The 141,426-nt window shown below is 48.0% G+C and overlaps 4 protein-coding genes across 6 annotated transcripts; 3 read left to right on the forward strand and 1 right to left on the reverse strand.

The window, feature by feature from the left end:
• Window positions 1–714: 714 nt before the first annotated feature.
• SAR1A (secretion associated Ras related GTPase 1A) lies at window positions 715–16,239 on the forward strand. The gene is made up of 7 exons (XM_030334084.2): window positions 715–829; window positions 4,546–4,619; window positions 4,745–4,864; window positions 5,533–5,598; window positions 8,876–8,979; window positions 12,031–12,162; window positions 13,772–16,239. Exons 2-7 carry the CDS (start codon window positions 4,562–4,564, stop codon window positions 13,886–13,888), a joined length of 597 nt encoding a protein of 198 aa, XP_030189944.1. The 5' UTR covers window positions 715–829; window positions 4,546–4,561; the 3' UTR covers window positions 13,889–16,239.
• A 2,016-nt stretch (window positions 16,240–18,255) lies between these two features.
• On the forward strand, window positions 18,256–25,623 carry TYSND1 (trypsin like peroxisomal matrix peptidase 1). Its single transcript, XM_030334082.1, is given in 5 exon segments — window positions 18,256–19,534; window positions 21,285–21,415; window positions 22,418–22,603; window positions 24,746–24,904; window positions 24,907–25,623. Coding segments are annotated over 5 exon segments (1,944 nt in total). The 5' UTR covers window positions 18,256–18,356; the 3' UTR covers window positions 25,197–25,623.
• A 6,589-nt stretch (window positions 25,624–32,212) lies between these two features.
• Window positions 32,213–49,182, forward strand: AIFM2 (apoptosis inducing factor mitochondria associated 2). 3 transcript variants are annotated; one of them, XM_030335101.1, is made up of 10 exons: window positions 32,213–32,428; window positions 39,749–39,942; window positions 40,304–40,419; window positions 41,733–41,852; window positions 42,551–42,643; window positions 44,344–44,452; window positions 45,414–45,566; window positions 46,955–47,155; window positions 47,444–47,640; window positions 48,918–49,182. In XM_030335101.1, the coding sequence occupies exons 2-9, from the start codon at window positions 39,765–39,767 to the stop codon at window positions 47,593–47,595; spliced, it is 1,122 nt and encodes a 373-aa protein (XP_030190961.1). In that variant the 5' UTR covers window positions 32,213–32,428; window positions 39,749–39,764; the 3' UTR covers window positions 47,596–47,640; window positions 48,918–49,182. The 3 variants fall into 3 exon arrangements, with proteins under 3 accessions (XP_030190961.1, XP_030190964.1, XP_030190963.1); XM_030335104.1 differs by having other exon boundaries at window positions 47,444–47,617; XM_030335103.1 differs by having other exon boundaries at window positions 39,752–39,942.
• A 103-nt stretch (window positions 49,183–49,285) lies between these two features.
• LOC115527301 (core histone macro-H2A.2) lies at window positions 49,286–86,384 on the reverse strand. Its single transcript, XM_030334823.1, has 8 exons — window positions 86,174–86,384; window positions 67,430–67,536; window positions 66,029–66,226; window positions 64,756–64,866; window positions 63,151–63,250; window positions 58,589–58,678; window positions 52,005–52,179; window positions 49,286–49,971 (listed from the first exon to the last, which is right to left on the reverse strand). The coding sequence occupies exons 1-8, from the start codon at window positions 86,343–86,345 to the stop codon at window positions 49,806–49,808; spliced, it is 1,119 nt and encodes a 372-aa protein (XP_030190683.1). The 5' UTR covers window positions 86,346–86,384; the 3' UTR covers window positions 49,286–49,805.
• Between the last annotated feature and the right edge of the window lie 55,042 nt (window positions 86,385–141,426).

Genomic DNA, 141,426 nt, shown 5'->3' on the forward strand with positions numbered 1-141,426 from the left:
CGTGTCAGTTGACTTAGTTTTTCTGTCTGTAAAATTGGAATAACAATACCAATCCCGTAGGGCTTCAGAATTAAATGAGAAAAAGTTTGGGAAGGACGGCAGAGTAGGAGCCAACGTGCTGCTCTGCCACTGCCGTAGCGTAGGAACTTGGGTCTGGTTACTGGACTACACTGAACTTCGGTTCTCTCATTTGCAAAACGGGGATAAGAATAGTATCTGCTTCATAAGGGCTGCTGTCAGGGTCAAATACGACGAGGGCACGACCTGGAACATAAACACTCAATGCGTATTCGCCGTTCTTCTAAAAACAGAACTGCGACTCAAAGCAAAGGCATTCTGGGATCCACCCTAGGCCGAGGGCGGTCGGGCAACTCTTCTCTCTGAGAACCTACCTACCTAGCCGTCGGTCACCGCTCCCGATTTTGCCCGAGCGCCTGCGAAAGCAGTCGGACTAGAAGCGGCGATCGGGGGGAGTCTAGGCGCACCGCGAAGACTCCAGACTCGGCCCCGCCCTCGGAGCCCCAGCGCTGCCACGTCTCGCGCGTCCAGCCGTCCAAAAGGGAGGGGGCGGGGCCAAGCCGGGCCCGCCCCTGGGATCGCTGGGCGCTTCTGAGGCCCGCCCCTCCGCAGCCTGAGTGGTCGGTAGGCGGCCCCGGCGTTGCAGAGCGCAGTGACGCTACGAGGGGGCGGGGCAGGCACGCGCCCGGAAGTCCCGGGGGAGGGGGCGTTACGTATATCCGGCGAGTAGCTGGCGGTTTCGGGTGCTGCTGGGCTGTGTGGTGTGAGGGAGGGTCGAAGCCGCCGCTGCTGCCGGAGGAGCCCCTCGGCCGTGAGTTGGGGGCTGCTGCGAGGGAGGGAGCCGGGGAGCGGGAGGGGCTGGGGCTGACGGCGGGGAGGGTCGGGGCGGAGGCCGGCGCAGGCGGGGTTGGTGGGGGGGAAGTGACACGCAGGCGGTTCTGCGGGGCCGCGGGGTTGGTTCTGGGTGGGGACTGGCCGACTTGGCCGGTCTGCTCCGTTTCCTGACAGACCCTGGGATATCGGGTCGATCTGCATTCCTTCGAGGGTCCCGAAGCGGCTGGGCGGGATAACAGGTTTCTTGTCTGTACTGTGCGCTCCTGTTTGCGAAACGATTTCACATCTCGTCTCGGATGAGCCTCCCAGCCCTTGGTCAGGCGGGTGGGAGTCCTTGATGATTATCCTTGGTTTGCAACCTGGGGAATCATAAAGCTCGCCGAGGCAGTGAATTGGTCAAGGCCTCGCAGAGAGCAAGAGTGAGCATTCGAACCGGATCTCTTGGCTCCTAGTCCAGTGCGCCCCCCCCGCCCTTCAGCTATGTTTTATTTGAGGTCTTGGGTCGAACCCTGTATTTTCTTCTTCCACCTTCCTCTTTTCCTCCCTCTCTTCAATGCGTCGACAAATTACTTCATGCACGTTTGGTATAGATTAATGTTTTAATGATTCTAGCCTAGAGGTCAGAAGCCCACTTGTCTCTCTTGTAATTTCTCCCTTGCTCTTGTGTTTTCTCCTTTACCTCAGTCCGTCTACTTAGGTCGTGATAGAGGACTTGTGGTGCTTTGCCTTGGAGCTGACCTTTGACATTTACCCTGCAGCTAAGCACAGTTTCTTAGCTAAAAAACCAGAAGCTTGCTATCCCAGATCTGTATGGAATGGTGTGTCAGAGTTGTAACGAGTATGTGTAAGAAGTAATGAGGATGTATAGAAAGTAGTGTATATATTGGCTAGTGCTCCTCTTTTATTGACTTCAGTCAGTCCTGAAATTTGCACAGTTTTGGATACATTGGCAGTGCTTTTGTGTTAGTTTGGAGTTCTTAAGTTTTAGAGTACTCTAATTTGCCATAAGATGCCATGAGGTGGTAGGACGGATCAAGGATAGGAAATAGAATGCCAGTTATTAAAATACCCTTTTGGATGGTTAAAATACCATTATTAAAATACCATTCAGAAGGTGTGATAAGTTGTAAGGAAGAAAACTTGAGAAGATTATCATCTGTGTAGCTCGTGGGTTAAGGAAGTTTTAATGTTCCTTTAAAAACCGTTTTGTTATTTGGATTTGAATTTTATGTGATATTAACAAGAAAAGCTTTGGCTTTGGAATTTAAGAAGGAGGGTTTTGGTCTTGGCACTGATACTTCTTTTCGTTGAGCAGTTTTGGTTAAGTCAGCTGACTTAGGAGTGTCAGCATCCTTGTCTGAGGCTAAGGACTCCTCCCCAGTAAGGTGTTGTGTGAGGTTGAAACGAGATGTATGTGCAGGCATTGTACAAAACTGTGAAACTATTCATGAGGGGTGCGAATCCTAAGATCTCATGGATGGAGGAGCCATCAGAGACATTTCATTAACTTTGGGTGGCCAAATAGTGCAACTCTTTGGGTCCAGTAATGGTTTTTATTATTTTTCAACATCACCTGAAGAGTTTCTTCAAGCATTTTCTATAGATCATTTTGGAGGGAAGGATTATAGGACTTTCTAAGCAAGGATGTCAAGGGAAGGTGAATTGGAAAATCAGACTAGTTCAGTTATCATGAAAAATTCCTTTAAGTGGGGTTTTCTCCTTGTCAGCTTTGGAGAAGTCATTGAATTGGGGATAATTCTAAAATGATGTGGTAAAACTTCAGAGAGTCTATAAAGTATTGATTGCAAACCAGTGTAGTACAAATGAATATGTAACTGTGGGTTTTAAAGGAGTGATCAGAGTGGGAGTACTCTTAATGAGAGGTGCCCTGTAAAGGTGAGCCGTGCTTCTCCCAAGTGGTAGACTGAGAAAAGTAGGGAAGGATGACCGGTTTGGGGGGTTGCAGAGAAAAGGCACGTTGTTCCTTTACTTACCTACAGTGGAAGCTTAAGAACAGGAGCTTTGTAAGTATAGTTAACTCATTGGACTTCCGAAAGTGCAGACTGAGTTCCCAGACACATTATTTGACATGCTAAATTTGGTCTCTGCCAAAGTATATTTTAATGTAACTGAAAAGGTCAAAAAAAACTTATTTAATACCTTTTTATAAAAGCTTTTGCCTTAGCCTTCACCCTCACCCAAACTCCCAAGCTTCATTTGGCCTTCCATGAGAAGAGTCATAGAAAATAAGCATTAAGCAATCCCTAAAGTTTATAGATCAGGCTTGATTTAAAAGCAAACCCCAGTTATTGGACAGAAAAAAGAAAATTAACATATATTGTCTTCATTTTTCAATTTTTTTTTTTAATCTAGCATTCTTTGAAGAATATAGGTGTGTTTTTGTGGATAAGCCTATTAAGGTCACTAGTAAAAGTAACAAAAGTGAATTTTTGTTTATTATTTTAAAGAAACAAAAATTCATGAAAGTTATATTTGATAGCAGTTGGTCACATCTAGTATAGCCTTGTGTTCAGATGCTCTTGCTGATGGAGAGAGGAGTGAAAGTGGGGGATCTTTCTTTTATTCTGCACCAAGTCAGAGGTATTGAGGCAAAAGTTCAGTGAGCAGAAAATGCTGACTCTGAGAAACTTTACCACCACCACTGGCTCTAGATCTTACCCTCTTTAATTTCTTTCAGAAGTCCTCTTGCTTATTACCAGCGTATTTTTAATTTTTTTTTATGTTTATTCATTTTTGAAAGACAGAGAGAGACAGAGCACAAGCAAGGGTGGGGCAGAGAGAGAGGGAGACACAAATCCGAAGCAGGCTCCAGGCTGTGAGCTGTCAGCACAGAGCCCGACGCGGGGCTCGAACTCACGAACCGCGAGGTCACGACCTGAGCCAAAGTCGGGACGCTCAACTGAGTTACCCAGGCGCCCCGCTTATTACCAGTGTATTTAGACCTTTTAGTAGCTTTGAGTCATCTTTTGTTTTGAGTATTCTTATTTTAAGAAAATCCGTATTTGTAAAGTGAGTTAGGCCTTAATTATTCACATTACAAAAGGATTCTCTTATTTCTTCATGACTCTCCAAAATAGTGATATCATCTCTTTTTATAAGTTGAGACACATATCTGCAAGAGGGGTTCAATAAATATTGTTAAAGAAAGATAGCATTGCTAAGTGGAGCAGGACAAATTATGTCAGCCGATAGGATTTGGGTGGCTTTGTTTTTCAGAGTGTTTACAAGGAAGGGTTAATATGCTTTTCATTCACGTTAATGTGCTTTTCATTCTCATTTTCTACTTAGTGTATTGATGTGACATTTTGATTCAGATTATTGATGGGACTGATTTCCTAGAGGTGTTGCTAACGGGTAGGCAGCAGCGATGTATCTAGAGAAATGTGGAGGAGCAGCTGCCTGGAGGAGTAAGTCATACAGTAAGAGAGGAAGATTTATCTGTAACTCCTAGTCTTTGGAGCATCATAGATTAAAGACTGTTAGAAAACCAGGAGTTTGTGCAGCTCTGAGGACCCGGGAGACTTCCCTCCAGGGTGCAAAATCCTTTATTTTCTTGGGCCTGAAAACATGGGACTGTAAACATGCATCAGGGCTACAGAATAAAAGTTAACTTCTCCGGAACTCTACTAGCATTCAGAAAGCTAATGTTTGCCGCTTTCGTATTTTATACAGGTAGGAAGCATTAATAATGTCTTTCATCTTTGAGTGGATCTACAATGGCTTCAGCAGTGTGCTCCAGTTCCTAGGTAAAGCCATTTCCTTAAAATATATCAGAGGTTTCAAACTTTGTACATTTCCTCCAACAGTCTAAATACAAGCAGCCTTTGGTATGGAGAAAGCACACTTATGTAAAAATATTTTTCTTTTTTAGGGCTTTACAAGAAATCTGGAAAACTTGTATTTTTGGGTTTGGACAATGCAGGCAAAACCACTCTTCTACACATGCTCAAAGATGACCGCTTGGGCCAGCATGTTCCAACACTACATCCGAGTAGGTTTGAAAATACCAGGTGACCTTTTGATATTTGAAGGACAATGTTAGGGTTGGGGGAAGAATTCCCAGTTGATGGAGTTCTTGTATTAACGGGGGTCCCAAAAGACAGCTCATTTGAAAAAATTCCCTATAGGACACATTCAGGTCATATACTCATAAGTCTCAACCTCTGGAACTTTGTCAGTATTTATTTTCACTAGTTCTATAAGGGAACAACACCTTTCCCATATCTACTTTTTTTTTTTAAGTTTCTTTTAATATTTATTTTTTTTAAAGAGAGACACGTAGAGACAGAGTGCAAGTGGGGGAGGGGCAGAGAGAGAGGGAGACCCAGAATCTGAAGCAGGCTCCAGGCTCTGAGCTGTCAGCACAGAGCCCACTGCGGGGCTTGAACTCACGAACTGTGATATCATGACCTGAGCCGAAGTCGGAAGCTTAACCGACTGAGCTACCCAGGTGCCCCTCCCATATCTACTTCTAAGGAGCAGCAAACACTTTGGAGAAAAAAACTTGGCTTTTTAGAATAATTTCAGAATATTTTCACTCTTGTATCCTTTACAAAGTAAAAGCTTCGTTAGGTTTTGCATTTGTATTGGCTTACAATACTGGTAGCTGAGCCTTGTTGGATGAAGTTTATTTTTTTTTCTGTTTTAACAATTTTTCAGCCTCAGAAGAGTTGACAATTGCTGGAATGACTTTTACAACTTTTGATCTTGGTGGGCATGAGCAAGGTAAGACAACTCAGTGGAAGAATGGTATTGACTTGCGGGTCACCATTTTGGTTCTTTTTATGCCTCCCTTTTTTTTTCTTTCTTTCTTTTTTTTTTTTTTAAGCAGCGTGTCATTTTTACCTCTTAAGCTGTGATTAAATTATGATTGAGATCTTATTACTTAAATGAAGTTGTTTTATTTACTTATTAAGTAATACCAAACTTGTCAAAAGTTGTATAAATACAGAGAACTCTACTCCTTTATACCTTTTGCCCTGATTTATTAGTCTCCCTCTCTGTGTAATACATATTAACATTTAAGTTATCAAAGCCGGGAAGTTTTATTTTTATCTACTCTGTATTATAGATTTCTCTTTTTGTCACTTGTGTCCATAATCTCCTTTATAACATTTTTCTTCTTGAACAAGATCCAGTACAGTATCACTCACATATCAGATTTAATCATGTCTCTGTTCTTTATTCAGTGGAGTGTAAGTATGTAGAAAATTGTTGCTTTTTGCAAGTAATTTCAGATTTGTCCAAAGTTGCAAATGTAATACGGGGATTACTCGTGACCATTCTGATCTATTTTGTATAATCTGTCCTCTTGGGGTGGTTGGTAGGACATTTCTTTCCACCTTCTTGTTCTCTTAGTGCTTTTTGCCTTATGCAGGACGTGTTCGTTTAGTTCCTAGATTCCTATCAGATATCTTGTGTGGTTTTTAGAAATATACAGAATGGGGTATTTTTCTGGTGGACACTCACTTTACATTTGACAAGACTCTAAGCGTAGGAGTAAAACATTTAAGAAGTAGGAATAAATATTCTGGGAAAGTAGAAAAAAGAAACTATTGAAATTCTGTCATATTTATTTGTTATTAAATTGAGTTGAGAAGTCTCCTTTTGGAGCATTCATTAGGTTGAATCTAATATAGCTTTTTAAAAATGTAGTTAGAAAAACCCAAAATATTGGCAATCTTAATGGTTTAGCCAAGTTATTTATTTACTTATTCATTCATTCATTCATTTATTTTAATTTTAGAGATCACGTGAGCGGGGGAGAGGAGCAGAAGGAGAGGGAGAGAGAGAGAAAAAGAGAGAAACTTAAGCAGGTTCCATGCTCAGCATGGAGCCAGACATGGGGCTCCAGCCCACGCATGGCCCTGGGATTATGTGTGACCTGGGCCAAAATCAAGAGTTGAATACTCAACCACCTTGAGCCAGTGGTTAAAATTTTGGTAATTTTAACCAAAAGCCTAAGGAATGATCTAGATGATTTTGTATTCTGTCATTTCATTAACACATAATTACATTTATTTTATTCATTTAATATTTAAATGAATAAATACATAGCCCACAGAATCTTCTGTAGTATGATCACTATCACATAAAATACCTGTACAGAAAAAAGATTGAAAGAATATATACAGAAACATTAGTGTATGTGTGTTTCATGGAAGATTACAGATGGTCTCGTATCCTTTTTTTCTATAATGGGTTTGTGTTATTTTCACTGCGGTAGAAATGGGCGTATGGTGGCTTTTCTGCTTTCAAAGGATTTAAATTCAGAGATAATATAATTATAAGATGAGCGGAGACCATTTGGAGAATGCAGGTGTAGAAGTTTTTAGGCACCTGAACTGAGAATTATGTTATTTGGTGTGTTAAATTTAGCTTTCAGGTTTTGATAAAGAAGGGAAATGTGTTTTATATAGTTTTGTTTTGTTTGAGGAAAATTTATTTAACAGAAATACTTATCATAATAACTTAGTTACCATTTTACAGAAGTTACTAAAGTGCTATACATATGAAGATTTCCTTTTTTAAAAAAACTTTAAATGTTTAACTTATAAAAGTAGTCCAGGCTCAGGGTGCCTGGCTGGCTCAGTCAGAAGAGCATGCGACTCTTGATCTCAGGGTTATGAGTTCGAGGCCCATGTTGGGTGTAGAGGTTACTTAAAAAAAATAAAGTAGTCCAGTCTCAGCGTAACAAATTCAGTATACAGTCAACTTAGGAATATGGAAGGTGAAAATTTCCCCAGCCTCTCCTTCCCCATCCCACTCTTCAGAGTTAACCAATATATTTAAAAAAAAATTTTTTTTTATATTTATTTAAGAGAGAGAGATAGCGTGAGTAGGGGAGGGGCAGAGAGAGAGAGTGACACATAGAATCCGAAGCAGGCTCCAAGCTCTGAGCTGTCAGCACAGAGCTCAATGTGGGGCTCGGACTCCTGGGACCTGAGATCTTGACCTGAGCCGAAGTCAGATGCCTAACAGACTGAACCACCCAGGCATCCCTGGAGTTAACCAATATTAACTCTTTGATGTAGAGATGTTATTCATCCCATTGAAGGTACTAGAAGTGAATGGCTTAGAAATTATAATACAATTGAAGCATTGCTTCCCAAATCTTTACCACTTCATGTCTTAAAAAAATAAAATTTATAAGGTATCCTGGTTTGAAGTTAATTTATTTATCTTGAGAGAGAGGGAGAGTGCGGGTGAGTGCACGAGCTCAAGCGAGTAGGGGAGGGGCAGAGAGAGGGAGAAAATCCCAAGCAGGCTCCATACTATAGAGCCTGATGGTGGGCTCTGACTCATGAACCGTAAGATCATGACCTGAGCCGAAATCAAGAGTGGAGACACTTAACCAGCTGAGCCACCCAGGAACCCCAGGCATGCTGGTTTTAAACATGGGACCCTGGGATAATTGCCTGGGAACCTTCAACCACCTGTCAGACCCAGGCTTCTGAGGACAGAGCACGTGAGTGTGTCAGTACAAGTACGCATTGGTTAGTTGGGAACTAGATTGAGACTGTAGGTATGTGGATAGGTAATTGGCATCCTGAGGAGTTTAACTCAGAGGTTGCAAACAGCTTTGGGGGCAAGGTAGGTCATTTGAGTAAAAGTGACTGGGTGACAGACCGTAGGGAGCGGTGGAAGCTTTGCCAAACTGGAGCCCAGACATCGTCTGAAGGGGCAGCCACACCTCAGTTCCAGCTGATGACTGATGCGTGGGTGGGTGTGTGCGGCATTGCCAGGTGTTACAGTTTGGCAGAATACCTTGACTTTTGAATTTGGAAAAAGTCAGATTTAGTTCATGGGCCGTCAGTGTATACCCTCGGTTCTGATTTCATACCGGTTAGGACATGGAGAATCCATATGGAGTCGACTATTACTGAAACCTAGCCAAGATTTGCCCATTTTCGGGCAAAAAAAAATATAGAGGGAGAGATTTTTCAAAATCTCTATTTTTTTTTTTTTTTTTATCAATGCAGCTGTAAACTTTGTCTTTCAGCACGCCGGGTTTGGAAAAATTATCTCCCGGCAATTAACGGGATTGTCTTTCTGGTGGACTGTGCAGATCACCCTCGCCTCATGGAATCCAAAGTTGAGCTGAATGTAAGATTATAGTCTTTCTTTTCTCGGCTTGTGTCTCTCTCTCTCTTTTTCTCTTTTTTTTTTTAAAGTTTATTTATTTATTAGAGGGAGAGAGAACGCGTGTGCACACATACTCGTGGGAGGGGCAGAGAGAGAGGATCCCACGCAGGCTTCTCGCTGTTGGCGTGGAGTGCGACGCAGGCTCGATTCCGTGAACCGTGAGATCATAACCTGAGCTGAAACCGAGAGTCGGTCGCTCAACCGACTGAGCCACCCAGGCGCCCCTTGGCCTCTAGTTCGTTTAAGAAATACAGCTCAGTAGCGCCAATACTTTGTCATTCCAGTTAACATTTGATGACAGTCCTGGCTACAGGAAGAGAGTGTTTTAAAAGCTAAGACGTTGCTTTTCAGTGTCCTGAGGAAACTCAGCACGAACTGGAGTCAGTTAACTTTGTTTATATCTATCATAGGGTGACTGTGTCCAGTTTGCTCGGACACTGCCCAGTTTATGCTGGTTGCCCCAACATAAGCAATCCCTTTTCCTTTCACGTGTGGTCACTGTATATGAAGCGATGGCATAATGCAGCCTTGGGAGAGATACTAAAGTTCTTTATGTTTTTTAATCTGGGTCCTCACATTGTGGCTGCCCACCCTTGCACTGAAGGACTTCGCCAACGTGATCACAGGCCGTCCTCAGTGTTCAGTTTTGGTCGCCGGCAGCATTTCATACTATCGAGGACTCGCTTCAAGTTTTCTCTCCCCTCAACATTGCATTTCCTTGACTTCACAGTTTCTGTCATGTTGCTTTTGTTATCCCTCCCGCTTCACCCTGTGCCTCTTTTGATTTGGTTTGTAACTGTCTCTCTGCGTTCTTGTTTCTGGCACTGTGAACCTGTCACCTTTATTTGTGAGTGTGTTTCTTGAATTCTACAGCTCTCATCTCTGTAGACTCGCTATAGGGCATCCCTTCCCTGACTCGACCTCTTGGCACTGGTATTCTCTCTTTCTTCAAACTCCCGTTTACGTTCTTGGTTTTGGTGTGCCTTCTCTGGCTAATACTTCTCAGATTCTTTCACGAGCACCCATTCCCCTGCTTAGCCCTTAAATCTTGGTGTTCCCCAGGGTCTGTACTTTCTCCCAGGCTGGTCCAGGTCACTCCCATTCCTTCATCTGCCACCCACATACCAGTGGCTCCCAAATGGATTTCTCTTGTTTAAACCTCTCTTGAGCTCCAGCCTCATACATGACGCTACCTGCTAGACAACTCTACCTACCAATTCTGGTCTTCCGGAATGGAACTCATCCCCACTGTCTACCTGGACACATGGTCTAGATCCTGTGAATTACTATAGATTTCACTGCCCCCCCCCCACCCCCCACATGCCGTAATGCTAGAAGGAACTTTTTCAGACTTGTCATTGGCCTACTTAACATCCTTTAATAGCTCTCTCACTTTTGGGATAAAATCCACAAATCTGTATGGCACGTAAGATCTCTCCTGATATTTCCTCTGTTTCATTTCTCCAGCTGCTTTTCTCTTTATTACCTACCTTGAACTATCTTCCAAAAATAGAGAACAACTCGTCTTTCCTCCAGTATGCACAAGTGGCTGTCCCTGCCTGGCTTTCTCATCTGACCCCACCCCCTTTTGCCGGTAAATTAAAAAATACCCTTTAAGAGATCTCAGAGTTCAGCCATGACCTCTTCTAGGAAGCCTTCCCTGACCTCTGAGATGGTTAGTCTTGCCGCCTTATCAGTGTCTGTGGTCTTTACTGGTTTTCTTGTAGGTCTTGTCATCAGATTGTGAACTTAGTAGGGACCTAGTCTCGTTTCTTTGTGAAACCCTGGCACCTAGTAAAGCGTCAGACTTACAGTAGGCGTCTGGTTAGTATTTAATGAATGAATGACATCCTTACTCTGATCTTGTCTAACATTTCCTGGGACGTAAGATGGTCAAAGCGCGTTCCCCTTTATCCCTTTGGCTCTCCTGTTTTCCGAGCTTTTCCTGTCAGTGGTCACTGGATTCCCAGGCTTGAGATCTCTGCCAGCTCTGGCCTTTCTTTTATCTGTCTTTTCATCTAGAAGGCAGTCTCTTATCTTCCTTCCTCAGAGTGCCTGCACTGTTCCTTGGACGCTGCTATCTTAGGCTAGATTGTTGTCTCTTACCTGAGCACAGATTCTGTGAATTCATTGTGTTTTTACACATAGGTTCTATCCAGGAGCTTCTGGATTTGGGGTCTTTAGGATCGATCACAGCTAACTTCTCACCCTGGCACCATAATGGTAGTCATGCCTTCCCATTCTGTTTACTGTGTGTCAGCATAAAGGCAGGCAGTGCTCCTTGTGGCTTTCTGAATTCTTTTCCTACTGTAAAGCCACTGCTTATATTCTCCTCTTTTCTACCTATCCAAATCCTGCCCCCTCTTTCAGAGCTTAGTTTAGGTTCCTCAAGACTCGCTAAGACTTTCCTCAAGCCCATCATTTTCCTCGCCTTTGATTTCCCAGAATATCTTTCAGTATTTATATTCTGTCCCTGTTCATTGTGACACTTAGTCATCCATTTGCCTTGCTTTGTTGACAGATGGATGAACATAGAGTGAGGATTTCTTGAGGCCACAGATAGGTCTTCCTCTTCTTTTTGTATCCCTCTCAGTGGCAGAGACAGTTTGCACACATGGGGCACTCGGTGACTACTCGGGGACTTCCTGTGGCCAGAGCACTCAGTCTTCTAGGACCGCGCAGTGGATCGCCCGAGGGTGGTCTGTGCTGGGTGACTGATCTGAGAGTTAAGGCTGGGAAAGTTCTCCTGCCTTGTAAATAGACCCAGCCTTAAGTTGCAATTGTTTGGAGGCTCTTAGGGGATTTTTACCTAACGTCAAAGTAATGTGTAGGGGCTTCTTACCTAATGTTCAGAGTGTTGTATCATGTCAAGATTTTGTTAATTGCGCGGGTAAAAGATGATCAGATTTTCACTTCACATTTGATGCTTTATAGACAAGAGAAAGGTAGAGTTGCTTTCATTATCTGGTGGGCATTCATAGATTCCTCAACTAGCTGTTACGTTGTCTTTAGGCTCTAATGACTGATGAAACAATATCCAACGTGCCAATCCTTATCTTGGGTAACAAGATCGACAGAACGGATGCCATCAGTGAAGAAAAACTGCGTGAGATATTTGGGCTTTATGGACAGACCACAGGAAAGGTAAGAGAAAAATCTTCAGGGGACCTATTACAAAGGAAACTCACAGCTTTTGAAACATACATGTTTTGCTATCTAGATTTTTTTTATTTGTCTTTTTCAAAAGTTTAACTGGGCTTAGGGTTTGTTTTACCGTCAGTGATTTGTAATCACTCTGAAGGCGGGAGAATGTGTTTTCAGTTTTCTCATGAGATTTTCCTCAGGTATATGAGGATGAAGAAATGGGTAGGAAAGGCAGACGAATTTAAGAGTTTTCTGACTCCCTTTCAAACCCAATTCAGAGAAATCTTTTTTTTTGTTTGTTTTAATGTTTATTTTTGAGAGAGAGCGTAAGCCAAGGAGAGGGAGGGGATGAGGAGAGAGGATCCGAAGTGGGCTCTGTGCTGACAGCAGAGGGCCTGATGCTGGGCTCAAACTCACGAATCGCGAAATCATGACCTGAGCCGAAGTTGGATGCTCAACCGACTGAGCCACCCGGGCACCCCTCAAATCTTTTTTTTTTTTTTTTTTTTTTTTAATTTTTTTTTTTTCAACGTGTATTTATTTTTGGGACAGAGAGAGACAGAGCATGAACGGGGGAGGGGCAGAGAGAGAGGGAGACACAGTATCAGAAACAGGCTCCAGGCTCTGAGCCATCAGCCCAGAGCCCGACGCGGGGCTCGAACTCACGGACCGCGAGATCGTGACCTGGCTGAAGTCGGACGCTTAACCGACTGCGCCACCTAGGCGCCCCCCCTCAAATCTTTTTTGAAGGAGGCCTTCTTAACCAGAAATCAGTTTTGTTTTTGACTGGAGATTTCATGTTATGAAGAAGAGTGACCTTTCATATCACTTTCCAAGCAGTGAAACCCAGCACTGGATTATCCCCAGTGTTCCTTGCTAAGAGAGGTAGGACTGTTGTCCCCATTTTGAAGATGAGTTGAGGAATAGAAGCCAAGTCTTCCGGATCAGTAGGCTGTGCTCTCCCCAGGTAGGAGAGCTCTGTTGCCGAGAAGCGCTTGTCAGAAAAATCCATATCCGTGGTAGTTGAGCAGGAATTCTGGCTTTTTCAGCTTGCAGTTTTGGGATCACTGATAACTTTCTGACTTTCTTACATGGTTTCTTAGTCTTGTCTCTTTTTGGTTAGCAGTATCTCTCTAGAAACGCTTGCTTTAATTAATTTAATTGAGTTTCTCCTCTTTTACATGAGTGTTACGTGTAAAAGAAGACTCTTCACTTTCTCAACGTAACCTGTCATCAGTGTAGATTTCTGAATGGTTGTGTTCATGATAATGTCCTTATTTCTGAACAGTCTTGGGGACTTCTGTCCGTCAAAGAACATGCTGGTTCTGTGGGACCTAGTGGCCTTTGTCTTGGTTTGCTGCCATAACTTTCCAGATGTCTGTGTGTTCTCTTTACAAAGAGAGTCTGGGACTAGGACTGTGCCGCTTATTTTCTCCTGAGAGCATGAAGCCCTGGGGAAGTCATGTGTATGGCCTTGACCGCATTTCTGTCATGAATCCCTACTTCGGTCTGTTTTTGAGGGATGGAGAAAGTGATTCCTGTGATCACTCTTTCAGGCTCTTCCACCATGGGGGTGCTAACAGGCTTTTCTCGGTTTTGCCTCTCGTAGGGGAACGTGACCCTGAAGGAGCTGAATGCCCGCCCCATGGAAGTGTTCATGTGCAGCGTGCTCAAGAGGCAAGGCTACGGCGAGGGCTTCCGCTGGCTCTCCCAGTATATTGACTGATGTTTGGACAGTGAAAATAAAAGAGTTTTACTTCTCTGGACTGATCCCATTCCCAGCTTCCTCATGAACTTTTCTAATAGAACAAGGAAAGCTCTTCAACCGTGTGTGGCGTTGAGAAGCCAAGAGTCTCTGTCCGCCCTCTCATCGCCCAGTGGTGACATGTGCTTTCTCCACACTATTGGGAGGTGACGCTGCCCCACATGCCAGTGCAGGTCAGTGTCCCGGGACTCGGAAGCTGGCAGGATCTGCTGGGTAAAGCTGTATGCCATCATGGGGCACCTGAAAGAAAAACACGTCTCACCACTGTGGTTGATTTCAAAAGAAAGTGATTCTATTTTTTAAAGAAAGCGTTGTTAATGTAATTGGTGTCCCTCTTCACTTTTTGAGTTCAGAATTTACTTGGTCCAGAGTTTTCTATTCTTTTTTTTTTTTTTTTTTTTCCTCCTCATGATCTAGTGAATGGCATTTAGAGACTTCATAAAATTATGCACCAAAACACGTCGGAGGCCAGAGCTCAGTCAGGTGAACTCACTTATGTTGAGATAACAGGTTAGTGAGAGAAGCCCCCCCACCCCCCCCCACCCCCCGCCCCGTGTCTCTGCCTGCCTTGTTGCGGTGGGCACCACCTTCTGCGCAGAGAAGTGGGAAAGGGCGGAACTTGGGCCTGGCAGTTGCAGGAGGCGTCCACTGTGGCCAGCCAGGCCCGTTCCTCATCGGGGCGTGTACAGCAGGTTGCTCACTGTGGAGGGGTTAATTATAGAGCAGTTATTTTCTTATTTTACTTACAGAGTTGCAAACCGCAGCCGGTCTTTGCTTTGCTTTGCTTTTATACTGTTGGGAAACTTCATTTCTCTTCATACACCTGTTTCATGTTCAGTTATAAGAAATGACGTTTGCCTCCTAAAAGAGAACACCTCCCGAATTGCCCTACACCGCAGGTGTGTGTCTGTTACTTTTGCACAGATTCTAGGGAAAAATTTTCTGCATCGGTGAATCGCAGAGGACAAAGTTAGCCACTGAAGGGCTCTTAATTCTGTGAGTTGAGAACTTAAAAAATCTGGTATTTGTATCATTTGTTTGGATCCAGGAAAGATTTCTTTAATGGGCTTTAAAATTTTCACTTGCAGGATTTAGTCTCTTTATTGGACTGTTTGTGAGCTCTTTTTATCGATTACCTGTTTTTTTGGTGTTTAAAGGTTAACATCTGTAGCTAGATGATTTTTTTTTTTTTTTTTCTGGTATGAAATTGCCTTTCTCCATTCCAGAAGTAAGCTGCGGAAACTCTAATCTTAACTTTGTGTGGTGGTGTTCTTTTTGAGCCAGCGTCACTTGTCAGGAAGACCTTAGTATAAAAAGCCTCAGTGTCCCCAGTAGTGTGAGGATTATTTTTATAGCATTCCTTTTTCTTGGTGTCACCTGTAAAATTGGGATTTTCATGATCTTAACCAATATTAGACCCTTTGTTAAGATGGGTGGATATCTTCATTTTTTCCTTTAATGAGAGATTAGAAGTTTCCTCAGAATTGAAAATTGTGATGATGATGCTTATGTGCAGAGGATTCAACTAAATTCAGTAGAATCTTGTGTCTAATGTGAAGGCAGGGAAAGTGTGGATAACAAATTGCAGGGGGGAGAGTATTGTTCTTTAATGGATTTCTCATTGTTAGTCTTCACCACTGACTTGTTAGGAAAGCATACTTTTCCACTTCCAGGTACCCAGTGCAGAGGCTCAATGAAGGATCAATCTGGGAAGAGCATGCCTTTCATTTATTTGCAAGCGTAGCTGGGTTAGGACAAAACTCGTTGGTTTGGAAAGGGGTGAAAGCCGTAAATGAACAAATCTAGCTAATGGTGAATGAACTAGGTCGTTAACATGCATACTTTTAATTTCCTTTGGCTAAAGGTAACCCATACTTCTTCATCCAGAGACATGAGAAGTATGATTGCAGTGCTAGTTTTCTTGTTTCTGGTTTCTTGTTTTTTTCCTATTTGTCCCTAATCACTTTGTAGCAAGCTAGAAAACTATGGATTCTACACAGCGCAGCTCTTTGTGAAAGTGGTGCATCTTGGCCACTGGAGAAAGAGGAGATTGAAAAGTCAACTGGCATCCGTCTGTTTCTTGCTCCACAGAAAACACTGTTCCTTTAATAAGGTTGCAGAAGAAGCTGATGTGAGGAGCTTGTCTCCTAACAGTGAGGATCAGAGCTTTGTACAAGAACTCCCATGAATTGAGACTTTTCATTCTGTTTTATCAGAGTGCATATATGTCCTATTTCAGGAAAAGTAAAACAGTCATTTACAAAAGAAGGTCAATCTGTATCCTAAGCATTTTAATAAAAAGTTAAACTTACTATCCTGTTCCATTTTATTTATTTGTTTGTATTGGTTTGTTCTGAGTTTGAACATGACATTTGTTGGAGGTGGGAAAGCAGAACTTCTTTTCCTAGTTACAGGAAGAAATAGTTACAGATGATACGCAAGACAAGTTTTGCTACCAGGAGGAAAAAAAAGCTAGGCCTATTCACACACTTCATCCAAAGAATTTAGTTATCGTCTGAGAGGCTTGGAACATGTGCTGATCCCGGGATTGGTGGCCATCTCGGCAATAGGATGCACGTAGTGGACTTTTTAGCAAAATCTCATATTAACATGCTAGCAAGGACTGGATCCAGTTTAGCTGCTTATCACTCATCATTTTATACAGAATTGGAGAGATTCAGCTGAGCGCTACGTTTGGTAAAGTAGCGGAAGGGACGAAACGTGTGCCTGTGCATTTGCTAGGCTGGCAGGAAGCCTTGTTTTTAGAAAACTCAAAAGAGATTTTAAAACTAATGGGACAAATGGAATGGGAAGCAAAATGCAACATACTATTTTTGACCTAGTACTAAAAGTATCAGAGGCATCTTGTGATTGAAACTAATGTCCGTGTTACTACATTGATGCCACGGGGTCTGTATGTATGTATTGTTTGTTGAGTTCAAGTGGAACATGAGAATTCCAGGCTGAGTCCATGAGCCCAGCACTCAAAGGGTCTCACTGTGGCTGTTGGCTGTTGGCTGTTGACTTAGGACTCTATACCCTAATGTGCTGTAAGCAGAAGAACCTGACGCACAACAGTTCAGACTGGAGGTCTGAGTGTCATTAAGGGAGAATCACTGGACTCTAGAGAGAAAGAAACTTAATTACTAGGAAGTTGGAATAGTTAGATGTTACTGTGATCAAGGCACCTTCTGTGTCAGGGAACCAAAAGACAGTGCCTGCTATGGAAGACTGCTTGCTAATTTCAGTCCCACCTCCTACTATAACGGGTCATCGTTTAACTTCCTCAAACAGGTTTGTGTCACTGGGACCATTGCAAGCGCTAACCCTTGGGCTGGGAATACACTGAGCAGCATTAATTTTATTCAGAAATTGGGGCAAAAAGGTTTTATAGTTTAAGTACCAACTGAATAATTTTTGTTAATGCTGACATAAATACCTTCTGAAATCTGGGCTGCTGCCTGTTTTTGTATACCCTGTGGGGGGGGGGGGAGGGAGGTTGCTATTTTGTGGCACATAAAATTCAACCTTCAGAGACCATGAGGAAAGTTTACTGAACACAAATCTAGTTGGGTATTTGAAAGGGAACGTGTGGCCTGCAAAACCTGAACTATTGACACTCTGGCCTTTTACAGAACAAGTGTCTGGTCCCTGACCTAGATGAACGCTAGGTGGTGGTGATAAATGTTATGTAAAATGTGCATACTGCACAGTTAGGGTTGTAAAATTAAAGTGTGACTTCGGTTACTCTTCATAATAATTTTAAAGGGCAATTTTATTTTGCGAAAACCGTTTTCGTAAGTTTTGTCCCGAGCCTTCGGCATCAAAAGGCCCTAGGTGTAGTCCTGTCAGCTGCATGCCACCTAGTGGATCGCTGTAGGACTTACTTACAAAATTTGAAATCACTGAAATTGGTCAAGGAGTCAAGGATTTCCTTGCCCTTATTACCCCGGGGGTCGGAAGCCGAAGTTTCAGACCTGAGCAGATACTCAGGTCCTGTCTTCTGGTCAAATCTAGGCATGTCAGCCCTTATTTCTGTTCCTTTTCCTGCAGCCCAACGAACAGAGAAGGGATCCCATCTTGCCCAAGCCCCGTCTCCCTGCAAAACCACACGCCGGTCACTCTCCCCACGCTCACCTTCCAGGACAGCTTCTCCCGCTGCGTCGCGCAGGTGGCCCGAACCCATGAGGGCGGGGAAAGGGACGGGGTCAGTCTGGGCAGCCAATCAGGGCTCGGCCCCAAGCCCAGCCAATCGGGCCCGGCAAGTTGGGGCCTAGCCAATCAGGCCCGACAAGGAAGAACTGAGTCAGTGTTTGCGCCTCTCGCTTCCAGCTTTGGGTGGCGCCGCGGAGGATCAGGGGTCCCGGCCGGGCTTCTCGCTCGCTTCCCTCGTTCCCCCGAAAACCCCGTGTGCACAGTCCTAGAGGACATGGCGCGGCAGTGGGGGCCGTCCATGAGGGCGGCCGAGCGGGCGGGCTGCGTGGTGAGCGCTTCCCGGGCCGGGCAGCCCGAGGCCGGCTCGTGGAGCTGCAGCGGGGTGATCCTGAGCCGCTCCCCGGACCTGGTGCTGTGTCACGGGGGCATTTTCACCCCCTTCCTGCGGGCCGGGACCGGGGCGCTGAGCGCGGCCGGCGCCGCCTTCCTGCCCGGCGACAGTTGCGGCGACGACCTGCGCCTGCACGTGCAGCGGGGTCCAGCAGCCTCGAGCCCCTCAGGCCGCGCGGAGCGGGGCCGCCCGGGGCTGTGCACGCCCCAGTGCGCGGGCCCAGAGTCAGGCCCTCAGGCCCGACCCCGCGGGCGGCCCCTGCAGCCCCCGCGGCCCGCCGAGCTGCTGCTGCTGCTGAGCTGCCAGGCCTTCCGGGCCCACTTCGCTCGCCTCTTCGGGGGCGAGGCGGCGGAGCAGTGGCGCTTCGCGAGCGCGGCGCCGGAGGACGAGGTGACGGAGGACGAGGAGGAGGATCAGCTGAGAGCGCTGGGCTGGTTCGCGCTGCTGCGCGTGCGGCCCGACTCCGAGGAGGAGGAGGAAGAGGAGGAGGAGGAGCGCGGGCCGGCAGTGGCCGTGGCGCCTCTCGGGGCCGTGCCCAAGGGCGCGCCGCTGCTGGCCTGCGGCTCCCCGTTCGGGGCCTTCTGCCCGGACATCTTTCTCAACACGCTCAGCCGCGGCGTGCTCAGCAACGCGGCCGGCCCGCTGCTGCTCACCGACGCTCGCTGCCTGCCGGGCACCGAGGGCGGCGGCGTGTTCGCGGCGCGGCCCGCGGGGGCGCTGGTGGCGCTGGTGGCCGCGCCCCTCTGCTGGAAGGCCCGCGAGTGGGTGGGCCTCACGCTGCTCTGCGCCGCCGCCCCTCTCCTGCGTGCCGCCAGAGCCGCGCTGGGCAGCCTGTGCCCCGGCACCGATGCCCTGGCAGCCCTCCTGCCGCAGGAGCTGAGCGCCCCATGGGGCCTCACCCCCCGAGACCCAGGGCCCCCGTGGGCAGCTGCGGCCGTGCTGGTGGAGTGCGGCACCGTCTGGGGCTCTGGAGTGGCCGTGGCGCCCCGCCTCGTGGTGACCTGCCGGCATGTGGCCCCTCGGGAAGCGGCCAGGGTCCTGGTGCGCGCCACGCCCCCCAAGTAAGGCCCGCAAGGTTGCCTCACCTCTGCCCCCTCAGCAGGTCTCAGAGCGGAACTCTGAAGATTAGGGAGGCCTTCTGGCATCACGATGATGCTTTGATGGTGTAGTGTGGGTAGAGACCGGAGTCCCTCCCCTCATCCTTGGCATTCAGAACCCTAGCCTAGGGGGTTCTGGGCCTCCTTCCTGGCGGGGGGGAGGGGGGGGTGGCGCGCAGTGAATGGGGCTTGGGCAAGATGCCCAGCAACTCTGCATTGGGGAACTGTGGGAAGTCACAGCGTCTCTGACTAGGCATCTTTTAGCACCCCGTCCCCTCAGTCCCCCGCCCAGCCTGTTTTCTTTCTGAAATCTGACTGCTCTTAGAGCAGGCACACAGCACTGGCTCCGTGAATGCAGACTTCCTAGCCCTGTTCTTTCTCCCCTGAAAGCGGCAGTGAAGTCCCAGAGGCCCAGGATGCTGCCTTCCTGGGGTGATGAGAGGGGGCTGTTACTCTTACTTGATTGCTCTCTTAGATCTTAAGCAGATCTTCCCAGCTGGACAAAAATGACGGGTGTGGGGCTCCACCTAATTAAAATGTGGGGAAAAAAAAAAAAAGAATGTGAGAGTGAGGTCGAGCACACAGATGTATTTTGAACAGTCTTTGGGTGATCCTGGCAGCCGGGTTGGGACTTCAGCCGTTTGTTCCTTCTCTGCAGGGAAAAGCACTCTTGCCCTCCTTTACCTCCAGTTGCTCAGCAGCCTTGGCTTCCTGGCTTGTGTTTTCCTGGTACCTGTTCTATTTCTGCTGTGGTCCCAGGCACTTAACTTAGGCAGGAGCAGAGCAGTATAGCACCTTGGTGTTAATGCCTGAAGTTCTGTACCTACCTCAGCCTAGCCATGCAGCCCGGGCCTTTCCAGATCCCTCTACCGAATTTCCAGGGTTAACCCAGCCCAGCTTCACCGTAGGGTTTCCCACTGGTGGCCAACAGGACAGCCGCGACTTTATAAGGAGGACTGATAATGAGGACTTCCCTGTATGTGTGGTGCCCCATCCTCCACCCCGTCTTCACCACACACATACTCTTGCTTCTAGGGAACCCACCAGGTCCCCTGGAAGCTATCCCTGCAGAGTATGTAGTGGGGAGCCCCTGTGTGAACCTGGGCAAGTCAGTGTAAGCTGCCTTTCCATGAATTGACATGTGAAGTCTTGGAACAGAGCCCGGCCCACAGTAAGAGCTGCAGATGTGCTAGCATTTATGTATGTAAATGGGGACACAGGACTGGCAGCATTGTTTGCCTCAAGTGAGGCAGTGAAGGAGAACACTGGGAATGTTTGCCCTGGCTTCTGCCACCTATTGTGTGACCTTGAGAAAGTTACTCAACCTCTCTGGCCCTCAAATGCACCATTTAAAATGGCGATGATCACAGCGCCTAGCTCTGAGGGCCGCTGGGAGAACTAAAGGAGATGATGTGCCCAGAGCATTCACAGCAGCCCCGGCCTGCAGTGCTCTCCAGGTGTCAGGTGTTCAGGAAACCCGGTGAAGTGCAGGAAGCTAGTGGAGAAGTACGTTACGGTTGGCGATGCACATTTGGAAGTACCACAGGATGGCCAGGTGACGTGCCCACATGTGCCGGCCTGGTACGGTTCAGGGCTGATGCCACATCTTTGGACTCCCAAGTCCGTGTTTTTACCGTCACTCTCATCCCCTTGCTTCCTCCCGGTACTCACGGGTCAGCATGCTAGCCTGTCATTTTGTTTCCCTTGCTCCCAGGAGTGCTGCAATCTGGGGACAAGTGGTATTTGCCACCCAGGAGACATCGCCTTATGACATAGCGGTGGTGAGCCTGGAGGAGGACCTACCCGATGTCTCCCTGCCGGTGCCTGCCGAGCATTTCCATGAAGGTAAAGGACGAGAGGGCTTCTGGTGTGGGGCGGACCTGAGGAAGCACAGTCAGTGTTGGACATTCTAACCCTCTAGATTGGGGGGGCCAGTCCCCCAGGCGGGCCCCCTGCCCCACCCCTGCTGGAGGCGTGGGGCAGGGTGGCGTCAAGCTGGCATGAAATCATCCTGGTTTCAGTGCCTTGGCTGGAGTTGCTCTTGGAGGCTTCTCTGCTTGTGCCCGGCATGCCCCAGGTCCTGGGGGGCAGGGGGAATCCTTGCCGAAGCGTAGGGCACCCCTCTTTCAGTGTCCACAGCAGTGTCATGTGGAGCGGCTGAAATTGGGGGCTCCTGCCAGCTGGCCAGAACGGTGTTGCCCTTTTGAGGCTCCACTGGCGGGGCACGCCGCCTTGGAAGTTCCAGAGGCCTCGTTGTGTAGATGCGGCGTGATGGAACAGCAAAGGCCACAAGCTCTCTACGCTGGCGTCTCTTCTGCCACTTGCTAGCCCTGTGTCCTCGGACAGGCAACTGAGTATTCTCTGCCTCAGTTTTCACATCTATAAAATGGGGATAATGCTCCCTACTCCCGGGCATTGCGAGGAGTGCGGTGAGATGTGGCCTGTAAAGCATCTAGCCGCATGCCCTGTGCGTTCAGAGCACTCGGTAAAGGCAGTTGGAGGGCAGCCTGGAGCCCTCATCACCGCTCCTTTTTTCACCAAGGCTTCTTAGTCCGAGGAGGAGATGGGTGTTAATTTCACGAGCGTTGACTGAGCACCGGGGTGGGTGCCAGGAACCCTAAAAAGTAACTCACTGGTCCCGCAGGGAAATGAAGGCTGGAGAGTAGTCTGATGCTGAGGACAAGTGGTGAGCAGGTCCTGGGAGATCAGCGGAAGTCCAGTGGGGACCTGGGGCAGACTACCCGGAGGTAGGAGTATCTTCACAGCAGCCTGAAGGGCAGAGAGGGTTCGGAACTTTGGAGAGGCAGAGACGGCTCCCCAGCTTCACCCTCCTTTCCTCCCTGGCAGGCGAAGCTGTCAGCGTGGTGGGCTTCGGCGTCTTCGGCCAGGCGTGCGGGCCCTCGGTGACCTCGGGCATCCTGTCAGCTGTGGTGCAGGTGGATGACACGCCGGTGATGCTACAGACCACGTGTGCCGTGCATGGCGGCTCCAGCGGGGGACCCCTCTTCTCCACCCGCACAGGAGACCTCCTGGGTAACCAGCTCCTTGGCCCTCTCCCAGCCCCTCCCCTGCCAGAGCCTCAGTCCCATCTAGTGAGGGCCGGGTGTGCAGCCCCCGGGAGCCACCCTCGGCCCGGGAAGATGGTGGGCCTTACGTCCAAGAGGCAGTTAGCCAAGGTTTTCGGGCACTTGTGCTCCTGGGAGTGGAGAGGAGCGGGTGCTGAGCAGGGAGGGAAGAGATCTGAGGTCTAGTTTCTTCTCTGCCTTAGGTAAGTCGCTTAATCTTAGTTAATCTATGAAACTCAGGAGTTGGATTCATCCAAGAGTCACAGGTAAACGAATGGATGAGTGAGTGAAGACGGCCGGGATGGAGGGTCAGGGGTGAACTGGGGTGAACACCACTCGGCTTGCAGCACATTGGCGCCTCCTTCCATAGGAATGTGGGCCTAACATTGCTTGATTCGGCAATTTTTTTACTAGCAACGGTAGACCTTTTTGTTTGTTTAATACGGGGTTATTAGATCTTTTGATTTGGACATATACTGATACGTGGATACGGACATAAGTGTAGATACGTGTGCAGGCATGAGCTGGTGGGTACGTGTGCGTGTGTGTAAAAAATCTAGCTCTGTCTGCTGAGAGGGGCTAGAAGCAGTGACACCCCGGTTGTGATGACCACACTGAGAACCTAGACCTTGGTTTCTCTAATAAAAGGCGCCAGGAACTGACTCGCTCCCGGGCTCAGGCAGGGAAGATCCAAGATGAGCCCAGAGCACCTAGTGGTGCTGGAGAGGAAGGAAAGGCTAACGACAGAATGATCGGCACATCAGATGTGTGACGAATGAAGAGCTGACTTGAAGGAGCTCCCAGTAGAACAACTTGAGCTGCAAACCACACAGCGATAGGGTTGGATGGTAACTCAAAGAAAAGAATGAGTATCTGAGTCCACACTGACATCGATAACTGAATGCATCTTGAAATGGAGACAAGTGACAGCTCTTCCTGACAGAAGAATTCCAGGTGATAAATGTAGAAGAAATGAGGGAAGTAGAAAATCACTGTTAGGACACCACAGAAGGAATTGCTGCGGGCAGGACCCACCGATAAATGGAAAGTAGAAACGAGGATATTTGCCTGATCCTAAAATATTTCGTACAAGAGGGAAAACAGTAAGCCTGCAATAGAGAAACCTGGCAGATATACCACCTTAGCCAAGTGATCAAGGTTAGCGTCTCAAGAAGTGCTTTTGGACATCACGCACCTCCTGACAGGGCGCCCTGAGAAGGGCACGGGACGGCATTTTCAATCTTGGAAAACCTTAACCTTAGGAGAAAACATCCGGTAACCCCACATTGAGGGACAATAAGTAACCTGTACTCCTCTAAGTGTCACGGCCACGAAAGATAGGGAAAGACTGAAACTGACCCAGGAGGCATGACATTTGATTAGATCCTGGAATAGAAAAAGCATTCGTGGAATCACTGGTGAAATCCAAATGCATTCTGCATGTCAGTGAACAGCATTGTTCCAGGGTTAATTTCCTGGTTTTGATCGTTGTTTTTTTGCAGTGACGTGAGGAGAAGCTAGATGAAGGGTGTACAGGGACTCCGAACCATTTTGGCAAGGCTCCTGTAAGCCTAAAAAAGTACATCCAGAAGGGGGCTTGGCTGGCTCCGTCGTCGAGCATGTGACTCTTGATCTTGAGGCCGTGAGTTCAAACCCGCGGAGGCTACTTAAAATTAAAAGCGACGACAACGACAAAACACATCCACATGCACACACATACACGTGCACTCACTGAGCAGGCCAAACAAAAAACTTGCGTGGGGGTCTGATTCACTTACTCATTCAGTCAACAAGTATTTGTTGAGTGTCGACCCTGCACCAGGCACTGGGGAGCCTGCCTGAGCAAAGCCCGTGGGGCCGACACTAGGTGGAGAGAAAGGTCACAAAAGAAGCGCAACATTGTTAGGTACTGACGGTTAAGGAGAGAGTAAAACGGGGAAGGGGCACTGGGGTGTGGGAGCCAGAGGCCATGAAGGAGGCTGGGTGTCTGTCACTATGAGGGGGGTTCAAGCCCCCGGTGGTCCGAGGGCCTCCCTGCTGGTGATGGGCCTCACTTCCCATCCGTGTGCCCTCTGGCTCATCCCCCCTTTCCTCTTGGACTCCTCAACAGGCATCGTGGCCAGCAACACCCGGGACAATAACACAGGAGCCACCTACCCTCACCTGAACTTCAGCATTCCCATCACGGTGCTCCAGCCAGCCCTGCAGCGGTATAGTCAGACGGGTGACCTGGGCGGCCTCCGGGAGCTGGACAGCGCCACTGAGCCAGTGAGGGTGGTGTGGCGGCTGCAGCGGCCGCTGGCGGAGGCCCCGCGGAGCAAGCTGTGAGCCAGCCCTATGGAGAGAAGAGCCACCATGTTATGCCACAGGACGAGCGGAGGGTAGCGGCCTCAGGACCCTGCCCGGGCACACCCCAGCTGGGCTGCCTCCCCATCCCCACCCATCTCGTCCGGCTCTGGAATCTGGACCAAACTTCCCTTTGGCCCCATGGGTCTCCAACCTGGAAGTCTGTTTGGGGGTGCTTTTTGGAGCCCTCACCTCTCTCTGCCCCCTGGCACTAAACTCTGTTATTTCTCCTTCTGGGGAGCCCCGTACAGCTGCCCAACAGCCCTGGTCCTGAGGGACAGGTGCTGGCTGGAAGGCAGGCCCAGTCCTGGCTCTGCGTCTGTTCCCTGTCTCCTGATGGCCGCTGGCCACCAGGAGCACCTGCTTCCCTGGGTTAGGGTTAGGGCTTCCTCAGAAAGGCCTGCTCTGAAGACCAAAGACAAGAAGAAAAGAAAATCTTTCTGTTCTACTGCACCTCTAGGTGGAGTCCCTGAAAGTTAGGATTTGTGGGTCTTCATATGTTGAGTGTCGCTGACCTCCAGGGACGCTCTGACACAGTGCCTTTACTTTCCAGCCCATAAAATGGGCCTCAGGGATCTCACAGGGGAAAATGTGTCTAGTTGGGGATTGGGAATAAAGAGGATGTATAGGAGAAAATCTCTACTTCTATCTAGCAGGTTCTCTTTTTTTCTTCTATGTTTTGAAAGTTGCCCTGGGAGTAGGAAACCATCAGGCACAGAAATACACCTTTTCTTTCCTCCTTTCTCAGTTGGGGTGTGAGCTCATGGCATACTCTTTTTTTTTTTAATTTAATTTTTAATTTTTAATTTTTAAAAATTTACATCCAAATTAGTTAGCATCTAGTGCAACAGTGATTTCAGGAGTAGCTTCCTTAATGCCCCTTACCCATTTAGCCCATCCCCTCTCCCACACCCCCTCCAGCAACCTTCAGTTTGTTCTCCATATTGTAGGAGTCTCTTCTGTTTTGTCCCCCTCCCTGTTTTCATATTGTTTTTGCTTCCCTTCCCTTATGTTCATCTGTTTTGTCTCTTAAAGTCCTCATACGAGTGAAGTCATTTGATATTTATCTTTCTCTGACTAATTTCGCTTAGCATAATACCCTCTAGTTCCATCCACGTAGTTGCAAATGGCAAGATTTCATTCTTTCTGATTGCCGACTAATACTCCATTGTATATATATATATATATACCACATCTTCTTTATCCATTCATCTGTCGATGGACATTGGGCTCTTTCCATACTTTGGCTATTGTTGATAGCGCTGCTATAAACATGGGGTACCTGTGTCCCTTCGAAACAGCACGCCTGTATCCCGTGGATAAATGCCTAGTAGTGCAATTGCTGGGTCGTAGGGTAGTTCTAGTTTTAGTTTTTTGAGGAACCTCCATACTGTTTTCCAGAGTGGCTGCACCAGCTTGCATTGGCTCATGGCCTACTCTTGTGTCGGACTGAGCCTGGCCTCCGGTCCTGACTGGCACCAGTCAGCACTGGGTGGGGCTTGCAGAGCCTGGAAGGTGGGGATCTTGGCCTGGCAGCAAGTGTTTACAGAGTGTCCGGGATGTGTCCAGGCCTGTCCTGGGCCCTGGGGGTGGGTTGGGGAGTTCAAAGCTATCAATGAGACCAAGGCAGCCCCGAGGAGCTAAGACCAACCCTGCAAGTCAAAACATGTACTAGGTACCCAGGGCCCTGCACAGGTAGGCGCTCAAAAAATGACTGAAGTCACTGACAGGTTGAATACCTTTTGGGGGATGACTAGGGGGCTAATTCTCAGCAGTGAGAATTTCTGGAAGTGCTTGGCTTCTAACACCGACCTGTGGAGTGCCAACTCTGGGCGGCCTTTACGTGACCACCTCCTGTGATCGTCATTCTCCCCTTCACAGAGTAGGAATGGCCCAGGGGGCAAAGTCAGTCCACAGTAAATTAACGGAGGCAGGGGGTGAGGGCTGAGGTCTGACTTAGCTGAGAGGGGGAGGGAACGATGCATTCCAGTGGGCACCCAGGAGCCCAGTGTTCTGGGGAGACTGGTGTGCCAGCCCATTAGCGTGACGAGCAGGGCAGCCCTGGCCGCTCAGGTGGAAGGCTGTGTCCTCGGGCCCAGGGAGGGGGGGATCGGGCAAAGCCTCATCTAGGTGTCTTAGGAGCCGAGCCCCGGAAGGAGGGCAGGAAACGGGGACGGCGTTCCAGGTTGAGAGCAGCAGGAACTGGGATGCAGAAGTGTGAAACCACGCGTGTGTTCTGGCAGCGCTGAGTGGAGGGGAGTCCGGAAGGAGCAGGACTGAGGGCTGGGGGACCAGCTCCACAGGCCCAGGGGAGGGAGAAGACGGCTGAAGCAGGACTGCCGGGCATGGCATGGCGAAGACCAAGTCAGGGCACAGGAGGTGGCACCGACTGCGTGCGGGCCAACGCAGAGAGAGAGAAAGGGCAAACGGTGCCTGAATTCCTGACTAGGACAATAATGAATGGCTAGCAAGGTTAGGGACCAGCTGTTTCCTTGGAGTGTCTGTGGGACCTCACGCAGAGAAGTGCAGCCAGCTGTTGAGTTAGGATAATGTAGTAAAAGCCCGCCCCGCCCCCCCGCCCCCCCAGCTCAGTGGCTTCAGACAGTAGAAGTTTATTGCCCTCGTGAAGTCCAAAGCAGTGTACCTGACTAGGAAGGGGAGGGAGGCTTTTATGCAATAGCGGTCGAGAGACCTAGGCCCCTTCCCTCTGCTGGTTCTGTCACTGATCTGGGACCTCAGAGTCTCCTGTCATGTTCTCTGTAACTGGTGGGTGGATGGGGGAAGAGAGAGAGGAGATATTCCTGCTTCTCTTTAAAAAATAATTTTATTTTGGGGGGCGCCTGGGTGGCTCAGCCGGTTAAGCGTCCGACTTCGGCTCAGGCCATGATCTCACGGTCTGTGAGTTCGAGCCCCGCGTCGGGCTCTGTGCTGACAGCTCGGAGCCTGGAGCCTGCTTCTGATTCTGTGTTTCCCTCTCTCTCTGACCCTCCCCCGTTCATGCTCTGTCTCTCTCTGTCTCAAAAGTAAATACACATTTAAAAAAAATAAATAAAAAATAATTTTATTTTGAAACAATTTCAACATAAAGTTGCAAGAATCCCCATACACCCTTCACCCAGCCACCCCCTTCCACTTTTGCCAAATGCTCCTGTGATGTTCTTTTTTTTTTTTTTTTTTTTTTGAGAGAGAGAGAGAGAGAGAGAATGCAAGAGGGGGAGGGGTGGGGGGGAGAGAGAGAGAATCTTTCTTTTTTTAAAGTCTATTTATTTTGAGAGAGACAGAGACAGCACAAGTGGGGGAAGGGCAGAGGGAGAGAATCCCAAGCAGGCTCCACATGGTCAGCACAGAGCCTGATGTGGGGCTCAAACCCATGAACCGTGAGGCCATAACCTGAGCTGAAACCAAGAGTCAAACGCTTAACGGACTGAGCCACCCAGGTGCCGAGAGAGAGAGCGAGCCCAACAGCTCAGAGCCCAATGACGGGAGTGGGAGTCAGGGCTCAATCTCACAACTGTGAGATCACGACCTGAGCTGAAATCAAGTGTTGGACACTTAAATGACTGGGCCACCCAGGTGCCCCAGGAACAAAGACTCACTTCTATTACGTAAATAAAAAATAGGTTTAGTGTTCAGAACCTCTGGACGGATGCCAGAAACCTCCTTGACCTGGGGAGGCTCTAGGGGCCGCTAGGTGTGTGTGATGACTCAGCATCCTCTCTGCTTTGTTCCCTCTCTTCTTTTTTCTTTAAGTTTATTTAATTTATTTTTGAGAGAGAGAAAGAGCACGAGTGAGGGAGAAAATCCCAAGCAGGTTCTGCACTGTCAGCACAGAGCCTGATGTGGGGCTCGAACTCGTGAACCGTGAGATCATGACCTAAGCCGAAATCAAGAGTCAGCCACGTAACCAATGGAGCCCCCCAGGCACCCCTGTCCTCCCTCTTCTGCCTCCTCTGCACTCAGTCTCTCCTTCCTTGTAAGCTCAGTTTGCTATTGGCCATCCAGACCTTTCTGGCCCTTCTGTCCATGCCCTTTGATCTCTGGCTCTCCTTATCACATGCCCCACTTTCAGATTTCGTCCATAAATGCCAGAAAGCAGATTACCCGATTGGGCCCATCATCTTCTCATGCCTTGCTACAGCTGGGGCCGTGTTTTCAGAGCAGCCACGGTCAGGGTGGGTTCGTTTAGGCTGGGAGAAGACCTACACTGCTGTCCGGGTTGCACCCCAGGCTGCTGTCAGCTGAAGCTGTGGGTGTAGGTGCAGTGAGGGCCTGGGGCCACCAGTGTTTACAGGACAGAGGCAGAGTGGGAGCCTGCAAGGGGGCTGAGAAGAGACCAGCAGAGGCACAGGAAGAAAACCAGGGAGGCTAAGACCTAGCTCACCAGCGTCCCTCTTCCTCCTGGGTATGTGCTAGAATGCATTTCGTGGCCACTCTCACAGGTGTGTCCATGAGTTCCAGCTCACGGCATGAAAGCAGAAGGGAGGTGTACCACTTCCAGGCCTCGCTAGAACAACCTCTGTGTACTAACCCCTTCCCCTGGTGGGCATGGAGGTGACCCCTAAAAGAGACCTTGGAAGCCTCTTGTTAAAGATGGCCTCTGTCTGTCTGGTCCCTGGATGACTGTGTGCAGCCCATAGGCCTGGTGTTGCTACCCAGGCAAGAAATTCACTTCTTTTGTATTTGAGCCATTAGATTTGGGGGTCTCTTTGTCATGTAGTAGAAGCTACCCTCGTGAATGTAGTCTGTCCCTAGCTGGAAGCACTATAACCAAGCCACATTTTGGGGGAAAGATGAAGAAACAGAATCCTCCTGTCCTTTGAGGCTTATGAATTTAGCTGGAAGCACAGAAGGAGAAGGAAAACACTCACTGGGGTTGCTAGGGTTAAGGGTCGCCTCTTCCTCCAGTGGGGATACGGCCTCTGTTTCTCCCAGCCCCTGGTTGACCCCAGTACTCTGGAGCTCCTCCCAGCCCTGGGGGCCAGCAGTCAAGTCACCTGTTGTCAGGAAATGTGAGCTCATGACTGACAGCCAGCAATGCTCCCTTCTCTTAGATTCTGTGATGTGAGACAGTCTGTCCACCATTCCTGCTAATTGTTAAAGTTCCATACTGCCAGTGTTTCTGCATCCAAACCATACTTTCCTATTACCTCTGGCACTTGCAAATTCAAAGGCAAAAGTCCTTTGTTAGAAGGCAAGGAGCCCCGGTTTTCAGTTCCAAGGCTCTGAGTTCCACAACTGTTGAGTGGGAAGAGAGGAGTGGTGTGGGGTGAGTGGCCTGAGGAAGTGAGTATGGGGTTGCTTTTTGGACTGATGACAATGTCCCTGACTCAGATAACGGTGATGGTGGCACAGTGTCACATCACTGAACTGTACGCTTGAAAAGAATGGATTTAATGGTATGTGAATTATATCAACTATATCAACAAAAAAAAAAACCCACATTTATCTATGCAAACATTAGTTTGCACTCCTAGGGAACCAGGTGCTGGGATGGATGCCAGATGCCGGGGACCCAAAGTCCAGCAGAGCAAGGTCTTTGCCCCAGAGAGCAGGTCAGTTGTGACTGTTGCCCTCCTTGGTGTCAGTTTAACCTCAGCCCTACTTTTCTCTAGGAGTGTCAGGAGGGAAAAAAGGAGATAAAAGCTATTTGGAAGTTTGCAAAGCCCATGACAAATGGAAGGCTTAGGACATCCAAGCTGTGGCTCTCTGATGGTTCCCCAAAGGCCAGGATTAGGACATGGCTCAGAGGGCCATGAGCACTCTGCGTGGTTGCTTTTCTGTGGCCGCAGGGGCTGAGAGACGGAGGTAGAGACTCCCACAGCTCTGAATCCCCTCCTTCAGCTTGATTTCAGGAGTGCCAGCCAGGATAGGAGAGAGGCGAGGATTCCAAAGAACTGGAAGGTGCAGCCTGGGCTATGCAGGCTAGTAATGTGAGTCGGGTGCTCATGGGAGGACACCAGTTTCCTTCTCAGCTCAGGATGGTTCTGGGCACCAATGTCTTCTAGGTGGAATTGATCACAACCCGTCCCATACCAGGAATATTGGATACAAGGCCCTTGGCCACAGCTTTTGGAAAAGGTACAAAACAGGTCACTGCTAGTGTGAACGTTCACGAAAGCTGGGAAGACGAAGGGCAGTATTCTGGGAACCAGGAAGCTGCCAACATACCCTGTAGCCTTGGGCAAGCTAATCTGCCCACATAAAACACCTATAATGAATGGCTAAGTGCTAATACTTGCATTAAATAGATGAAGATGGCTCATCTGTCACCCAACTGGCTACATCCTACCACCAGGTTCGCATCATTGGGTTTCTCTCTAGATCCTAGTCAAGCCCCTTTGTCTCCAGGACTGCCCTGCTGACTAGTTCCCCAATTTCAGGGAGCCCTGCCATTTCCCGATCCTTTCACCACAAAACAGAACTCAGACCTGTCACTCTCCTGCTTAAAGCCCTGCGGTGGTATCCCGTTGCCCTGGGGATGACACGACCCCACCAGGTCTGTACACCCTGCCCACGCTGGGCCACCCTGTCCTGTGACCGCCTCCACCACGCCCCCGCTGTTAGCTCTTTGTCCTGCCTCTGCGTCTTTGCACACCCAGAGCACAGCTGCCTTCTCTCCGCCCGCGTCCAACTCCTCATCCTTGGCAAGCTTCCTTTATCCCCAGTCTCTCGTAGGGCGGTTGGCGATACAGGTTATGTGTATTTACTATTTGTCTTTCCCCGGAATGTCAGCTCCGCGGAAGGCAGACACGGCGTCTCTTTTGCTCTCCATCCTGACCCCCCCCCCCCCCCCCCCCCCCCCACGCCGCGCACAGTGCCGGCGTTCAGCGGGTGCCCGGCGGCGCCGTTTGCCGAATTGGGATTTACAGGCGAGCAGCCGGAGGCTGGTGATCCGCCCGCTGTGGAGTCGCGCTGAGCTCTCGGAGCTTCCGAGGGGCCTGGCAGACAGGCGGCCGAAGTCAGAGGCGTGGGGAAGGCGTTCCGGGCGTCGAGCGCTCGCGTGGGCCCGGGCGCGCTCGGCGTCGCCAGGGGTTGCTGGTATCGGTGCCGCGGCCGCAGCTCCCCAGGCTCCCTCCGGGGGCGGGCACGTACCGAGCCACGCCCACGCCCGCCGGGAGGGGCCTGGGGCGCGCGGCAATCCCAGAGCGGACTGGCCGAGTGGTGCAAGGGGCGGGCTCTCGGGGCCCCGCCCCCCCGCGCGCCCGCCCTACAAGCGCCCGGAGGGGCCTCGCCGGGCCTGAAAGACCTGGCGGGTTGCGTCCGAGCTCCGGTGCGCGGGCGTTGTGGCCCTGGCGGGGGAGGGCGGTTGCTCTAGGTACCGGGCCCCGGCCTGCCCCACCCCAGTTCCCTCAGCACACGAAAACTGGGAGGCTTAGGCCCGGCGGCAAGGGTAGGGCAAACTCGCCTCCTCCCCGTCCGCCCCTCGAAACTTCTGAGGTCTTCCCAGGTAAGACGGGCTGCCCTCGCCACGCCCCCACCCTGGGAGTGCTCGCGGGTCACCTCTGGGTGGAAGCTAGTGTCACAGGGCAGGAAGAAAACCTCCGTCTGTAGGAAGGAAATCCCTCGGGTTACCCGAGCGCCCACAGTCTCCGGGGTGCCCTAGGACGTCTGCTTCTCCCCCCCATGAAGTCCCAGTTCCCGCGGGGACAAAGGCCAGTGGTCCCGAACTAACTCCGGTGGAGCTGGGAAGGCCGGGAAGCCTGAAGTCCACCCGGAGCTGCTTTTAGTGGGTGATGTCGGGCGTTTTCCTTCCAACACCACCCACTAAACTCACCGGCCTTTCCCCTCCAGCAAGAGTCCTTCTGACCCTTGGATGTACAGTCGGGGTGGGGAGGGGAGAGGCCCTTGGGAGCTGATGATCCCGCAGGAGCACAGGCACTGGGCAGAGGGTCAGACAGTTTGGGAAGGGGTTTTCGGGTGTCCCAGCCAGCTCCCTACCTTGTGTTCAAAGGCCAGCATGTACAATATGTAAATGTGTAAAATATCAGGGGGGCCTGCCCAGGCTGGTGTGTATAATGCACATGACCACACTAGTGTCCAAACTCTCAGGCCCCCCTGCCCTCACCCTTGCGCCTAGAGAGGAGCCCTGGGAGGAGCGCTGGGTGAAACCTGGAGTCTGGAGGGCTTCTGCCTTAGGGGAGGAGACCCAGACCCACTTGGGCCTGGCCTTGTTCAGGACTCCTTAGCAGTGAGGGGGTGGACCTGGGCTGAGCCTGTGTCCTCCAGGGCCAGCCGGGTCTTTGGCAGTGAAATGAAGAAGCCAGGGTCCAGACACAGGCAGTGAGCAGACTGTTGGTGGGGGTGTTTAGGGAACCACAAAGTGACTTGCTCCCAGGAGGGTATATAAGTTCCATGGCCTTGATTTTCTCTTTGAGCGTATGGAACACCTGAAGGAACACGTCTGCCCAGAGCTGCCCCGTGCTGGACCATGAAAAGACAGCCCCTCTTCAGACTTTCTGTTCCTTCAGGAACTGGTCTTTTTTGGGTTATGTTCCCTGTGTGTCCCCTCAGGGGCCAGTCATGGAAGGCCAGCTCTCAGGCTGTCTGGTGAGGGAGGCTGCCTGCCCCTCTCCCTCCTGCAGGTAGGGAGGAGGTTCAGGGTGAGTCACACTCTAGTGGCCCCCTTATCCGAACTGCCATTATGGAAACGTGGCTGTGGAGATCCACCCTTGATAGGACTATGATGACTCAAAAAATGGCCTGTTTTATTTGTAATCTCTGTGAAGCAATGCTGGGCAATGTCCTTGCTCTGATCAGAGCCCACATGGCTCCTGCTGTATTTCTGAAGCATGACCTCTTAACAGCTTTGGCATAAATGTGACTTCCTTGCTTTTCAGTAGATTCCTAACAGCCCCTTGTTTGTGTTATTAGAGAAAAATCATCCTGTGGTCAGGCTGGTGTCCTTGGCAGAGAAAGTAGGATTGACTGAGAAAATACAAGTGTAAACCAGATTGTGTGTGCGTGTGTGTGTGTGTGTGTGTGTGTGTATGGGGGGGGGGCAAAGGTAAAATATAGGAGTTGCTGGACATGTAGTTGTTTTCGTGGATGTTCTTTTATTTATTTTTATTTTGAGAGAGTGTGTGCGTGTGCTCATGTGCAAGCAGGAGAGGGGCGGGGGGGGGGGGCGGGGGGAGAGAATCCCAAGCAGGCACGGGCCATCAGAGCGGAGCCTGACATGGGGCTTGAACTCACGAACCCTGAGATCTTGACCTGACCTGAAACCAAGAGTCAGACATTCAAGGACGCTCAACCGACTGAGTCACCCAGGAGCCCCTGGACGTTCTCTTATGCTGACATTCCTGAGTCTTGACAGATTTCGTTAAGAGTCTCTGGGGTCTCTCCCTTGGCTTGATGTTCGGTTCAGAATCAGACGGCGGGATTGGCAGTTCTTCAAACAGTTGAATCTAGAATTGCCCGACACCTAGCAATCCCACCCCTAGGGATATGTACTCGAGAGAATTAAAAACAAGTGTCCACACAAAAACTTTTACACAAATGTTCATAGCAGCGTTGTTCGTAACAGCCACCAGGTGGAACCAACCCAAATGTGCATCAACTGACAAATGGCGAAACAAAATGTGGTATCTTCGTACGATGGAATATTAACCATGAGAAGGAATGAAGGGGCACCTGGGGGGCTCAGTCGGTTAAGCGTTCGACTCTTGATTTCGGCTCAGGTCATGATCTCACAGTTCATGGGATGGAGCCTTGTGTCAGGCTGTGCCCTGACAGCGTAGAGCCTGCTTAGGATTCTCTCTCTCCCCCTCTCTCTCTGCCCCTCCCCTGCTTGTGCTCGCTCGCTCTCTCTCTCTCAAAATAAATAAACATGAAAAATAAAAAAAGGAGAAGGATTGAAATGGCGATGCGTGCTACAGTTTGGACGACTCTTGAAAACACTATGCAAAGGGAAAGAAGCCAGTCACAAAAGGTATGGAATAGGCAATCTATAGAGACCGAAAGATTAGTGGTTGCCAGCGGCTGGAGGGAGGGGGTGACGGAGAGTGAGTGCTAATGAGTAAGAGGTTATTTTGGGGTGATGCAGATGTTCTGGGATTAGGTCATAGGGATGGTTGCACAACTTTATGAATGTACTAGAAACCGCTGAATTGTATACTTTAAAATTTTATAACATATGAATATCTCAACTTAAAAAAATAAACGGTAGGAGGCCTGCCCTGCTTTTAAACTCTTATTATTTCTGTGAAAATGACGTACCCAGTTAAAAATATTCCACAAACACATGGGGCACCTGGGTGGCTCAGTTGGTTGACTTTGGCTTGGGTCGCAACGGTTTGTGAGTCTGAGCCCCACAGTGGGCTCTGCTCTGACAGCAAGGAGCCTGCCTCAGATCCTCTGTCTCCCTCTCTCTCTCCCCCTCCCTTGCCTCTCAAAAATAAACAAACATTAAAAAAATATTTACAACACACACACACAAAAAGTTCGAAGAAGAAAGTAAAAACGTCACCTGGTGACCACTGTTAGCATTCTGGCTCAGAGTGCAGTTCTGGTCAGAGTGTTGAGGATTGAACTTGGACAAATTATTGAACTTGTTTCCAAAATGGGGACAAAACCCCACACCTGTTCAACGTGGAGATACGGATAAAAGCACAATGAGTTCTGGCTGATGTGATCATTACGTGTCTGTGTGTCTGTGTCTGATTTGCACACACCGTGGGATTAGGCTTCGCATGCTGTTCTATTACCTAACTTTTTATGGATAGCCTTTTTCTCCCCCCTAAGACTTTATGTTTTTTTTTTTATTTATTAAAAAAAAATTTTTTTTTAAGTTTACGTATTTATTTTGAGAGAGAGAGAGAGGGAGCGAGCGGGGGAAGAGCAGAGAGAGAGGGAGAGAGAGAAAATCCCAAGCAGGCTCAGCACCGTCAGTGAAGAGCCCGATGCGGGGCTTGAACTCACGAACCGCCGAGTCCATGACCTGAGCCGAAACCAAGAGTTGAGCGCTCAACCGACTGAGCCACCCAGGTGCCCCTAAGACTTTATGTTTTTAGAGTAGTGTTAGTGGCACAGCAAAGTAGAGGGGAGGGTGCAGAGATATCCCCCGTGCCCCCTGCCCCTACACAAATATAGCTTCTCCCATTGGCAACACCACTTTTCCAGAGCGATACATTTCTTAGAGTTGATAAACCTGCATTGACATAATCACCCAAAGGCCATAGGGTTAACTCTTGGTTCTGTACATTCTATGGGTTGGGACTAGCCATGGACAGAATTTTCATGTGAAAAATCATCACTCTAAAAACAAATGGCTCCAGAATATTCCATCGTATGGGTGTATAATAGTGTCGTCTGCCATTTATGGAGGTTTCCATTGATTGATGGCATCTCCCATTTATTGAGGCCGTTTGCGCAGCCATCTTGCTATGTTAGCACATATAATTCAACCTACACTTTTTGACCACCTTTAGGCTATGTAGCTGGGAAGGCAGGTCTATGACCTAAGCCCCTGGTTTCGGCACGCTGCAAATTAAGTTGTGCCTAGCAGGGTCTAGCTGTCCTTGGGGCCATGGGAGAACTGGCACTAGAATAGCCAAGGGAGGGTTGGCGTGTCCAAGAATGTTGGGGAGGGGAGGCTGCTGGGGAGGAAAGGTGGAATGGGCTGGGGAGCTGTCAGCCTCCAGTCCCCAAGTGGGAGTGTCAGAGGCTAGGGGACGGGAACAGATTCCAGGAGAGGCCTCAGGCGGTTTGGACTGTAAAAGAGCTTCCTCTTCCCTGGCCCAGCTTTGGCAGCCCCTCCTAGGCCTGGCTCTGCCCTCGGGCCCCAAACCTTCTACTGGGAGCTCTGGAGAAGCAATTTGCTTTTATTGAGGGGTGTACCTAGTCGGGCAAGGCCAAGGTTAGGCTTCCTTTGGGGAAGCCAGTTGATGATCTGGGGGGTCTGAGGGAGCAGAGATTCAACTCCTTGGCCAGCCCACTGTCCGTCAGGCTTATGCTGGGGTTGCTGGACTTTCTGCCCTGGGAAGGAGATTCTGGCCTAAGCTTTTCTTTGGTGGTGAAGGCCCCTGGCCCCGGCTGTTTTTCAAGGCTCCTCTTTGAGCTGCCCTGCGTGGTCCAGTGTGACCCAGCCCTTCCCAACAAGCTGTGTGTCCTCTCTAGGGCCTGTGCCCTACTTGGAGGCAGAGTTCTCTGGTTTTTGTCCGACCTCCTTGCTGACTGCTGGCCCCAAGAGTAGGCTGGCACAGAGGGGGCTGGGTTGAAGGGGGCAGGTGAAATGTACCTCTTCCATAGCTTGCCTCACTGTCTGCCACATTCACAGGCCCTGCTCAGCTTCTGGTATCCTCTCCTGGCCTCTGGCTGGGTTCCTGGGCCCTCTTGGGTCCTGGCCTTGGGACCTTCTGGCCCACTTGGCAGATTCAGCCTGATGAACACACAGGGGCCAACTCTGGACAACCTTTCTGAGGGCCTGGAACAGTGAAGGTGGCGCTGCATGCTGGGGACTTGTCTTGGTCACAGCCCTGCTGAGGACTCAGTTTCTTCATCTGTAAAATGGGTGGGATGTACAATCCTTGATGCACTGGGAACCATTCAGCCAACGAGAAACAAAGTTAAATCTCTAATGATTTCCTGTGCCAAAGCTACCGGCTCTGCCGGAGCTGGGTTCTGTCTCCCCCAGGGGAGAAATGAGGCAGCGGGGATTTGAATGCCAATGAGAACGGTGCCTGGAGGTCCATCCAACCTTAAACTGCCTTCATAAGTAGAGGAAGATCCACGTCTTGGAAACTTACATGTGCAAGGACATTTCAGGGTGTCCCCTCCCATTACAGGCCCAGAGAAGGGAGGGGTTGTGCCCCAGGCCACACAGATGGTGCAGGAACGGGTAGTGGCCTTCTAGCTGCCTGTAGTGCTGAGAGGGTCCCAGATGGCCCGGAACGTGCTTCCCCATCGAGCCTTTTGACAGCTTGCTGTCTGTCCTTCAAAGTTGCCCTGAGTTCCAGTTTCTTACTTCTCTGCCTCCCCTCCCCCTGCTTCCCCAAAACACCCCTTCCCTGAAGCCCACAGCAGCTGTTGGCCTCTCCTGCTGCTTTCTGCGTGCAGCTTTTGTGTAAGCTTTTGTTTCTTTCTTCAGCGTTTCTCTCCGGCAGCCTGGCTTATTTCTGCCTCTCCTTGGAGCCTGGCTCAGGCCAGGAGCTTTGCTTGCCTGTCGCCCCTGAGCCAGCATCTCCCGGCAGGATGCTCTCAGGATCTCAGCTGCAGTCAGGACTGCTCCCCACAAGGCTCCCACCCGAGCGAGCCCAGAGGCCTGGCCCAGGAGCGCCCTTCTCCGGAGCTAAGCTCTCTGGAGACAGGCCCCTCGCCACAGCCCCAGGCCAGCCCCTCGGCTCTCCGTGGAGGCACCAGGTGACCCAGGCCCTTGGGAGGGTGAGCCTCAGGGACAGCCTCCCAGACTGGCTAGGAGAGCTCAGGTAAACTGCTCTCTTCTTCATTTTCCTTTGTGCTCAGTGGTTCGGTGCCTAGTGACCCCTGCCTCGGAAGTCCTCTAGCGTCCGCTTCAGTTCTGTGCCAAGCAGTGTGTCCCGAATCTCAGCTCCTCAGGGATTCAACCATAGTTGGTTCTCAGTCTGCCAGGAGCTGGTCAGGCTGCCCCAGTCCACGTGTGGGCGTCAGGGGCACACTCGGCCTGCAGATCTGGCTTCCGCCCTCTGCGGATGCTCTCACAGATGACCTGTCCCAGGCAGGGAGCAGGACCTTGCACCCCACTCCCTCTGACCGGAGTCTGCATGACGAGTGCTTCTCCCTCACCCTCCCTCCCTCACCTACCAGCAGGTGTTCTTCCTGCCCCCCTGGGGGGATGTTGCTCAGCCACCTTGGAGCGCCTCTGCTGTCCCAGGAATGCTGGGGGCGGGGGTGACTTGCCTGCCGCAGGCCCCTCTTCATGACCCCAATCATACCACACCCTGTTTGCACCTTGATTGTCATAACCTGCTAATTGATCTCCTTAGACCTGGGGTTCAAGGCGGAGACCCGTGAGCCGGGCAGAATCAGTGTCCGCTTGGTGCAGTGCTTAAAGAATTTTGCTTAGTTCTTTTAATGTGGTCTGTGCGTGCCAGTTTCCTACGGGCGTGCCCACCGCTTCTCGTTGCTGTGTGCCTGCCTAGCGTCGCTCATTGACATCATCCACCTCACCCTCTGAGTCTGCAAGTCCTGCCTTTACAAGGGCAGGGATGGTGTCCGTCTGTCTGTCTGTCTGTGATTACTGCGTCCACAGCACAGAGCGTGCTCAGCCAGGACTTGAACCCAGACTGTTTCACCCCAGCAACGCAGTTAATGCATGTTGCTGAGTGGACAACTATACTGAGTGAAAAAAGTGCACAACAATTTGGTTAATGTGGGCAAAAAGTAATATTGAAGGTGCACAGAATATCTCTGGAAGAATTCAGATAAACTCGGTAATAGCAGATGCCTTGGAGGAGGGAGCTGGGTGGTTGGGGAATGGGATGGAATTAGGATACACCGTGTTCCTCTGGAATTTAATTCAAATGCCACAACATTGCAATTTCATTAATAGACAGTTATATACTTTAGAAAGATCAAGTCACAGGGTGCCTGGCTGGCTCATTTGGTAGAGTACGTGACTCTTGATCTTGGGGTTGTGAGTTTGAGCCCCACGTCAGGTGTAGAGTTTATATTAAAAAAAAAGGAAATAAAAAGATCAAATCTTGGCATTTGAGGCCTTTCTTGCTGTGGACCACCCCTGCCCTCCCAGCTCTTGAGGCCCCTGACCCTAATGTGGTGTCTCCTCCTATCCCAGGAGCACCCGGTCTGAGATGGGGTCCCAGGTCTCCGTGGACGTGGGAGCTGTGAACGTGGTGGTCGTGGGTGGGGGCTTCGGTGGGATCGCCGCCGCCAGCCAGCTGCAGGCTCTGAACATCCCCTTCGTGCTGGTGGACATGAAGGACTCCTTCCACCACAACGTGGCAGCCCTCCGGGCCTCCGTGGAAAGCGGTAACAGCCTCTTTTCTGGGGCTTTCTTTGTGCGAACGGTCTTGTTAACCACTCTGGGTCTGGAGGGGTTTTCTCCGCTTAGGGCAAGGCCTGAATTCTGCCTTTAGACAAATTCCGGAGATTCTTAAGGTCACTGGCCTTAAGCAGCGGCCATAGCAAGGCTGTAGAAGTAAGAGCTGGAAACTTCCCTGAGGACCTGGTGAGGCCCAGGCTGGTGCTTTTAGGGGGTGGTGGTATCCCGGGAATACCACTGACTCGGCTGTTTGGCCAAGGATACCCCTCAGGAAAGGTTCTGAGTTTTTGTGGCCTCCGATGGGCAGCTCACTTTTCCTCTGTGACCTCCTCTGTGTCCATTCCCCAGGGTTTGCCAAAAAGACATTCATTTCCTACTCGGAGACCTTTAAGGAAAACTTCCGGCAGGGGCTCGTAGTAGAGGTGGACCTGCAGAATCAGACGGTGCTGCTCGAGGATGGCGAGGTGAGCATCCTGGGGGCTGACCCGACCCTCAGCTGGCTTCGGGAGGCCCGCCCTCCCCGACCCCAGGGGCTGCGGCTGCGGCTGCTGGTGGGGAAGAACGCGGCCGGTCTCAAGGGCTGAGAGACTCATCTGTGGCCCCTACGCGGTGCCGGGTGGACAGCAGATGCCTCATAAGCAACGAGCCGACCACAGCAGCCACAAGAGTGTGGTGGCACTTCTCCTCAGCCTTTCCTGTACGCCAGGCACCGTCTTCAGCCTTCCTGAGTCGCATTTTGTGCCCACCATGACTGTGAGGGAGGTGGTATAGCCTCACTTTACAGGGAGGTTGGTTAAGTGGCTTGCCCAAGATCCCAACCCTTGTAAGAGACTCAGCCAGGACTTGAACCCAGGCTGTTTCACCCCAGGGTCTACGCTCTGAAAGCTGGGGTCCCAGACCAGGCCCGGGCCCGGCCAGCCTGTGGGGGCGCTCCAGGCTGTGTAGACTCGGTCATGTAGGTGCACACGTGATCCCACATCCCCCGGATTGGGAGGTGACTGGGGCAGAGGTCTTCGCTCGTGTCTGCAACCCCCAGCCCTGGGTGGAGCCCAGGGCCTGGTACCTGCAGTGACCAGAGGTCCCTCAGTGAGCTGCCGTGTGTCGTATTAAGGGTCACCTCCAGTCTGGCCCTCTGCTCTATTCAAAGCTCAGGGGGGACTGGAGAGAGGGGACTCCGTCTCTGTCCTCAGTGATTTAGCGTGACTCGGGCTTTCTTGAATTAATTTTCAGGCTGGGGAATCTCTTGGTTGGAAAGATGACCGAGTCTCCTTGTCCTGTGGTTTGGGCCACGGGGAAGGGGCTGAGTGGGACACGGCCCCTCCGTTCTCCCTTCCCCCAGAGCAGCTGTGGTTTTGTCAGCTTTATGTATTTAGGCTCCAAACAATTTCCTTCGTTCCCTCCCTCTCTCCCCTTTTTTTGGCTTGTAAAATCCCTAGGAAATTCTAAACTGACTCCACATGGGAAGTTCGAGTCCTGCTTATCTCCACGAGTAGTCTCCTGTCCCTGCTCACCTGCCCGCTGCGTGGGGGTGCATCCCTCCCGTTTCCGTGGGGGGAGGAGGCTCTGGCAGGAGGTACAGGCCGCGTCCTTAGGTGTATCCCGGGGTTCTGGTGCTACCCCGTGGCTGGGCAGTGTCGTGCTTTTGCTCCTTTCAGAGGAGGGCGGCCTCAGTGTGCCCAGAGGGGCCTCCCCGACCTGGTGCCTCTTGCCCAGCGGCCTGATGGCATTCAGTAGTAGCCCGGGGCTGCCCTCACTTCCTTTCCCTTGCTCCCTACAGGCCCTGCACTTCTCACATCTTATCCTGGCCACTGGCAGCACCGCGCTCTTTCCGGGCAAGTTTAACCGGGTGGCCAGCCGGGAGGTTGCTATCCAGGCCTACGAGGACATGGTGAAGCAGGTGAGCCGCCCGTTGGCCAGGGCGGGCTCGCGAGGGCCAGGTGGACCCCCGGGAGGGTGGGACCACTGTGGCGAGCCCTGGGTGCAGCCGTGAAGGTGGGGCGTTACTAGGGAGAGACTCCCTGGGGGGAGGCCTTTGTTCCTGTCATCGAAGTCTGGACATGAGCACCCCAGACCTCACGCAGTGAATGGTGTGGGTCCCCGACTTGTCTCTGTTGGGGTCCCGTTTGCACAAGGCTTTGTGTTTCACAGAGCGGGCTCAGATCCATGATCGCAGGCAGCTTTCACTGAGAGGTGGGCGGGCGGGGTCCGGCACCACTGGGGTGAGGAGTGGAGACCCAGAGAAGGATCCCGAGGCGGCTGCTACCGCGTGACTGCGGCCAGGCCCTGCCCTCTCTGCCCAGCCGCTGAGGAGCCTGGGGAACCTTTCTCGCGTCGTCAGGGACAGACGTGAGTGTCAGGGTTGGGATCCTGGCTGTGAACTCAGGCAGACCTGGGCCGCGGTCACCTGCCCCGTGGGGCTGATGCAAGAATCGAGGGAGCAGATGCAGGGAGATGGCCGGCCCCCGTGGAAGCACATTTGAATCCCAGACTCGGAAAGGCTTCTGTTCTTCTCTCGGGGCCAAGGGGCCCACGCCCTGGCCGAGCCACGGGGCGGACTGGGTCTGAGGGCGCGTGTTACGCTTCCTTCCGCTGCAGGTCCGGCGCTCACGGTCCGTGGTGGTGGTGGGAGGCGGCTCTGCCGGAGTGGAGATGGCGGCAGAGATTAAAACCGAATTCCCCGAGAAAGAGGTGGGCATGCGGCCTTGTCTTTGCACTCGGGGCCCAGCTTCTCTGCACATCGGCCTGGGTGGCGGTGCTCTGTGAACTTGGAGCGCGAACGCGTGTTTCTGCGCCCGTGGGGCGTCTCCTCGAGTTCCTCTCTCGGAGAACCAGGGCCGGTGAGGGGTCCCGCCCTCCGGTCCAGCCAGGAGGTGTGAGGTGAACTCCTGTGTCCCCTGCCGTGTTCCAGCCTCTTGAGATACAATCGTAGACCTTGGTTCCCTCTTTTTGCCGGCCCGCAAAGACCCCTGCGGTGGGTGTTCCGGGTGAGGCAGGCAGTGGCTGTTTGGTCTTCAGGAGACCGCGGGCCTGGCCCTGGGTGGCTCTGAGAAAGGAACCTCACTGGCCGCGCTGGGGAAGGACTGGCCAGCACCGCCCCCCCCCCCCCCCCCCCCCCCCCCGGGGCCTTGTTCCCTTTTACTGATGGACGGGTGGAGAAGCTGCCTGGTCCCCCGGAGAGAAACAGGAGACCCTGGCGGGATGTAGAGGCTCGGCCCAGGGCTGAGTGGTGGTGGGTGATTATGGGACCTCGATGTAAGAGCTTGCTTGCAGCTGATGCCGGACCAGCTTTCGAGAGCCACATGGGCCCTGTGGCTGTTCTTCTTCCCTAAGGAAGGGCGGGTTGGCTTTGAAAAGTAAGATCAATATGGATGAATTGAATTACATGGCTGTTCTGCGGCAAATTATTGGTAATTATTATGAGCGATTGATGTAAAAGTTTGTTAATTTTGATTTATGGGGTAAAGACCAGTCTGAGGTAGTTAAGTCAGTCAGTATGGCTTCCGTATGTTTATAACTGGTGGACAAATCCAGGTAATACTGGCCACCCTTTATTTGGCACTCAGTATGTGCTTCATACCTGTTTTCCCGGTTCATCATTACAAATGTGCTAGGAACGCGACTGGATCCCTGTTTGACGGACTCTTTGGGAAGTGTAGATTGGGTATCTGAGATGAGGCTTCAACTCAGGCAGTCTGACTTTAAAGCCCAAGCTTCCGGGGTGCCTGGGTGGCTCAGTCGGTTAAGCGTCTGACTTCGGCTCAGGTCATGATCTCACGGTTCGTGAGTTCAAGCCCCTCACCGGGATCTGTGCTGACAGTTCAGAGCCTGGAGGCTGCTTCGGATTCTGTGTCTCCCTCTCCGCCCCTCCCCCTCTGCTCTGTCTCTGTCTCTCTCAAAACTAAATAAACATTAAAAAAATTTTTTTTAAAGCCCAAACTTTGAACATCATTCGGGGCTACCCCCCACTTCCCTGTGCTCACCCAGACAGCAAGTAGACGTGCCTGCGAGTGCCAGTTTTAGAATCAACTTTAATGTCAGTGTCAGCCTGAGTTATAGTTAGAATGTCAATGGCTTATATATAGACTATAATTATAGGTGCCCGAGGTTGCCTGAAAATCGTTTTCCACATGGCCCCGGGAGCGGGGTGGGGTATGGAGCACTGGTACATTCTGAAAGAGTCTTAGGCCAAGCGATGTGGGCTCCAGCCCAGCTCGCTGTGATCTGGTTCCGGCATTGGGCGGATTACTTCTCCAGGGCCTCAGTTTCCTCACTTGTAAACTGGCGGTTGGCGAGGAGGTAGAAGAGATAGACTGATGGCATTTTTAAGCCTCTTCGTGTGAACAGGAGACTCAGTGGCTCCTTCTCTGCTCTGTGGTCATTTGTCCCAGGTCACTCTCATCCACTCCCACGTGGCCCTTGCCGACAAGGAGCTCCTGCCCTGTGTCCGGCAGGAAGCGAAGGAGATCCTGCTCCAGAAAGGCGTGCGGCTGCTGCTGAGTATGTGTGCAAGTCCCCCCGCCGCCCTGCCACTCTGCCTGGCTCCATGAGATGTGCCCAGAGGCTTGGTCCCTGCCCCAGCTGGAGGGCCCTCGGTGTCCTGGGGTTGAACCTTGTTGTCCAGCTGGAGGCTCTGTGTGTCTTCAGACGGGCCAGAGGCCCCGGGACTTACAGGATTCCCCTGCCACGGAGGCAGCACTGTCCTGACTATTGTTTTGGACACAGTGCAGGTGGTACCGGTTTGCTGCACGATTTAAGAAATCACCTAAAGGATCTGACCTGAATTATGATGACTCTGTGGTAGCGAATGGTGGGGTTTTTTTTTGGTTTGTATTCAGAAAGTGGTGAGGAGTGTAGCCTTTGATGAGAGCAGGAGGGGAGGGCACCACCCAGCTCGTTCAGAGAGCCGGGCCCTAACCCCTGCGCTGTGACCACTCCATTTCCGGGGCTCAGCGTCTGCGCTTTTCACAGGGAGGCGTGACGTTCCTGCTCTATGCAGACCCCTCCCGGCTCCTGGTCCCTTTGTAACTGGCTGTGCAGCACTGTGACCACCTTTGCTTTGAGGCAGTGTGGAAAGTAGGCTGGCTTCTGGACTTTTCTTGCTTTCACCTCAATGGTGCGCCTGGAGAGCCTTCCTGCCTGGTTAGGATGGTGTAGCTGACTCTCTGGGAGGTGTGGCGGAGGTCTTCCTCAAATAGCTTTTCCCAGAACGTCTTGGGAAACTCAGTTTCACTTTTGCACACTGCTTCGGGGAACTTTCCTCCCTTTGGATCCTCTGGGGTGGCCGGAAGTCCACACTGCGCTTCTTGGGGCAGCAGGGTGGACTGGCAGAGGAGCAGGGGGGACGCCAGGAGCAGAGCAATCGCCTAGTTGGGCCCCAGCGGCCCAGGGCTTCCCCGGTCACCCTTGGCTTGGGCCCCAGCCCCCTGCCGGCCTCCTGCTCACAGATCTCCCTTGACAGGTGAACGGGTGAGCAACCTGGAGGAGCTGCCCCTCAACGAGTATCGAGAGTGCATCCAGGTGCACACGGACAAAGGCACAGAGGTGGCCACTAACCTGGTGATTGTCTGCAATGGTATTAGGATCAACAGCGCCGCCTACCGCAGTGCGTTCGGTAAGCAGGGGCTGGTGCCCACTCCCCGGGCCGCCTCACCCTTCGGCCGCTGCAGGCCGAGCAGGCCTCTCCACCAGGAATCAGGTCGCCATCCCTTCCCCCTCCATCCCAACCGCTCAGGTCTCTTCTGAATGGTGACATCAAACTTTAGGTTCAAGTCTGGATCCGCTCTTGTTGTGCCTTCTTTAGCTGTGGCCACGACTTAGCCCGGGGTGGCCCAAGTGACGGGTCTTTCAAAATTGGAGCCCGCCCCCTTGTGGTGAGAGATGGGAGCAGGTTTCAGAGCCAAGGAAAGATCCATTGTTTCACTTTCTTGGCACCTGAAGGGGAGGAAATTCCTGGGTCAGGCCTTTTATTATTCACAGGTATGCCGTTCTCCCCAGGCCCCAATCCAAACATTTGGCCATTCAGCTTGGAGTGACCGTTTGGGGAGTAGAGGCAATAATTCGGCTTGAACTCTCCAGCTCACTGAAAGGTGAGAAGAGGCGGAATCTCGGCCTCCGTGTGTGAGCCAGAGACCGTGACTCTTCCTCGGCCCCATGATTGCTGTGTCCCCAGGTCCCTATCATTTACTCCGTAGCACCCTTCCTGGACAAGGAGCTCCTGTTTGGGTCCTACAGGAAAGAATTGGCCAATCACAGAAGAAGGAAGCTAGTCCCGGCCATGAGTAGGGGTAGGATTGAGTGCTTATAATGCACAGAGATCCCAGAATTTTACACCCATTGGTCTTAATGTTATATTTTCTTTTCTTTTTTTTTTTTTTAATGTTTTATTTTTGAGAGGGGCAGGGGCGGACACACGGGAGGGACAGAGAGAGAGAGGGAGACAGAGGATCCGAAGCAGGCTCTGCACCGTTAGCATAGAGCCTGACGCAAGGCTCGGACTCACGAGCCGCGAGATCATGACTCGAGCCGAAGTCGGATGCTTAATGACTGAGCCACCCAGGCGCCACTTAATGTTACATTTTCAAAGATAATTCTTTTAAGCCCCTTAAAAAGAAAAGTTTAGCATTTTCTAGAGCCCTACATTTACTTTCAGAATCTGATCCGTGTTCAGAAGGAAATTCAAGACTTGGTTAAGTTGCAGCTTGATCAGTGTAAGGCAATCAGTGTTAAGCACGGTAACTTAGAGCGTCAGATGCATTATATAAGGTGGCACTTTCTGTCTTTCTGACCAGTTTCCAACCCGGAATAGTTACCTGGCCTCTGCAGGAAGAGTTCTGAGATGGGGACTTTAGGCAGACATGAATTGGGTGGCCTGCTCGCCTCCTGAGGCCGTGCCCCTGGAGGGCGGCCTAGCCGGCACCAGAGGCCATCTTCACTGTGCCCTCGTGGCCACTTGACGCGGCAGCTCGGGAGCCTGGTTTCAGGGTTGGCTCTTCCTGGCAGAAAGTCATCTGGCCAGCGATGGCGCTCTGCGAGTGAACGAGTATCTCCAGGTGGAAGGCTGCAGCCACATCTATGCCATCGGCGACTGCGCAGATGTGAGGGAGCCCAAGATGGCCTACCACGCCGGCCTCCACGCCAACGTTGCCGTGGCCAACATCGTCAACGCCAGGAAACAGAGGCCCCTCAAGGCCTACAAGCCAGGTGAGGAAGCCCCAGGTACTTCTCGGTTTGCGGAGAGCTGGGTTAGACGCGGTGAAGCCTTTGCGAGCTTTCGGACGAAGTGGGCCTAGAACACCCTCTCAAGGCTGGCGATGGAAGCGTCCCTCTGGAGCTCGTTAAAAATAAGTCGGGACTCGCCCGTCTTCCTAAAAGTCATGTGCGTTTCCCTGTCCTCAGACCGAAGGCCCCGGGGAGGACTGTGCTCTGGGGATGGCAGGCCCACGAGTGGTGAGCGGGAGTCGAGCGTGTGCGCACGTGTCTGCTCCACAGGCGCGCTGACGTTCCTCCTGGCCATGGGGAGAAATGACGGCGTGGGCCAGATCAGCGGCTTCTATGTGGGGCGGCTCATGGTTCGGCTGGCCAAGAGCCGGGACCTATTCGTCTCCTCCAGCTGGAAGACCATGCGGCAGTCTCCACCCTGAGCGGGAGCTGGGCCGCCGCCAGGTGAACGGATTGCTTGACCAGAGGTACCCACCTGACAAAGGCCAAAGAGCAAAGGCTCGTTTCCTAGAGTAAGGTGCCAGTGATGGACTGACCAGAAACCCACCTTACAGAAAACCAAAACCGGGAGAGAAAGAGAGAGCCGGAGAGGGAGAGAGAGAGGCATTAGAAAAGACACCCCCTGGAGGATGCTTTCTGGGGTTGGAGAGGTCGGCTTGCAGTTGTGCTGGCTGAGGGGTTCGCCTGGTCCTGGGGAGGGCATAGCCAGCCTTCTCTACCCCGGGCTCTTCGTGTGTGTGTGTGTGTGTGTGTGTGTGTGTGTGTGTGTGAATGCACGTGTTGGCATTCAGGACTCTCACAGCAAGAGAGAGCAGGCTCTCCTGGTGGCTGAAATCCTGTCTTATTAGGGCAGGCAGGGGAACCTGCATGGTGGGACCATCTAAGGAGTGGGATTTGGGGTCGAGATGGTCTGCACCCCGAGCCTCTCCCATCAGATCATGGGTGGGGAAGCCTGTGCATTCTTCGACACCCAGGTTGTTAATAGGAGCCTAATTTTAAACTGTTAGTCCCTGTAATCTTTAATCTTCACAAAACTTTATATATTTCCATTTCTAGGTCCCGATGATATGCCATAGGTTACATTTAAGAAGAAAGAGTTAGATAAATTTCCCTCCCGGTTAGCCTATCCTAACAGAGAGTGAGTTTTTCCAAAGCTAACAGGTTAAGACGGAAGCTTGGCCTGCCAGCCGCTGGACATGTTAAGGAAAGGCAGCCGAGCTAATGGGACCCTCGGGTGGGTTGCCATTGGGCTGACGTTCAGGGAACAGAGGGGGGCTCAACATGCTTCTAGGCTGCTGTCACGGTCAGTTGTGCAAGGGACAAAACTCCGGCTGATGCTGGGGGTGGGGGACCCTGTGGGAACCTCTGGGGTTTTGTGCTTCTGGTTTCCTGGCCAACCCCAGTGACATTTACGTGGAGGCCCAGCCGTGTGGCAGTGCCCGCCACCGACCGTGTTAAGGCACATAAAGGACTCCTCTGTCTGGGAGAAGACTTCCAGTTGGGGGGAGGGAGTTTATTTTGGAAGACGTGGGTTAAATCTCCATAATGGAAGTGGTTGGTGATCTCACTGGAATAAATTCAGGCCCGGCTCACTTTTGATGGTGGCCTCTGGGTACTTGGCTAGAGTCCTTGGGACACCAGCCTCACCAGGGTTCTGAGTGCTCCCTGTCTGGGCTGTGGCCTGGGTCGGTTCCATTTTGTTACCCAGGCCTACCTAAGTGACACGCGTGCCTCTCTCCCAAAGGATGACTACCCCACCGGAGGCTTCACCCAGGGCTCCGTTCCTGTGGGCCACGGCCAACCAGGCTCCCCTTCTGGAAGCAGGACCTGCTGCCTGAGAGACACAGGCTATTCTGTGCTGTCTGACCTGGGGACTAGCAGGGTGGGAGTCTTGGCTCATTAGTGACAGGCCTTGTTCTATTTATAACATTTTACAGGTGTCCCCCCATGGGGACATGGTTTTTCCAAACTGAGGAAAATATTGCAATAAAAGAATATGTTGTAAGAAAGACACTGGATCTTCTGTGTTTTTTTTTTTTCCTTTCATTTTCTTTTTCTTTAAAAAAAAAAAAAAAAAAACAAACAAAACCAAAACAAAAGCCTGAAGCAAAATCTTTTTAGGAGTAGATACAGATATTATTGGGTGGGGTGGGGGCACTAAAACAGAAAAGAAAAGCACCAGTGGGACGCCTCTCTCATTTTCTTCTCTCCATCACTGAACACAGACAGCCAACAAAGCCCAAGTCACTTTTATGCCCTCTTCCCTTGCAAAAAGGAGAAACAAGGTTTTAAGAATTTTGAAAGGATTTTTTTTGTGTGTGTGTAAAAGTCAATGCTATAAATCTAAAACGAAGTCTGTTTTTTAAAAAAGTTCTAAAACAACAGGAAGAAAACACATGGAAAGAAACCCCTCGTGGAGACCTGGTTAATTACAGACTGAGGCTCTTTGAAACGAGAATATAAAATGCAGAGGGCTCCTTCCGTGGGCGGGACCTGCTCCTGCGGCCTCTGCTCCCCGCTTCCCTGCCAGCTGCCCTCCGCTCCCCTGCCGTCACACTTCCTCTCTCCTTTTACAAAATAAAACCCCACTCCTGTGACTTCGATCCTCCGGCCGGGCGCGGGCACGGGGCGGCTACTTGGCATCGAGCTTGGCCATCTCCTGCACGTAGATGCCAATGCTCTCGCTGTCAAAGAGCAGGAAGTAGACATTCTTCAGCGAGGATGCGCTCGAGTCGTCAAAGTGGGCCGAGATGGCTTTGAGGGTCACCTGGGCTGCCGTCTGTTTGGGGAAGCAGTTTCTGTGCCAAAGGAAGAGAAGAGCTGACGTTACTTTGGTTCCCGGGACCCGTGGGTAACTCCGCTCTCAGCCTGGGGTTGGGGGGATGCGGCCTCTTCTTATCTTTGCTTCCGTCTCCCGGGGTCTCACTGGGTGTAGGCTGGGCCACTATGGTCTTTGGTTGTCCTCACGGGGACAGCCCGGGAGTGGGACAGGCAGGAGACGCTGTCCCCACTTTACAAGAGCCACGCTGGCTCAGTCGAAGTCACAGGGCTGGCCGGTGGGCAGTGCCTCCTGCTTGGATGAATCTGTGGTGCCTGCCTCGAGTCGAGCGGGGCTTTAAAACCACAACCAACTCAGCATTTAAGCATAGCTAGGCTTTATTAGCTCCCTCAACACTGCTTTACAATGTGGGGGCGCCTGGGTGGCTCAGTCAGTTAAGCATTCGACTTCAGCTCAGGTCATGATCTCACAGTTCGTGGGTTCAAGCCCCGCGTTGGGCTCCGTGCTGACAGCTTAGAGCCTGTTTCTGCTTCTGCGTCTCCCTTTCTCTCTCTGCCCCTCTCCCGCTTGCCTCTGTCTCTTTTTCAAAAATAAACGTTAAAAAAAAAACAAACTGCTTTACAACGTCAGATCGTTAAAGGGCAGAAATGTGCACTCAAAAGCGTGTCTTCATAATTCCTTTTTTGTGCACCTCGTGTGCCTTTCACTAACCCGTATGGACATGCCGCTGTAAGTCGGGGACTGGTGACTCTGGGCAGGGCCCTAGTCACCAAGCCGAGACGGAGCTGCCCACCAGGCTGGGCCACGGCACCAGCCTCCAGGGACACGGCCGTTGTGGCGACTGAGGGTCAGCCACCAAGCCCCCTGGGGCGGGCGGGTGCAGGACGGGCCTGTCTGATAGGGATTCTTCTCACTGGGATGTCGTGTCCTTGCGGCACGTGGTCCTGGCCACGTGGAGAATTCAGCCCGCCGTGCCTCTGGGCCAGGCTGTGGAGACCCAGCGCTGTTTGGGTTGAGACGGGATTACAGCGGGAAGCCAGGCCTCACGATTTCCCTCTCAGCCTGCCCGTAACTCGACTATAACAGACCATCTTCAGTGTGTAAATCCTGTCCGTGTTACAGACGGGCATCTCTCAAGAGAGAGGGTGTTGAAAACTGAAGCAACAGCTTGCATTGGCCACGAGTGTGACAGGAGAGGACAGGCAGGCTACCTGTGAGGACAGAGATCCTCATTACGTACCTGCTATGCTCCCAGCTGGGGTCTGTGCCGATCAGAACAATCACTTCTCCGAACTCCCAAAGCAGACCCCGGGTGACAGCCTGTCCCTTCTCTGGGTGTGTCTGCCAGGGCCTCGGCCTCCAGCCTCTGCTCCCCTCCACCCCGGCAGCGCACGAGTCCCCCGGGGATTCTGAGATGGTAGTTCTGGGCTGCGGCCTGAAACTCTGTACTCTCACGTTCCGACACAGCAGAGTTACTGGTCCACGGACCGCCCTTAGAGTAGCAAGGCCTTTGGGCCTGGTGTTTTCTTTCTTTTTTTTTTTTTTAATTAAAAAAAATTTATTTTTGAGAGAGAGAGAGAGCAGGGGAGGGGCAGAGAGAGGGAGACACAGAACGCAAAGCAGGCCCCAGGCTCTGAGCTGTCAGCACAGAGCCTGACGCGGGGCTTGAACTCGTGAGCTATGAGATCATGACCTGAGCGGAAGTCGGACGCTTAACCGCCTGAGCCCCCCGGGCGCCCCAAGCCTGGTGTTTTCTGACCACGTGTTCGGATGGGCAGCAGGCGGGGACGTGGGCGTTGAACATGGCAGGCTCTCGGAGAAGCACTGTCTCTTGCTCCTCTCTGAAGCTGCCTTTCTCTGTGTTTCGAAGGGCGGAAATTGGGGTTTTCGCCCCATCCCCTGGTCAACATGCTTGGCCGGGCCGGCAGCCCTGGGTCACGTCTTCTGGAATGGTCAGACTGGATGTGCATAAGTAGGAGGGCAGCAGGCCCCCGAGTGGGCTGGACGAGCACATTCCGAACCTCCCGCCCACCCCGAGGAGCCGCGCCTTACCTGCCGCTGGGAAACGGTGGGAACGCCACAGACTTCAGCTTCTTGTCCTCTGCCGCCGACAGGCAGTTTTTGATGGTCTCTTCGAGCTGTTCTTCACATTTGTCGGAGCCCCACTGAGGGATGTGACAGTGGATGACAAATTTGGCTGCGAGTCCGCTGGATTGGCTGACAGCGGCTGGGACAGGAGAGAGAAACACTGCGGGTTATTTCCTAGGTCTCCGCCTTCCTCCTGGGGGCTGGGCGGAACCCCACCCGAGCCTCTCAAATGACAGGAGCATTTGAGGGACAGGGAAGCCAGAGCAGCTAGCTGGGCAACGTTCCGTGCTTCTTCTTTTTTTAAATTTATTTATTTTGAAGGAGAGAAAGCACCAGCCGGGGAGAGGCAGAGAGAGAGAGAGAGAGAGAGAGAGAGAGAGAATCTCAACAAGGCCCCGCACAGCGCAGAGCTCGACTGGGGGCTCGAACGCATGAACCATGGGCTCATGACCTGAGCCAAAACCAAGAGTTGACGCTTCACTGAGTCACCCAGGCGCCCCGGGTTCTGTGCTTCTGATGGGGCCGTGCGTTTGCACTGTTGGAATTGCCCTGGACGGTCAGCACCAGCTGCAGACGGATGCGTTAAAAGCCGATGTGACTTGCCCGTGCTCTGCCACCCCGTCACTCGGCCAGGCCACCTACTGACGATGGCTCCCAGTCAAAGGTACACGCCAGAATCACCCCGGCAGCTGAGGAATGGCCTTCCCCAAATGTCCACGTCCTCGTCCCTGGACTCTGCGAGCGTGACCTTACGTGGCGGAAGGGACTCTGCAGGTGTGATTAAGTGAAGGATCGTGGGACGGGGAGGTTATCCTGGGTTAGCTGGGTGTGCCGTCAGTGGATCGCCCGGGTCCTTCTAAGTGGGAGGCAGCAAGGCCAAAGGCAGGAGAAGGCGAAGTAAGGACGGAGCAGAGCTTGGGGCGATGTGTCCAGGAGCCCCGAACGGCCCAGCCCGGAAGCTGGGAGGGGCAAGGAGCGGCTTCCCCGCGAAGGAACCCGCTCTGCCAACAACCTCATCTTAGTTCTTTCACACTGACCGTGGACTTCTGACCTCTGACACTCATCGAGAGTCGGTCTGTGTTGTCTGAAGCCACTAAGTTTGTGGTAACTGGTCACAAGCAGTGATAGGAAACGAATACAACAGCTTTTAATTAATAGATGTGTAGGCCCTCCCGCCCCCACCGGGCCCCCAGGATCCCGGCTCAGTAGGGCCGGTGCGGGACTTGCGCGTGTGTGCGTGCGTGCGTGTGCGTGCGTATGTGGTCTAGGGCCCTCCGTAAATTGAGAACCGCTGCACCACTCCGTTGCACATGCCCCCGGGCAGGACTGTCTTTCGGTCACCGAGGAGCCCGCACTGGGGGCAGGGGTTCAAAACGGGTTGTGAAGTCGACTTACACCAGCCTTGTCTCGTTGCTTCCGTTCGTGCTCCTTTTTACTCCCCCGATCCCATGCCGAGCAGTTGGGTCTGACCCACTGGCTATTCTCCGGCCACAGCCGCGTGCTACCTCCCCTAAGCCGCCCACCTTGCGGAGCTGGGGCTCCGTGCCCCTCAAGGAACCGGGTGTGCTTGTAACATAGACGGGTGCCTGCTGCGTTCTGGAGTGGTGGGGGGGGGGGGGGGGTTGGTTAGAAAGATTTAGTTGAAATACACGATGCCCGCCTAGTTTTTGAGAAGTGTTTCCTAGCAACATCCACAGTGTTGGGGAACTGATGGCTGCACCCGCCGGGTTGGGCGGATGGACACTCTTTGTGGCCCTTTGGGTCGGCCCGTTGCCTTCCCAGAGCCCCGCTGGGTGCGGGCCGCCTGACGGGTGAGTGAGTGAAGGAAATTTGCCAGCATAAATACAGGAGGCAGGGGGCGCGACCGGGTGGACTCTATGACCGTGTACATTTGCACACCAGGAGCAGAATGTCCCCGGGGCCGGAGTCCGGGGCTGTTCTCCAGAGAACCGGGGACACTTGGCATTGGTCCCACTGCTGGGGGCAATTTCTCTGAGGCTTCTCTACTCTCGTCTGCTGGCTCTTCACATACTGGGTGGATTTATTTTACATAAATTTAAAATATAATCATGTTACCAGCTGAATGGTGTCTTTTTAATGTAAAGTCATTTACAGTATTTTTTTTAATGTTTATTTATTTTTGAGAGAGGGACAGAGTGGGAGTGGGAGGGGGCAGAGAGAGAGGAAGACACAGAGTCTGAAGCAGGCTCAGGCTCCAAGCTGTCAGCACAGAGCCTGACGCGGGGCTTGAACTCCCGAATGGCGAGATCGTGACCTGGGCCGAAGTTGCTTAACTGTCAGTCAGATGCTTAACTGACTGAGCCACCCAGTTGCCCCTAATGTTTACTTATTTTTGAGAGCGAGAGAGAGAGAGAGAGTGCACACACGAGCAGGAGGGGGGTGCAGAGAGGAAGGGAGAGAGAATCCCAAGAAGGCTCCATGCTGACTTGGGGCTCGATCCCATGACCCTGGGATCATGACCTGAGCTGATACCAAGAGTCAGATGCTTAACTGACTGAGCCACCCGGGAGCCCCTAATGTAAAGTCATTTAAATAACAGGAATATGCTCCTAGATGGCAGTATTACGTCAATCATTGAATCTATTAAAACAAACCCTTCTCTTCCCTTTTGAGACCCTCGACTACACTAGATTTTGAAGCTATCCTAAGACAAGGTTTTCCCGTAGCAACTGAAAATGGACAATACGGCTTGAAGCTGTAATGATATAGAATGTTCCCTTGATGTGCCCAGGACAAGGGTTAAGGTATCTTGGGGACTGGGATGCTGAGACTTGGTAGAGGCACCAAGGCACTGATGTGGTGTCACCTGGGGAGCCACCTTCACCGGTGAAGACCTGTGCTCTGAGGGCAGCAGTGTCACTGCGAGGAGCCTCCAGAACCTTCCCTCAGGCAAGCCATCACATTCTGGAAGGCCCTGCACCTTCTCAGAGTTACCGCAGCTGAAGGGGGCTCCGGGGTGGCCCCTTGTCCTGCTGGGAAGCTGCCAATCCTTGGTCTCCCTGACACCATGATTTTCCTTCTGCCTCAGTTTCCTGCAACAGCCTCTCTTCTTCCTATCCGTCTGGGCCCGGGTCTCTTCTCGCTGCTGCAGGCGGCACTCAGGCAGCTCCTAGGCAACTACCTGCAAGCCATTTTCCTCCTCAGCTTTTCCCAACCTCTCACCAGGGATGTGCACCTCAGCCAACTTTCCGGTGCCCCTGGTTCCGAAGCCCGATTCCCCTCTTCTCCATCTGTCACTGGAAACGTCAGCTGGTTTCCTCTGACTTGTCTCATTCAAAGACCCTCTGCTTCATCTCTCCCGCTTCCCATTCAGCTTCCCAGCTGGAATCGGGATGCATCTTACGACGGCTGCCAGCCCGGACTGAGCGGAGTTATTCCAGACAGAAGTGGCATCTGCTTGTCACCTGGGGTCACTACCAAACTGGTCTCATGTTCCACTAACCTCCCTGCCTGAGGTTTCTGGGCCGCACTGGATTCGGCAGCAAATCCATAGGAGTACCAGCTTATGGCTCAAATTCTCTAGTGGGGTTTTTTTTTCCCCTCAGTCCACCCAAGGTCAAGGTCAAGATACATACTTGCTGCCCTTTCTGCGTGGTGGGTTCAAGTCTTGCTTGCTCTCGAATGGAACATTCCCAGCTTTATGTGGGCTCTCCTTTTAGATATCCCATCTTGGATGGTTATTCCTTTTTTTTTTTTTTTTAAGGTTTATTTATTTTTGAGAGAGACAGAGCACGAGCAGGGGAGGGGCAGAGAGAGAAGGAGACACAGAATCCGAAGCAGGCTCCAGGCTCTGAGCTGTCAGCACAGAGCCCGATGGGGGGCTCGAACTCACAAGTCGTGAGATCATGACCTGAGCCGAAGGCGGAGGCTCAACCTACTGAGCCACCCAGTCACCTTGGCTATTTATTCTTTCTTAATGATATATACAATTAGGGCATGTCTTATAAGGGATGGCATTTTTAAACTAAATGTCACACTGACGTTAAACCCTGATGAGCTGTCTCCCCTCTTCCAAATTCAACCTCACCAATCCCTTCTTCCAACAGAGCTACCACGGATGGGTCCCAGGCCACGGGTGCTTGGACCTAACATACCTGCCCCACTTTCTTAGCTCGTGATTATTCCTGAAGCCTTCCCCTTCCTTCTGGATTCATTTCTTTCTCTCCCGTGGGCCTTGCAGCAAAAGGGCCTGTGATTTCTGCCGCCCAGCTTGTGTGTGTCCGAACACGGTGTCTTTCGCGCCACCTCCTGAATAGTAACAGAGCGGCGTGTGGAATTTGCGGTTGATGGTATTTCCCCTGGGGGCTTTGAGGCCATTTCTTTCCCACTTCCAAGAATCCTCGGTTGCTGATGAGAAGTCTGTGGTCAGAACGGTCTTTACGTGGTCTGCCTTTCCCCTCAGCTTGCTTTGCAGGTTTCTCTTGATTTTTGAACTTCTTTATTATTATTATTTTAATTTATTTTGAGAAAGAGAGAGAGAGAGCACATGCACATACAGGCGAGGGAGGGGCAGAGAGAGAGAGGGAAAGAGAGAGAATCTCAAGCAGGCTCCGTCTCAGGACCCTGCAATCCTGACCTGAGCCAAAATTGAGAGTTGGATGCTCAATTGACTGAGCCACCCGGGTGTCCCTTAGCCATGTTGTTTTAAAATGTGTTTTTACTTAATGTTTTTTATTTATTTTTGAGAGAGCATGCGCACGAGCAGTGGGGGCAGAGAGAGAGGGGGACAGAGGATCCAAAGCAGGCTCCGTCCTGACAGCAGCCAGCCCGACACGGGGCTCGAACTCGCGGACCATGAGATCATGACTTGAGCCAAAGTCAGAGACTCGACCGACTGAGCCACCCAGGCGCCCCCAGCCATGATGTTTTAAAGACTGCTTCTCTAGCTTCTATTTCTGCCTCTGGAACTCTGTTTCTAAGTGCATTGGAGCCTCCCACCCTGTGCAGAACAGCTAGTTTTCTCTCCTTCCCACCCTGGCAGCAGTTGGTTGGAGGCCTTTCCCCACTCGTGATTGGACCTGGGGCCCAGTGGCCTGCGGCCTCGACCTTCCCTGCTGCTGCCGCCTCCCGCCCTTCTGTCCCTGCCCGCCCGAATGGTTGTCTCACATCTCCACGCGGCTCTGTCTCACAATTTTAAGTGTGAAATTCTACCATTGCTCTATGTATGGGGAGTGGTAGGTGCAATTTGAAAGGGAGGACTCACGTTTTCTCTTGACTGGAAGCCCCTTTTCTTTTCTTTTCCTTTCTCTTTTCAAAATTTTATTTGAATTCTGCCTAGTTAACATACAGTGCGATATCGGTTTCAGGAGTGGAATTCGGTAATTCATCAACTCCTACAACACCCAGTGCTCATCCCAAAAAGCGCCCTCCTCCGTGCCCATCACCCATTTAGCCCATCCCCGCCCCCCACTCCTCCATCAACCTTCAGTTTGTTCTCTATCATTAAGACTCTCTTATGGTTTGCTTCCCTCTCTTTTTTCCCCCTCCCATGAGCTCATCTGTTTTGTTTCTTAAATCCCACATAGCCCCATTACTTTTCTGGCAACAGATCTGATCACAACAGGGCCCAGCTTAAACTCTCAAATGCTGGCTCAGGACCCGGGCCTTGTCACACACGATGCCCTTACCACCCAGCATCCCTGCCCCCAGGGGTTCTTACACCCTCGCTGGAGCCTCCCCAGCTCCAGAAGGCATGGCTCCCTCCCTGTGCCCCTCTTATGTTGTCTGTCTCTCCTCCTGGACCGTCCAGTGCTTGAGGGCAGGAGTGGGTTTCATTGCCTTCGGAGCCCCGGCATCGGGACAGCACTTGGCACTGAGTACGCGGTCCCCGGAGGTGATGTGTGTGCACGTGGGGGGGACAAGGATCTGAAGTTGGAGCCACCTGTCAAAAAGTTACCCAATATCCCTGAAAAACTTGGGCAACAGTGTTCATGCACAGCAGCTCTCTTTGCAAGAGCCAAAGGTTAGAAACAACCCACCTGATGAAATGGGTCCACATAATGGAATATTATTCAGCCCTAAAAAGGGAACAAAGCACTGATGCATCCTACAACGTGGATGAACCTTGATAAGATTATATGAAGTCAGGGAGGCTAGATACCAAAGGTCACATGGCCCGTGATTCTGTTGACGTGAAATGTCCAGAACAGGTACATCCATGGAGGCAGAAAGCAGACTGGGGGTTGCAAGGGGCTGGCGGAGGGGGAAGGGAGTCACCACTGGGGGTGACAGAAGAATTGTGGGGTTGGACAGTGGTGATGGTAGGACAGCATGATGAGTGTAAGTTACCCAACAGCTTCATTCTGGGGTGATCTGATGCTAATTGCCTTGAACTCTCCAGACCCATTGTCGTCCCCAGAGTGCATGAAATGATGTACGCGGGCCTGCGCGAGTTGTCTGAGAGATGCCGACTCTCTGACTCGCTGAGGCCTATTTTGCTCGGCAAACTGATCATGCGCGAAGCACGTGGCGCTGGCGGGGAGGGTGGCGAGGCGGTGCCGGGAACACGGGCGCCACGCCGCACTTACCTTCGGCGACTTCCAAAGGGCCTTGGGATTTGCGGAGCTCCTTTACCGTTTCCAAGAACTCTTTCCCGCCAGCCTTTTCCAAGGCCTTACCTGCGGAGAACAAGGGAAGCCATGGCTGTTGTCCTTTTCAGAGTCACCGGTCACACTGTTTCGCATAGTTTCAGTAGGCCAGAAAACAGATAACCAACCGCACTTGCAAAGCAGGAATCCCACTTTGCAGTCGGGTTGCCAGCGGTCCCTGCTGGCAGGGGTCTCTGGGCTTCTGTCCAGCAGGGCTTAGATTCTAGCAAACTCTTTCAAAGGGCCTTTTTAAGGGGTGATTTGGCCATAAGCAGTCTCACGACATGAATCCTGAAGGTCATTTTTAGAAATCGAAGTACAGTTGACACACGATGTTACGTGAGTTTCAGGCGTGCAACATAGTGACTGGACAACTCTACACATTGTGCTGTGCTCCCCACCAGGGTAGCTGCCATCTGTCACCATACAGCACGGTCACAATACCATCGCCTATATCTATCTATTTAGAGTGAGCAGGGGAGAGGCAGAGAAAGAGGGAGAGAGAGAGAATCCCAAGCAGGCCCCGAGCTGCCAGCATAGAGCCCCACGCGGGGCTCGAACTCAGGAACCGTGAGATCGTGACCTGAGCCAACGCCCAGAGTGACACTTAACCAACTGAGCCACGCAGGCGCCCCTAAAGGTGAACTTTAAAAAAAATCGCGGCTCCGGTGTTCTGATCTCTGGGTTCAGGACTGCACGCTGTGTTGGTTAAATTCAGTGCCTTGGTGATTCGAAGGCCCACACGGGGGCGCATCTCACAGACCATGCACCGGGTCCTAAGCCTGGCGCCGGGCCCGAGGTGACAGCAGGAACCTCTGGGTGCAGACTCCAGGGGTCCCAATCCCATTTCACCACCACCTGTGTGTAGTGAGTCTGGTGGGCAGAGGCCAGACAAGGCCAGGGCAGCCTGCGGTGGTGTTCCACCAACCTGGGCCTGGGTTTTCAATGGAAACACGCAACTCTGAGAGGTGCTCCTCTAAGGACCTTTCTGACGGGAGAGCCCTTGGGTCTCTGATGTTAGGACAATTCTCTACTCGGTATTTCAGGACTGTGCTTCCGCGGAGGCCAAGTGGACCCCCTCAACGGACGGCAGGACTCCACCTCTGGCCAGCAGGAACCCCACGTCTGGGCGCTGGGGCTCCTCATGCCTCTGAGATGACGTAGGGCGTCTTGTCCACGCTAGGTGGTTGCTGCCCTTGGTGGGGGATGAGGCCTCTCCCCCCACGTGTTTTCATCTTCTAATGAACTTGGTGATCGCGCTGTCTGGGGCAAGTCTCAGCTCTCTCTCTTCACGGTTATGATGGTGGGAGCTGGTGAGGGAGCTTCCCACTCCCCACCCGCACCCTCAGGCGTATTTGGAGAGCCGCAGGGCGTTGTGTGGGTTATGGAGGAAAGGTGCCTGTTCCAGCAGTCAGTTTCCACTGGGGCTGGGAAGGGGCGGGGATTTCTTCACGAAGGTGCTTGGGTTTCAGTGATATGATTTGGAAATGGTAATCTTGGGCCTTCAGAGTCTCCTTCCTGGCCCTCAGACTCCCGGCCAGTGCTGATCTGCTGGGTCACAGAAGCCTGGAGAAGGCCAGGACCCGCAGCCAGCGACCCCATACATGCCGAGAAGCATCGGAAACAGGTGCATTCTGCACCTGCACTCTGCACTGGGGCCAAGGGCCAGATGGGAGCGTGTAAAAGGCAAGGCGAGCCCACCCTCTTCCCCAAAGACTCCCAAGCATAAAGCAACCTGAAATGTCGACGGGGGGACTTTCTCTCTATGGAAGCATTCCAGTGAAGAAAGGAAGGAATGCTAGAATTAGGATATGGCTCCCACCCACACAACCCCTAAGGAACGGACAAACCTGGAGAAGGAGCATCAGTGGGAGTCACCCGCCTCCTGACGTAGAATACCCCATCACTGACCAAACAGTCTTACCCCCAATTTTTGAGCCTGAATCTCCTTAGGACTCTAGATCCAACTACCAATTTATAAGAAGAACAGAGAAGAAACATGTTTAATGGCATCAGGAGCATGTAATCCATAAAATCCAGACTTGGGAAACCCTACAGGACAAATGGCCCAGCTTCTTCAAAAAATAAACTGGAAATAAAAAGAGAGAGAGAGAGAGAAAGAGGGAAAAGATATGAAAGGGGAACCGAGGGGCTATAAGAGATTCATCAGCTAATTGTGATGTGTGGACTTACTTGGATCCTGAATCAAACACATTAAAAAAACAAACAAACTGGGGGCCGCTGGATGGCTCAATCGTTTAAGTGTCCAACTTTGGCTCAGGTCATGATCTCGCGGTCTGTGAGTTCGAGCCCCGCGTCGGGCTCTGTGCTGACAGCTCGGAGCCTGGAGCCTGCTTCGGATTCTGTGTCTCCCTCTCTCCCTGCCCCCCGCCCCCCCGTCCCCACACTCTGTCTCTCTCAAAAATAAATAAACATTAAAAAAATTAAAAACACAAACAGATTGGTATTTGTGATACAACTGAAATGTGAACAGTGACCGGGATTCGACAACATTACTATTTCTAGCTGTGATGATGGTACCGTGTCGAAAAGTTATGCTGTCGAAATGTTAGCCCTGATCATTCCGAAGAGCCCACAGACACAATGACTGGGGGGTGGGGGTGGGGTAGCACGAGAGCAGGCTCGGGCAACTGGGTGTATGGGGTTTTCGTCATGCTCTTCCGTTATTTTTGTGTATGCTCGAATTTTTCTGGAACGACACACAGTGCTTTAAAAAGACTAAATCAGGGTCTTATCTGCAGGGGGTGATTGGTTTGGGTGATGGTCGTGGAAAATGGAATCATGATAGGAAGGACCCCTTCTAAACAGCACAGCAACAATAAAAAAAAAGACCGTCACCTATCAAATGTTTATGAGCCCGGCACTGTGCTAGCCTCATCCGTGTGTTACCTTATTTAACCTTCACGCTGTCCCTATGACATGGGTGCTATGGTTATCCACACTTATAGGGGGAGGAGGCAAGTGAGGTTCAGAGAGCTTGAGGAATCTGCCTAAAGTCACACAGCTTGGAGGTAATGGGTAAAATCTAGGACACAGACCCATCCTGACCCCAGAAGCCTCATTGCTGCGATCTGAGTTTTTGCCCCATTATCAGTGTTCTTTGTATCCTATTACCACCCTGTCACTTAAAAAAAGAAAACTATCGTGATTGCTTTCCTGATATAGAAATGCAAACTCTAGAAATGATAGAATAGCACTTGAAGCAGATTAAGACTAAGGCTACTGGGGGGAGTCTTTGCATACAGTGGGGGAGTTCAGGGCAGTTGACAAGGCCTGGGCTGGGTCTGAACAATGAAGAAGGAAGTTTTACAGTTTCTATATACAAGAGAAGTCCTGTTTCTCTGCATTGTGGTTCACCCTGCCCCCAGCCCCGAGGCTGTCCTATCTCCTTCTCAGCAAAGCAAGTGGCCTCTGATGCCCCCGGGGACACCTAAGTGAGCCCAGTGGCCTGGGCAACCCCCGCTCCCCCCCCCCCCCAGTCCTATCAACCCAAGGCTGAGACCCAAGCCCTGAATCCCAGGGATAAAGACCTTTTTTGCTCACTTTCTTTACTTTTTTCAATGGAGGGTTTAAGGCACTTCTGTCTTGTAAAAGTGGATAAGGTGGTGACCATTTAGAATGCCATTACTTCTAGTGTCCTTGAGAGCTTAGCCCTCCCTGTTCCTCCAGCTCGCCCGGGGAACAGCTCCCTTCCACCACCCGCGGGACAGGCTGCGATCCACCGGTAAAGTAACTCAACACACAGCGTCACAGACAACTTTCTCCAGATGTCCATTTCCTTTTTACCAAAGGTGTTCTTAATTTTTAGGCTCAAAATAAATGTGGAGGTTTACCCCAAACACATACAACAATGTTTACAGCACTACGCATCCTTGCCCAAAGTAGAAACTATGCAAACGCTGTCGATGGTGGAAGGTCACCACGTTCTGGTGTATTCCTACAGTGGAATACTGCACGGCAAAGAAAATGAACGAACTGCAACCACGCCCAACAATACGGGCGTGTTTCATAGATACAAAGTCGAGCAAAAGATACAAACAAAGACGCATCGCATGGTTTCATTTATATCAAGTCCAGAACAGACGGCAGCCATCTGTGCTGGGAGGGGACAGGACAGCGGTTACCCATGGAGGGAATGGTACGAGGGATGGGGGAGGGAGGGGATTCTGGGGCGCCGATAGGGTTCTGCTTCATGATCAAGGTGCCGGTTACACAGACACGTTCACTGGGAGGAAAATTTGTCAAGCTGTGCACTAACGATCTGTTTTTACATGATGCGTCCGCGAACATTTCAAAAATATATCCAGATTAAAGACAAAATTAGTTACTTTCTGGTAGTGCCATCTAATTACACCCAAAGGATGGAGTGTGATGTGGTCCCCCATGTAGAGGAGATCTGGTCGACCACGGCCAACTTCACAAGAACTTGCCCGAACAGTGGGCTCGCCTTTGGAACCTCTACCGAATTCTCAGGACCTTACCTATGTCTTCCTTGAGGTCAATTTCGGCTGTGGTTGGGTGGACAATGCCCTCCACTCTCATGGAGCCAATATGGCTGATGTCACTCTGGGTCAGGGAGAGCTGCGTCAGGAAGGAAAGACGGAGAGTGTGGGAGAGATCAAGTCCTATTAAAAGTCTTCATATTTTACCTCCCATCTGTTAATTCTCTCAGTTATTTACACTGAATTGTCACCATAAAGGGCCGCGGTGGGAGCGACCGTCTCGGGGTGTTTGGTCTTCCGGAAGCTCTTCTGAGCCCAGTGGATTTGACTGTCACACTGAGCATCAAATCTGTCTCCTCTTCCGGGAGCAGGAATGGGCCCTCCCTGTTTCTTCCTTTCCCTCTAGCTTATGCCTCCATTTCCCAGTCCAGATGGCCTTGGTGTCCGGTGGCATGTGGTCTGAGCAGTTCCCGCCAGGGAAGCCTGGGATGGCTCTCCCCGGCTCCCCTCAGGCCCCTGCATTCTTCCCAAAGCAGGGGACAGGAACATGTGGCCGACGACCCTGATGTCCCCTCCGGGGACAGGGATGCGTGGCCGACGACCTGGCTCGAGAATAGTGGCGGGCTCTAGGATTCCAACTTGCCTATGTCTGGCCACCCTGCCTTTTGGGGACCACACTCTTAGGGCTATGCTTGTGACAGGGCGCCTTGCGCGCTCATAACTGAGTGGAATGCAGAACATTTTCCCTCATCTCCCCGTGCGAGCGTGACAGTTCGGTGTCCCTGAGACAAGCCAGAGAAGGCCAGTTACCATGCGACCGCGGCCAGCCCCTGGAGGGGACTTCAGCTCCACACCTTTGCTTTCCTGCTTTCACCAGTGAAGAATTAGGAACCCACCACATACACACTCTTTTGTAACACGCTCATCCCAATGGCTTCTCTAGAAGTGCATCCTATTATCATGCTGTGAACACTCAGCCACCAGAGGTATGATTAACTGACTGTTGCCTTGTGTATCTTATTTCAGCCCCATTTGACTTGGTAGATAAATTGTCTGCTCCGTAAACTGTATGCTAGTGGGAATGAATTATTTGCATGTCCGTCTGGGCTGCTGCTATGCTGCTGAAGGCTGTTCAGATGTATAGCCCGCTTGTCCTCTTTCTGCATTCCAGAAAGGCAAACAGACTGAATTATTGGCAAATGATTCATTTCTAACACCAGGGATATTCAGGAAACGTAGATCTCTATTTTCTTGCCCTGATACATTACATCGAAACACGCAAGGCTGGCCTCCCAGAGTCGTTTGAGAAGGTTAGCTAAGGATGTGTGGGGCAGGGGCAGAAATGAGTGGGGCGCTGGGGAGTTCCCGGCCACGATGCCATTCTATGGCCTGACCGGGAAGATGGCCTATGCTTACCTTTGGCTGACCGGCGCCGGCATGAATAATTCTCGGCACTAAAGCGTTTGTTTACTCTCACAATGTAGACGCTGCCATAGCTCTTTAGTGTAAACGTGAATAATTCAAGACCGGAGTGAAAGTCGTGTTAGGGGAACGAGGGATGAAGGAAACATCATTGCCTGCAAACGGTAGGTTATAAAAATGCAACAGTGTTTTACTGCAGCACATGACAATTCTCTTTATTACCTTCTGCCCTAGAACGAGGCTTTTAGATGACAGAATGGTGAATCCGTCCCCCGGCCCATCTTCGGAGGTGGAATTTGAAGTTCCTTCTTTATCGCTGTCCTTTGGTTTGGACTGTTGGTAGAAATCAGAAGGACAGGTGGGAGATAATTCAGGAAAAGCCCAGAGTGGCTTTATCAAGCCCTCCCTATGGCTATCACCACCTTGGATATGAAAGGAAGTGGCGGGTGTTATGTTCCTCCGTCCTCGATGGAGGGACGCAAGGGAGCAATAGGAGGGAAAGAGAAGGGCGTAGCCCAAAGTAAAGTGTGTTCAAGAGGTCCACAGGCGTGTGTAGTCCTTCCTCCGACTGGACACAGGTACACCGTCGTTCTTTGCAATGCCTGCAGCTTAAGATGGCAAGCGTCGGAACCAAGTGGGGTCATTCATAGCCCACTGTTCAACCTCCCTTCTCCCCAGGATTTCCTTGGGGCACAGAGGCAGTGGCGTGAACTCTTACACATCTTTTGTGTTATCGCGGAGGTCTGCGGAATGGAAATTTGACGACCTTTGTGGCAGCGCTGTCTACTAGAACCTTCTGTGAGCACGGAAATGCCCTCTGCCTGCTGAGCACTTGAAATGTGGGTGGCGCAACCAAGGAACTGAATTTTGTTTTAAAATGTCCCCACACGGGCTCTACACTGTTAGTGCAGAGTCCAGTGCGGGGCTTGAACTCACAACCGGCAAGCTCATGACCTGAGCTGCTGCCTAACCGACTGAGCCACCCAGGCGCCCCCAAGGAACTGAATTTTTACTCTGATTTAGTTTTAATGAATTCCAATGCAAAGAGCCGCACGTGGCTAGTGGTTTATCGTGGTGGCCAGCTGATGAAAGCATCTCTGAGCTATAGCTACCTAGCACGTGAGGCTGTCCTGAACGCCTGAAATCCCACTGGCTGAACCCAGCCGACCATCTGGGGGAGACAGACAGTCTGTGACAAACACAGACTGGAGCTCTGAAGAGAAATACAAAGCAGAGTTCCAGGCTATCATCTCTCCCTTACGATTTTGTCGGGGGCGGTGGAAGCATCTGGAAACATGAAGGCCACCCATGCTTTGGGTTTGGAAACCTCTAGTAGTCCCTGCTTGGTGATTTAAGCTCTAGTCTCAGAGGCCCTTTACCATTTTCTCCCAGTGGGGGGAGCCCCCAGCCCGTCAACAATGATGGGGACTCTGGATGCTTCAACCTTCTCCTGTTCTCTGAGCATCCCTGGCTCACACAGGCAACCCAGGCTCACCTTTTTGGACGTCCGTGGTTTGGCAGCCTTGGATTTCTTGCCTCCCTTCTTGCCTGACGCCGCCTTCCTTCCTCTTTTCTCTGGGGGAGGGGAGAGGATAGTTTCCGACTTGCCTTTGGTCCCTCGCTTTTTGGCCAGCAGTTCGGGATGAATTCTGGGTAGGACACCTCCACTGGCGATGGTCACTCCTTTTAGCAGCTGAAGAGAGAAACGCGTGAGCTCGGGCAGCCAAGAGCTTGCTGGTTCTGGATTTAATACAGTTCTAACCAATGGCAAAACAACTGTTAAATCTGGTCTTTGCTTTCCCAAAGCATGATGGGTGGTTTAACTAGCTTTCCTGTTCCACTGGTAGAGCGAGTCTCTGTAGGTATCATGGCATCCTATGGTCTCATACAGAAAGCAAAACCAACAAGGGAAGATGAAAGGGTAAGGAGGCTGAAACCAGGGCTGTTGCTCAGGGAGGGAGCACAGCTTGACAAAACTGGGTTCAAAGGTCAGTGTTAGGGCTAGACCCAGTTAACAACAGACCTCCACACTCTTGATCACGCATTCCATCAGTAAAATGTGTTTGACCATGCACCTCTCAATTAATACGTTTACTTTCTAAACAATTGACATGTACTACTGCATTAATATAGTCTGCGCATCCCCAAGTAGTGCCTGTCTACAAGGTCTACAACCAGGGCGGGTCCATGGACAGAGTTACTGTCAGGGTCAAGAGAGATACAGGAATTGCAAGGAAGAGTCCAGAAACTTTTACAGCAACCTGACAGAGGTATCGTAGATCTATTGGATCTAATACCAAAAGATTGTGGCTTGTGGTTGGTATGTTGTTTTTTAAAAACTTTTCTAGCGATTATTTTTTATTGTATTTTTGGAAATTATCAGTCCACGATGGATTGGAGATAAGAACTGATTCTTCACATCACACCCAATTTGAAAAGAACAAGATTAGAATACAAATTCTTGGACTATCTATTGACTATCTAGCACTTCCTGGGAGAGGCATTCATGGCAACTTTGGAGTTAGTTCCATAATAAAGAGAAGATTCTCCTGCCCTCATCAGAATGAGTTGTCAACGATGTTTGCGCGAAGAAATCATGAACAACATATATGCACGGCACCTTCCCCAGCTACACGGAGAGCTTGCTTTTAGAGAGGACAGGAAGGTCTGGAAAGACCCAAATATATAATGGGTCATTTCCAGAGGCAATTTTATTTTCTATCTGAATGATATAGCTAGCGGGATTTCTTCATCTCTTACATGATCTGGAAAATTTGTTGTATTAATGTGATTGGGAACTGTAGCAGGAATGACTTATAACCAACGGGGTCCGCATGCAACAGTGTGTTTGGCAAACCCATTCTGCGGCTTGTGTCCGTGCTTCAGACAGACCTACCTGATTGAGTTCCTCATCGTTGGCAACTGCTAGCAGGATGTGTCTTGGGGCTATCCGGGCCTTCTTGTTGTCCCTTGCGGCATTCCCAGCCAATTCTAGAATTTCCGCTGAAATCACAAGAGGGAGTTAATAGGCAATCTACAGAATGGGGTCTGAGGTTTTTGGAGCTTTTCTTTGGAAATGGTCTCTGAATTGGATCACATTTATTCGTTTGTCAGTCTCATGTCTGGGCCTGGAAAGAAATCCAGAATGCTGGAAAGAACTCAGGTTCCAGATGAGTAAGATATTTAAGCAAGACCTGATAGACGATCCTGCGGCAGTCTTCGAGTTGCCCTCGACATTAATTCTGCGCCATCTTCCTTAATATTTGGACCTCTGATTTTTTTTGTTGAGCCCATAAACACAGGAAGGAAGACAGGATTTCCCAACCTCCCTTGTTGAGAACTGTGGTCATGTGATTACGTTCTGGCCAATGAAAGACAAGTAATTATACTGTATGGTGCTTCCAAAAATGTCCATCAATGAAGGGAATGTACCTTCTTCCCTTTCTGCTGGCCGACTGGGGACGTGATGGCTGGATCTGGCCAAGAGGAAGAGCAAGATAGAAGGAACTGGAGTTTCTTATGATGGTGGTGACTCCTGACTAGACTGTCCTTACTCCCGGGCGGTCTTCTATCGACTTATTTTGTATGAGGAGAGAGATAAACTCTCTTGTTTAAGCCACAGGAGTTAATTCTTGTTAAGCAGGAGTTAATTCCGACCAATACAGAGCCCTAACATAGGACCTGAGTTTCTTTTAGCCTAAGGAGAGAGGGCCATAGTGAGGTAGGTTAAAGTCTGTCTTTGGCACCCATTGGGACCCTTTTTAGAATCTCCCTTTCTTCCTTGCTTGGTGCCCTAGGTCCCTCCTGTCCTAAAGGAAAGGGATGGGAAAAACTAACTTGTACCGTGGGGTGAGGATATGCTTAGCCCAGAAAGTGAATTCTGAACAGGGATACCTACGAAGCCTGGAAAGGAAGGTATTTCGGGCTTGGGGGGTTTCCACATATCCCTTAGGATCTAAGCATGACTAAGCACGTTTAAGAAACATGTCATCTGATAAATGTAAGAGTTGAGGGGTGCCTGGGTGGCTCAGTCGGTTAAGCGTCCGACTTCAGCTCAGGTCATGATCTGGTCGTTCATGAGTTCGAGCCCCGTGTCCGGCTCTATGTTGACAGCTCAGAGCCTGGAGCCTGCTTCGGATTCTGTGTCTCCCTCTCTCTCTGCCCCTCCTCTGCTCATGCTCTGTGTCTCCCTCTCTCAAAGATAAAATAAAAGATGAAAATAAAATTAAATTAAAAAAATAAAAAAGTCGATAAAGAAGAATTTTCCTGAAACTATTTTACATGTCATCAAAATTTGTATTTATTTATTTAAATTTTAAAAATAGTGTTTATTTATTTTTGAGAGAGTGCAAGCAGGGAAGGGGGAGAGAGGCGGACAGAGGATCTGAAGCAGGCTCCAGGCTCTGAGCCGACAACGGAAAGCCTGCTGTGGGGCTCGAACTCGTGAACCACAAGATCATGACCTAAACCGAAGTCGGACGCTCAACCGACTGAGCCTCCCAGGTGCCCCTGTTATCACAATTTTTAGTCAAAATTTAAAAAAAAAATCTGTAGACTTACCATCTGTTTGTTTTCCCCTTCCTCCTCTGTCTCCTATTTCTTTCCTCCTCAATTTCAGAGGGATGTTCTGCTAATCAAATTTGTCTGCCTTCAAAAGTATTAATGAGCCCTCAAAGAAAAATTCTTTCCCTTAGAAAACTAGAGGCAATGTGCCAATGTGTTGTCTCACTGATAATGTGGTGGCAAAGTGTGTGTGTGCGTGCGTGTGTGTTGGGAGAATTTGCTGGTACAATGGCATAAACACTAAGCCCTAAAATTAACAGGCGATTCCGTGTGAATCTTCACAATCAACCTAATTTCAAATAAATAGCACATAAAATTGCCATCACTCATAAAAATCTATGGCAATAAAAAACTGCCTAAGTGTGCCGTATTAACTAAGCAAATGTGATTAACAAAAAATTAGAATAAAGTAAGCATTAGAGTTAAATATTTATATGGAATTTCCATAATGGAAGGCGCTAAATCACTGCGAATTCACTCTCACAACATCTTTTCCAGATTATTAAGCAATGAATATTGTGTTTACCAACAATCCATTTATTTTTTTTTTTATTTTTTAAAAAAAATTTTTTTTTAACGTTTATTTATTTTTGAGACAGAGAGAGACACAGCATGAACGGGGGAGGGGCAGAGAGAGAGGGAGACACAGAATCGGAAACAGGCTCCAGGCTCTGAGCCATCAGCCCAGAGCCCGACGCGGGGCTCGAACTCACAGACCGCGAGATCGTGACCTGGCTGAAGTCGGACCCTTAACCGACTGCGCCACCCAGGCGCCCCATACCAACAATCCATTTATACGGTGACGGTGACATTTTCTGAATCAGAGCCTGGGGGGCCGTGGTTTGAGAAGTGTGGGCATACTTGTTGGGACAATGGGATAGAGTATTTGAAATTCATGCCCCATTAGAGCATCTGGTTGGCTGCATTCAAGCTGCTGCCCAGCCCTTTCCTTCCCTTAAAAGAAGGGTACGCATCATGGAGAATTGTGGCCATAAAGCTCTCACAAATGGGCTTCCTTTTCTGACTCTCGGGTAAATGTGCAGCTCCCCGTTGTGCCCAATAAGAAGGAGTTATCTGCCCCTGCCCAGCTTGGGGGTCCCACACCTGGGAGGAAGGAACACTCACCACACCTGGGAGGAAGGAGCACTCACCACACCCGGGAGGAAGGAGCACTCACTCTTTTCTATTCTAGATTGGATGGGGTCAAGGAGCCTCCCAATTTTAAGCTTCTGAGCGACTGAATTTAATTTAGCATCTTGGGCTATCACTTTCCGGCCTGTGTCACCTGCCCTGAGAGGAAGACGTTAAGCATCCTGCTGAGTTCCTCAGATTAGCTGTCAGCATGAGAGGCAGCGCTAAATGGGAAGCCTTACAGATCTGGAGCCTTCGGGAAGCCCCCGGGGTCAGGTTATTTTCAGCCTGACAGACGGAGGCACGGACACTGGATTCACAGATGGACAGTCTGCCGGAATCAAAGGCAGCTCGGCCGGAGACGAAGGGCGGTGATTCAGCAGGCAGACCCACGCGGGGCACACAGGCAAGGCTCGGCGGGAGGCCACTGGGCTTCTGGACCTGCCCTTCCGAAATCAGTTATAAGAGAGAAAACCTTGATTCTGTGCTCTAGTGTAAAAGCAGAGGTAGAGGTTTTTTTCTAGGAAAACTTAAAAAAAAAAAAGTTTTTATTTATATATTTAGAGGGTGGAGGGAAGGGGCAGAGACAGGATCGCACGCAGGCTCCACGATGACAGCACAGAGCCTGAGGCGGGGCTCGATCTCATGAACCATGAGATCGTGACCTGAGCCGAAATCAAGACTTAACCGACTGAGCCACCCAGATGCCCCAAAGAGAAAAACTCTTTAATAATACACAGCTGAAAATCTAGATCTGGGAGTTCTCTTCTCTGCAGGATGTTTAGTCTGGACACGCCTTGGGACAAGGACTTCACGGTTTAAATGTTTGAAATAACAATCACTATTAATATTTTTCCGATGTCATGATGACAAATATAGTCACAGGAACTGTTTACAGTAGTTACAGTCTCGAGTGATTTTACTGGTCTTGAGAGCACAAGTACCCTTCTGCTGGCACTCAGTAGGAAAAACGGATTTATAGAGCCCAAAGGTGTTTTGCTGAAAATTCTGTGAGAAGATTATTATTCTGTTAACTGGTGGAGATTTCCACGGAAGTCTATATTCTCGGAAGTCACACCTCCAGCTATAGGAAGCATCTGGAATACAGCTTAGAATTTGGTAGTAAAAAAAAAAAGAAGATTTCTCTAGCCAAAAGGGATGTTGGAAAGCTCATCGTGCACATAATTTTGGAAGAGCCGTGTCCTCTCATTTTGTCCAGGATCTAAAGCAACGTTAGACATCCCGGCCCACAGGACATGGGAGACAGCACAGCAAATGTAGGGCTGGGACAGGAGGCACGGAGTGGCCGCTCCTTCAAGACTGTCTCCTTCCTTAGCCCCTTCTTTCTTGCCCGTTTGCCCATGAGGTGACGGTGACCCCGAGGACCATCTGGGCCCTCTGGTCTGCTCAGGCCACGCAGTCTTCTGGGAAAACCCATCCATTCATGGCTCGAGCCACCCTTGCCCATGTTATCAGATCTGTACCCCCTGCCGTGAGGTCACCTGGACAGCCTCACCTGGTGTTCCACAGGTCAATCAAACTCACCGCATCCCCAAATCCAAATCATCCCCCTTGGGGTTGGCACACCATTCGCACACAGCTCCTACCGGAGACCTGAGAATCAATCACACACCTTTGGCCAACTTCTCCACACCTATTGCCATTACTTGAGTTAAGGCTCTCTTCTCTTTGAGCCCAGATAATTGGAATGGCTGTCCAAGTGGCTTCCCCGCCCCCATTTTTGTCCTCCTCCAGATCCATGGCAGAGAGGCCACTGCTGGCCCATAGGTGCCTTTGTACAAATTAGAAAAAGACATTCCTTCTGCCAGATGCTTTACTTCTCTAGAACAATACCCTTTACTGCCATCTGCCGGGAATGCTCGTAATACACATACAAATCTTTGAGATCCGTGATGCGAACGATACTCCCTTCGATGCGTGCCCTTGCACAGTGTACAACCTGCACAACCATACGTGTGGCCCCGGCTGCCAAAGGGATCTTTTCAAAACATAAATATTATAAATGAAAATCGTTAGATAAAAAAGTGTTTGTGTTAACTGGGTAGTCCCAATTGTCTGAAATGATGTCAACGAAGGTCTTCTATGTGGCACAATGACTTAAGTCACCCTGAGATTCAAGCTTTTTAAAAAACCTATTTATCCTTTCAATTAAAAAATGTTACAGAACATTTTCTCACCATAAAAACGGTTTCAATTCTTCATTTTCAACATCTTACATTTACGTTGTATCTATTGGTGGTAAATACAAAATTATTTCCCAGAATTTCGGGCTTGCTTTTTTAGTCCATTTTCCCTCGCTAATACTGGAGACGTGCACTGGATCAACGTTTTACAGATCGACAAAGTAAAGTATGAATGTGCTGTCCGTTCTGGGAGGCTTGGGACGTCTCAGGTGGAAAGGACGTTCTAGATGAACGGTCCAGCATGTGCCAGATTGTGTCACCTCCTCCTTTTTTGGGGACTAGACACACCTCATGGCTCTAACATCAGGGTGATGTGTGAACCCAGGCCCAGCCAGGAGGCCAGTCTGGAGAAATCAGGCAGGCAAACTGCTCTCTCTCACCCAGAGTAGCTGAAAATTTGTGCAACTTTCTTTTTCGGCTAAGTAAGCCCCCCACCCCCAAGCCTTCCCTTACTGGCCGTTCATGTGGCCCTAGGTTCCCTTTCTGAAGCACTGAGGGGGAGAGAGGATCTTCAGAGACCCCAGTCATGAATCTGAAGGGAGTGGTAAGCTGGCCACGGGAAATCGCCGACCCAGGCCTGGTCGACCCTGTCCTGGCCCGCTGCCAGGACATCAGCGGGCAAATTCCAGGTCGCTGCTATTGACATCAGGGGCAGGAGGTAAGAGCGGAACAGTGCAACTTAAAAGCTGCCTTAGGAGGTTCAGCTTGGAGAGTCGGCGAAGGTGATGCTCTACGTGGAGGAGGAGGGTGTCTGCCAGAGGCCGATGGGACGCTGTGGTGTGCTCATCTGTCCCCGGCAGCCCCTCTCCTTCTGGGGGCCTGGGGAGGGACCTTCCCCCCTGACCAGAGCCTCCAGCCAGCTCTGGGGTCCCCGGGGGCCCCATCTCCCCGATGAGCTCCTTGTCTCCGGCCTCTCCCCCTCTGCCAGGGGAATCCCTCTGGTAGGCTGGTGAGGCCTGTGGGCCCCTTCTCAGAATAATGGCGGCTCTTCCTTTCATTGTGGTAAAACAGGCGTGGCATGAAATTGACCATTCTGACCATTTCCAGGCGAGTAACTCAGTGGCATTCAGTAATTCACAATATTGGGCCACCATCACCGCCATCTACCTCCTGCCCTTCATCTTCCTTAAACCGGAAGCTCCATGCCCATCAGACTCTAAGGCCCATCCCACCCCAGCCCCCCTCGGCCCCTACAGCTGCCGCTCTCCCCTCTGTCTCTTTGCACTTGACTACTCTGCTGGCTTATTTCCATCTCCCTTTGCACAAAGTCTTCAAGCCTCATCCATGCTGTAGCACGCGTCAGAATTTCATTCCTTTAAAAAAAATTCTTTTCAAGGTTTATTTAGTTTTTGAGAGAGAGAGAGAGAGAGAGAGAGAGAGAGAGAGAGAGACAGTGGGGGAGGTGCCGAGAGAGAGAGGGAGACACAGAATCGGAAGCAGGCTGTGCGCTGTCAGCCCAGGGCTTGACGCAGGGCTCAAACCCACGAACCGCGAGATCGTGCCCTGAGCCGAAGCTGGACGCTTAACCGACGGAGCCTCCCGGGTGCCTCAGACTTTCATTCCTTTTTATGGCTGAATGATATTCCACTGCGTGGATCCACGTCTTGTTTATCCACGCATCTGGTGACACTCGAGTTGTTTCCATTTTTTGGCTATTGTGGTAATGCCGTATGAATGTTTGTGTATAAATATGTGTTTAAGTCTCTAATTTCAATTCTTTTGGGCATATACCTAGAAGTGGAATTGCTGGGTCATAAGATAATTCCATGACTCTTTAACTTCTGTTTTTAATAAGCATTTTCTTTTAATTGCAATATAGTTAACATACAGTGTAAAATCAGTTTCAGATGTATAATACAGTGGTTCAACAAATCCATATATCATTCAGTGCTCATCACAAGTGCACTACTTAATCCCCAGCATATATATTACCCCCCCACCCCCTCCCCTCTGGCAACCATCAGTATGTTCTCTATAATTAAGAGTCTTTCTTGGCTTGTCTCTCTCTTCTTTTTGCTCATTTGTTTTGTTTCTTAAATTCCACATATGAGTGAAATAATATTGTATTTGTCTTTCTCTGGATGACTTATTTCACTTAGCATAATACTCTCTTGATCCATGTCGTTACACATGGCAAGATGTCATTCTTTTTTATGGCTGAGTAATATTCCACTCTGCGTGTGTGTGTGTGTGTGTGTGTGTGTGTGTGTGTGTGTATCTCACCTCTTCTTTATCTATTCATCTATGGATGGACACTTGGGCTGTTTCCATACATTGGCTATTGTAAATAATGCTGCAATAAATATAGGGGTGCATGCGTCCCTTTTAATTAGCGATCTTATACTTTTTAGGTTGTAGAGTCATTCTATTTTTAACTTTTTGAGGAATCTCCATACTGTCTTCCACAGTGGCCGCACCAGTTTGACTCCCGCCAATAGTGCATGAGGGTTTGTGCGTGGTGTAAGAAAGTGGTCCAGCTCATTCTTTTGCGTTCTTCTTCTCTCCTTCTTTCTACTGAAAGCTGTCCAGTTTTCCCAACACCATTTGTTGAAGAGACTGTGTTTTTCGCATTGGATCGTTTCCTGCTTTGTCAAAAATTAATCGACCATATAATTGTGGGTTCATTTCTGGGTTTTCCATTCTGTTCTCTTGGTCTATGTGTCTGTTCTTGTGCCAGTACCATACTGTCTTGATGATTACAGCTTTGCAATACAGCTTGAAGTCTGGGATTGTGCTGCCTCCAGTTTTGTTCTTCTTTTTCAGGACTGCTTTGGCTATTCGGAGTCTTTTGGGGTTCCATACAAATTTTAGGATTGTTTGTTCCGGTTCTGTGAAAAATGCTGTCGGTGTTTTGATGAGGATTACATTACATGTGCAGATTGCTTTGGGTAGTATAGACATTTTAACAATGTTTGTTCTTCAGATCCATGAGCATGGGATATCTTTCCATTTCTTTGTGTCTTCCTCAATTTCTTTCATCAGTGTTTTAGTTTTCAGAGTACAGGACTTAACCTCTTTGGTTAAGTTTATTCCTAGGTATCTGGTTCTCCTTGGTGCAAGTATAAATGGGATTGTTTCTCAATTTCTCTTTCTGCTGCTTCATTTTTAGTGTAAAGAAATTCAACAGATTTCTGTACGTTGATTTTGTATCCTGTGACTTTGCTGAATTCAGTGTATCAGTTTCAATACTTTTTTGGTGGAGTCTTTTAAGGTTTTCTATAGTGTCATGTTCTCTGCTAAGAGTAAAAGTTTTACTTCTTCCTTTCCAATCTGAATGCCTTTTATTTCTTTTTTGTTGTCAGATTGCTAGGGCTGGGACTTCTAGTACTGTGTTCAATGAAAGTGGTGACAGTGGACGTCCTTGTCCTGTTCCTGACCTTAGGGGAAAAGCTTTCAGTTTTTTCCCTTTGAGGATGATGATGGTTGTGGGCTTTTTATACAAGGCTTTTATTATGTTGAGGTATGTTCCCCCTAAGCCCTCTTCTCTTGTGGTTTTCATCATGAGTGCATGTTATACTTTGTCAAATGCTTTTTGTGCATCTATGGAAATGACCATACGGTTTTTATCCTTTCTCTCATTGATGAGATGTATCACATACATTGATTTGCAAATATTGAACCACCCTTGCATCCTGGAGATAAATCCCACTTGATCGTGGTCTATGATTTTTTTTAATGTATTGTTGGATTTGGTATTTTGAGGAGGATTTTTGCATCCATGTTCACCTGGGATATTGGCCTGTAGTTCTCTCTCTCTGGCTCTCTCTCTTTTGTGGTGTCTTTATCTGGTTTTGGTGTCAGGGTAATGCTGGCTTCATAGAATGAATTTGGAAGTTTTCTTCCCTCTTATATTTTCTGGAATAGTGTGAAAAGAATAGGCATTAACTCTTCCTTAAATGTTTGATAGAATTCGCTCGTGAAGATGTCTGGTCCTGAACTTTTGTTTGTTGGGAGGTTTGTTTTTTTTTTTTTGTTTTTGTTTTTGTTTTTTTTTTTTTTTGTTAACTGATTCAATTGCATTGCTGGTTATCCGTCTGTTCAAATTTTCTATTTCTTCCTGCTTTGGTTTTGGTAGTTTATAGGTTTCTAGGAATTTATCCATTTCTTGCAGGTTGTCCAATTCATTGGCATATAGCTTTTCATAGTATTCTCTTATAATTGTTTATATTTCTGTCGTGTTGGTTGCTAGTTTTCCTCTCACGGGTGATTTTGTTTGAGTCCTTTCTCTTTCCTTTCTGGGAAATCTGACTCCCTAGTTTATTAATGCTGTTGATCTTTTCAAAGAACCAGTTCCTTATTTCATGGATCTGCTTTACTATGTTTGTTTGTTTGGTTTTTGTTCTTGTTTTTGTTTTGTTTTGTTTCTCTATCATTCGCTTCTGCTCTAATCTTTATTATTTCCTTCCTTCTGCTGGTTTGTTTGTTCTTTTTCTAGTTCCTTTAGGTGTAAGCTTAGGTTGTTTATTTGAGATTTTTCTTGCTTATTAAGGAGGCCTGTGTTGCTATAAACCCTCCTCTTAGAATTTCTTATGCTGCATCCCAAAGATTTTGGACCACTGTGTTTTCATGTACTTTGAAAAAATTTCTTCTTTGATTTCTTGGTTGACGTCCTTGTTTAACTTTTTGAGGAATCCCAAACTGTGTTCCACAACAACTACACCAATTCATATTCCTACCAGCAATGCACGAGGGTTCCAATTCTTTACATCCTCATCAATAATTGTAATTTTTTTTTTTACTAGCCACTCTAATGAGTGTCAGGATAAAGTTTTAAATGCATAAAATACAATACAAAGGATGCCAGAGAAAACCAATTACACTGAAATGTAATTTTCCAAGTATTAAAAAATCTGGGGGGCGCCTGGGTGGCTCAGTCCATTAAGCCTCTGACTTCGGCTCAGGTCATGATCTCGCGGTCTGTGAGTTCGAGCTCGGCATCGGGCTCTGTGCTGACAGCTCAGAGCCTGGAGCCTGCTTCGGATTCTGTGTCTCCCTCTCTCTCTGCCCCTCTGCCTCTCATTCTCTCTCTTTCTCTCTCAAAAATAAACATTAAAAAATTTTTTTAAATAAAAAAGATCTGGGATATAATTGTGTGCTTGTTTTAAAAAATATATAATTTATTGTCAAATCAGCGTGTACATTGTGCTCTTGGTCTTGGGGGTGGAGTCCCGTGATTCATTGCTTCCATACAACACCCAGTGCTCATCCCAACAAGTGCCCTCCTCGATACCCACGTGGGCTTCTTTATCAACACGTTAAATAACAAGAACTAGCGGCAGGTCTATTAACTACTGTGATTCTGGAAGTAATGATAAGTATAAATGATATTTCTATACATCTGTAACAAGGGGAATCTAATAAGAAAACGTCAGTGATTTCAGTTGGTCAAAAAGTCCCAGGTGCCACTGACACGCTACTGTGGTTTCTTGCCCACGACAAATAGAGGAAGGAAATGCTGAGGTTCAGGTATGGCTCGGGAAGTTGAAGACAGAATCTGAGGACCCCAGGCTCAAGCTTGTTCCGTGTCGCACCCCCTCCCACCTGCCGCACCACCAGCTATCGACTTCTCTCTTCCCTTCTTTTGAGCCAAACTCCCTAAAATAGTCCCCACCCCCTTGGTCTCCTGGCCACAGCTCCAACTCCCCAGCCCACTGCAGTTTGGCTTTGACCACCCAGCCCGTTCTCACGGGGGTCACCATGACCTTGAGATGGCTAGATCTGTTGCCCCCGTCTGGTTTTATTGGCGTCACCTTTGAAGGTTAGTTACTCTCCCTTGGTTTCCCCGGCACCGACTCTCCCGTGAGCCTTTCCTTCCTCCTCTCTGCTGTCCTCCTCGGTCTCCCTCGCCATGCCTTCCCCCTACTTGGCTCAGAAACCCGCACATGCACATGCTTCCTGGGCCGGTCCTGGGCTCCCCAGTCTTGTTGTCGTCACACTCTTCTCTGGGTGACCTCACTCACTCTCCCGGCCTTTATTGCAGTCTCCCCACAGTGCCCGTGTCTGCACCTCCAGCTTACAGCTCCCTGGTGGCTCTAGACATGTCTATAGGGCTTCACTCAATAACAACAATAGCCCTATGGGCGGGTTGCTACCATGGGTCCCAAGCGGCGCTAAGTGCCTTTCATGCATTATCTTATGTAATTCTCACCATGACACTATGAGGGTAAAGCGACACACTCACAGTCCTTAGCTGATAGGTGGCAGAGCCAGAATCTGTCCTCCAGGACACCTTGCAGAGACCGGAGCCCTACGGGTCCCCCTGAGCCCCTCGCCCCGCCCCGTTTCTCCCCCACTATTGCCTGCTTCAGCTACGGGCCCCATTCTTGTTCGCCGGCTACTTTCCTCTTCTCTTCCTCTTGGCCAGGCTCCATATGTCAATTCTCCAACTCTCCCCTTGGAGTGGAGTCCCCATGCCCCTTCCTCAACCCATGGCAGCGTGGCTGGAAAGAAAGTAGCCGCCCAAGGCTGAAAGACTTGTGCCTTCCTTGACACCCCTTTCCCCATCTAACCCATCATTGAGTAGAGCTGACTCTACCCCCCTCCGCCGATAACCTCCCCAATTTGTCCATTCCTTCTCATCACCCCCTCTGGACACCCCTGTCCTGGCCACTGTCAATTCTCAGAAGTGACACAAAAACAGCCCCCGGTGGTTTCCTGGGCTCTGATCTTGCTTTCTGCCACTTCCCAAAGCCCAAGTGACGTCCCCCAAATGCCACCTCCTCCCTTCTAGGCCTCCTCCTAACGGGTGTGTGTACCTGTGTGTGCACAGCGTATACATTTTCATCATGGCCCTCAAGGACCTGCCTGCCCACTGCGATCTCATCTCTCACCCCCTCCCTTTTCCCAGCTCTGCTCTGGGCACGAACTTCCTCCAGGCTCCAGCTGGGGACACACGCTGTGGGCCTTCACCCTTGTTCCTACCCCGCCTGAAACTCTCCCCCTAGCTCAACACCCCCATCAGAATCTACTCAATTCCTACTAATTCCCCACTCTGGTTGCCATCAAAACCATTTGAGGGAGGGGCACCTGGGTGGCTCAGTCGGGTAAGCGTCCAACTCTTGATTTCGGCTCAGGTCACGACCTCTTGGTTTGTGGGTTTGAGCCCTATGTCGGACTCTGTGCTGACAGTGTGGAGCCTGCTTGGGATTCTCTCTCTCCCTCTCCCTCTGCACCTCCCCTGCACACACACACACGCACACACACACTCTCTCTCTCTTTCTCTCTCTCAAAATAAATAAATAAACAAAAAAAAAAAATCCTGATGTCCCGAACATAGCCCCAGAATCTCTGGGGGTGAGCCCAGTCATCAGGATTTTAAATCAATCAACTTAAGAAAAACCAAGGTTGCACACCTGGTTTAGGTCCTAACAACTCTTACTTTACAATAGGCAGCCCCCGGCACCCCACCCCTACAGACCCTCCCCAAGCTCCTGTGACTTTCCTGCCCAACATGCATGCCCATCTTGCTGCGTTGTGCTTAATGCTTGTCCGCTCTGCTGGTATGCAAGCCCAGCCTTCGGAGGGGGGGCCACGCATGTCTGCCCTCCTCCGCATCTTCAAGGCCTGACCCAAGGAAGAAACTCCGTCAAGATCTGCGTCATGAATGTTGAAGGTCATTTCCAGGATGACAGGAGGCTCTCATGCTTTGAATCTTTTTTCCTGAGCAAAATCAATGGGTGTCCACCTCCCACCCCCAAAGTAACAAAAACTGCCCTTTTACTTTCTCAACAATGGCCTGCAATTCTACCAATAGTGATTCATTCCTTTGGCTTAAAACTTCTTGTCTCAGTAAAATGCAAGCACAGCCCGAAAATACAACACTTTAACAGAGTTAGCCATTATACTTTGCCCTGAGTGATTTCATCAGCTCTTAACAGACGGGAGAGCAGAAGAATTACCATTTATTGAGTGTATCCTATAAACCAGGCATTATCCACGGGCTAGCTCATGTATGGAGTTGAACGAGTTAGTTCTGGAAGCACTGGAAACTCAGAGAGGTTCAGGAATCAGCCCAAGGTAACAGAGCTGGTAAACGGATGCACCAGATTTAAACTGACAGGAAGAGAAGGAAGGGACACAGAGAACACAGGCCTGGGCTTCAGAGGACCAATGTCGCCTCCTCCACTTGACCTGGGACCCCACTGGGTGCTGAGACTGGCCCCGGGGGGAAGGAGTGGTATTGGCAATGGCATCCTTCCAGGTACTCATCCTCTCTTCTTCTTCGTCTTTTAAAAAAAAATTTATTTATCATTTTTTTTGAGAAAGAAAGAGAGAGGGAGGGGCAGGAAGAGAGGGGGAGAGACGATCCCAAGTGACTGTCAGCACGAACCCGATGTGGGGCTTGAACTCACGAACCGTGAGATCATGACCTGAGCTGACATCAAGAGTCGGACACTTAACCCACTGAGCCACCCGGGCGCCCCGGTCATTTCATGCACCCCCTTCTATTTCATGTCCAAGCCACTGGCAAACACTGTTGGCTTTTGGGTACTCTGACCACACGTCTCTACACCTCCTCTGCACTTTGCCTGCTTCTGCCCTAGCAGCCCCTCCCCCCAAGGTCAGCTCACTTCTGCCTCTGCTCAAAACCCTTCAGAACTCCCACTGCAAGCTCTTAGCTCCCACCAGCCTCACTTCTCAAGCCTCACTTACAGTCCAAGCCCCTCCCGGGGTCCCAACCCCCTGGCCCACTGCTGCTCCTCCAACACCCTGCTCCTGCCGTCCTCCTGCCCGGAGCACCAGCCCGCAGACACGCGCGTGCCCGCTCCCTGCCTCCCCCTCAGTGGGACCTCCAGACCAGCACTATTCACAACCCCCCTCACCTCCCCATTCCTGGAACACTCTATCTCTTTCCTGGCTTTATTTGTCCCCTAGCACTTATCACCATCTGAGAACCACACACCCTTCACTTCTATGTGTTTGCCATTTCTCTTCCCCAGAATGCACCTGCTCGAGGGCAGGGATTCCTGGATTCTGTCTTGGTCTCAGTGCTATAGCAGCCTCAGCGTCGAGAACACCTGGCACATGGTAAGTGTTCAATGCAAGTTTGTCGAGCGAAGGGAGGATTGTGAGTAATCAGCTTGAGAAATAAGGCGATGTTCTACCTCGGGGGATACTACAAATCTCTGAAGATGTTTTGGCTGACATTCCAGAAGGTGATGTTCAGGCTTTAGTATGCATTGCTTTGGGGTCTGGTGGCTCTAATCCAAGATAAATTAAAAACCCTATCAGTGATCCAGTTCTACCCCCAGGGAATAGTCTAAGGACTTACTGTGTGCATTGACATGTAGACGCTTAATACATATTTGTTAAACGAATGAATGGGAAAATATAAGATTTGATGGGAGCCAAAGACTAACAGAGACGCCCGCGATGCAAAGGGCCACATTTTGCTCTGTTATGCACAAAGTTCAGACCTTCACCAAGTAGAGGCATAGGATGTACTTCCTTTGGTTACACAAACATTACAATGGGGCAATGTAGTATAGCAGAGAGTATGTGGCTTAGGGTTGAGGGACCTCAGGGAACCCCAGCTCCCTTCTCGGAGGCTGTGGGATCTCTGGTTACTCAGTGCCTTCCAGCCTCACAGGGTGATATGGACCTAACAGGTAGTTTTATTTTTATTTTTTTAATGTTTTTTCCCCCTCTGATGGAGTTTTTAATTTTTTTATTGTTTTATACTTATGTTTATTTATTTATTCATTTAATATAATTTATTGTCAAATTGGCTTCCATACAACACCCAGTGCTCATCCCAACAGGGGCCTTCCTCAATGCCCATCACCCACTTTCCCCTCTCCCCCAGCCCCCATCAACTTCCAGTTTGTTCTGTGTATTTAAGTGTCTCTTATGGTTTGCCTCCCTCCCTCTCTGTTTGTAACTATTTTTTTCCCTTTCCCTTCTCCCATGGTCTTCTGTTAGGTTTCTCAAGATCCATATATGAGTGAAAACATATGACATCTGTCCTCTGACTGACTTATTTCACTCAGCATAATTCCCTCCAGTTCCATCCACATTGCTGCAAATGGCCAGATTTCATTCTTTCTCATTGCCAAGTAGTATTCCATTGTATATATAAACCACATCTTCTTTATCCATTCGTCAGTTGATGGACATTTAGGCTCTTTCCATAATTTGGCTATTGTTGAAAGTGCTGCTATAAACGTTGGGGTACAAGTGCCCCTATGCATCAGCACTCCTGTATCCCTTGGGTAAATTCCTAGCAGTGCTATTGCTGGGTCATAGGGTAGATCTATTTTTAATTTTTTGAGGAACCTCCACACTGTTTTCCAGAGCGGCTGCACCAGTTTGCATTCCCACCAACAGTGCAGGAAGATTCTCCTTTCTCCACATCCTCTCCAGGATCTATAGTTTCCTGATTTGTTCATTTTAGCCACTCTGACTGGCGTGAGGTGGTATATGAGTGTGGTTTTGATTTGTATTTCCCTGATGAGGAGCGACATTGAGCATCTTTTCATGTGCCTGTTGGCCATCCGGATGTCTTCTTCGGAGAAGTGTCTATTCATGTCTTCTGCCCATTTCTTCACTGGATTATTTGTTTTTCGGGTGTGGAGTTTGGTGAGCTTTTTATAGATTTTGGATACTAGCCCTTTGTCCGATATGTCATTTGCAAATATCTTTTCCCATTCCGTTGGTTGCCTTTTAGTTTTGTTGATTGTTTCCTTTGTAGTGCAGAAGCTTTTTATCTTCATGAGGTCCCAATAGTTCATTTTTGCTTTTAATTCCCTTGCCTTTGGAGATGTGTCGAGTAAGAAATTGTTTCGGCTGAGATCAGAGAGATTTTTTTCCTGCTTTCTCCTCTAGGGTTTTGATGGTTTCCTGTCTCACATTCAGGTCTTTCACCCATTTTGAGTTTATTTTTGTGAATGGTGTAGGAAGTGGTCTAATTTCATTCTTCTGCATGTTGCTGTCCAGTTCTCCCAGCACCATTTGTTAAAGAGACTGTCTTTTTTTTCACTGGATACTCTTTCCTGCTTTGTCAAAGATTAGTTGGCCACACATTTGTGGGTCCAATTCTGGGTTTTCTACTCTATTCCATTGTTTCTATGTGTCTGTTTTTGTGCCAGTACCATGCTGTCTTGATGATTACAGCTTTGTAGTAGAGGCGAAAGTCTGGGATTGTGATGCCTCCACCTTTGGTTTCCTTCTTCAATATTACTTTGTCTATTCGGGGTCTTTTTTGGTTCCATACAAATTTGAGGACTGCTTGTTCTAGCTTTGAGAAGAATGCTGGTGCAATGTTGATTGGGATTGCATCGAATGTGTAGATAGCTTTGGGTAGTATTGATATTTTAACAATATTTATTCTTCCAATCCATGAGCATTTCCATTTCTTTGTGCCTTCTTCAATTTCCTCCATAAGCTTTCTATAGTTTTCAGCATACTGATCTTACACATCTTTGGTTAAGTTTATTCCTAGGTATTTTATGATTCTTGGTGTGATTGTAAAAGGGATCCGTTTCTTTATTTCTCTTTCTTTTGCTTCCTTATTGGTGTATAAAAATGCAGCTGATTTTTGTACAGTGATTTTGTATCCTGTGACTTTGCTGAATTCATGTATCAGTTCTAGCAGACTTTTGGTGGAGTCTGTCGGGTTTTCCATGTAGAGTATGATGTTGTCTGCGAAAGTGAAAGTTTGACTTCTTCTTTGCCAATTTTGATGCCTTTGATTTCTTTTTGTGGTCTGATTGCTGATCAGTACTATGTTAAACGACACTATGTTACACAACAGCAATGAGAGTGGACATCCCTGTCGTGTTCCTGATCTCAGGGGGAAAGCTCTCAGTTTTTCCCCATCCTAACAGGTAGTTTTAAAGGTTCATTTGCCTCTCCCTCCTTGAGCCAGCAGATTTTTCCATCAGATTCCTGGGTCCCATTCCAAACCCGGTGAATCAGACCATAGCATGTGTATGTGGGGGGCTGGGGGATGCAGCCAGGATCCTGTATTTTAAAGCATTCCCCAAGCCTTTAGGCTGCTGCTACAAGACTAGCCACAGTATCGCTCCTCTGAGTGGTCCCAAGACCAGCATCAGAATCAACTGGGTGCCCATTAGAAAGGTCGAGTCTTGGGGCGCCTGGGTGGCTCAGTCGCTTAAATATCTGACTTTGGCTCAGGTCATGATCTTGCGGTTCATGGGTTCGGGGCCCGCACTGGGCTCTGTGCTGACAGCTCGGAGCCTGAACCCTGCTTTGGATTCTGTTCTGTGTCTCCCTCTCTCTCTCTGCCCCTTCCCTGCTCACACTGTCTCTCAAAAATAAATAAACATTAAAAAGAAAGAAAGAAGAAAGAAAGAAAGAAAGAAAGAAAGAAAGAAAGAAGAAAAAAAGAAAGAAAGAAAGGCCAAGTCTCAGGCCCCACGTCGGACCTTGTCAACAAGATCCCGGGAGTGGCTGGACCTTGTCAACAAGATCCCGGGAGTGGTTGGTTCTCACGCTGGACTGAACCAACTTTAGAGCCCTCCAGCCCTCTCTCTAACCTCCTAAAAGGTGCCCATGAAGAACTTTTGGCTCAGAGACAAGCCTTTCATTTCCCGATAAGGAACAGGCTTAAGATGCTGAGGTCTCCCTGAGGGACAGGAGCCCCAGGGATGAAGGTATCCACTGGTGGACCAAGGTAAGCCTTTCATTGTGACGGATGGGGGACCAAGAGGGCAGAACAGGACTGAGCATCTAAGAGGGAGGAAGACATTGCCCCTGAGGGAGAAGGAGGAGGGGGAAAAGGGACCTGGGGATAGAAGCTGGGTCTAGCCCTGCCACACCCCCGTGGGTTTTCATACTGTGGCCGCAGGCGGCTCGGTTTCTCAGAGAGACAGTTTGGGGAGGTTTGCTTTACAGGGGGCTTCCCAAAAATTTAAACCTGGCACCCCGGGCAAAGTCAGAGACATTGTTGCTCGTGGCTGAAATGACCCCTTAAGGAGCTACTCTCACTTACTTATACATATTTTTATTCTTATATATTTTATTTTAAAATATTTTATATATTTATATATATTTTAAAAGCATCCTGGAAATTTTGAAGTATGGTGTCTGTTTTACTCTGACAGAAGAGAACAACAAGAAGAAAGCCAAACACAAAGCTATTCAAATAGATAAAGACCACCCACAGCAAAAATCTCGTTCTGTAATAAAAAAGCATAATGTTAACAACCAACATGGGCAACTATTCCTCGTGTACCCATTGTATACAAAAGAGGGCACAACTGGGGACATGATGGGCTTCATGGAACCAACTGGAGATGGTTCTGATGCTGGGCCAACACTATTCATGGACACTGAGCCCTAGTTCCAATACACCAGGAAACCCAACGCTCAGTGAGGACCTCAGAGTAAAGAGCAGACCCCCTGTTACAAAATGAATAGCCCCACTGTAGCCCCCAATCCTCCCGGTAGATTCTCTTCCGTGGGAACCTGGATTTTTACCTCCTGGGTTTGCCTAAAGCAAGACACACATTTTTCGGGGCTGGTCTAGAAAAGCCACTGCATTGTGGGTTCTCTTCTTTCCATGTTGATCATCTGCCATTATGCCCTCTTCCCTCCCCTAAAGCCTGCAAAACGAATCTGAGCCAAGCAGGCAAGCTGAAACCCTGTTACCACCCCCCCTCCTCCCCAGTACCCTGGAGCCAGCCACAGAGGGAAGCTGTCCTCTTTGTCTCTGGGTGGCAGGGACAGAGGGGAGGGTGGGGATCCGGGAGTGGGTGACCTGTCCCGCGTGTTCACATTACCTGCCAGGTACTCGATGACGGCCGCCATGTAGACGGGAGCCCCCACGCTGATCCGGTACTTGAACGTCCCTTTCTTCAGGTAACGCATCAGCCTCCCCACGGGGAAGATGACACCGGCCCTGGCTGAACGGGACAGCTTGGACATTTTCTTCTTCCCGCTCCGGCCCGACATCTTGCCTCAGTTTCCCTCTCAGCTTGCTGACACGGTGTTCTTCCGGCACTACCACGATGCTGAAAAGGAAAGAAGGCAGGGTGAGGAAGGATGGTCGGCAAACACCTTGGGGACAGTGAGGTGACACTAGGGCACCGTGTGACACATCAAGTAGCCCTGGGGAGGTGGCTGAGACCTGGCTGCCGCTTCAGGCCACGAGATGGGCAGGGGGACTTCGCAGGGCATCGGCAGCCCCTCCCCAAACACCTCCCCACGCGTCAAGCCAGCCCAATCTTAACAGGAGAGGCCAAAGAAACTCACTAGAGAGAGGGGTCATGGTGCTGTAGTCTGCAGAATAATGGCCCCAAAGATGTCCACTTCTTCATCCCCAGGACCCTTGCATATATCACCTTATATGGCAAAAGAGACTTTGAAGATACGATTGAGAGTCCTGACATGGGGCGATTATCCCGGAGTATTTGGGTGGGTCTGATGTAATCGCCAGGGTTCTTTTTTTTTTTTTTTTTTTTTTAATGTTTATTTTTGAGACAGAGCGAGAGGCAGCGTGCATGTGGGGGGAGGGGCAGACAGAGAGCGACACAGAATCCGAAGCGGGCTCCAGGCTCGGAGCTGTCATCACAGAGCCTGACACGGGGCTCGAACTCAGGAACTGTGAGGTCATGACCTGAGCCGAAGTCGGACGCTTTACCGACTGAGCCACTCAGGCGCCCCGCTGGGGTTCTTTTAAGAGGGGGCAGGACATCAGTGAGTAGTGACAGGTGCAACGAGAGAAGAAATGGATTCTCCCCTCGGGGCCTCCAGAAGGAGCCAGCCCTACCAACACCTCCACTTTAGCTCAGAGAACCCGATTTTCCCCTTCCGACCTCCAGAACTGTCAGGGCATCGATCCACATTGCTTCAACCCCTAAACTGGGGCTAACTTGTTATAGCAGCTGCAAGAGAATGAATACGGTTCCTCTTCGCTCTGATTTGCTTCTATTTGAATACATAGTGTTAGCTAATATGGCGATGCCTGTAATGGTCAGCTTTGACCCACCACTCAGAGCTGATGTGCATGTCTCAGATGGAAATGTTTTTCTAAATTCTCCAATAATGTAGCATTCTTTTTTTTTTTTTTTTTTTAAGGTTCACTTATTTTTGAGAGAGAGAGAGACAGACAGAGTGTGAGCTGGGGGAGGGAGAGAGAGAGACAGAGAGGGAGACATAGACTCCCAAGCAGGCTCCATCCAGGCTCTGAGCTGTCGGCACAGAGTCCAACGAGGGGCCTGAACCCATGAACTGCGAGATCATGACCCGAGCCGAAGTCGTAAGCTTAACTGACTGAGCCACCCTGGTGCCCCAATAGTATAGCATTCTTAAAAACAGAAGTATGTCAGAAGATGCAGGTTAGCAAATATGCTAATGCAGAGTAACCAAACCTAGCAAATTAAAAGCTATAATGCAGCCCAAGCTTCTGCCCCTTGAAATGAGGAGTCCAGGCCGATTTGGGGGAGAAACCCCAGGAATCAGCCAGAAGAGGGGGTTTCAGTACAAGGCACCGAGAGATGTGTATATAATTCATCGTCATTTTAGGAAGCGATCTTTTGTGTGAAGATAAGATAATTACATACTTCCGAAAAGCTAATTCAGAGAATTATAATAGAGCTCATCCTGTTGGTTCAGGGAGTACTGTGACCAAAAAATGGAATATAATCCAGGATAAAGTAAAAGCCAATTACCAAGGACAAACAAGCACAACCAAAAGAAAAAAGACGAAAACAGAAATCTCTAGGAAATGTATTAATGAATCAAAGCTCCCTGTTCCAAGGACAGTATCATTCTCGGTGGCCGTTTTGTTTGGGAATGGAAAGAAGAGTGTCAAAAATAAATTGGGATTAGATCTACCTGTTGAGACAGTCGTCTCGAATGCTGGCTAGATTTGTTTGCCAACAGCCAAGGTGACAATGACAAGGCCTAAGAAAGTGGGTAAAACCATAACAGAAGGAAGCATGTGGATGCATGAAAGATACAAAGCTGGGGTTTATTTACTCCGGATGGAAGAGTGAACGGAACGGCGTTCAGTTTTCTAAAGTAGCTGATTACTCTGTTACGACTGAGGAGTTTTATGTAAACGCTACAGAACTGTCAACCAACCCCGTTCGCGACATCCTCCTCTCCTCGAGGTGAATGATGTGAACTTGAGGCATTTTATTACATACTTCACATAGATTGTTTTTTACATGCTCATACGTACTCACTATATTCCTATTTTATGAGTCGTTTTGCCACCAAGAGATGTCAGTATTCATCAAAGTTAAGCACAAGCAAAGAGGAGCAAATAGCCTTAGCATATTATCTCTTTCCTAGTAAGGCACAGGGATCAGACAGTATCGCTGTTTCTAGAACTTCCACATTGTCTGTACTTCTGCTGTCCTAGGCTGCTAACGGTCACGGATCCACTCAGATGTCCTCTCTTGGGGGAAGCAAGCGACTGCAATCCTAGGGTCACAGCCATCAATTTATGTTAAGGAAACTGAGGTCAGGCATCCATAAAAGTCCGGAGTAGCTGCTGTCGGTTATCCCTGTTCCAGGACTCAGGGGACTCATAAGGCAATGTGAACCCGTCCTGTCCTCAGAGAGAGGGCCACGGCAGGTCTGCCGTGTTCAAAACGGAGGTGACTCCTGGTAGGGTGGAAACCTTCCAGGATTGGGTGCAAGACGCCCCCGGTGAGGTCCCATGTCTACATAACTGGCGCTGCGAGCTGTGTGTCACATAACTGGCTATGCGATAGGTGTGGGCCTATCTGTAAAACACGCAGGTGACTCATTGATCCTGAAGGTCATTCCGACGTTCGAGAAATGCACTTTCAAACAGTTCTGGAAAAGAAGCTTTAGTGCCTTTAGGAAATGATTTCTGAAGAGTCGAGAGCCTGTACAGGTTCATAAAGATGCATTAGTATCGGTGGGTCCACTAAGCCAATTATGTGCTTTTTTGCCGTTGCTGGTAAGTTGGGGGAGAGGGAGGATCAGGAGGACCGGTTGCCAAGGAAACCACCTGAAAAGTCCATCACGGGATGGACTTGCCCTGTGGATACCGTACGCGGTACACGGTCATCATCTCTCATAGCAGCAGAGAGAGGGACGCATAGAGCCCAGACACCACGAGGGCAGGACCCGCTCATCCCTCGCCGCCACCCTATTCTTCTCGAACAAAAGTAGCCAGAGGATGACTAGGTAGGCAGGAAAGAGCCACTTAGGGACGCCCCCAATGTCAGCCACGAGGAGTCACAAGTTCCCCTAAAAAGCAGTACGAGGACAACAGGTGACTTCGGGGCCCTGGCACTCATGAAGAAAAAACAGCCAAGGAAGGAAAACCAGGGCTAGGTCAAATGGAGAAGCATGCCAGCGGCACAGCGGCAAGTGGAGGGATCACCCTACGTTCAACATTTTGTAACCAGACCTCTTTCCTCCAGGTTAGGGCCTTAGATCTGGGGATGTGGCTCCGTCCGATGTCTCGGCGTGAGACTGTGTGTGTGGAGAAACTCTGTGCCTGGGGGAACCTGTCTTTGCAGACGCTGTGCTGGCCTTAAGCAGCTGGGCGTCTAACTCCTGGGCTTCCCGGCGCTGGGAGGCCCCCGGACATTGTACGAATCAGACCACGTCGGGAATCCCTTAAGATTCCGGGAGGAGGTTGATGGCGCTGACCTGTCACGCCTAGGGGGCCCCACAGGTGGAAGGAAGGGTTTGGTGCCCTCCGACCCCTCCAGAGAAGACCCCGCTTTTGCAGACCACCCCTGTCCCCGGCCTGTGCTGGACTCTGCCCAGAGCGGTGAGATAGTCTAACCCCCGGCTTCCTTCGTTCCCGGGCCACCCTTTCGCCTGACTCCATCCAGTCTTGGGAAGTCACGAGTGAACAACTCGAACGGGTTTTTATCCACCTCCTGCGACTCTCTCAATCTCTGTGTAGGGCCACTCAGCTGAAGAGAAAAGAACTATTGGAATGTGAAATTTGTTTCCATCAGACTAATACTTAAATGTTTACATTTATTTACCTTCTGCTCTAAAACAATGTTTTCTCTAATTAGGCAAAGCTAAGGACTACAGTACATTATGTTTGTTTACAAGTTTGAAGAACAGAATATGGCTGGATGAAGCTTTCCCAGTGGTTACAGACACCGTGTGGGCGCCCCTGGAGGATGTGCATGGCCAAGTTCAGCTGGCCCCACCCGCCAGGCCAATCCTGGGGTATTGTGGGGGTGCTTAAGAGGAATTGGGGGGGTGCCTGGGTGGCTCAGTCGGTTGAGCGTCCAGCTTCGGCTCAGGTCATGATCTCCCGGTTTGTGAGTTTGAGCCCCGTGTCGGGCTCTGTGCTGACAGCTCAGAGCCTGAAGCCTGTTTCAGATTCTGTGTCTCCCTCTCTCTGCTCCTCCCCTGCTCATGCTCTGTCTCTCTGTCTCTCTGTCTAAAATAAATAAACAGTAAAAAAATAATAATAATAATAAAGAGGAATTGGGAAACAGACAAGATATAACCTAGATCTGCAATATATATCTGTCTTTTCATATCGGAGAAACCAAGAATAACCAAGGTATAAAGTCTCGTAATTATTTGCAAAGTAAATGGGAGAGTTTTCGGCACGTTAACAACAGGGGCTCAGGGAAGGAGGAGGGGGGAGTATAGGAGCGCCTGCTCATTGTCCTTTCCATCCAAACGCAGAGAAGTTGGAAGAACAAAACTGGTTTTGTAGGGCGCCTGGGGAGGTTAAATGTCCAACTCTTGATATTGGCTCAGGTCACAGTTTGTGGGTTCGAGCTCCACGGTGGGCTCTCAGCTGAGTACGGAGCCTGCTGGAGATTCTCTGCCTCCCCGACCCTCAAAAATAAATAAACGTTAAAAACCCCCACAAACACTGGTTTTGTGTACGCTGGGAAGAGGGCACGTTCGGACTGTTTTGTTAGGGTTATTTATTTTGTGTTAGGATTATAGTTATGAGGTTTTAAGCCCATAAGGACACCGATGAGCTACATTTTACAGATATCACAGGGTAAGCATTTAATTGCAGCACTGACTCAGACACGGACAATAAACTCATGCCAGGCTATTCAAATAACTACTGTATATCAGTGATTTTATGATTTTTTTTTTTTTTGGACATGTTACTACCTCTAGAAATCAGTATGCATCTTCCAACCTACAACATCATCGATTCGATGAAAGACAGTATTTATGAAGCATTTATTACTGAATAAGAAACTACATTAGATATGGAATATACATGACCCTTGTCCTCAAATATTTTCCGATGAAGTTGCAAGACAGATCATGATAAAATTTCAAATAGATGCCAGAGACATGGTTCCCAGACTGCACCAAGGTACCTGGGACAAGCCAGCAAATGTTTAAGCTTCCGAGGGGAATAAAGTGATACTCAACCTCTGTTGGACCTTACAACTACCAGCTCAAAGTGTTCCTACCAGTGGTTCGCAGTAGATTGTACTATCTTCTTCTTCTTCTTCTTTTTTATGATGCCATATCTTACAAAGCTGAGTTTTTGGTGGCTGCTGTGATTAAAGCAAGTGCCAGGGAAAAATCGATGTGGAACAGAAAATGAGAGTGGCAGTGTCTGACCTGATTCTAAGGTTTGAGAAGTTGTGCAGTGCCCAACAGGTGCACACGTCCTATTTGTAATTCATTGTGGCTATTTAAGAATGGGATACAAATATCCTTTTTTCTTCTTATTCATTGTCAATATTTTTTCAAATAGCTCCTAGCTGTTAGGACATACATACTTATTGTTTGGACCTAACCAGGTAATAAATGGAACTGATGGGTATTCCTTCTGGCCTAGGCGCCCTGAGAAAAAAATGTCCGAGACATTAAATTCTCTGTGAACTGAGAAAGTTTGGGAACTTCTCTGTTAGGGCCTATCACCAACAAGCTGAAACACGATTATGACTTGCGTAAGGTCACCCTGAAGCAAGGAAAACAAAAGAAGTTAAAGAAGTTATTTAAAATTTTGAGTTTGGCGGGGGGGCCTGGCTGGCTCAGTCGGTAGAGCATGTGACTCTTGATCTGGGGGTTCTAAGTTTGAGCTCCACATTGGGTGTGGAGATTACTTAAGAATAAAATCTAGGAGCACCTGGGTGGCTCAGTCGGTTAAGTGTCCAACTCTTGATTTCTGTTCAGGCCACGATCTCACATTTTGTGGGTTTGAGCCCCACGTTGGGCCCCACGCTGACAGCGCAGTATGGAGCCTGCTTGGGATCTCTCTCCCTCTTTCTCTTTGCCCCTTCCCCGCTTGCTGTCTCTCTCTGTCTCAAAAATAAATAAACATTAAAAAATAAAATCTTGGGGCACCTGGGTGGCTCCGAAGTCGGTTAAACAGCCAACTTCGGCTCCACTCATGATCTCGTGGTTCATGGGTTCAAGGCTGGAGTTGGTCTCTGTGCTGACAGCTCAGAGCCTGGAGCCTGCTTTGGATTCGGTGTCTCTCTCTGTCTCTCCCCGGCTCGTGCTCTCTGTCTTTCTCTCAAAATAAATAAATCTAAAAAAAAAAAAAGAAATCTAAAATAAAAAGTTGAGTTTATTTGGCCTTTAAATCTAAGTAATGCTTGCACATAGTATTATAAAGCAAGACGTAAAGAAATGCATAAAATGGAGAGCAACAGTCTCTCCCCAACTCTACCCCCAATCTCGCTTCCAGAGGCCATTCCATGTAACAGTTTAAAACAATTTTTTTAACTTTATTTATTTTTGAGAGAGAGAGAGAGAGAGAGAGAGAGAGAGTGTGAGCAGGGGAGGGACAGAGAGGGAGACACAGAACCCAAAGCAGGCTCCAGGATCTGAGCTGTCAGCACAGAGCCCGATGTGGGGCTCGAACTTCCGAACCTTGAGACTGTGACCTGAAGCGAAGTCGGACTCTTAACCGACGGAGCCACCCAGGCGCCCCATCATGCAACAGTTTTTAATTTCACTTCTGGTGGTCACCTCCAAAGCTCAAGTGTTTATAGTTCTGCGTCACAATTTACTTCCACTTTTAGACAGTCTCTGTCAATGCCTCAGAAGGATGAGAACTTGAGTCCCCATTCTCTTCTCTTTTCCAGCCACTGACAGCATACTTCCGTTTTTATTTCCTCTGCTGATGACCTTGGGAACTTTAAAGAACACACTGCAGTCTCTGACTCCCCCAACCCCAGGTGTTCCCTCTTGAGTCACGGTTATGTTGGATGAGGATGTGCGCCCTGACCTTTCCCTGGCCCCTCTGCTCCCTACCTCACCTCCCCATTTCTACTTCTGTCCTCCACGCTGCCACTGCCTCCACTCGTCACCTTTCTGTTTGGTCCTGTAATCACAGTGAAGTCTTCCTTCTGTCTCTGGGCCGATTTCGAAAACGAAATGCTCTTAAGCAGCATTTATATGATCGCGACTTTATGAATACTGTTCCCTTCAGAATCGCATGCGTGCTAGCCTCACGCTTCCTTTCCTGGGGTCCAGCACCTGCCTCAACAAGCGAATTCTCTTTGTTCTGAAAATGGGTTGTTCAAAATCACTCCAACATTTCACTTGGCTTCACATTTAGAGCACGTCTTTCTTTTACAGCTTCCTCCCACCCCCAAGTTCCTAATCACTGTCGATTCTCGTTAAGTGCAGTCGCTGTGTTCTACAAAGCGGCCGGGAACACTGGATTAGTGAATAGTGGAGCACTGATCCTAGGGGAAACAGGGTTAGGTGGCCGCGAGCCTCCGGTCACAACTTTTTCATCAACGAATCAACACATCACCTTGTTTTATGTGCGTTTCTGTTTAAAAACACCTTATATAATATGTATTGTTGATTCACCAACACCGCCCTCACGGGAAATCGCGCCGTGACTTAAGCCTGAGCGAACCTCATCGGACACATATATTTTCTCCAGAAGGCACATTCCTTCACAGCCTTCTTGTGCTCAGGAACACTAGACAGCGCTTCAGGACGATGCTTGGGGGCCATTTTAAACAGTGGAATCGCCAATGGGAAGCACAAAAATGTGAAAACATGGCACTAGATAGACCATGGGAAGGGCACTAATTTCTAGTGTGACAGATGAAAGAGGAAACCAGGCCTTGTTAGAAGTCAGCAGGGAAAGTGACCGATGGATGGGTGGCTCAAATGTTTTGCCGCCCTGTGCATGTCCTTGAGAGACTGAAATGCATTGATTTGGGGGTTCCAAATAAATTTTAGCAGGCAGGCAAATTCGCTGATATGGAACCCGTGAATAACGGTGATCAATCAGTCATACTTTCCTTCGTTCTTGTTGACAAAAGGGAAGTGTGGCTTTGCCACAGCCTAAAAATCACCGAGCTTCTTGGTCATTGGTCTTCGCAGGGGCCACTTTCTTCCCAGAGACTTTTATCCTGAAACCCTTTGACCTCATGCTCCAGTTTGGAATGGTTGTTTTACCCAGAGGTCATCCTGGGAATGTCTTCCTTCATGCCTCATCCATGATCCAATCATCCCTCATCCAATGACCTCTTCTTTCTCGACTTTCTCCCTTATATTCTTGGTGTCAGCCTCCTGTAACTCTTCAGGGATAGTACAGAGAAGTAAACTTTGTTTTCTTACATAAATGAAACTGTCTTTACTGAATGATCTCTGGATTATCCTTGGGTGGGGTATAGTTTTAGCATCCACATCATTTTGCTTCAATATTTTAAAGCCATTGATCCACTGGTGTTTTCATCCAGTGTTACAGGTAAGTTTGGTGCCCCCCAACTCCCAAGACTTTAGATTTTCTCTTTATGTTCTAATACTCCACAAAGATGTGTCTAGGTGTGAGTCCCCCCCGACCCCATTCACCCTGCTCCGCATTTGGCAATAAGCCTGTTCACTCAATCAGAAGACTTATCTCTTTAATAACTTCAGGAATTTTCTATTACGGATTTGATTATTTCCCCCCATCTCTTTATTTCTCCCACGTGCCCCTTCTCTTACGGGGATGCTTGTGAACCAGGGGTTGGATCTCCTGGGTTGCTCCTCTAACTCTCTTACCCCTTCCCTTCCATTTTTTTCCCCAGTCCTCTTAACATCTAATGTTGGCAATCATATTATTAATGTCCAACAGCTCTTTCTTGTCTCTGATTATTCCTTTTTCATATCATCCTGTTCCTGTATGAAGGCACCATGTCTTCGAGTTTCTCTGAAATTACTTAGGGTGTGTTTGTGTTATCATCTGTTCTTTCGATTATCTCATCATCCTATGTGTTCATTATCATCTTTCTCTTTCATGACGGCTTTTCTTAAATGTCTGGTGACTTTTGGTCAGGCCTTGATACTTAAGAATGATAGACAAGGCTAATGATGATAGGCAGATGGAAAAGCTTTCCTCAGCTCTCCTTTGGTAGGCATGGTTCCTGCTTGGGACCTCTGGGTGTGTGCATAGCACATGTCAGTCAACACCTCACCTGAGCGTGTCCAGTCAGGGACTGAGAACGCCCAAAGGCCAGAACCAGAAATTCTAGGAATCCTAGGAATCCTAGAAATTCTAGACCAGCCCTGAGTTGTTCAATTTCTTCAGAGGGGAAGCCTCAGACTGTTAGCTGGGGGAGAAATGGAAGATCACCGGAAGCTCAACCGGGAGAAGGGGAGGGAGAGAGGCCAATCCACTTGGCTTTTCCAGAAACAGACCCACAACGACTCCTCACTTCTCACCCTGCCCACCTTCAGTGGAGCTCCCTCTTGCATTTACCCTTATATTATTTTTTATTTGAGAGAGAAAGAGAGAGAGCAAGTGGGGGAGGAGGGGCAGAGGGAGAGAGAGAATCTCAAGCAGACTCCATGCTCAGCATGGTGTGGGGTGCAATCCCACAACTTTGAGATCATGACCTGAGTTGAAATCAAGAGTCGGACCCTCAACTGTCTGAGCCACCCAGGTGCCCCTTGCATTTTACTCTTCTCACTTGTGGCTTCCCCTGTGACATTGTCTGCATAGTCCCAGGTACTTCCAGTCTTCCAGAAATCTGTTGAAATCTCCCACTTGCTAATGAGCAACACCACCCCCTTGCCCTTTTGTTGTTAAGTGTTTATTTTCTTTGCAATTCTTTACCAGTATTTCTGTGGGCTCCAAGAGAAGGAAGCCCGTATACTCCGTCCATCATGTGGAACTGGAAACAGAAAGTGTCATTTTAATTTAACATCTTCACAAACATCATTTGGGAATTAGCCTCGAAATGAGTATTCTGGTAAGGAGAAAAAGTTCAACTGTGTTATAATTGAGTAATAATGTCATATTGAAAAATTTAGATCACTTTCATCACCAGGTGAGTCATTGGTCTTGAGATAATTGAAGAATATAAAATTTCATATCAAGAGATTATATAAGACCCATTAATATAACAGGATCAAATTCAGTGAGTCTGTATTTGCCCGATTGTAGCATATGGGATTCCTATAAATAATATTTATAATTATACTGTAATCCCAGAAGGGAGGAGAGGAAAGAAAAGAAAAATCCCAAGCATCTGCCCTTATTGAATGAATTGCTTTTGGTGGGAAACAGCAAACTGTACTTAACACACTGACTGCCTCTGTAAAGGACAAAATGGTCTGCTTTCTTCAGACCACTATTTTCTTTTAATTTAAATAAGGCCTTTCTTAAGCATAAAGAGCTGATAAAGAACATTTTTTTTTTTATGCCTCAAGCAACTTCTGGAAATTTTTATTATATGTCAACTGATGGGGACTATGACAAACCCTAGCCAATCAGCAAGAAGGTCCACTGGAAGCCGCCAGCAGTCTTGATTTAAGTGACCATTTTCCTGCCATCCAGCTTCTGCAAATGCTCACAGGGTGGGCTTGGGTCTCACGCCTGCCTGCGTGCTCCTGGTGGGTGGCGAAATCAGAGGCAGATCCGGGCACCAGCTGCCTCTTCTTTAGTGAGGAGGGACCCCCAGGGGCCGGTGGCAGGGGAGAGGGGAGCCCGAGCCCCGGAAATCAACAAGACTTGGGGTCTCGCTCTTTTTGTTTATGACTCTATCCCTGCACTAGCACAAGCCTTGGCTCCTAGAAGATTCTCCGTAAGTTTCTGCAGAATACATGAATGAAAGAGCGAATTCCCGTGAAAAAGTATACAAATCAAAAGGCTTTCATATATACGTTACTTTAAAACTGGAAATAAGAGGTCTTGTAGCTTTTTAATGATGGAAATGAATTTTTTTTAACTTCAAATACAGTTTTAAAATTGCTGAAATGTATTCTTTTTTAGGCCCCATGACATTTCTCTAATCTGTAGTATCGTGTGTCAGAATATTTCATATTGTAAATAATTATGAAAAATAAAGTAGACACCACAATGAAGCATCTTCACTCTGTCAGTTCCAAACCATCCTTTGGGAGAATGAAATGAGATGGAATAAAACTGGGCAGGACATAAGGGAATTCAATACCAATGTATTAATTATATGTAGAAATATATTTTTAAAGGGCGTTAAAAAAACCTCTTAGCCTCCCACCTAATAGAATTCTAATATATTTTGGTGTGTTACCCTAAGGACTGTATTAAAATAATAATAGTTTGTTAGTATTATTTTGTGGCTGTGAAAACCATTTTCAGTAATCCCAGCTAAATCACTTGCTCTATTACACTTGCATTTATGAAGTCCAAGGGCAAATATATTATTGCACAAGTTAATACTTTCCAAACCGTTTTCTTCCAAGGCCACCTTTAAGTGAATGAGCATAGTCAATAATTTTATCGTCATATATGTTAAAGCACATTAACAATTTATAATGTAAAGAGCTATAGCAAATGCAATTTCATCAAAATGACACACGGATCAAATTAACTAAATTAACCAACCATGAACGTTAGAACCAAGCGTTAGCCCAATTTATTTAAATTATACTATTGGGTTACAAATCATTCCTTTTTTAAAAAAAGTCTTTCAAGCCATGTCCTGGAATAATCTAGGGGGAAGCTCAACCACCCGTGCGTTCTTTATAAGCCACAGTCAGAGCGGGTGTGCCCACATCCTTCTAGAAGGGATGGGGAGAGGAGGGCAGAGCAAGCGGGGGGGGGGGATAGATATGGCATGGATTTACTGTATAAGCTGTTACTGCAGTACTCGGTGACTTTTTTTTTAATTAAAAATTTTTTAAATTTATTTTTGAGAGAGAGAGAGAGAGAGAGAGGGACAGAGCACAAGCCAGGAAGGGGCAGAGAGAGAGAGAGAGAGAGAGAGACAGAATCTGAAGCAGGCTCCAGATTCTTGGACGTGGGACCATGAGATCCCTTGAACTCACGGACCATGAGATCAAGACCTGAGCCAAAGTCTGCCACTTAACCGACTGAGCCACCCAGGCGCCCCAGTACTTGGTGACTTTTAACAGGTTCTGCTGCCTTTGTTGAACGTGAGCTCAAGTTTTTGTTTTTGTTTTTTAAAGACAAAGCGACCAAGTTGTTGATATATATTTGGTTTCTTCATTATTGGCCTTCTGCTATTCTCTAATATAATATAAATATATTTGGCCACCTATGGTACTAGTCGGATGAGAAATGAATATAAGCAAATGGATAAAAATCAGTTTTGTTCTTGTTGGATCTTAGTAATGCACCCCAGAAGAAAACGTCTTCCTGAATCTATTCAGTCATGGAGAACAAAATAAAAACCAAAACCCTTCGCTGCGTCCAGCTGGGTCTCTTTTGCTCTTGACCGCTGACAAACAGGACCAGTGGGCAGGCTATCGTGTCTCCATAAAATCCCATAGTTTCAAATTAGTCGTGAGGGTGACTGTTAGAGACAGTAGTCCCCTGAGCAGGGAACTGACTTTGTCTAAGCCAAGAGCTTCTCAGGTGAGGGGTGAGGGGATGCGGGAGTTCCCTCTGGGGCTGGGAGTGAGCAAACCAGTACAGACAGCAGGTAGGCTGTGGCCCCTGGTGCCGCCTCATCTGCCAGAGGCTTCCGGAGACACCCACCGCTGGGCACATAGGTGGGGCCGGTTGTGGGCTCTTGGGGCAGAGGTAGCTGCCCCGGAACCCCTCTTCCTCCATCCCTCCCCTGCCCGTTCCTCCCTCCCCTGTTTTCCTCACTGTCCGTCCTAAGGTGGTGGCTGCAATGTGGCCACAAGTGGCAGGGGTCGGGGGCTCCAGGTGTAGTGCGGTGTCGTCCCCAGACAGAAGGTATGGCGGACCCCAGCAGGTGTGTGTGTCGGGGGGCAGGGGTTCCAGTGTTGGACTCAGCACCTGTGGCCCTTAGCCAAACCCGCTGATTTTTTAACAACCTCCCACCCCCAACTCCGCCAACTCTGCTCGAAACAAACAAAAAAGAACAACCTTTCAGGAGATCCAATATTTAGAGCAGATGGAGGGAAGGGCAGCTGTCCTGGCTGGAGTGGGGAGGTGCCTGAGAACCTTCATGGCTGGGTCCCCACATTTTCTGCTTTGGGGCTCTGAGAAACGACAGCCATTACACCTGCTAACTTGTGAGGTCCCTTCCAACCTGAAAGAGGCTTCTGTTCTACGAAGATGCTCAAAATGTCACTCTGTCTGACCCCCCTCTATGAAATCTACAGACCTGGAAAAACCCGGTAGAATTAAGTCACATCCAGGCGATCTTTCCTTTGAAGTGACTATTTCATCACCCACGATAACCACAGAATAGAACAACCGGGCCTGAAAATTCTACCTTGGTTTTTTCCCAAGACTGCCTCTTCTCCACTCCGAGGCAATAACCTGTAGAGTTTCCTGAAGCACGACTCCAGTGTTGGACAGAGCTGCACTGAAATTCACGAAGATCCGTCAATTTGCAAATCTAGTACTCTGATGGGGGACCCGGTGAATTATCATCGGACCTAAAAGTTTATGTTGTAAATTATAAAAGCTATTGGAACTTACTTTTTCATATTCTACCACCACTGTTTAATTTTAACGGCTTTATTGAGCAGTGAAGGGAGCACAGAGTACAAGTTGGCATAATATATGTCATTAATAGTGCCAGGCCTCGTAAACACAGGGCCCGGGTTTTCCAGGATCGGTTTGATTTTACTTTGTGGTATTTTTGGCCTGTCGTTATGGAAACGCCCCGTATTTAGGCATCCAAACTATATCATCAGGACCGCCTCTTATATCCAGAAACAACCCCCAAATCTCTGATCAGATTGTGTGTTGCGATTTAGGGTTAAACAATATGGTCGCCGCCGCAAATTCTGGAGTCCTGGGATCAGCTGAAGTAAACGTGCCCGGACCGAGGCCGGTGGTCCGGTGCATATTTCCACACACACTTCTGTCAAAGCGCGAGAATTCCGACTTGAATTACTTACTCCATTCCACGTCCAAATTGGCAACGCCAGTCAAATAAATCGGGCCAAGGATGATGGATGGTGAGATGGATAAATGAACAGTAAGGGCTTCAGAGAAACCACCAAATTCATCTTATTTAATACGTGGCGACAAGACAGTTTAAAGTATAGGGTGATGTGGCTCCATCGGATCGGCTTTATCTTTCACCTGACATAGGCAGGTGACACAGTGATGCAAATAACAAGTTTTAGAATAAGAATCTGCATAATGAGAAGCAACCCCCTTGCTCTCCCGTCACGGAGGTAAGGATGTGGGGCTGTGGCGCGAGGCTGCCTGGGCTGGGGTCCCAAGTCTACCTCCGCCCAGGTGTGGGCACATCCTCAACCTCTCTTTTCTTTTCTGTAATTTGGGTATAACAATGGTATCTACCTAAAGCGCTGTTGTAAGAATGAAATGAGTTAATGCACATAAAATGTCTGGAACAGTGCCTGGCAGGCAGGAAGGCATTCAATAAACATTAGCAATTGTGACTTATTTCCATGGAAGCAACAGTTTCGGAGAACGATTTTCCTGGGATGCAGGCTGGCACTTCCCCCTCTGTTTCAAAAGCAACTATTGCAATACTATAGCGTTTGATGTTCTGTGTCTACCACGAGGCTTGAACTCGGCAACATCTATTTCCCTCACTGATCTTAGGGGCGGTAATGAAATGTCAGCTCTGGGGAAGCTCCCAGAGCTACCTAATCTACTGAGAACCTTGTGACAGTGACCTTTTATTTTTCCCAAGGCGGGGCACTTTGGGGCCCCTCCTAGTCTAATCCCGTATCCCCCCAAAATCCCATCTGCCGGGGAATTCACAATCATCATGAGGTTAGAATCATAGGATTTCACAAGATCATGATCTAAGACTGAAAGGGACTTGAGCCATCAACTATTTTTAGGGCCCCCTCCTAATTTCAGCCACCGTAAAAGGTGTGGCATGGGAGGAGCTCATGAAACAGCTTGTCCATGACCCCACGGTCTGTGTGAAACCAGACCTAGGACCAGCCCCCTAACCCCCACTTCTGGAACCCTGGTCTGGGGCTGTTTTTCCTACATTGTTACCCTTTGCATAGTGTTATGTACACATTTGACCTTAAATTTTTTTTTTTCAACGTTTATTTATTTTTGGGACAGAGAGAGACAGAGCATGAACGGGGGAGGGGCAGAGAGAGAGGGAGACACAGAATGGGAAACAGGCTCCAGGCTCCGAGCCATGAGCCCAGAGCCTGACGCGGGGCTCGAACTCACGGACCGCGAGATCGTGACCTGGCTGAAGTCGGACGCTTAACCGACTGCGCCACCCAGGCGTCCCTACATTTGACCTTAAATGAGTGTTTGAAGGAAACTAGCCTTAAGTATTTGTTTCAAAAGTATTTTGAGGGTGCCTTTTGTGATTTTTCTGGTGGTGGTGGGGAACGAAGTAGCCTTTCAAACACTTATCTTTCCCTCCAACTTAATTCCCAAAATATATCCCAGTGTGCATCCAGGAGAAAACAAACCCTCCATCCTGAAGTTTTCACTACCTTTTTAAAATACTACCTGCCAGGGCGCCTGGGTGGCTCAGTCAGTTGAGTGTCAGATTTCAGCTCAGGTCATGATCTCAAGGTTCATGGGTTCGAGCCCCGCGTCGGGCTCTGTGCTGACAGCTCAGAGCCTGGAGCCTGCTTCAGATTCTGTGTCTCCCTCTCTCTCTGACCCTCCCCTGTTCGTGCTTTGTCTCTCTCTCAAAGATAAATAAACATAATTTTTTTTTTAAGTACTACCTTCCAATACCATAAAATTGTTAGATGTCATACCTCTATTGGCTCATTTTATTTTTCCTTCTAAATCTAATTTAATGGGTGGCTCAGTCATTTGAGCCGCCAACTCTTGATTTCGGCTCAGGTTATGATCCCAGGGTCATGGGATCGAGCCCTGCATTCTGGTTCTACACTGAGCGTGGAGCCTGCTTAAGATTCTCTCCCTCTCCTGCTGCCCCTACTCTGCTCGTGCTCTCTAAAATTTAAAAAAAAAAAAAAAAAAGATAGAAATGATAAACTGTTGGTTTAGTTCTCTTTGACCTGAACCTTGGCAGGGCAGGTGGGGACTCAGCCTCGAAAGAGAATTTATGTGACGACAGTCTGGTCAAGCATCCTTCTGCCTGCCTTGGACCCTTTCCCGCTCTCCTCCAATCCTCCTGCAATGTCTGTGAAGCTTGGTCCTCCCCCCCCCCCCCCCCCCCCCCCCCCCCCCCCCGTTCCAGCCTAAAACGCTGTTCTCCCTGTAAAAACTGTTGTAACATTTTATTGTGGCTTTTATTACACATTATCAATCACTTGTATCTTAATTCTATTTAGTTATGCAAGTAACATAGAAATCAATTCAAATTGTAAAATTTCAAACGTTGTAACAATGGTTACAGATGGGTATGAATAATTGTATGACTAATCCCTTCTTTGACAATTCCTCCAGTTGTCTCTTCCAGTGGGTGTCTTTACAGCCCTATCTGTTTTTGTATGTATTTTTACTTATGGGAATGTATAGTATTATTATTTTTTTAATAGTCCCATACAGTACGTATTGTTCTGTAATTGCCTTTTTCTTTAATCATATGGTTTGGTGACCTTTCCGTCTCAGCATACATAGACTTACTTCGTTCTTTTGAACTGTTGCCTAATTATCCAGAAGTAAATGTGCCATTATTTAGCCATTCCCTATGATGGCCATTAGGTTGCTTTTAGTTTCAAAACTACCAAAACTCTGCACACTTGTGCCTGCTTCTCTAGGATATACACGAAAAAATGGAATGGCTGGGTCATAGAATGTGCACATTATTAATTTTAACAGTGCCAAACTGCCCTTCAAATTGGCCGTTTCAATTTACACGCCTGTTAGCAGTGCAAGAAAGCCCCCGGTTTCCCACTCAGCTTGCCAAGATTAATTACTTTTTACCTGCACATGTTATCGCCTAGGCTTAGGATGTAAGCTCTCTGAGAGCAGGGCCCATGACTACCCCATATTTGCATTTCTTTCCGCATGCAGAGGTGTTTAATAATTGGTGCCCAATAAATGTTTGTTCAATGATCTCCCACCATAAGTTCTTTGCTCATCTCTGCGCAAAAAAAGCATTTACCGAGGGTGCATCTTTGAGGCTATTTCTTTTTTATTTTTTTTAAGTTAAAAAAATTTTTTTAAGGTTTTATTTACTTATTTTTGAGAGAGACAGAGTGTGAGGGAGGGGAGGGGAGGGAGGGAGAGAGAGAGAGAGAGGGAGAGAGAGAGAATCCCAAGCAGACTCCATGCTGTTAGCACAGAGCCCAATGTGGGGCTCGAACCCACAAAACTGTGAGATCATGACCTGAGCCGAAACTAAGGGTCGGACACTTGACTGACTGAGCTACCCAGGCACGCTTGAGGCTATTTCTTAAGAATGAAAAACACTTTTTAAAAAGTTGCTCATGGGGTGGGTGCCTGGGTGGTTCAGTGGGTTAAGCATCAGACTCTTCATTTCGGCTCAGGTCATGATCTCACGGTTTGTGAGATTGAGTCCAGCCTCCTGCTCTTGGCTGACATCAGGGAGCCTGCTTGGGATTCTCTCTTTCTCTCTCTCTCTCAAAAAAAAAAAAAAAAAAAAAAAAAGTTGGTTGAATTTTTGCTCTCTCTCTCTCAAAAAAAAAAAAAAAAAAAAAAAAAAAAGTCGGTTGAATTTTTGCACACCCTTCCCCCTAGCCAAGTTACAGATATCTTCCATTTAAAGTTGCCTGCGGAAAACAGGACTCCCTCCTGCTCTGCTTGGCAGGAGGCAGTGAAAACAGACCTGGCTGTCTCAGACAATAGCTGGTAGGGTGTCTCACCCACTGGGAAAAGCTACAGAATCCCTGGGAACTAGACAGAAGATGGGATGGGGAGAGAGTAAGGTCAGACTCTTTGGAACATTCTGGATCCAAGGAGCTAAATTCTTTGACAGAGTTTTGAAAGAGAGGAAACCATTAATAATGTCCAAAGCACGTCAATAAATGGATCCAGGCGAGGAAGAAATTGACAGGCTAGCAGAACTGGAGTGCAGAGGTGGGCATATATACATTTTTAAATTTGGATACAGGAAAGGGCGGTTTTAAAGGTGTGAATTACTCGATCCTTGATAAACTTTTCCTCCAGGCAGAGCCTATTTTTATTTACATGATCATCTCAGCTACAGCGATTCTAAAAACCATGAGCGTGTTTCCAAATCTTGGCGTTCTGAACGCTCATTTGAAAAAAAAAAAAAAAGGAGTTTTCCAAAAGAGTAAGTGATAACGTTCAGTTAAATATGAACGAACTGAGAATTCTGTGTCGCTTAGTTTGTTTCCACAAAGGAACTGGTCCTAAATAAGAAACAACACAAACGGAGGCCCATTTCGCTCTTGATAACGTTTCTGTTTCTCTCACCCATGAACAACTGCGCAGCCCAGGGAGGAGACAGTCGGATTTCGACACAAACACAAATGAGGAAAGTGAGGAAACCAGTTTGTTAGGGGGTGCTGACCACCTCCAGGAGCACAGGCCCCTGAGGCCCGGGGATCTAGGCCCGGGCCCTGGGTGGACTCCCCCCTGGCCGAGTAGAGGCTGGAGCGGCACCGCTGTTCACCGGCGCCGCGGGAATGCGGGGACCCCCTTTACTGTCCGGGCCGCACCGCCCCAGACACACAGGGACCTGTGCTTTGGTTCCTCGGCCCGCTGCTTCTGGCCTCCTTCACCTCTTCGCCCATCGTGGGACGGTTGCCATTAAACCCCGGCAGTGACCGGGCCGAAATCACGCCCGCGGTGGCTCAGGAGCAATCGGCGACAGGAAACTCCTGGAGAGGGAGGCTCATTTGGCCCTTTGGGGGCTCAATGCCCTTTGGCCATTGTTGGGAGGAACAAAGAGGGCAGGAGCGGAGGGCGCCCCCACGAGGAAAGGCGGGGAAGGACACCCACGGGCGCGATTTCGGCGGCGGGCGAAGCTGGCACCGGGGTGCTCGGAGGCGCGGGCTGCGAGCCACGGAGGTAGGGCCGGTCCCTCCCGCCGCGCCCCGCACGCGCTTTGCGCGCCGTCTGGCGCCCGCCGCAGTCCTTTCCTTCGTCGCGGCCGCTTTACTTTTGTCCCTTTTTTCCTTTTTATTGCCATTATTATTATATATATATTTTTCCCGCGCAAAGCGGGAAGCCGGGACTGCCCAAGCGGGCGGCGGAGGGGCCGCCATTTCCCGGGGACAGCGCAGCGCGCGGCGGCACCGGGCGCCCCGGAAAGGGAACCGGAGGGGAGTGCCCGGCCCCGAGCCCTCCTCCGCGCCGGCCGGGGGCTCGCGGCGCTCGTGGCGCCCGGCGACCGCGCGGCAGCCCCCGGCCTCGCCCCCGCCGCCCGCGTCCCCGGCCTGACCTTCGGCGGCGCGGCCCGCCCCCGGCCCCCGGCCCCTTCCCTCCGCTCCGCGCCCCCGCGCCCCTTCCATTGTCAGCCCGGAGCGGCCGGCGCCCAGCCCCGCACCCTCGGAGGCCCCCCGAGCGGCCCACCGCCCCGGAGCGGTCCCCTCGGCGGCCGGGCGCCTCCCTCCTCCGCTCCGGCGCCCCGAACTCCGCATCCCGGGAGCCCTCCGCTCCCTCCCTGGCCGGCCTCGCCGCGGCCCGCCGCCGGACCCCGCATCCCGCCGCCTCCTCCCTCCTCGCCCAGGATGCCCCCGCTCCTCGCCGGCCGCTGCAATTTTACCGCTTCTTTAGCCCCCCCCCCCCACCCCCCGCCTTTATTTCCCGAGGAAGCAAGTTGGGCAGCTTGATTTATGAATTCTTCTCTCTTTCTTTTGCGGGGAGGGTCGGCTATCGGGGTGCGCCGGCAGGGGCCGGGCGGCGGGAGAGGCAGGGGTTCTCTCCGGCCCCTGCACTGCCCCCGCGGCGCGTTTTGTTTCCAGACCCCGGAGCCCCCTGAACAATAATGCCATCGCCATGGCGGGCTCACCTGGTGCTGCGCCGCCTGCTCCGGGCGCCCGGTGCCCTCGGCGCGCCGCTCCCGGGGCGCAGGTTCGGCCCGCGCGGCGCCGGTGCCGGGCAGGACTCTTTGCCTTTCTTTGGGTTCTATCGGTGCTTGTCAATGGCGGCAAGCGGCAGTTCTCCGGGCCGCGGATAGTAGCGGGGGGAGGAGGAGGAGGGAGAAGGGATTGCTCCTTCTCCACATAACCACCTCTAGGAGGAGTCGCTCAGCCTCATCCCCCGCCAGCCCAGGCTCCGCGACGGGTCCGGGGCTTTCGGTGGGGCTTGATGAGCTATTGTCCTTCAGGAGCATTAATGATGAAACCGCGCGGCCTCCGCGTCGTCCGCGGATCTGCTGGATGCGCTGAGGGCCACTCGCTAAGATGAGGCTTTCCCCAGGGCTGGGGACCGAAGCACTACGGTCACGATCCGGAGTCTCCCGTTTGCGGAATCCACCTTTGGTGGAAGAAGGCGGCGTGGGCGTTCATCGGGCAGTTCTGGGGAGAGTCTTGGAAGGTGAAAGCCGAAAATGCCACCTTCGATGCTCTCTCCTGTCCTCAGATAATGACAAATACTGTACATTAACGTTCGTGTGTACCACTGGGGCTGTAGCAAAGGGTGGCCACAGCCACAAGAACTGAGAACGTGTATCCATGCCTGTTGGCTTTTTATAAATTAAGACCAATTTAGATTCCAGCGTTGCATAATATTTGGAGTAGCAGATGTATGTTTTGGAGGGTAGGACTGTGTGCCTGGACATCCTTTTTAAGTCGGTTGCTTGGTAGTGTGTTAATTTGTAATATCCCAGCAGCTATTGATTAGCACGAGGCTATTGTCTTAAGGACCAAATGTTATTAGTTTCTAGAAAATGCATTTTTATGGGGATGGGGTGGACAATATTAGTGTGATAATGGATTAGTAGTCGCTCTGTTCTACTGGAAGCCAGGGCTGTCCTTTGTAACTGGAGACGTTGGTCAGGACTCCATGCTTGGGGGTGAATCAAAGCAATGTGTTTATTTCATGGGGAAATGTTCACTTGCTGTGGGCCATCCATGCTTTCTCTGATTTCTCCCTGATGAGGCAAAGGGTTGTGAGAGGCAAAATTGTGACCTCTTCAAAAAAAGAGAACCCCAGTTCTCCAGCAGTGGTCAAATGGACGCTTTTCAAAGCCTTTCCCATTTAGTAATACTGTGTGTATTTGCCCCCGTAAACTTGTAAATGTTTAGGCAACGGGAAACGTTAGGGTGACTGAGGGCCTCCAATTGCCTGAATGGGAAAGAACCCAAAGCAAGAATCCACTGCTCTCTGGATTTATACTAGTCAGTTGAGGCTGTTGATGGAATTAGTAGATAGCATTTCAGACTATCTGCATTTTAAACAAGTGTTTTGCCGAGAAATCTGCCGACTTCCCGGAAGATCGTGCATGTGTCATAAAGGTATAAACACATCTCCGTTTGTTTAAATCTCATATGGCTTCTCGAACTCTTCTGGAAACAATGGTCTCAGTTTATTGGGGGCTTCCTTAGTCTTCTTTTTACCCCGTTTACCCTCTCTATGTAGGATTTTACTGTTCTTTGTCTTTGAAGGTACCCTCCAGGTCAGAAATTTAGTCAGGATAAAGTCCGCGTTTCCCAAGACATATATTCAAAGGGTTTCAAATGATCCCTTGGGGCATCTCAAGTGGTTTCTATTTCCCTGTTCTAGAGGAAGTGCCTATATCCCTTCTTCTATAGATTTCTGGTGTCCACTCTTGATCAGAAATAACCTTCAGGCCAACATTCAAAAGGGTTCAGGAAGGAGCCCCTGGGAATGCTTGAAAAATACTCCTACCCTGTGACCCACTCAGCCAGGCTGACTGAGATATAGTTGAATAATTCATCAATATATATTAGATTCACATTCTCCCTGTAACTTCGCAATAAAAATGGTACACGTGGTCATTTTTATGTGCATTTTATGTAACTCATTTCATCCTAACATTTTGTTATGTGCTATCCTGAGAAAAAGGCTGGGTCTAAGAATTTACCAGGCAACATTCTCCCATTTCCTACTGGTTGTTTTCTTCCAATAGATGATGTAGTTGCAACTCAGAGAGTCAAGGGGAATGTCAGCTTCATAAGGCTCTTGTTCTTTGAATAGAAGGGATCGTAGAGTCCACCTGCCTTTATGTTATGGTCAGACATTTGATATTCAAATGGGTGACATGACTTGGTCAAGGCCATGTGGGGGAAACTTCGGGGCACTTCCAGATACCCAGCCTAAAGCAATTTCCCCCGACTCCAGACTTCTGAGGATGTAGAGGAACAGCTATGCAACCTAATGTGCAGACCTAGCTAAGTTATATATGTTATTGGGCATCTGACACATGCCCAAAAAATTCACCCAGATAATAGTGTGTAGTTAAAATACATTGAAAATAGCATAATTATTAATTCACCAGTAACTGTGAGTTCTGCAGCGGCCAATAGCTCAGGGAATCTCAGACAAGGAGAATAATAAAGCGATAATGAGTGTTTACACTTACTGAATGCTTGCGATGTGCACTGTTGTTTTACATTTACCAACTCACTTGCTCCTCGCAACAACGCTCTGGGTTGGGCACTATTGCCTTCTCTGTACGGATGGAGACACGGAGGCAGAGAGTGGATGAGAAACTTGCCCACAGTTAATGGAGTTAGGAAGTGACGGATTCATGCTGTTAATTCCTGTGCTAATAATCTGGTGATAAGGATGTGCACATCCATTTTAAGCAAAGAAATTTTGTGATTGGTCACAGGATGGAAAGTCCCTTGACCATTCCCAATACATGTCCTCAAGGAGTCAGCAAAAAGCCTCAGCACAGGAGGTTTGGTTGATTACCACTGCACTGAAAACATTTTCTTAACCTTCGACCTGTATGTGTGCATAATGTTATGAATACATGGATTGATTACGAGTTGACTCCGTTAGCGACAAGGATGTCTGGCAAACATTTTATTGAGGTGCAGGATGAACTGCTTTTCCACTTAGGGACAGGCATGTAGCATGCTTTAGAGATGAAAAAAAGAAAGAAAGAAAGAAAGAAAGAAAGAAAGAAAGAAAAGGAAAAAGAAAAAAAAAGACGCAGCCATGCAACTGGGTTCATCTTCTATTGAGTCTACGTGTCATTCATTCACAAAATCTTCCATTTTAAGAATAACTTCATTGATTTTGCCCCCCCAAACAATTTAACTTTCTCATGATCCCAATTTATGATGTTGTGTGAATTGAGTGGGTGTTTATTTTCCGTAGTTCGTTCTCATCTAGTTCATGACATCGATTACAATTTGTGATCGTTTTAGCCTTCTGAGATCTTGGTATGCAATTACCATATTAATTTCCTGACCCTCGCCCCTTCCAGAAGTCATGCAGGTATGTATTTATATCTGACCTACGTGACTATATGGGTATAAGATTTATATATCCAGAATAATTTCATCTGAGAATTTCTGATCTCCTTTGAAGTAACTTGAGCTTCCCTGGGAGTGTCATGGAAACAGATGGAAATCATTGGTTTAAGCTCTTCTTTGAATGTAAGTTAGGCAATTCTAGATGCCGTATTAATTCCATTAAGACGCCAACTGGCATAACTCTAAATAGCAACGTGGAGGCCTGAGGTTATGAGTGTAGACAGAGCGCCAGGCTGAAAAGCACCCCACTATTCCAGGAAGCAAATACAGCTTTTAAATGTACCCTCTAGCTTGAAAAATTCCAGGCAATCTGATTTAAAATTTTTTATTAGATAGAAATATGCAAAGTCTTCCCTGATGTTATAGCTCGAACGCTGAACATTTGATTAACATTTAATTAAACATTTGATATCCTTGATCAAAACTGGCGGCTTTAGGATCTTAATCACTTATGAAAGGGAATGATGTCTTTAAAAAAACACATAGGCAATTATTATGCCAACAAAGCCTATTCTTAGTAGCTCTGGTTGAAATGAACATCTTTGTCTCCTATCAAAAGAGACATCTTAATAGTCCAGGTTTTTTTTGTTCTTGTTTTTGTTTTTTAAAACAACAACAAAATATGTCCTTTTGGATACTAAGTCCTGACCATTTGGTTCTGGGAAAGGGGATTTACATGACTGAGTATGTGTGAGTGTGTAGATGAGTATCTATGTAGATACATCTGTATGTGAATTTATAAATGTCTGGTGTGCGTCTTAACGTGTGCGTATGTTGTAAGGCGGGTCGTGACAGAGACTGCGGTGGGCTCAGCGAAGGGGGATACTTGGATTTTAAAGAATCTACCAAATGTTTAGCACTTAACTGGTGACTACATTGTAAAAGAAGATTTAATGTTTCAGTTTTTTAAGGGAAATACACCGTCAGCCCCGATTATGCAGAGTTGTGGTTAGGAAAATAAGGCACGAGGTGTCATTATTAATGGAAACAGAACGCGGAGCTGAGGGGAGCGAGCCAGTTCGTATCTTGCTCTGTTCGGTGCCAGAGCTCCCTGGGAGATCATCCCGTTACCCCCAGGCAGAGCTCTTCGCCACAATTGGGACGGGAAATGGCAGCACGCGTCTAGAGACGTTGGACCTTAGCATCTGTGTTGGGAGATCGGAGCAATGTGGCCTCACACCCAAACAAAATTGCTCTTTCCAGTTTAGACCCATTCTAGAGAATGGGGGCACAGATTTTCCAAATCCACAAAAGCAGAATACCATAGTAAAACTATAATTTATTTATACAAATGGTGTGTTTTTACAAAGGCCATCTGTCAGTTGACTCTCTGATCTAAAACAAATCTGTTTGCTCCCCAAAAGAAATAACATGTCTGTTGAAAAAGGATTTATGGACGACAGGCTGCCCAATCCACCAGCCATTGGTATAATAGGAACTATTTATGATATATTTACTTCTACAGGAGTGCTGTGAGTGGAAACTATTACTTGTAAAGTATGGTAATTAATTTTTCATTACCTCAAAGCCAAGAAATGGAGCCCAGTTGCATTTATTAAGATGACTGCATGAAAAACATGTTTCTTCTGGAAAAAAAAAATCCAAATAAAAGCATTCAGAGAGCTTTGGCAATGTGGTAGCTCACTGCCCTGATGGGTGCTGGAGGGGCCATGGGCTTGGACTCGAGCACTGGATTTGTTTTTGGAGGACAAGAGGCCAGATCATTATTGAATGACCCTGGCCGCTTGATCTCTAGGTACCACTGAGAGCCCTTACTGGAAATTAGGTGTTACTAGTAATACTAAATAGAAAAAGGACTCTAGGCTGGGAGAGAGAGCAACGGAAGAGGAGAGAAGGCCCCCTGTCCCCATCCCCTGTACACAAAGGGGACAGTCAAGTGAATATTTATTAATATTTATTATTGAATGGAATCTAACATTTTTAAAATATGAACTCTTTGCAAGACTCCATGCCAGGTCAAATGAGAGGTACAAAGAGGCATCTTCTCTCAGGAAGCTTGCCATTTATCTGATAACTGAGGGCATGGTGACAGGTGCAGAAATCACCTCGAAATTATCAGTGAAAAATTGTTAAGAGTTAGGAGTTACCTCGTCACTGAACACCTTTCTTAAGTGAATACCGATTTCTACATTTTGGTTTTCCAAAGCGTTCTTAAAATGAGCTAAACCAGGCTTTCCCCCGAGTGTTTATTTTATTTACTTTTATTTGTTGGTTTTCAAACATTTTGAGAATAGGTAATCGTTGAATAAAACCGCAAGGTATACAGGTGGACAATCCACAGGGTCCTTTCCCTTGTCTCCCCCAGGCAGCCGGTTGTCCTCTTTAAGGGCGCCAAAGTTACGTTCCTTCGGTGTCCTTCCAAGCATGTACTTTCCTCCCTGTTGGTGGACAGAGGTCTTGTCTGTCTTCCCTGGACTCTGGAAGAGTCTTAGCGTTCAATGCTTCAGGGGACAGACGCTAAGCGCATCCCCTCCTCTCTGCTGAGGTCTCAGGCAGAAGAGTGGATGTAGAAGCTCAGAGGCAAGATCATGGTGAAGGTGTAGGTTCCGGATGTCTTGCCAGTGCCTCAAGGTGAAAGACCCTCACCTCCGGATCTAGGAAAGTCCTCACATGGCATAAGTCAAAGCTCAGGGACACAACTGGCACTGAATTGTGTTTTGTCTCTCAGGCTGACCATCCAAAATCCCACCTCGGAAGATAAGAGGACCCTCCTTTTACTTCTTGATGGGTCCTTGGAGATGCCCAGATGCCGCTCAGCTTTATTTCCCACAAACACCTCTCAGTAATGGAGCTAGAGCTCAAGTGGGCACTGCTCTAGACCCCCATTGTGTAGACAGGTCTCTCAGGATAGTTAGACTGAGTCTGCCCCCAAGCTCCACCCTGCAAAGGGCATCGGAAGTGATGAGATGGTTTTTTTGTTGGGAACACATCCAAGGGCGTATCTGCTTGGGACCTCTGCAGCCGGGGTCCACGGGCAGGGTTCCCTTCAGCTAGGGCTGCTAAGCTTCCCATCTGGAGGCTGGGTGTCAGCTCAGCCCTTGGGGGAACCTCAGGGTAGTGGCCAGGGCATAACACCGCCCTGGGTGCTGCATGGGCAGGAGGTTGATACAGCCAAGGCACTCTAGGACTTCAGAATAGTGTGGCCTGGAGCAGCTCTTGGCTTCCTACGGCCCTTTAACCATGGCATCCTCAGGTCTGGTTTTCGGGAACGCTCTTGCCTGCCCCTCCCCTCCCCTTTGTAGAGGAAATCCTGTGTCCATTCCTGGGCCTCAACACACCATTCCCTGCCTCACCTAATTATTCCTTCCATTTCAGGTGGGCTGGGAAGGAGTATCCAAGGCAAGAGGGGAGGGAGTTCATGCTAAAGGAGACTCAATCACTCACACCTTTGCTATTCATAGAGGTTTCTCTCTCAATTTCTTTCTTTCTTCCTTCCCTCCCCTTTGATACTCTTAGCTTGGGTTCTTGGGCACTTCTAAGTCCATCAGGAGCTGTTAGGGTTCTTGGAAGAACCCTGGAATGTTCTGGAATGTTTTGTGTGAATGTGCATTTCTTTTGAGAGGATCCATCTTCTGTTGTTGGCAGGATCTCAGAGAGATTCCCCCGTCCCCCAAAGTTAGCTAATGCTGACTCAGTTTTTTCATCTTGCCCCAGGGCCGGCTGAGCACTGGTTCCATTGTTATGAGGAAACTTCATTCCTCCCTTTATAGCAGAGATTGACAAACTTATTCTGCAACTGGCCAGATAGTAAAATATTTTAGGCTTCTGTGCCAAGAGACAACATGGAAGTCAATGTAGGTACTTATATAACAAGAGGGAAAAGAAATTTCCATAACATTAAAAAAAATTTTTTTAATTTTTTAATGTTTATTTATTTTTGAGAGAGAGAGAGAGAGAGAGAGAGAGAGAGAGTGAGTGGGGGGGGGTGCAGAAAGAGAGGGAGACACAGAACTCCAAGCAGGTTCCAGGCTCTGAGCTGTCAGCCCAGACCCTGACGCGGGGCTTGAACTCATGGACTCACGGACCGTGAGATCATGACCTGAGCCGAAGTCGGCCGCCCAACGGACTGAGCCACCCAGGCGCCCCATAACATATTTATTAATAAAATTTTGACTATAAGAACAGTACATTTTTTTCTGTAATACAGGTTTATAAACGAAAGAACAGAATTCTATTTTAAGGGTGATAGCATTTCTCATAGTAGGGGTTCGAAGTTCGCGTTTGCTGTCATCAAAACCGATTGCAAATGTTCATCTGTTAATGTACTAATGACTAATCCACTGCATGTGTTCAAACTGCCATATTTAACTGGAGGAGATCCTTCATTATGTGTAGAAGAAATTTCTTTTTCACGTAAGGGAAACAAATGGCTCAGAAATGGTCACAGGTGGAAGAGAAAACTCATCTGTCGGGCAAGTAGATGAATTGTTGACACACCCCCAGACTTCCAACTTTTAAAATTTAAATTAAATTAAATTAAATTAAATTAAATTTTATGTTATTTTATTTATTTTGTTTTGTTTGTGTCCACATCATTCATGGAAGGAAGAATGAATGTAGAGATTAGAGATTTGATCCCAGTCCTAGTTCCTCCATTGTGTGACCTTGGGCAAATGAGAGAATCGCTTTGAGTCTAGTTTTCTCATCTATAAAATGGTAATAGCAGTTAAAATTGAGGTTTTGGTGTTTGTTTTTTTTTTTTTAACCAAATTTTGCTTTTGTAATCGTGTCTTTAAATATTTGGTCTAGGGGCACGTCGGTGGTTCAGTTGGTCGAGCGTCCGACTCTTGATTTCAACTCAGGTCATCGTCTCACAGTCACGAGATCGAGCCCTCATTCAGCAAGGAACCCGCTTAAGATTCTCTCCCTCTCCTTCTGCCCCTCCCCTGCTTTGCAAGCATGTTCTCTCTCTCTCTCAAAAAAAATTTTTTTTTGGTTAAAATGAACCTGAAATGAATCTTTAAAATGAATATTACCTAATAGATAAGCTTAATGTATTATAATATCAATAGCTTTTATTTATTGAACACTTTCCATGTGCCCGGGACTGCCCTGCACTTCAATAATGGTAATAATGTTAGTAATAATCAACCTGATTTCATGCGTATGATGTGCCAGGTACTACACTAACTGCTTTGTATGTACGAGCTCATATATTCCTTATAATAACCACTTATGACGATTCCATTACCAGCCCACTTTATAGATGAAGACAAGTAAGGTTTCAGCGGTGCCACAACTTGCCTAAGGCAGCCCATCTCTCCACAAACTCTGAAGTCTTTGCTTTTTGCTTTTTTCTTATTTCTTTCTGTCTTTTCATAAAATGTTGTATCTGTTTGTTTGTTTGTTTTTTTAAGTAAGCTCTACACTCAAGGCAGGGCTTGAATTCATGACCCAGAACTCAAGAGTCAGGTGCTCTGTCAACGGACCCAGACAGGTGCCCCCTATGTTCGATTTTTAAATGAAAAATTAAAACAAGCAGGTAAGAGTAGAGAACCACAACTGGACCTAAGCAAGACTTGCCTCTAACTTGAAACTTACCATTTTGAACCCACGGCCACAATACGATTTAGAGTCACGGGAGGGGGGCGCCTGGGTGAGTCAGTCAGTTGGGCGTCCGACTTCGGCTCAGGTCACGATCTCACGGTTCGTGAGTTTGAGCCCCGCGTCGGGCTCTGTGCTGACAGCTCAGAGCCTGGAACCTGCTTCCGATTCTGTGTCTCCTTCTCTCTCTGCCCCTCCCCTGCTCATGCTCTCTCTCTCTCTCTCTCTCTCAAAAATAAATAAACATTAAAAAAAAAATTAAAAAAAAGAATCACGGAAGGGGACATGGGGTTTATCCAGTCTAACCTCCCGTCCAGCGTAGGAATTCCCTCTTTGACAGCCTGGGCAGACAGTCACTCGGCCTCTGTTCTAACACCTCAGTGGCTGAACTTTTACCGCTGTATTAGGCTGTCTGTGCCACCGTTCAAGAATCTCAACAATGTAGCCAACTGAGCCACCCAGGCGCCCCTAGACCAAATATTTAAAGACATAATTAACAAAGACTCAAGCCCTGCAGATGCCTTTGCAATGCTAAAGCCATCAAGTGCTGGCCCATTTCTTTCTGGCTCTCGTCTCCCTCCCTTCCCGTTTCCTCCAACCCCTTTGGTAGAGGATTTCATGAAACTGGCTTTGGAGTGGAGTGAGGACGGCCATGTGGGATTTCAGCGGGTGGAGCTGAAGGGCAGGGGATCAGAGGAAGGCTGCAGGTGGGCCAGGTGGGGCGTGGCCCGTGTCCCAGCTTGGTGGATCGTTGGGTGTTCTCGAACAGCTTAACCAATTCTCCGGAATTGGCGGTGGAGGCCCTAACACAGGGAGCCTTGGACACAAGGGTGAGGGCTTCGTCTTGCTGTGGTAAGCAGTGAGATCTTGGAGCTTCTTACGGATAGGGGAGTGGATAGGCTGAGAGCCGTGCTTTGGGGATGTCCCACCCTACCACCCACCCCCGACAACCGCAATGAATGGCCTGGTGAGGAGACTCTGGAGCAGAGACAGGTCCTTCCCAACCCGCTGCAGCGGGGGCCCCTGATTCTTCTCATCCACAGGATACTCTTTCTCTCTACACAGTAGAATTTTCTTTCCCCCTACCATAGCACAGGACAAGTTATTACATTTTTAAATACTAAGGATGTACAGGGGCATCTGGGTGGCTCAGTTTGGTTGAACGTCTGACTTCGGCTCAGGTCATGATCTCGCGGTGTGTGAGTTCGAGCCCCCCATCGGGCTCTGTGCTGACAGCTCAGAACCTGGAGCCTGGTATGGATTCTGTCTCTCTCTCTCTCTCTCTCTCTGGCCCTCCCCCACTCACACTCTGTCTCTCTCTCCTTCAAAAATAAACATTAAAAAAATAAACATTTAAAAAAAATTTTTTTTTTTAACGTTTATTTATTTTTGAGACAGAGAGAGACAGAGCATGAACAGGGGAGGGGCAGAGAGAGAGGGAGACACAGAATCTGAAACAGGCTCCAGGCTCTGAGCTGTCAGCACAGAGCCCGACGCGGGGCTCGAACTCATGGATCGTGAGATCATGACCTGAGCCGAAGTTGGACGCTTAACTGACCAAGCCACCAGGCGCCCCTAAACATTTTTTTTTTTAAAGAAAGAAAGAAAGATACTTTTTAAAGAGGCCTAGTCAGTAGACCCGCTGAGAATCTCCTGGGCTAGTCGCACATGTGTGACCGGTAGATGTGGAGTTCTCCATTCTCCTGATGAAATGATCTCACCTACAGCAGCTTGTCCGCGGAGCCCAGTTTTGTCAGAAGGACCGGTTCTCTTTCTAGCACGCCATGCCGCCCTTCTCCCCGGTGGCTCCTTTCTTTCATCCAGCTCCTCGGATGGGGGTATGCTACCCTTGGCTCCGTGTTGATGCTCATGAAATGGAGTGCTCCCAAACAATAGGACGAGGGAGCAAGAAGAACCTTATTGGGAGCCAGAGGGGATGGTCACAATTAAGATCTTTAAGAACTTTCAAAAAGACGTCCCCGCAGAGTGGCGTTGACAGCTGCTGCTCGCTGAGATGAGAAGCTACTGGCGCAGAACCAGCCAGTTCTGAACAGCAGGGTTTCCCTGCTCTGCTCCAAAATGTTTCTTTCTCTCCGTGGTGGCTGCTGAAACGCAGGCCCGAGGAATCCTGCTTTAAATGTGCCATTGGGGACCCTGGGTTATTAAGGGTTATTGCTAGGGGTTCCTCTGTCTAAGAAGTGATTCCAGTTCTATATTATGCATGTTTGCGTTGGCTCAGAGGACTGCACGTGTGACTACAGAGCGGTGTGTGTGTTTGACCTGATAACCCGTGTGGTCATTTGTCATGAGAATGATGTTGAGGACATTATAGTACATAATCCTAAGAAGCAACCGTTTGGGTATCAGATGCTCTCACTTCCCCCCTGCCCCCCGCCCTCAGGATACATTCTGCAGACTAAGCCTCCCATGCCAATGTTTTTATTTTCCAAGCAGAATGAGTGCTCAGATGACCTTAACTCACACGTACATACTCTTCAAATGGTTACGTGCATTAACGATTCAGTTGAATTAATAACCCCCCATGCCTCTCTTGGGATGATTGAAAAATTTCTTAGATTGCCCAAGGTTAGATAAAAATCCCAATGTTTGAGTTCCATCATCATGAAACAAATCCTGTGTGCCATCTCGCGTTCCTTTCCGCATTGGTAAACGTCTTTAAAAAAAAAAAAAAAATCAACAATCAAACGAGGCATGCTTCAAAAAAAAAAGTGCACTGTAGTCCCTTTGCTAATCTTTTGAATGTGTGAGGTGTTGCCCTGGGAAATGCTATGAGGCTGATGTTTTATGTGGCTAATCTTACTTGACTCAACCCTAGTCATTCACAAACAACAGATGTTCATGGTATATTTTTTCACTTTCCTGCTTGCTCTGTGAGCAATTAGGTTTATAGTAGGCTGGGCCTTTGTCAGGTCCTCAGATTTCTAGACAAACCTGGTATTTTCCTCTGGCTGATGTTTTCCTCCCTCAGGATGCAGTGTTCTGCTGAGGTTAGAGGTTTGTGGTAGCCTTCATTTAGGTTTGTTCTTGTTTCGGGGTACAAGTAATTCAGGCACGAGGTTTCTGCGCGATGAAGTTTAGAGGCACTCTGTGTTTCTGTCTGGAACGCCGAAAACGCAGAATCTTTCCACAGAATTTGTAAAGGCGCTAGGCCGTCTCCTTGTTCACCAACCAACCACAAGATCTTTTGGACAATGCCAGAGCCTTCCAGAGAAATCCCCAGGGTAGCCGATTGTCCACTGTGGCTTTGGAATAACTGTTCCTCATCCCGTGTCTCTCAGCCAAATATTATTATTCATTAGAATATCAGATTCAGAAACGTGATTTTAGCTGTCTTGAATTCAGTTCTGTGCGTGACAGTTTTGGAATGCCTACCCTTTACTAGGTTCTGATGGTCAGCACACACCACAGTGCAATCTGGATAGGAAGGGGCAGGGCTGATGTCGTCGAAACAAAGAACCAAAGGGAGCAAAGCGAGGCCCAAGGTATGAATCCTATTCCTAAAAGACAGTATATACAATTTGTGGAGTAAGTGTTTCCATTCTAAGTATTTGGTGGCTTTATGTTTTTTTCCGGATTACAAAAGCAAATCCTATTTATTGCCAGCATTTCGGAAAGAATAGAAAAGTAGTCGTAATCTTTAATCTCCACATTCGTATAATAACCGTCGCTAACACTTTATTTCACATCCTTCCTGTCTTTTCTCGAAGCATGTCTATAGTTCATAAAAAATTTATTTTATATTGTTTTTAAAAACTTTACTTTAGAAAATAAAACCTGTATTTAGAAAATGACCCAAATGTATGGGTTCACTATCAGTTATCACGAGGTGAACATTCTTGGAAGCGGTATCCAATAAAGAAACAGAACTTTGCTGGGGCACCTGGGTGGCTGAGTCGGTTAAGCGTCCGACTTCAGCTCAGGTCGTGATCTCACGGTCCGTGAGTTCGAGCCCCGAGTCAGGCTCTGTGCTGACAGCTCAGAGCCTGGAGCCTGCTTCGGATACTGTGTCTCCTTCTCTCTCTGCCCCTCCCCTGCTCACGGTCTGGCTCTCTCTGTCTCTCAAAAAATAAATAAATGTTAAAAAAAAAAAAGAAACAGAACTTTGCCGACAGCCCCAGGAGTCCCCACACCTACCCCATCACCATCTCCAACCCCTACTTGCTACAAAAGTAACCACTATTCTGGTTTTTATCACGTATGACATTTTATCATTTATAACTTCTACATAGGGAATAAGCCCCATCTTATATTGTTACTATTTTCCCCAAAAGCGTCCATGATCTCTTAAAGAGCTTTAAAAAAGTAAGACAAACACTTTTTTAAAAAGTTCATTTATTTTTGAGAGGGAGGTGGAGAGAGTGAGAGAGAGAGAGAGAGAGAGAGAGAGAGTCCTAAGCAATCCTTGCTGTCAGCTCAGAACCTGACCCGGGGCTCGATCCCATGAACTGTGAGATCGTGACCTGAGCCGAAATCAAGAGTCGGACGCTTCACCCACTGAGCCGCTCAGGTGCCCCGGAAAAACACTTTTCTGTTTATCTAAATATTTACCATTTCTGGTGCTCTTCACTCTTTTGTGTTGATCCAGATTTTTCCATCTTCTGCACTTGTCCTTCTGCCTGCAGGACTTCCTTTAACATCTCCCAAAGCGCAGGTCTGCTTCAGTGCAGTCTTGTAGCTTTTTTACGTTTGAAGAAATCTTTACTTTTGGCTTTGAAAGATATTTTTTTTTCTAGGATCTTTTCTCTGTGATATTATAGGATGACAGAGTTTTGGTGTTGGCTTAGGATGTTAGAAATGTTGCCCCACTGGTCTCTGGCTTGCATTGTTTCCCTTCAGAAGTCGTTTGTATTGTTGCCTTTGTTCTTCTGGCTGTTTGTAAGATTTTATCTTTGTCGCTGGTTTTAAGCAATTTGGTTAAGACATGCTTCGGTGGTTTTCTTCTTGTTGCTTGTGTTTAGCTTTATGATGCTTCTTGGACCTATGGGTTTAATAATGTTGATAAAATTTGGAAAAACTTCAGCCGTTATTTCTTCAATTACTTTTCGCCCCCTCCCCCTGCTTCGCACCTCTAGGGGCTTTTATGCTGCGGGGAGTTACCCCACTGCTCACCCATGCTCTGGGGTTTTTTCAGTCTTTTCTCTATGTGCTTCACGTCGAATAGTTTCTGTTGCTATGTCTTGAAGCTCTTTTCGTTCTGCACGGTCTAATCTGCGGTTTTTCCTGTCCAGTGTGTTTTAAAAATCTCAGATGTTGCGGTTTTCATTTCTAGAAGTTCACTTGGGTCTTTATTGGGTCATATTTTCCTGTCCTTTTTCATGCCCGGTAGTGCTTTTTTATTTTATTTTATTTTATTTATTTATTTTATTTAAAAAAAATTTTTTTTCAACGTTTATTTATTTTTTTTGGGACAGAGAGAGACAGAGCATGAACGGGGGAGGGGCAGAGAGAGAGGGAGACACAGAATCGGAAACAGGCTCCAGGCTCCGAGCCATCAGCCCAGAGCCTGACTCGGGGCTCAAACTCACGGACCTCGAGATCGTGACCTGGCTGAAGTCGGACGCTTAACTGACTGCACCACCCAGGCGCCCCTATTTTATTTATTTATTTATTTATTTATTTATTTATTAAAAAAATTTTTTTTAAATGTTTTTATTTATTTTTGAGACAGAGAGAGACAGAGCATGAGCAGGGGAGGGGCAGGGAGAGAGAGGGAGACACAGAATCCAAAGCAGGATCCAGGCTCTGAGCTGTCAGCACAGAGCCCGACGCGGGGCTCGAACTCACAAACTGCGAGATCATGACCTGAGCCAAAGTCTGACGCTTAACCGACTGAGCCACCCAGGCGCCCCTATTTAATTTTTCGAATGTTTGTTTATCTTTGGTAGAAACAGAGTCCAAGTGGGGGAGGGACAGAGGAGAGGGAGACATAGAATCTGAAGCAGGTTCCACGTTCTGAGCTGTCAGCACAGAGCCTGATGCAGGGCTTGAACTCACGGACCTCGAGATCATGACTGGAGCCAAAGTGGGATGCCTAACCAACTGAGCCACCCAGGTGCCTGACTGGTAATGTTTTTTTAATAGGCTGCAGATATTGGCTCCAGACATTTTAATGTGTAGGATGCTGGTTGTTTTGCACTCCTGAAAATATTTTTGAGTTCATTTGTGGGATTCAGTAAAGTTACTGGGAAACAGTGTGACCACGTTGAGACCTGCTTTTCAGTGTTGTCAGGTGAGGAGGTCAGAGCAGCATTTGTTTTAGGGCTGATTTTGCCTCACTGTCTAAAAAAAATTTTTTTTAACGTTTATTCATTTTTGAGAGACAGAGAGAGACAGAGCATGAGCAGGGGAGGGGCAGAGAGGGGGAGACACAGAATCTGAAGCAGGCTCCAGGCTCTGACCTGTCAGCACAGAGCCTGATGCGGGGCTTGAACTCACAAACGATGGGATCATGACCTGAACTGAATTTGGATGCTCAACTGACTGAACCACCCAGGCGCCCCTGGCCTCACTGTCTCATGCTTCATGAATAAGAGGGTTTTCCCACTCTGGTTGGTGAGATCATGGATTTTTCCTGGTTCTGTGCGAGCTCCTTTTGAGTGTCTTTCCGTGCCCCCCCCCCCCGATTTGGGTAGTTTCCTTATGTCCATGTGCCATCAGTCCTCAAGAGTGGCCTCCTCAGACTCCTGGAGCTCTCTCTGGGTGCTCCTCTCCTCCCCACTGGACTTCACCAAATGGCCTTCTTGAACTGCTAGCTTGGTCTGTTCCACTCGGGACGGCTGTTAGGTTCCCCAGCTCTGCATTCTGGGCTCTCCAGGCAGGAGGCTGGGGCAATTGTGGGGCCCACCTTGTTCGTTTCCTCTCTTTCAGGGATCACTGTTCTGTGCAGCCGGATAGCCGAGGTCTAGAACCGGGCTTCTCCCTCTATTTTGTCTCCTCTTTTAGTTCTTCCAGGCAGGAGGGTAAATCTGGTCCCTGTTACACCATCTTGATCCGAAGCAGAAGGCCCTATCCCGACTTTTAAAGCGATTGCTTCTTTTAAATTTTTTTTTTCAACGCTTTTGGGACAGAGAGAGACAGAGCATGAACGGGCGAGGGGCAGAGAGAGAGGGAGACACAGAATCGGAAACAGGCTCCAGGCTCCGAGCCATCAGCCCAGAGCCTGACGCGGGACTCGAACTCACGGACCGCGAGATCGTGACCTGGTTGAAGTCGGACGCTTAACCGACTGCGCCACCCAGGCGCCCCTAAAGCGATTGCTTCTTATGCTACTTTGTAGTTTTATCCCCCAAGTGTACCTCTCTTCTCACTGTGCTTCAGTCTTGCCCATTAAAAAATTATCAGACATCTTTTAAGTCTCTTTTAATATACAGACTCCTTCTCCAGGCCTTCCCCCCGCCCCTTTCATTTTATCTGGGGAAGGGCCGGACTCTTTGCCCAGGAGTGTCTCGTGCTGTGGATTTTGCTGATGGGTGTTCGCGGAACAGTCCAACACATGGCTTTAGCCTTCTGCATTTCCCACAAGTGGGCCACAGATCCAGGGGTTTGATCTGACTTGAGTTCGGCGCCTTTGACAAGATTACCGGGCTGCTCTCTTTCACCAGGAAGCATATCACGCCTGGTTGTCTCTCTTTCTGTGGTTGTTACATTAATGCTTAATGCCTACGTTTATGCACTCGTTGAGGATTGCAAAATGGTGATATTCTAATTCTTTAATTTCTTTTTCATTTTTTAGATGGAGTACCTTTATAAAGAGACACATATCCTCATTACTATTTGATTACCCGCGGTAGAGTTTATATGGGAAGGCCGAATAAATGATTCATTTAAGATAATGAATTGGTTTCATATCATTCTCTCGAGATGACCCATTAGTATTTTAAAAATCATTTAAATAACATTATTAACTCACTGATGGATGGGTTTTAATCAACTGTAATTATTATCCTTTTTGAAGCTTAAATTGTCCCATCTTTGGCCTGGGGGGGGGGGGCCCTTTAGGTTGGCACTCGGTCCCTTTTAACACCTTAGTAGCTTGGAAACTGCCTCGCTAGCTGGTGTGAGGAGATAGTCCAGGCTCATTTATGCACGTTCTGCCCCAAACCAGGAGTAGCAACTTCCCCAAGAAGCTCTTGTCTCTTTTTGTGGAAAATGGTATTTCCAACGGTCTGAGTGTAGGCATGATCATGGCTGTTAGGTGGGTCATCGTTTTCAAGCTTCCTTCTCCGTTACACCTGTCTCTCCTCTCTTTTCCACCACGAATCCTGATTCTCAAGGGCACAAGAGATGATAGCATTAGAACATTTCACGATTACTCATGGACTTTATCCTTCACTCAAACAAGACACCTTCAGAAAAGTAACTATAAGGCTTCTGCTGCCAGTGTTATTACTAAGAGTAGTGAAAATACTTTTTTGGGAGAGTCTCACCATTCTACCCCCATCTAAAAATAATGCACCGGATCTACCTTGTTTGAATGCCAACCAGTGCATACTATAAAACTCTTTCCTTTAGGCCTCATTTAACGTTATTGTTACAAATAACTCCATGTTTACCACTGGGCACCATTTCTTAGGTTAAATGTTTCTCTAGTCATTTGGCTGGACTTAAAGTTAATTTGTTTTCTTTTAACTTATTTTATTTCTAAAAATATATTTGTTTAGTGTTTATTCATTTTTGAGACAGAGAGAGAGGGAGAGAGCGAGCATGAGCAAGGGAGGGGCAGAGAGAGAGGGAGACACAGAATCCGAAGCAGGCTCCAGGCTCTGAGCTGTCAGCAAGAGCCCGACGCAGGGCTCGAACTCACAACGCACGAGATCGTGACCTGAGCCAAGGTCAGATGCTTAACCAACTGAGCCACCCAGGGGCCCCTAACCTATTTTATTTCTGCATATTGGTCTTGTCTGAAGTTCTTTCTTTAACAGATTTTTTCAGGGAGGGCTTATGGGCCCAATGTCCTTGTGTTTTTTGCATGTTGAAAACATTTTTTGTCCCTTTACACCTAAATGGCATTTTTGCTGCCTCTAAGATCCTTGACTCTGCTTTCTTTGAGTATCTTAAAATTATTGTGCATTTGCTTGCCAAGAAATATTAGCGTAGAAATGTTGTATGATAATCCAATTTTCTTTCTCTTATAATTCGTTTGCTGTTTTGATTGGATGCCCAAAGTGTTTTTTTTCTTTTACTTTAAAGTTTAGTAATTTCATTAGAATATTTTGTGATATGAGTCATTCTAAGTCAATAATCTTAGGTATAGGAGTGTGTTCTTCTCAAATGCGATTTCAAAACTTTTTTTTTATTTCAAGAAAGTTTTTTAAATTACAGTTTTGGGCGTTTGTTCATTCCCTTGTTTTAGTTTTTTTCTTTGGAGACTTCTATTACTCATGTATTGACTCGTCTTTCCCCATACAGCGTTCACCTGTTATCCACGGGGGATATGTTTCAAGTCCCCCGGTGGCTGCCTGAAGTCATGGATTGCACCAAACCCTATATATTCTATGTTCCTTCCAATATCTATGTACTGATGATAAAGTGTAATTTATAAATCAAACACAGGAAGAGAATCACAACAGTAACTAATAATAAAATAGAACAAATTATAACAATATACTGTAATAAAAGTTACATGAATGTGGTCTCTCTCTCAGAAGATCTTCCTGTATGGCACTCACCCTTCTTCTTGTGATGATATAAGATGGTAAAGTGCTTACATGATGAAATGAATGAGGTGAATGACACAGTCATTGTGACATGGGGTCAGGCTACTATTGACCTTCTGATAATATGCTATAGTTTTTAAAAATTCCTGGTCTGATAATTCTGACAGTTTCTGTCCTATCTGATTCTGTTTTCTTTTTTTTTTTTTGTAAGTTTATTTATTTATTTTGAAAGAGAGAGAGAGAGCAGGAGAGGTGCAGAGAGAGAGGTAAGGGCACCAAGAGAGAACCCCAAGCAGGCTCTGAGATGTCAGTGTGGAGCCACACATGGGGCTTGAACTCAAGAACCGTGAGATCATGACCTAAATCCAGATCAAGAGTTGGCTGCTCAACCGTCTGAGCCACCCAGGTGCCCCATGATTCTGCTTCTGATGCTTATTCAGTCTCTTTACACAGCTTTTGCCTTTTAGTATGCCTTGTAAATTTTTGGTGAAAGGGGGACATGAGGTACTGAGGAAAAGAAAGTGCATCGCTAGGGTCTTTAGTAATGTGTTGGGGAGACGGAGTGGGAAGGGAAGCATTCTCTCATGTTATGACTAAGTCTTCGTCCTTTGGTGAGCCTATGTCCCTGAGCTGTGAACTTCACCCACGCTCTACAGTCTCCCCCGCTCTCTTTACGTGGGACAGGATAGCTAGAGGGGGCTGGAGTTGGGCACTTCCCTTTCTCCAGGCTGGTAAGGTGCTGAAAAAACCCAGTTAGTGAGGCTTTGGCAGAATGCTTTCTCTTGAGAGCAGGCCTAGTTAAGAAGAGAAGAGTGCTCTGGCATATTTTAAAATGCTTCCTTTCCCCGTCCCCTGCCAGAAACATGATGGCATTTTTCTCTGAGACTCACACTGAGGACCTTATAGGGCTCCTGGAGGAGGTAAAATGCACAAATGCCTGGGGGAAGCTGTGACTGGAGTTACGAACTCACACTTGTCCACACGGAGCCTCCAGCAATGTATGCGGCCTCGGTTTTCCTGTCCTGGCAGGAAGTCTCTGCTCCTCTATGTCGCGATTCTCTGCATCCACCTGTCTGTAGCTCCAGCTTTGGAGGGATTCACTCTTCCTTTTAGCACCTTAGAGACTCATCGGAGTCCACTGCTCACTTCTCAGCTCCACTTCTCAGCTATTGTTTTCAAGTTGGTAAATATGTAAGTAGGGAAAGATGGCTGGTGGTTATCTTCCCCTTTCTGGGCTTTCCTTTATTATTTGGAGTTCTTGGCTCTGTAAGTGCTAACACTTTCCTAGCTCCCCAACACCTTCAAATAGGTTAAAAATTATTAGGCTAGCTTTTATAGCTGTTTTCAGTGGAATGAAACGAGCCAGTCCCTCATTGCCAGAACAGGACCCACTTTGCGGAGTTCGACTTTTGAATATTTAAATTATTTTTCTAGGATCTCTAACTGCTCATTAAAAAAAATTGATCTGTTTCATAGTGTCTTGTACATGCAGCATAGTTTCTGCACTTAAAAATACCTAAGCATTTTATGGGGGCACCTCGGTGGCTCAGTTGGTTAAGGATCTGACTCTTGGTTTTGGCTCTGGTCGTGATCTTGCAACTCATGAGTTCGAGCCCCACATTGGGCTCTGTACTGACGGCACAAAGTCTGCTCGGAATTCTCTGTTTCCTTCTCTCTCTTCCCTTTCCTCTCTCTCTCTCTGAAAAATAAATAAATAAACTTAAAAAATATCTAAGTGTTTTAAAGAATATACTTGTACTCTACCTTTCAGTGTTCCATCGCCTTTGTTTCTTAGGATGTCATTTCTCCTTGAAGGAGTTTGTGGCTCTTGTCCTTTACGTTTTGATTGTGAGCTAATCTCTACCAAGGGTCATTTCTGCTGGAGTTCTGATATGGTTTGCAAAATTTTCTAAGGGAGAAGTTTGCATTTGCCTCTGGTAGCACTCTAAGGGCTTCACTATCTCCAGCCAATTTTAATGTTAATTTTAGGTGTACAGATGAAGGGGAAATGGCAATTACTACTAATAGTAATGGGGTTTCTTTCGGGGCGGTGGAATGTTCTGGAAGAGATAGCGATGATGCTGACACAACTTTGTGAATGAACTAAAAGCACTGAAACCACTTGAAAGTGGTTTGAACTTTACTGTATGTGAACTGTATGATAAAAACAAAAAAAATCCAAGTTTCTCTACATGCAAGTGATATAAATTCAGACTACACATCTCCCCCAGCCTCCCAAGGCCCAGGTGGACAAGAAATTTCTTTGTTGCACCTCTGGGCCTGTGGATAGTAGTTTTTAGTCCTTATTTAAAGACAAAGCAGCTGTTCAAGGGTTTCGTATTTTACCTCTTGCCTCCTATAAGCCTTAGGACTTGTTCCTGTCTTTGGTGGGTATTAAAATCCCAACCTCAAACTCTTATGTCTTAAGTCTAATACCTCTTTAAGTCACCAGGATTTTTCTTCCTTCTTAACGTTCTAATTTGAATTCTTTTTTCATTTTTGGCCCCAGCGATTTTTTTTCTCTTGCTTTAGGTTAGCTAATCATTTTGAAAAGTTGGTTAATATATCGTAGTGTCACTATAGTCCATGTGATTAACACTTCTCCTGTTTTTGCTGCTATGCATAACACTGCAAGAAACATTCTTTTTGTTCAAAGGACTTTTTTTAAAGTTCTTGTTTTCTTTAATTTATTTTATGAGAGAGAGAGAGAGGGAGAGAAAGAGAATTCCAAGTAGGCTCTGCACTGTTAGCACAGAACCTGACATGGGGTTTGAACTCACAACCGGGCCGTGAAATCATGACCCGGGCTGAAATCGAGAGTCAGACGCTCAACCAACTGAGCCACCCAGGTGCCCCTGCAAGAAACAGCCTTGTACCTGTGTTCTCATGAGATGATACTTTTATTATTATTTTTTTTAAGATTGAGTCCAATAAGTGGGACTGTTGTATCTGTCAGGAAGGAAGATTTCCTCTGCTCGTCAAGGTTCTTCCAGCCAGACTAAGAATTAAATTGACATCAGACAGATGAACAAGAGAAAATCAAATTTAATTTCATACATATGGGGAATCCACATAGATGTGAAAATTCCAAAGATAGACAAAACGGGGTATGCGTGTTGTTCTGAACTAAGGAGAAAGGGATAGGGGTCTAAGACTTCAAAGGGAACCCATGCAATTCACAAGAAGTTGAAAAAGACTAACGGTTTGATAAAGAACTGTTTTCTGGGCCCCTGGAGGAACAAAGGGACGAAGAGGACTTGGATCAAACAGGCCTTGCTAGGTTCCTCCCTGTCTGCCGTATCTAGTTTATGTCATAATGTAGTTACCTGTGTCCTCCTGGAGTCGACTCTCCGTCTACATTCTTTTTAGGTAGTTGAGGGGGAGGTAAAGAGCTTTTCCTGAACCTGCCGGGCTGCGATGCTTTTTAATTCAAAATCATCCCCACACCGAAGTGGCCCATCTTGGGGACCTTTGGACCCTACATGTCAAATGTATGCACATTTTGAATGTCCATAGCTATTGCCAGATAATTTCTCAGGGGTGCTGTAGAATCCCCCCCCACCCCCCACCCCCCCAACCCCCCCAAAACTTGTGAAGTTCGTGAAGCAGGTCTTATCAGTTGTAGAAGGTGTAATTCATACGAAAGATTAGACTTGTCCATCTCTCTCTTTTTTTTTAAGTTTAGTTATTTATTTTGAGAAAGACAAAGACAGCATGGGTGGGGGAGAGGCAGAGAGAGGGAGACAGAGGATCCCAAGCAGGTTCCACGCTGCCAACGCAGAGCCCGATGCGGGGCTTGAACTCCCAAAACTGTGAGATCATGACCTGAGCCTAAACCCAGAGTCAGACTCTTAACCGACTGAGCCACCCAGGTGCCCCGAGACTTGTCTATCTCTTAAATCATATTCTTCTAAATCATACACCGCGCACCAAGTGACCCATAAAGCTGAATCCCAGGCTCCCCTGAAGGTGATTCTAGCATCTGTTCACTTGTTCCGGAGTCACTGAAACTTCAGTTTTGTTCAGTCTTACTTTTCGGATCTGTCTCTCAATTTTTATTCCCAAAGGGGTTGAGTTTGGCAGCTGTCCTTTCTGGCTTGGGTTTAAGACTCTCCCCTCGAAGGATGCTGGCTTTTTTCTTCTTTCCCAGGTTTTGACTATCTTGGGACATATCTCTGCCTGTCCTCCCTTGGTCACTCCTAAGATTCACCCCTGGCCCACCTGTGATGGGCCGAAGTTGGAATAAAATAGCCCCTGAAATTTGTGAATATTTCCTTTGCTATCATGGAAGATAGCACTGGGAGTTGTGGAGAAGATGAGGGCTATCTTAATAAGCATGGATAAAACTAATATTGATATTTTTAAATGAATAGTAAGGAAGTCGAGAGAACTGGCTAATGGCCAGTACGATAATAAAACTGTGAGTTTTAAGCACAGAGGGCTGATTAGGGGGGGAAAAAGTTATATTGGGCAACACTGTGCAGTTTGTTTTGATAGTTTTGAAACTTGAGGAGACGCAGTAGATATTCTATGCATAAATGTTAGCAACACATTTCAGTGTTTGAGAATTTTGCTCATAAAATTTAAGATGCTTTGGAATGAGAAACACGGTCACGTGACTCTCAGTCTGCTTGAAAGACTGTAAATTACCAATGGTATTGTTTAGTAGTTGGCTGAGAAGTGACAGAGGTTACGGAGTCGGAATATTATTGCTGGAAAACCGTACCTCTTAAGAAAAAATGTCAAGGAATTTCAGGAGTTTCGGAGCCGTGTATGAAGAAGAAATCATGTCGGTTCTGTCCCCTTGAAGTGCTGGGAGAGCTGACTTTTCGACAAGGTGGACAAGGGCGGACAGCGCTTTATGGAAATGAGCATTTTTTTTTTTTTAACTTTTTAACGTTTATTTATTTTTGAGACAGAGAGAGACAAAGCATGAACGGGGGAGGGTCAGGGAGAGGGAGACACAGAATCTGAAACAGGCTCCAGGCTCTGAGCTGTCAGCACAGAGCCCAACACGGGACTCGAACTCACAGACCGCGAGATCATGACCTGAGCCGAAGTCGGCCGCTTAACCGACTGAGCCACCCAGGCACCCCGGAAATGAGCATTTTATGTTTGAACGGCTTGTGGCAACCAAATGGCCCATCAGTTGTCACCTGGGAATTGTTTCTCTCAATGGTGGTGGTTGATGCTTTCCTGCTCTAAGCGTCGTGGGGATTCAGAAAGATTTTTCTCTAAAGTTCCAAATCCTTAGGGTTTATTTTACAAAAATTATTACATCCGCTTTCTTCAGTCACCTTTGGAATTGTTCGCCTGTTGTACTGATATTATTTTCAACAATTAAAAATCGTCGGTGGGGTGCCTGGGTGGCTCAGTCAATTAAGCGTCAGTCTTTTGGTTTTGGCTCAGGTCACGACACCGTTTGTGGGTTCCAGTCCCGCATTGGGCTCTGTGCTGACGGTGCAAAGCCTGCTGGGGATTCTCTCTCTCTCTCTTTCTGCTCCCCCCACCTCCCCCACCCCACAGCTTGCACTTTTCTTCCCCCCCTCTCTCTCAAAATAAATAAACTTAAAAAAAAAAAACAAACCGATGAGATTCTTGTGATTCAGGAATGGACTGTATTCTGTTGTAATTTCTCCCAGAAATGGAAATGTTTCATAGGCTCCCTTTGGGAATGCAATTATCTGGTTAATCTCAGTGTGCTATTACAAAGCATTTTTAGGTCTTGGTCTTGGTCTGTAACAAAGCACCATAGACTTGCTGCCTTTAACAACAGATGTTTTTTTACTCGTGGTTCTGAAGGCCGGAAATCCAAGATCAAGGTGATGGCAGATTTGGTTCCTGGTTAGAACCCTCTTCCTGGCTTGCAGTCAGCTGCCTCCGTGGTGGGTCTTCACATGGCCGAGGAGAGAGAGCTCTCTTCTTCCTTTTATAGCGATCTGCCCTCCCACTCCTCATCATGGGGCTCCCACCCTCATGACTTTATCTAAACCTAATTACCTCCTAAAGGCCTCACCTCTAAATGCCATCACATTTCGGGAAAGGGCGTCAACATATGAATTTTGAGAGGACACAAACGGTCCATAACAGATCTCATGCCTCTAAATTTTATTTCAAGAAAATGCCTCTCAATGCCACATTTCTAATAGAATACAGTATATATTTATACATATACACACATATATATCTTATCTAGACTGTTGAAAAATATTTTGAAGTCGTGCATATATATGATATAAGGTATATAGAATATATTGCCAAATATTTTGAAGTCACATAAAGGGCAGTTTCTGGAACAATTGATCAGAATTTTTCTGTTTTTACTTGTAATAGAGAATACTTGTCTCTCAGAGAAATGATTTCCCATCGATTTCCTTCCCATTTCCCTTTCTTCCTTTCAGCTTTTATCTATTGGTAGAACAATTTTAAAAGCAATCTTGAAAAAAAAAATCAAACCCCGTCACTCTCCACAAGGCACTTTTTTTTGGTAAGTTCCATTTGTTAGTTTTGTTCATATATAATTAGAGTCTGCAGTTTTGTTTTCTGCTTATTTTATTCCACTTAAAGCTGTCACAAATGTTTCCCTGTGTAGTTACGTCATTACCTTTATCATTATCATATGATTTTATGATTGCATGATAATCTCAAAAGATGAAATAGCACATTTACCGAGCTGTTATAATGGAAACCATTCTAAAGTGCAATCGTGAGAGATGCTCCCCCTCCTTCCTCCTACTTGTCCCCAAAGATGCATGGGTCTTTTGGTGGGTAGTCAGAAGCTCTAGGCTATTCTGGGGGATGCCAGTCACAGAAATACCAGGTGCTCAGGGAACTTACAGTCCAGCTCAGCGACAATTTTTTTAAAAAAGTTTTTCAGGGGTGCCTGGGTGGCTCAGTCGGTTGAGCGTCCGACTTCGGCTCAGGTCATCATCTCGCAGTCTGTGAGTTCGAGCCCCGCGTCGGGCTCTGTGCTGACAGCTCGGAGCCTGGAGCTTGTTTCAGATTCTGTGTCTCCTTCTCTCTCTGACCCTCCCCCATTCATGCTCTGTCTCTCTCTGTCCCAAAAATAAATAAACTTAAAAAAAAATTTTTTTTAATTTTTCATTACAAAAGCAGATCAATCTTGCTTCAAAAAATTTAGGGAGGGGAAAAAAAAGAAGAAAAATCAGCCTTAGTTTCACCTTTGATACTATCACTGTAGTATTTCCTTCCACTTCGGCTTTTATATTAGTACATTCTCCACCCCCCCCCCCCAGTTTTTTTTTTGTCTTTCGCCTTAAAAACGTACAGAATACATGAATACATTCTTACTGTAAAAAATCAAAATAATTCTTTTTTAAAAATTAAAAAAATTTTTTTTAAATTTATTTTTGAGAGAGAGACTGTGCTAGCAGGGGAGGGGCAGAGAGAGAGGGAGACACAGAATCCGAAGCAGGCTCCAGGCTCTGAGCTGGCAGCACAGAACCCGACGCGGGGCTCGAACTCACGGACCACGAGATCCTGACCTGAGCCCAAGTTGGACACTTAACTGAGCCACCCAGGCGCCCCATGATCAAAATAATTATTAAGTGGAAAGGACACAATAGAGCTGCTCTTCCTTCTAGCGTACTAACCTCCCCGCCCTTTGAAGGTAAGTTTCTATTCAATATTTGGTGAGCATGATTCCAATTTTCTTTCTTTGTGGCTACGTACATACAAATACATATACTGCTTCTTTTCTTTTTTACAAATAGGACCATTTCGACATTGTTTTGTACCTTGCTTTTTCAATTTACAGGGGAGCCGTTTGATATTCTTTAGAAGGGATCATATCGGAATTTTAAAATGCTTCTTCTATTGATGGACATATAGATTTGTTCCTATTTTTTTCTATAACAATGTTACAGTGAATATTCTTGTACATTCCTCTCTGGAACATGTGTGAGAATTTCTATGTGGTGGGTCCTTTTCAGTTGAACTTCAAGTTCATATAGGAGACATGTTAAAATTTTTGAGACATATTGTCAAACTGATTTGAATTTATATCCTTTCTAATAGTATCCCGGGGTGTCTGTTGTCTTTTATTCTTGTCAAATTTCATATTGTAAAACATAATTTTTTGATAACTTTGGAATGCTTTATTATCGCTTTCATTTGTGTCTCTTTGCATTGTAATAGATCTGGCTTATTTCACTTAGCGTAATGTTTTCAATATTCATTGATATGGTACCATGGATCAAAACTTCATTTCTTTTTTTTTTTTTTAAGTTTATTTATTTGTTTTGCAGCAGAGAGAGAGATAATAGGGGAGGGGCACAGAGAGGGAGAGAGACTCCCAAGCAGACTTCTTGCTGTCAGCACGGAGCCCTACACAAACTAAATGAGATCGTGACCTGAGCCGAGATCAAAAGCCAGTTGTTCAACCAACTGAGCCACCCAGGCACGCCCCCGTCTTTTTTATTATAGCTACCTTGGTGGGTGTAAAGTGGTATTTCACTGTGGATTTGGTTTGAGTTGTTCATCTTTTTGTGCTTATTGGCCATTTGTACGTCATCTTTGGAGTCATGTCTATTAAAATTCTTTTCCCATTTTTATATTGGGTTATTTGCCTTTTTTTAAAATTATTGAATTGAAGAGTTCTTTATTTATTGTAGATACAAGTCATATTTCCTTCCATTTTGTTGGTTGCCCTTCAATTCTTGACAGTGACCATTGAAGCACAAAATTTTTAAATTTTTTTTAAATTTAATTTTTAATTTTTTAAAATTTACATCCAAATTAGCATATAGTGCAACAATGATTTCAGGGGTAGATTCCTTAGTGCCCCTTACCCATTTAGCCCATCCCCCCTCCCACAGCCCCTCCCATAACCCTCAGTTTGTTCTCCCTATTTATGAGTCTCTTCTGTTTTGTCCCCCTCCCTGTTTTTATATTATTTTTGTTTCCCTTCCCTTATGTTCATCTGTTTTCTCTCTTAAAGTCCTCATATGAGTGAAGTCATATGATTTTTGTCTTTCTCTGACTGACTAATTTCACTTAGCATAATACCCCCCAGTTGCATCCACGTAGTTGCAAATGGCAAGAGGTCATTCTTTTTGATTGCCGAGTAATACTCCATTGTATATATATCCCACATCTTCTTTATCCATTCATCCGTCGATGGACATTTGGGCTCTTTCCATACTTTGGCTATTGTTGATAGTGCGGCTATAAACATGGGGGTGCATGTGTCCCTCCGAAACAGCACACCTATATCCCGTGGATAGATGCCTAGTAGTGCAATTGCTGGGTCGTAGGGTAGTTCTAGTTTCCGTTTTTTGAGGAACCTCCATACTGTTTTCCAGAGTGGCTGCACCAGCTTGCATTCCCACAAAATTTTTTAATTTTGATAAATCTATTATATCTATTTTTTTCATTTGGTTGCTTGTGCTTTTGGGGTCCTGTCTAAAAAGGTTTTGCCTGGGGCGCCTGGGTGGCGCAGTCGGTTAAGCCTCCGACTTCAGCCAGGTCACGATCTCGCGGTCCGTGAGTTCGAGCCCCACGTCAGGCTCTGGGCTGATGGCTCAGAGCCTGGAGCCTGTTTCCGATTCTGTGTCTCCCTCTCTCTCTGCCCCTCCCCCGTTCATGCTCTGTCTCTCTCTGTCCCAAAAATAAATAAACGTTAAAAAAAAAAATAAAAAAAAATAAAATAAAAAGGTTTTGCCTAACCCAAAGTCATGAGGATTTAATCCTATATTTTCTTCTAAGAGATTTCTATTCTATCATCCATGGTCATTGAATTTTTTTAGATGGCGTGAAGTAAGGGTTCAAATTCATTTTTTTCCCCACATGTATATATCCATTATTGCAACACTATTTGTGAAAAAGATTGTTTTTCCCATTGAATTGTCTTGATATCTTTGTTGAAAATCAGTTCACATAAGGTTTAATTTCTGGTCTCTTCTATTGGAATGTCTATCTTTATGCCAATACCACGTAATCTTGATTACTGTGGTTTTGTGGTAAATTCTGAAATTAGAAGGGTGAGTTCAACTTTGTTCAGAATTTTTTTGTTTATTTTATGTCCTGATTTTGGCTATTCCATATGAATGTTAGTATCAAGCTGTGAATTTCTGCAAGATAAAAGCGGTTGGGATTTTGACAAGGATTGCATTGAATATACTGATCAATTTGGGGAGTATTGCCATCTTGACAATATTAAGTCCTCTATCAACATGGGAAGGGTGTAGAGCTTACTTAAAAAAAAAGGTTTAAGAAAAATAAAATAAAAGACTTATAGAATTCCCAAGGGAAGCCATCAGGTTCTGGACCTTTCCTTGTGGGAAGTTTTAAAATTACTGACTTAATCTCTTGTAAGTATAGTCAGACTCTCTATTTCTTTCTCCTTTAGTCAGTTTTGATAGTTTATGTCTCTAGATTTGTCCTTTTCATTTAGATTATGTAATGTGTTGGCATATAATAGCTCATAGTATTCCTTTTATTTCTCTAATCCCTTTTATTTCTTATAATCTTATTTCTGTAAGGTTGGTAGTAGTAGGCATCTATTAGTTCTAATTTGTTTATACTATTGTTCAAATCTTTTGTTTTCTTATTGACCAGCTACCTTGTTTTATGCATTTTGAAAGGGAGTATTGATATCTCCAACTATTATTTTTTATTTTTTTAAATGTTTATTTTTTGAGAGAGAGAGAGAGAGAGTGCAAGCAGGGTTAGAGCCAAGAGAGAGGGAGACAGAGGATTCAAAGCTGACAGCGCAGAACCTGATGCGGGGCTCAAACTCAGGAACCATGAGATCATGTCTTGAGCCGAAGTCATATGCTTAACCGACTGATTCGCCCAGCCATCCCTCCAACTATTACTTTTTAATTGTCTGTTTTTCACTTCAATTCTATCAATTTTTACTTTATATATTCCTGGATCTGTTGTTAGGGTCATATGTATTTAGAATTTTTATATCTTCTTGAGGGATTGACCCTTTTATCATTATAAAATGTCCTTTTTTGTTTCTAGTAGGAATTTTTGTCTTACAGTTTATTTTGTCTGATACTAGTATAGTCATTCCAGTTCTCTTTTGATTACTGTTTGGATGGTATATCTTTTTCCTTTTTTTGACTGTCAATCTATTTATGTCTTTGAATGGAAAATGTCTCTTATAGATAGCATGTATTTAGATCATACTTTTTTCCCACTCATTCATTCTGACAAACTTTGTGGGTTTTTTTTGTTTTTGTTTTTAATTTTTTTTTTCAACGTTTATTTATTTTTTTGGGACAGAGAGAGACAGAGCATGAACGGGGGAGGGGCAGAGAGAGAGGGAGACACAGAATCGGAAACAGGCTCCAGGCTCTGAGCCATCAGCCCAGAGCCCGATGCGGGGCTCGAACTCACGGACCGCGAGATCGTGACCTGGCTGAAGTCGGACGCTTAACAGACTGCGCCACCCAGGCGCCCCATGACAAACTTTGTGTTTTGATTGACAAGTTTAATCTATTAAACATTTAATGTAATTATTGATAAGGTACTATTTACATCTGCCCTTTGGTCAATATTTCTTTAATTTTTTTTTTTTTTAGCATTTATTCATTTTTGAAAGGCAGAGAGAGACAGAGCGCGAATGGGGGAGGGGGAGGGAGAGAGGGCGACGCAGAATCCAAAGCAGGCTCCAGGCTCCGAGCTGTCAGCACAGAGCCTGACGCGGGGCTGGAACTGGAACTCGACCGGGAGATCATGACCTGAGCCGAAGTCGGCCGCTTAACCGACTGAGCCACCCAGGCGCCCAGGTCAATATTTCTTTAAGTGTGCTTTTTGTCCCTTTCACACTCTCTTTTCCTTCTGAGAGTCCTATTACGCACATACTGGTATGCCTGATGGTGTCCCACGTGTCCCCAAGGCTTTTTTAGTTTTATTCCTGGGTTTTCCTTTCTGTTCCTCAGACTGGATAATCTCATTTGAACTATCTTCACATTTGCTAATTCTGTCTCCTCCCCGCTCAGATTTATTGCATTTTGGTTGTATTTTTTAACCCCAGAATTTCTATTTGCTCTGTGTAGTCACTGAAGTCTGTGCTCAGTTAGCTCAGACATCAGCTAATGGTTACAAAGGGATTGCTCAAATGGCTAGAGCTAAGAAGTCTCCTATTCTTTGCCAAAGGGCTCTGTGTATGTGTTGGAACATGCCTTCAACGCTCAGCCAGGTAGCTGACAACTCTGCCTTAGCCCTCACTTACTGCTTATACGGGGTCTCAAGGTCAGCCAGAGGTGATAGCCAGGGCTTCTCAGCTCTCTCCTGAGCGTGAGCACAGTCCCACGTATGCATGTGGCTTTTCAGATTACTAGGAATATGTTGGAGCTTTTAGAAGTCCCCCATGGACATTTCATTTCCCAATTTTTCCTTGTAAACTTTTTGGTTAGATTGTTGTTTTTCCCGACCGTTATCCACACTCACGTAGCCACAACGTTAAACAGCCACCGCGGATGGTTTTTGACTAACGCCCTTCGAGAAGAGACAGTTTTCACTGGGATAACTCTGAGTCATGTCAAATAAAGATAAACCTGTCAAGAGATCCTTCTAGGAAATGACCAGGCAGGTCAGGTAATGACAGTTTTCTGGAAACGTGGCCTTGAATGAGTTCCAACCTGGCTCTGCCTGCCGCCTCCCCGCTCCCCCATTCGCCACCCCAAGTTTCTGGCGGGCTTTTGGTTTTCGCTGTGATTTCAGGCTGTCCACTGCTGAGCTGGGGAAGGAGTTATGGAAAGAAGGCGAATCAAATGTCAGCTGGTTTTCTTGAATAAATGTTTTCCGGGTTGCTGCAAACATTAATTTCTAGAGTTCTGAAAAAGTTGATTCTGACAGTTTTTGCCATTGTTCCAGTTGCTTTTGAGAGGGGAAGTATTTTCAGAACTCCTTACTCTACAATTCTCACCGATGGCACCCTGGACACCTGATAATTTTCAATGTTTAGCACACCACATCTCCTTTGTATGTCCACAGTTAATCAGCATTTTCATCTTCCTCTTATTCAGGATAAGGAACGGCATGGGGATGAGTTTATTTTCTCTTTCCCTAGATTGCTACTGTCTCTGTTGAGAGAGAAATTCTAAAAATTGGGAATTTTCTTTGTTCCAGATTACTAACAGTAAAACAACAATCATTTAGGCTTAACTATACATTTTATTCATTTCTATGTGCATTCCAGTTTCTTATATTCCCTGGCTTACTTTATGCTGGGTTACACTTTCTGGTAATAATTCCAATGAGAGTTCACAGCCTAAGAAATATTCTGAGTCCTGCATATCTGAACATGTCTTCATTTTGTGCTAATAATTGAACACTAGTTTTATTGTATATAGAATTTAGTTTCACAATTATTTTGCCTCAACTTTGAAGTTATTTCTACATTATCTTTTATTTGAGAGAGAGAGAGAGGATGAGCAGGGGAAAGGGGCAGAGGGAGACAGAAAGAGAGAGAGAGAGAGAGAGAGAGAGAGAGAGAATCCCAAGCCAGCTCTGCACTGTCAGCACAGAGCCTAACTCATGGTTCGATCCCACAAACCTGGGATCATGACCTGAGCTGAAATCAAGAGTTAGATACTCAACTGACCGGGCCACCCAGATGCCCCTCCATTGTCTTCTTTATATTAAAAAAAAAAATCATTTCAAACGAAGACAATTATAATAGCATAAAGACTCCTGCCTACCTTTCACCCAGATTTACCAATTGTTCACATTTCCCCACATTTGTTTTATTATTTTCTTTTTGTCTTTGTCACTTTCTATTTTTTTCCTGAACTGTTTGAGAGCTGTTGTAGATATCCTCCCCCTAAGTAATTCAGTGTGTATTTTCTAAGGGCAAGAGTATCCACATTGAGAGCTATAATATCCTTATAAAAAATGGGAAATTTAACGTGAATACAATAGTACTAATATGCAGGCTCTACTCAAGTGTGTCCAATTGCCCTATAGAAAACTTGATGGTATTACTTTTCTGGTCCAGGATTCATCTGGTTCTCATGTCTCTTTAATCTTTCTCCTTTGTTAATCTGGATCATTTCTTCCGTCTTTCTTTGTCATTCCTACAGTGATATTTTTGAAGAGTACAAGCCAGTGTTTTTGTCGAATCTCCCTCCGTTGCACTGTATTCTTACATCCAATGTTGCTAGAGTTTGGAGGTAGAGAGACTGAATGAGTGTGTGCTTAACTCAGCATACTCCACCCTCACTCGTGAAAAGTCGGGAAAATATACAGTCGACTTTGGGAATATCCGGTGCCCAAGCTCCTCAAGGCCTGTTGAAGCTCAGAATCCCTGGAGATGCCATGTAATGGCTCATTTTGGGGGGAATGTACTGCTTTCTCAAATGGAGCATGAGTTGGCGAAGAGATCTCTGTGCGTTGGCGCCATCCAAACCAATGTCTCCCCAGTTCCCAGGGTACAGATTTAATCTCCAGGAGGTTGCACACGGACTTTTTTCAAGCACACTTATGGCTGTCAACAGCAACTATTGTCATATTGTGTTGAAAACACCAATACTTACAATGTACCTCCCACTATCACTGTAGGCTGTGATAGCCTCGGAAAGATTTAGAGTTCGGTGACGTCATTTTATGAGGAAGTAGGGACTCTGGGAGATGAAGATCTGGTGACGGCCACATAGCTTGTTAGTGCCACAGCCACATCTTGAATTAATATTCTGATTTATTATTTCAACTTGAAATGACCCAGCAATCCTAAAGAAACCACTGTTCAGCAGTGGCAAACCTACAGTGGCCACATAAATTGAATTCATGCTGGGAAGGAGTGGGGAATGGATATAGTTCCCATCTCCAGGACTAATATGCTGTGCATTTGCTAGCTCCGTTAAAAATGTCAGGTGGATAATATGCATAAAGTGTCATTGCATGGGGCTCTATGAAGTCAAAAACGAGAGACTGCAATTCATTATTCTAAGAGCATCTTGACTGTCAGCACATTGAATTAAGGGGCCAGTAGCAAAGAGGTCTGTCCCAGTTAACAGCCACACATGTGAAGGGTCAGGGGTCTTTAATTCAGAGGAAAGGCTCTAGCCATACAAACATAGAGATTTATTGCTCACCCAGCGATGAGTGTTAGGAGACGCGGGGGTCAACATCCTTCACGACATCTGCTTTTGATAAGCTCTGCAGAGTTAGTTATTTACGTCAAGAGTTCTTAGCCCCAAGCCAAGTGGGGGTGGGGTGGGGTGGAGAGACAGTGAACAGAGGAGAGGAAGGGCACGGGAGCTCACAGGGATCAGAAGGTTAATACTCAAATACAGGGCTCCATCAATACGTGCTCAAGGGTTTTCCTGATGACACATTTACCAGCATAACGTATGAGTTGAAAATGATGATGGGTTTTAATGTCTGTGAAATAGGTCTGGGTATTAAATACAGCAAAGCATTGCTTTGCAATTGTAGAAAATCTTTTTGCAGTTCAACAGAAAATGATGTTTCATCTGTAGTATAACCTCCCTGGGTTATCGGATTCTCCATCTGTCCATTGTCTTTGAACGATACGTAAATTCTGTCGTGTCTGATGGTGATAGTCCACCGTAATTTGCAATTCATCGCCACTTTCTTTACCTCGTATAAATTTGTGCTCTTTTGACTTTTCTGCTGGGCTGGTTAAAACACGGTTGGTTTCCTCATCGCATGAGTCAAAATCCTTAACATGCATTCATTTTTATATCTGTATGCGAATCATGATTTTACCTTTAAAAAAATTTGTTTTAATGTTTTTATTTATTTTTGAGACAGAGAGGGACGGAGCATGCGCAGGGGAGGGGCAGAGAGAGAGAGGGAGACACGGACTCTGAAGCAGGCTCCAGGCTCTGAGCTGTCAGCACAGAGCCCGATGCGGGGCTCGAACTCACGAACGGTGAGATCATCACCTGAGCTGAAGTCAGACGCTTCACCGACTGAGCCACCCAGGCGCCCCGATTTTATCTTTTTCTGAATATTATCTTTTAACACAAAATTCTTCTGCAGCCTGATGGCTTGTGAAGAAATTCAGCTACGCTCCTCTTTCCCGTCTAAGAGTTGGTTATGCAGACCGGGTCTCTGGAGATTTTTTGACTGGAACTTTTTTTTTTTTTTTCAACTTTTTTTTTTTTTTTTTAATTTTATTTTTGGGACAGAGAGAGACAGAGCATGAACGGGGGAGGGGC

The sequence above is a fragment of the Lynx canadensis genome, chromosome D2 (assembly GCF_007474595.2).
Source record: "Lynx canadensis isolate LIC74 chromosome D2, mLynCan4.pri.v2, whole genome shotgun sequence".
NCBI classification, from domain to species: Eukaryota; Metazoa; Chordata; class Mammalia; order Carnivora; family Felidae; genus Lynx; species Lynx canadensis.

Excerpts from the sequence above, each read along its gene's own strand:
- LOC115527301 (XM_030334823.1), bottom strand. The coding sequence starts at position 86,345 with ATGTCGGGCCGGAGCGGGAAGAAGAAAATGTCCAAGCTGTCCCGTTCA. Across the intron at positions 67,537-86,173 it reads CGTCATCGAGTACCTGGCAG|CGGAAATTCTAGAATTGGCT; the intron begins GTAATGTGAACA and ends TTGTGATTTCAG. Across the intron at positions 63,251-64,755 it reads GCCTCGTTCTAGGGCAGAAG|CTCTCCCTGACCCAGAGTGA; the intron begins GTAATAAAGAGA and ends TTCCTGACGCAG.
- SAR1A (XM_030334084.2), top strand. The coding sequence starts at position 4,562 with ATGTCTTTCATCTTTGAGTGGATCTACAATGGCTTCAGCAGTGTGCTC. Across the intron at positions 4,620-4,744 it reads CAGTGTGCTCCAGTTCCTAG|GGCTTTACAAGAAATCTGGA; the intron begins GTAAAGCCATTT and ends TTTCTTTTTTAG. Across the intron at positions 8,980-12,030 it reads AATCCAAAGTTGAGCTGAAT|GCTCTAATGACTGATGAAAC; the intron begins GTAAGATTATAG and ends CGTTGTCTTTAG.
- AIFM2 (XM_030335101.1), top strand. The coding sequence starts at position 39,765 with ATGGGGTCCCAGGTCTCCGTGGACGTGGGAGCTGTGAACGTGGTGGTC. Across the intron at positions 39,943-40,303 it reads CCGGGCCTCCGTGGAAAGCG|GGTTTGCCAAAAAGACATTC; the intron begins GTAACAGCCTCT and ends TCCATTCCCCAG. Across the intron at positions 47,156-47,443 it reads CCTCAAGGCCTACAAGCCAG|GCGCGCTGACGTTCCTCCTG; the intron begins GTGAGGAAGCCC and ends TCTGCTCCACAG.